At 39.3% G+C, this 144,179-nt stretch overlaps 2 protein-coding genes across 2 annotated transcripts; both read right to left on the bottom strand.

The window, feature by feature from the left end:
* Positions 1 to 12,021: 12,021 nt before the first annotated feature.
* Positions 12,022 to 18,011, bottom strand: Alg3 (Alg3, alpha-1,3- mannosyltransferase). Its single transcript, XM_067155770.2, has 2 exons — positions 16,666 to 18,011; positions 12,022 to 12,567 (listed from the first exon to the last, which is right to left on the bottom strand). The coding sequence occupies exon 1, from the start codon at positions 17,978 to 17,980 to the stop codon at positions 16,667 to 16,669; it is 1,314 nt and encodes a 437-aa protein (XP_067011871.2). The 5' UTR covers positions 17,981 to 18,011; the 3' UTR covers positions 12,022 to 12,567; position 16,666.
* Positions 18,012 to 53,321: 35,310 nt separating this feature from the next.
* On the bottom strand, positions 53,322 to 120,321 carry LOC136883101 (uncharacterized). Its single transcript, XM_067155287.2, has 4 exons — positions 120,133 to 120,321; positions 117,664 to 117,735; positions 103,124 to 103,170; positions 53,322 to 68,065 (listed from the first exon to the last, which is right to left on the bottom strand). Exons 2-4 carry the CDS (start codon positions 117,679 to 117,681, stop codon positions 63,544 to 63,546), a joined length of 4,587 nt encoding a protein of 1,528 aa, XP_067011388.2. The 5' UTR covers positions 117,682 to 117,735; positions 120,133 to 120,321; the 3' UTR covers positions 53,322 to 63,543.
* Positions 120,322 to 144,179: the final 23,858 nt, after the last annotated feature.

Raw genomic sequence — 144,179 nt, 5'->3', positions numbered from 1 at the left:
AAGCAAAAAGTGCATTTCCTTGTTACTATGGACATGACCGATACAGAAATACCATTCTTTTCAAATTCTGAGCAATGTACAGACAAAACTTATTTTATATATATGTAGATTACTAGAGAAGCAAGATCATCTACCACACATACTGGTTAAGTACTCCATTTATAATTGGACCAATATCTGGACAACTTTCCAAATTCACTGTATCCCCTTGGAATGTAGAGTAGCTAGCTATAAGATTATAAATTAGTTACTTCCATAAGAAGAAAATAAATTCCGGAACAGGGTGACAACCGCCGCTATATAAGAAATGCTGGGTAATATTGATACTCAGTTTCACAGACTGACCAGCTGTGAAGCCGTCAAGGACGAACAGATGATCCCTTTCCATGGCCAAGTTAGGATGCGTCAATATGTGAAAGGGAAGCCCAACCCAGTTGGGATGAAAGCTTTTGTCATAGCCACACCATCTGGTATTCCAGTCGATTTGATGTTGTACCAAGGGAAGGGAAGGGAAATAGTGTCAGAGAAGACCCCTCTCCCAGAAAAACTTGATATTGGAGGTCGTGTTGTGCTCAGTCATACCGATTCACTTCCGCCAGGATCATGTGTATACATTATTTGGTATTTTACATCAGTGCCTTTGCTGGATAGTTTACTGAACCATAGAAGTATCTTGGCAAGTGCCACGATTATGGAAAGTCGCTTGCCGAAAACCACAATGTTTAGTAAGGATACTCATATGAAACGAGAGGGAAGGGGTAGTGTTGACCAAGTTGTTAGGTATATTGATAAGGTGGCGCTGATCAAGCGTATCTACCTAAGGTCGACAGAGTTTGGCCTTGAACCCGTCGAAGGCTGCAGACGCTGGTCCAACAAGGATAAGCAGTATGTTCAAGTTCCTCGACCACGTCTAGTAAAGAACTGCAATATCTATATGGTGGGGGTGGACCTGCTCAGTAGAGTGCCAAGCGAGTACACTATGAGTAGTTCGACAAAGAAGTGGACCATTAGAGTGATGCATAACTTTATTAACTTGGCAACTGCTGCATCCTGGCTTGAGTACTGCCAAGCAGCTGTACAAGCCTCGTGGACCAAGAAGAACATTCTGCCTTATTACAAATTTAAATTGGAAGTAGCAGAACATTTAATCTTTTTCGACAAGAATGCAGAAAATGATGGTGAAGAAGGTGAAATAGTGACGGAAGTTTTTATGATTACGGAAGTCCAAGACTGAAACGCCGCAGGGTTCCAGCAGCTATGCCACCACTTCAGTCCACGAATTACCACGCTTTGCACCTACCAGACAAGTAGGTCAAGATGTAGACTACCAGGCTGCAAGGGTTTCACTCAGTGCAAAATAAATCTGTGTTTTGCAGAAAACAGAAACTGTTTCTTACCATTTTGTTTTTTACAATGCTTGGTACAGCTAAAGGTTCCACCTATTCAATACATTATCATAATGGTCTGTTTAGAACATCACATATTTATTTACCTTATTGTAAAATACATCTTTGGGACCGGTTTCGGCAATCCACTATGCCATCATCAGCCATTGAAAGTTTAATAGCAAGGAACATTCAAAAAAGTAAAAGTATGCTATAGAATCAGTATAGATTGTATGCTTGGCAAACTTTTAACAGCAAGTCCTATTCTACATGAAAAACATTAAAAATAGCTAGATAACATTGACCCATTGTACTATACAAATGACATGTCTTATTTTGAAAAAATACAGTATTATTTGGTACGTCTAAAATTATTTTGTATACGATTGATAAAGTCTATGATTTGGTGTAGCTTATGTACAAGAAATGTATATAAAATTGAAAAGTGATTCTACAAAGCATTTTAAACCACAGTTCTTAAACAGCAAGTCCTATTCTACATGAAAAACATTAAAAATGGCTAGATAACATTGATCCATTGTATTATACAAGTAACATGTCTTTTTTTAATTAGTATTATTTGGTGCATCTAAAATTGTTTTTTAGGTGATTGAAAAAGTCTATAATTTGGTGTAGTTGATGTACAGGAAGTTCATATAAAATTGATAGATGATTCTAGAAAACATCTGCCACTATTAAAGCACCGTTTTTTGGTTCCTCATGATATGCGACTTATACTGTTTGATAATATATACAGGTTCTTCTTTCTTAAAAATTACTGACAAAACAGTCTATGTTTGACTAATATAAGGAGTAGCAGTTTCCTGATATGTTTAACCTTATTGAGAAGATGTCTCGTCCCAGCTACAACGCTCTGACTCTGTAGTTATCGTATACATTCTAATCTCTCCACTGCAGTTTGTAGCATACGCAACTCCATTCTATTTCACCAGACCAGTAACAAAAAACAGTAACTTCATCCCGAGGTCCTTCATACTTTCATTCACAAAATAATATCAATTTAAGTCTCACTGGCATCTCACACCGATGTTTTCACATAACATTCCAAGCTACAAGAAGTTAACTAAAAAGAAAAAGCGAAAGATTCAACCCGCAACATATTCCCAATAATACAATACCTACAAATAACTGCCATCATTGTTGCCATTCAAATGCACCGTATACTCAATGACACCCATTGAGTCTCGGTCCGCGTTGACCAGTTCACCGCACCGAACCCGGTGCTTCAACCAGACAACTTTCAGTTTGATGCCTATAGAACCTCATTTGGCTATGGAATATTTTCCCTGCCCCCTATGATTATAAACAAAGATTTTTTTTTTGCTAGGGGCTTTACGTCGCACCGACACAGATAGGTCTTATGGCGACGATGTGATAGGAAAGGCCTAGGAGTTGGAAGGAAGCGGCCGTGGCCTTAATTAAAGTACAGCCCCAGCATTTGCCTGGTGTGAAAATGGGAAACCACGGAAAACCATTTTCAGGGCTGCCGATAGTGGGATTCGAACCTACTATCTCCCGGATGCAAGCTCACAGCCGCGCGCCTAACACGCACAGCCAACTCGCCTGGTAAAACAAAGATTAAACCACTCTGCATATTTCTGATATGTCAAAGCTACAATCATCTTCCAAACGATTAAAAACACCGGGACGCATTTGGTACTAGACTTTTTATATCCTTCCTCACCAAGATGCTCTCTTGTAAATATGTATATAAACTGTAAATTCTCAACTGTTCAATTGGATAATGTAAATTTACTGTATAGTTACCAACCATTGACAGTAATTTTTGTTACAAACATTGACACAGTCAGAGTTAGTGCCCGCTATTTCTGTGTCAGATTCAGAAGAGGGACAATCCTGTAAATGTCCTGGGCGCTGTGGTACTGGTGTATCAGGGCCATGAGGAACGGGTAAAATTGCAGATCGAATATTGCTTGGATACACAATGTTACCTTTGTTGCTGCTGTTAAATCCCTTCACATTCCCAGAACATAAGTAGCAGTGAGTACTATGGTCTGGGGGTTCTCGCCACACCATTGGAATACCGAATGGCAACGCAGTTTGCTTACCGATCATCCATTGCCGTAACTGCTCTATGCAGATTCTACAAAAGCCTTATGTGGTGCCCACGGCTTGTCTTGGTCTCCAAGTTTTAAGTCAGAGTGGCATAGTAGGCCTTTCTCACGAACTCTGTTATATTGCGCCGCTGTCTCATCAGCACAAAACTTCCACATACATAGGAGAATGTATCTGGATTGTTCTTGCAGCCACATCGTGACATGTTGATAGATGTAAGTTCAATAAAAAATATTAGCCTAACACAGTACATCACTCACATATAGAACGCTTATGAAGACAAAAAAAATCTTTTCACTAGCAAGTAAAAAACAACTCAGACTGTCGTGGACGAAGCAGAACGAGAGAATGATGCCACTCAGCCAAAACTGCGCGTTACCGGCTATGTTGTACATAGTTGTCGGCTCCACACTCCGAGCATGATAATACAGGACTACGAGATGGCTGGAGGACGTTGAATTAATAAAGTAATAAAATAAATTAATAAAAGAATATGGAAATCTAAATTAAAGCAACACTCTTCCTTACAATGTAAGAAGTGCATTAGTGCATGTGATGAAATAAACGTAATATAGGATTTTTGAGAAAATGTAATGTGATGGGGAAAAATTAACACTGGATCCTGATTCAGGACGCAGAAGTCATCCTAAAAAGCCATACAGGGTGGCAGCAATGAAACCATCGCAGGACAGTGTCATCAGTGAATACATTACATAAATAGGGAAAGAAACAGTATGTATTCAGCATAGTTAAGTGTCGTGTACAGCAATAATATACAGGGTGGTCACAAACAACGTCAACCAGGTTCAAGAGCGTTATAGGGTTGGCCATACTGACATATAATTTGAATCAATATCTCGCGCCATTGTCATTTTATCAGCTGCTAAATTTAGCCAATCAGATTGCTTTGCGGGCAAATTCAATTGGGCTTTACGAGCCGGTGCACGTAGCTTAGAGCAATGCCGAGATATCAGCAACAACCACAAACCCACAGTAGGTTTATCCACCGTCACCACAGCATGATCCATTCAGCTCCGAGGTTCATCTTCAAATCCCTCCCCTTGCTAAGTTTTTTCTAAAATCGGTAGTCTTAAGCCACATGAGGATTTAACAACACCGCTTCGTAAAGCTAATTTGAATTCAGCTGCGAAGCGATATGATTGGCTAACTTGAGCAATTAATAAAATTACAACAGTGTGAGATATGTAATTATTGTTTTCAAATTATTTATTGGTACGAACAACCCTCTACAGCTCATGTACCCAGTTCATAGTGTCTCCTACCACACTGTATAGATACTCCACCCGAACTGGCAAGTCGCACAAATAAACGTTCTTCACTCGTCATTTTTGTCTTCTAACGAACCAAGGACACTACAGAAGGGAAGTTCATTTGGGAATAAATATTCATTCACCAACTTACAGACATATCTGAGTATTGCAGGAGAACTTAGAACTTTGGTTAGTTCTAGGAAACTCATTCTTTTCCCACAAAATCAAACTGTGAGTCAGCTCCTACCAAGCTGTAACGTTAGAGGAACACCATTCTTGCACCAAAAGATCCTGTGAATTTAATGCTGTATGAAACCATCACTACAGAGGGGTCCAGAAAAATGTAGACACTCGCTGACAGTCAATATTAATGGAACAAACTGACATACCGTTACCATTCTTGCACAGGGAGATGGTTATTTTGTGTGTTCAAAGTGACCCCATTAGCAGCCAAACAACACTGATGCCACTGAACTGCTGACCGAACTATGGATGTCAGTGTTGCTAGTGTGATAGCCACACAGGAAGCCGTACCTGAACATGAGGATTCTCAGGAGCCCAGTACATACACATGTGGCAGTTTACAGTACCGTTCAGTTTGAATTGCACCTCGTCAGACCAGATAACCATCCCTGCAAACCATTCATCCTCGCAAAGCGTGCCTTTAAACCACTCGCAGTATTCCATCCTTCGATGCGGCTCGTCGTCCTTCATAGCATGCAGCGATCTTGGAATGTACACTTTCCACTTTGCAGCCTTCAGAATTCATCATACAGTTGATCGGCTTACCCCGCTTTCACGTGCACCCTGATTCACAGACTTTTGAGGTGACCTAGTACAATGTTGCAACACAGCAGCGCTGGAAGCAGGACTTGTTGCTGTTTTTGGTCAGCCAGACCTTTTCTTATGCACGTCCTTAACTGTACTGTCGGCTTCAAATTTAACCCGATTACAATAAATTATGGCACGTGTTGGTGGCCGAGTTCCGTTCACATTACACCAATGCCGTTGTACCTCCATCATGTTTTCGTACTTCCAGTACCACCTCAATAAGACCTTGCGTTGCTCAAACGACAATCTTACTTCATTCACTGCTGCACTGTCATCTGATGGAAAACGCGCGCCATTCACGTGACCATCATCTGTTGAGAAAACAATGGACGACACCAGCGTGCAGGAATTACAACGATATGTCATTTTGTTCCAAAAATATCAAAGAGTGTCTACATTTTTCTGGGCCCCTCTTTATATGAATTTGAGCAAAAAATCGAACCTACCATTTTTGCAATAGATTCTTGAATTATTTACAGGATGAAAAGAAGAGCAGAGAAATAAAAGTAACAGATCTAAAAAGTAACAAACTTTATTTGGTACAAACAATACATGACTAGAACAAAACTAAATGAAACAAAACTGGACAAATGCCAGTTTTACAAGTCCAATAAACAACAAATAACAATCCAAATGAAGTATTTACCTTTTACCCTTAACAGCTGATTTTATAACAACAGATTTGATATGTCAGCATTGCAGCAGAGTTCATGAATTGGTCTCTTCTGCCTACTAAGAACCCATAATCAACAACACTGATGCACTTGGAAGACAACTGTTTAACTCATCAGCGAGTGAGAGTGTGCCTGTGATGATGAAGTCTGTTCATGTGTGCAGACATCGCCAGCGATAGAACCCAATGAATCAATATAAGGAATGGAAAGAAATAAACAAGTGTCAAATCGGGAAATACAGGAACACATGTTCTTGGTCTTTTACTACCTGCAATATTGTTTTTTTCTCTCTCTCTCTCTCTCTTCCCTTTTCTGTGCTTATCTGCCTTCCTTCTTATCCTACACTGAAGATCTATCGAGATGGACCCTCAATGAGTATTGATGCCGCTCTCTTGATGAAGCAGGGAAGCAGAAATGAACTAATCAGGGGCTAAGAATAAATGGATCTATGAGGGCCATTCAAAAAGAAAACAGTGGAGGCTATGAAATTAAAACCACTGAAAGGACTGTAATGCAATTGCCTGAAGAAGAAGAAGGTGTGGTCCCTACTAAGATATCTGAGGTCCTAAACTCGCCACTGGAGGGACATGGGTGCGTACCACATGACGACAGAGCGAGCAAAGGGGTGTAGAGCATTCCCTCACAGCAGAAGGAGCGAGGGGAACGAAAATACATCGAAGAATGGCACAAATGTACGGCGAGCAGTGCATGTCCATTGCAGGGGTCAAGGCATGGCACAAGCGATTAAGGGAAGGAGGGATATCGTTGGCCGATGATGCACGGTCTGGAATGCCACACCAAATTACCAATGCCACTGTCCAGCTGGTGGATGCCCCCATTATACAATACGGGTGAGTTACGGTAGCAGCCATTGCCGCAGAGGTCGGAGTGAGCCTCGGAAGTGATCACGCCATCATTAAGAACAGATTGAAATTTTGTTAAAAGTGTGCCCAATGGGTGCCTCACAGTATTCAACCAGCACAGGAAGCATGCCGAATTGACCTCTCTCTTGAACATATGCTGCGCTGTGCCAAAGAAGCGAATGAGTTCATCACAAGTGGTCGCCGGAGACGAGACGTGGTGTCATCACTTCGAACCCGAGTCAAAACGACAGCAGGGTCACCGCGACCCAAAAAATCCCAGGTGGATCGATTCAACACGGAGGAGTGCAAGAAGAAGAAACCTGGACTCGGACAAAATGATGCAAGATAGAGAAGTGCCATAAATGCCTTACAAGATCCCCCTTCATTGAAGTCAGCACTGTTATTTCTGATACACAGAAAGATGTCATCAAATGATCAAGCAGCACTTCCCCTCCCCTCTCCACTGAACAGAGTTACTGCTTTCTCCCCTCACCCCCACCCACACAGCAACCACGACCAGAGCAAGGGAACTGGCTTCAGTTCAAACGTAGTCATTGGAAATAAAGGACGATTAGCAGCTTAAGATAAATACGGAAAACTTTCCCTAAGTTACTAAGATGACATAATTTTGTCTTGCTTGTTCATAAAATTACCAATTCACAATCAGTGACAAGTTTATGCATTGTAAACAATACTGTACATATATATGCATGATTTCAAGTGATTTGATAGAATCTGAGGTTGATCTTGTAGAATGAAACACCTAGACTGAGAAGATACTGGAAAGTATGGCTTCCTTCTTAACAAACTTTTCATTAAGTAACTTTCAGATTCAATCAAAATTTTGTTTATTTTTCCATTAAAGAGCAGTGGAAAATGATCATGTTATCACAGACGGCACAGTTTGTGATCTGCTTCCAAAGTCGCAAGAAGCTCAAATCCTCCCTTCTGTTTGCTCAATTCTGTATCAGTGGATACAGATGATAAAAACACTACCAGAGCATTTATACTTCAGTTCTTGTGAGTTTCGACTTGACATTTGAGCGCCGCTAAGTGAATTCATAAACAGCCAAACATAGGTAGGTGATCACTTCGACAGAGCGCGTTAGACTCTAGTTCCGGTTACACGTGTTGTCGATCTGTTGTTTTCTGTAACCATATGCTATCAGCTGTGTATTGTATTGTGCTCAGTTCTTTCCGCGGTCTCTGTCAGTTCACACCGTCATTCTTGACAAAGCACCAACACTGGCGGCTAGAAATAATCAGCTGTTTGAGCAATTGAAGGAGCACAATATTTTGGTTTGCGATGACATAAGGAAGGGGGGAACTCGTGCACCTTGTGAAACAAAAAGACGTAATACATAGCTCAACAGACGACGAAAATGCTGATAGCGACTCAAAAATGAGTGGTGTATTCCTCTGTAGGGTTCCCCCCCCCTTCCTTAAGAGAAATTTAATCTACAGCAACGTGAGCTCTTCTAGATGGTAAGTAGAAATTTCATTTCATTTTCTCCTGTTTTACCTGTTTGAGCACAGATCTATTTTTATCTTATAGCTATATCCTAAATATGTTACTCATTCAATGTGAGTTATGCATTTTGCTACAAAGAATAATTGATTCTGTACTTATATTCGAGTATATACATTTCCGTTCGTGTTACGTGTCGTGAATCAGCTGTTTGTACTCGTAACACTGTGGCACCAATGTCTGACTTCCAGTTAAGTGTCAAGTCAAAACTCATAGAAATGGAACTATAAGCTTCTCCATTCTTTGCTTTGTCTGCAGTACTGAAACTTGTATTCTCTTTTCTTTGTGCTTGATAATCTGTTCAATAAGCAGACAAGTAACTTCTGAAAATGAACTTTAATGTTATAATTTTAGACATGACGTGTTGCAATTCATATTTACCTCATGAATAAAGATGTTTTATTAGCAAAGATCACAATTTGAGAAGTATGAATGGTACTTTTTTTTCTTTTCTATTTTGCTTTACGTCGCACCGACAGATATGTCTTATGGCGACGATGGGATAGGAAAGGCTTAGGAATTGGAAGGAAGCGGCCGTGGCCTTAATTAAGGTACAGCCCCGGCATTTGCCTGGTGTGAAAATGGGAAACCATGGAAAACCATCTTCAGGGCTGCCAACAGTGGGGCTCGAACCTACTATCTCCCGATTACTGGATACTGGCCGCACTTAAGCGACTGCAGCTGTCGAGCTTGGTATGAATGGTACTTGAAACAGTAATTTAAATGTAAACAATGCATTACTGTATAAAATAAATCTTGTTTAACGTTATTTTGTTGAGCTCCTAATACACAATCCTCAAATATTATTTATTATTTGTTTGTGTAATGGGAGGTAATGGCCAAGAACAACCGAGGAAAAAATTCCTTCAAGATTTGGCAGTCTTCATTATGGTTCTTATTATAAAATGAAACAAGGAGCTGAGGACAGAATAGAATGGTTGCAAAGACAAGCCTTTAGACACTGATGATGAATAGGAGGTACAAAAAGACAAATTTCAAGCTGACACATCAGAATGTCCTGAATTTTTATGTTACTAGTATGGCAATCCTTCATAGCAAAACTAATAAAGCATCTGATGACCTGTGCAACACAGATTCTTAAAAGTACTTAAAAGTACGAGGGTAAGTCAATTGAAAACCTTAAAATGTAATAAAAATTTGAAATGTTGTGCCACAATTTTGTGTTTGTGGTACTGTTACAAAGGCTTTAACAAATATCCTGAGATGGCTTCGCTGTACAGACAAGCAAATACTATAAAAGTACCAGAGAAAAAACAGCTGCCCAATTCAAATGTTCAAAAAAGAATACAGCAGTCTGTTACTCTATTTTTGAGTAGTGAAGGTGTGAAACCTAACGAAATTCATTGATGAATGTTGATTCAGGAGGGAGGGTAATAATGGAGGGTAAGAGAAGTAGAGGGAGACCAAGACGACGATGGTTAGACTCCGTTTCTAACAATTTAAAGATAAGAGGTATAGAACTAAATGAGCCACAGCACTAGCTGCAAATAGAGGATTGTGGCGAAGTTTTGTAAATACGCAGAGGCTTCCAGACTGAATGCTGAAAGGCATAACAGTCTATAATGATGATGCATGTATGTACGAGGGCAAGTCAATAAGTATCTGCAATCAAGTTGCATAATTTATTACAAAGAGAGTACACGCATTTTACTGATATCGTTTTTCAACATGGTCACCCTGCTTTTCAATGCACATGGTCCACCGTTTTGCAAGCTTTCTCATATCCTCTGCAAAAAAGGCTTTTGGTTGTGCAGTAAGCCATGTATGCACTGCTTCCTTCACCTGTTGATCGGAGCTGAATCGATGGCCACTTAAACCATTTTTAAATGGACCCAACAAATGGTAATCCGACGGGGCAAGATCGAGACTGTATGCAGGGTGCTCCAACACCTCGAAACGCAGCATCTGAAGAGTCTGAGTGGTGTGGGCAGTGGTATGTGGATGCGCATTGGCATGCAACAAAAGAACTCCTTCCGACAATCGACCACTGCACTTGTTGCGAATTGCAGGTTTCAGCTTGTTTACCAGCTTATCAGTGTAACGTTCACTGTTTACTGTTTCCCCCTTTTCCTGGTAATGTTCCATTGATTGTCCCTTGAGAGTCCCAAAACACTGTGAGCATCATTTTCCTGGAGAAGGTTGACTCTTGAATTTGTTTTTGACTGGGGATCCAGGATGTTTCCATTCCATGCTCTGATGTTTGCTCTCTGATTCAAAATGGTAAACCCATGTTTCATCTCCAGTAATGATCTGTTTCAGAAAAGTTGCACCTTCCTTAGCATGACGGTACAGTAGGTGCTGACAGATTCTCATAAGATTGCGCTTCTGCTCCTCATGGAGTTGTTTTGGAACCCATTTCGAACAGACTTTGTAAAAGTTAAGCCTGTTATGCACAATTTCATATACAGAACCATGGCTAATGTGAATATGGTTTACCTCATCATCAACAGTCACTTGTCTGTTATTCAGGATCATATGATGCACCTGTTCAACACAGGCATCAGTTACGGCTGCAGGTGGAAGTCCGGATCTTTCCTCATCCTTCAAGCTTGTGTGACCCTTTTGAACTGTTCAGTCTACTGGTAAACACTTCGCTATGGCAAAACATTGTCCCCGTATTATGCTGAAAGTCTTCTATGAATTTCCGCTCCTGGTACACTCTCAGACCACAGAAAGAGGATCACGGAACGCTGTTCTTCTTTGGCGCAAATAGAGAGTGGTGCGGCCGTCTTTATGTCGCAATAGCGCAAGCTGTACTGATCTGATAACGCTGAAACCTGCCGCAGACGTAGACAATAGTGCCATCTAGCGGCCGGTGAGCACACAACGCCATAGAGCCAACCTAAAGAAAATTAGAGCAAAATTGCTGATTACTTATTGACTTGCCTACATGTGTTGATTCTGGTTTGTCACAGCAGCGACGTGACAATGCTCAGCCCCATACCGCCCGTGCAACAGATGCGACCGTTTTGAGTATCTTCCACATCCAGATGAAGAAGAATGGAGAAGTGGCAGTACAAATGATCAAATGGTTCATCTTCTCGAGGCATCCATATACTAAGTGAGCACTGGACCACTTGTACTGAACATAACAGAGACTAAAGTTGTGTATCACTTTTCCTGAATAAAATAAATTGACCATCCGGCTGTAAAACAAGGCCAAATCCACACGTGTGATACAGTTCACCCTGCGACCCCAAAAGTGTGGAAAAAGCAGTAGAAGAAGAAAAATATACTGTATATTATGTGAAGTTTTCACTTTGTCTTACCCTTGTACATCTTCCTGAAAATTTCTCAACCATCACAAAAGAACAGACGAATGAGCACAAAAATGAACGCTTGTCATTAAAATCTAATTTTAAAATATCCTCAGTCATTCATTTATTTATCATTTCAGTACCTGAGATAAACATCCTCAATAGAACTAATTATGTCAAGAAACATAATAGTGAGAAATGAAATCATTATCGGATGATAATTTTAAGAATTCTGTACATATTCTCAACTTCACATTCCAAAATTACAATTTCAGCCTAAAAAACAGGCTACATCTGTAAAATTTCTGAAAATAGAAATATAATTTATTCATAATGTTCTCCACCAAAACAATCCACTCTGAAAGACATGGGTGGTTATAACAAGAGAGAAGCATTATTTTGGTCCCTTCCAATTTGAGAAATTCACACAGTTCCTTTATAAGGGTATTGCTTCCTCCTGCTCAGGATCTGGAAACTTTTAACAACAATCCATACTCGGGTAAAATATCAACAACATACCAAATGCACACGTAGTCCAAACACTCTTGATTAGTGGAAGTTTGAAATCACTGCAGTTTGAATGATGCACAAGTGGATACACACCAAGTTATATATCAGTTCCAAGATCAGAATCTTCAGGCTGAAACACAAAGTATATTATGCTATTATTTTTATTTTACTATATTATTCTGGGTAATCATGCAGTCTTGACCCTTGCAAAACACAGAGAACGCAGCCTATTTCAGTAACATCTTTAGAAATGACCAACATGGCTTAATAAAACTGATAAAAGAAGGCAGGTTAGTAGGGAAACAATGGTCATAGGCATAGATTATCCTGGGCACTTAACCTACCGATACTACAGTGGTTCGACATTCACAATACAGCAAGTCTAATATAGGAAACACAAAATAGGAAAATTTCCTCTATGAAAGAGACAGCACCAAAACAAGGTCTGCTTGTGCTGTTAGATAAATGCTAAGCTTGGACATTCTATCAAAATAAAACACTATTTTTGTTTGTTTCTTATGAAAGGTAGTTTTTTGATTATCTTTTTTTTTTTTTTTTTTTTTTTTTTGCTAGTTGCTTTACGTTGCACGCACAGATAGGTCTTATGGCGACGATGGGAAGGAAAGGCCTAGGAATGGGAAGGAAGCGGCCGTGGCCTTAATTAAGGTACAGCCCCAGCATTTGCCTGGTGTAAAAATGGGGAAACACAGAAAACCATCTTCAGGGCTGCCGACAGTGGGGTTCGAACCCACTATCCCCCAGATGCACGGCCAACTCGTCCGGTTTTCTGGTTATCAGCAATGAAATTGGAAAGAGAATCCAACAAGCCAATGGGTTTTTTCCACTGTGTGAGAGGTATAGTGTGGAACCGGGACATTCCAGAGAAATGCAAGAAAATTCTGTACTCAATGTATTACACACAAATTTTTACATAACACAGCAGGCATATGGACGACAAAATATGATGAAAGCTGAATCCAGGCAGCCAAGATGAAATTCTTTACAGGAATAACTGGGAAGACACAAAGGGATAAAATCAGAAACATAGAAATCAGAGAGAGAATTGGATCCCCTAAACTGTAAGACAAAGATAGAGACCAGTGAGCTGAACTGGTATGGACACAAGATGAGAATGGAAGGAGACAGAGTTCCAGAGCGAGTATTTATGGAGAAAATAATAGGAGGAAGACAATGGGGAAGGCCCAGGAAAAGGTGGATGGATACAGTGAAGAAGAGTGGAGTAAAAGTAGAAGAATTATTGGAGGAAGGAAGGGAGTGGTGAAGAGATAGAAAACTGTTGAAGTCCTTGATTCACAACCTGACACAGAGGACTGAAAATGGGAGAAGAAGAGGAAGGTTATGTAACTGTCTGTGAAAGACCCTGTGAAGCATAAAAGGATCTGAGTGTAATATAATGTTTTGAAGTGTGCAATATGGAAAGGGACACAGTCAGCAACCATGGTGCCCACTAACTTTACAAAAAACAAAACAAAAAAGGGCCTTTCCCTGATTAAAATTTCAGGTTTCCTACCCCAGCCAGTGACCTGAATGGTCTTAAGCTTGTTCAAAATGAAAGTCTATGGGCCGATGACCTTAGATGTTAGACCCCTTCAAGCAACAAGCATTATCATCAAAATGAAAGTCAGCATATATTTCTGCTGGAGTCTGATAACAAAGGCATTGGGTCTACTATGTGTAAGCTTGTCTTTATGAAATAAATATATATAGTGGCTTTATTCCAGTTACACATTTATTTCAAAGAACACATGAGGTCGGTAAAGAATGTCACTCTTTCATCCTCCACGGAGAATGCCATAAACCTGTCTGCCATAGCAGAACATTTCTGCAGTACAGACCATGAAATCCTCTTTGACCAGGCGAAGGTCATCATGCCTGTAAAAGACTTCCATGCTCGGCTGATAAGGGAAGCCACAGAGAGAGAGCTGCGCCCAAATAACATCAACAGGGAAGACGGCTTCAAGTTATCAAATACATGGAGACCTGTACTGCAGAAATACATGCTTAACACCACCATGGCACAGCAGGATGCACTCAAGAAACTGTCGACAGAGTGCGGTGAATCAGTATCTTCCCTCCCGGCCACCACAGCACAGCGCGATGATCCTTGAGTCCAGTTAGTTGGGTAGGCCGTGAATAGTACGGTCATGACCTCCACGTTCCTATGAAGAATTGCTTTGCTCACTGTCGGAGGCAGAACTTCACATGTCCTGATGAAGGCCAATGCAAATTTGGCGGAAAGCTCGGCTTTATTAAATAAATACACAATATATAGTGGCTTTAATCCAGTTACACATGTCATTCTTTGTTTAGCTCGCTGGCATACCTTGCTGCCTGCCAGGCGGCCACATGTGCAGTGACTGACCATACACAGATGCCTGGCAGGCAGTCTTCTGAGATGTAAGCTTTCTGCAACTAGTTCAAGCCTTCTGTCCATAGATGGCATGACATGCAGTATACCGTCTGAAAGTTGAGAATCTGCTCTCTCTCCTGAAGCTGGAATGAACGCAGATTGCATCACGCAGCAAGCAATCGCTCTCCAAGTAGGGTGATTACCCGCTTGATAATCAGCACAAATAGCCGGCCAAGTAAACATTGTATTACAAGGAATAAAACTGAACATATATTATGGAATAGTCAGAGTGAATTCGGCAGTGATGTAGTTTTAGAAAATTATACAATTGTATTTACTAAGCAATGAAAGTTACAGCAGCATAACAAAAAATGTCACGTGAGAGTGATGACGCATTTGAAGGTGACAATGATAATGAAGTCCATCCTGCCTACAAATACACAAAGGTCGGTGAGAATGGAGTAAAACAGGTGGTTTTATATGAAAATCTGGAATAAAATCCATCATAAACGGGACCATCCCTCCAGATCCCTCCCCACGAGACATTTCTCAACACGTGGTTCTCAACTACTTACGGGATGAGATAGCTACTGAAAGAAACGGTTTTGCCGATCACTTATTCATAGGTTATAAACTTCATGGTTCTGATCCGTATTGAACTGTAAGTACAATATAATTATTAAATTCATGTAGTAATGGTGTACCTTTCAATACTATAATATGTAATATTCTAAATTACATTAATTAGGGACTAGTTTCGACTGGGGCTGGCCATCTTCAGCCTTAATGTAAAACATCGAATAACTAAACAAATGTACATGCACACAATTGACATAAAACAGTCAGCAGTCAGTGCCAGCCACAAGATACCCTGCTGTTGCAAACAGCGACGAACTGCGCATACAGACAAAGATTCATATGCAACATGCCTGAAACCTTGAGCAAGGGTGTTTGATGTGCTTGTATAGTCCAGCATCACTGAAAGTGCAATGTCCCCACAAGGTCCTGCATGAACAAGTGCTAAGGGATAGAGTGGGGCAGGCAACTTAAAAGGAAATTATAATTAGACTATTACAGAAATGGATATTATCAAGGTTGCTAGAGTGATCCGTATTATGCAGGTGCAAGGAGATTGTTCACTATCCCATCCCCTAAGTCTGGCCTCTCGTTTGCTAATGCGACACAGCTGTTAGTTTCTTACACATCGTTCAAACTATCCTTCAAACCACTGATCGTATATCTGCTTCACTGCAGTGCACTTCTTCCAGCACGAGAACCAATTCCATTGTAGGATAATCCACAATACTGAGAGGCCACGATTCTCCCACGGTTAAAGGCACATGGTTGTTGTGTTCTTTGATGCACCATGCTAACTCTGTGCACACGAAAAGCGGGGAACTTAATGCCTCTACCTCTCAGTAGCTCCCCAACCTCCACTAACACACTACTTATCAGTGTCGTCATTGGCATACATGCTTCACTGAACAACAAATCATGCCACTGTCCTAACCTGCTCTATGCAATGCCACAATGTTGAATCATCAGGCATGTCCTTTTTGACGCTATAAGTTTAATGGCCAGCAATGTAAATATATTTTGGAGGTAGAATGATCCATCTTTAAGCCTTCGCAATGAACACACATCACTCTTCTACAAGTAATACAAGGTACAATTTACATGCCTTACTTTTCCAAATAATATAATTTTGCTGAACTGCTTATCATACTCACACGGACATAACCTATGTTGGTTTACTACAACGTCTGCATTATTGACTCTTGACAGCACATTTTACAAAATACTGTAATTTATAATATGAAATGTAAATACACTGTTAGTAGGCTACAGTTACCTCACCTCACAACGGCTTGACACTTCGTTGAGTCTTGTTCTGATGGAGTCCGTAGAGGATGATAATATGGCAGGTGTGAAGCAAGGCACTACTCAGGAAAGTCGATGGAAAAGTGTTCCAACACAGTTCAATCAGTCCTAACACACACAGACGGAACATGGTGCTGAACGGAGAAGCCCACAGGAGATATGGAAGAGTATGAAAGTACCACACATAGAACTGATAGTGTAGTGAACGGCTACATGCAATGCCAATGAAGTTTGCAGTGAAGAGAGGAAGCAGAAATAACTGTGACATAGTGTTCATGTTAACTTTCTCTTTTCTGCCTTTCAGCTGAGCTTTAACATTTCCTTCAATGCATTTTAATCGTGCATAACTCTTAAGGTATGTAACAGATGGCGCATAAAAATACAGAAGCAGTAAGGCATGGAGTACAAGGAGTCCAATATGAAAATATACACTCGTAAATATGCCTTCTGGCAAAAATCTCCAGTTTACAGTCCATTCAAAAAGAAATACACGACCAAGATTAAATGCACCCTTTATATAAGCAACAGGATTTGTCAATAAAAATGGAAGGCCTAAGATAACTTGTATGACAGCACAAATAAACAACTGTTTAATAGTTCCCATCAGTCCAAGAGAAGTAAGGTATGCCAGCAACAAAGCAGGAGCAAATAGCAAAATATTCATTTTCACGGACACTGCCAAGCTGTACATTATACTTCCCAACGTCCATCGCCCATCTAAAAAGAGATTTATAGCACTGTACAAGAAGAGCATCGCAACCGGATCATTGAACATCCTAAGAACAAATATCGAATGAATTCTATAAGATGTGCAGCACGTCAAAACCAAAACATACGGTGGTACTTTCTGGCTTTTGTAATAAATTCGAAACACCAGGATAAGAAGTATAATATAGAACGCTGCAAAAATGTACTGTGCCAATCTAATATTTTGTCCATGGCTGGTTAGGTAATATAAACATGTAAAAAAATACACAAATCCAGCTGGATAAACTAATGGCCCCGTGTCCCCTTTCAAGTTAGTATAGTCGAATGTTCCGTTAATAACTCCTTCAACTTCTTGCATATATGCCACCCAGTCTATTTCAGTGTACTTCACACGTTGGATCACCAAAATATTAACCACAATCTCTGCAGCAATCAATACACATGCAACAATTGGTAATCGACGTGGGTCAAGTATAAGAGAATATAAAAACGACTTTGTAAAGAATCTATTTTTTAACATCTGAAGATATTTGAATATTTTTTGCGAGTTGAGGTTAGACGTACTACGCTCTTTAGGAGCCATCTTCGTCAAAGTGAAGCTTTAGCAAAGATACTTCTACACCCCTATTCAAGACCTACCTCAAAGCTTAGCCTACAAGGAATACAAAGCCTGCTCACTCGCAGTCAACTTCAGAAACAGTGTCCGCCTGGCAGTGCGCATCTTGACCGCTGCCAGGCATTCAGTAGCACTGGTAACGGGAGTTAAAGCCAGCACAAATTTACCTCTACACTATACTACTCGTATATTATATACGTTACTGAGCAAAATGAAGTAGAAAATAATAAATGTTCACCTTTAATCCCTAGGAGTTCAATTCAGCTGTGGATTTTCATTTCAGATAACACACATAACTTGTCGAAATTTATGTCTGGCATTTAAAAGGATACAAGGTCTGCACTAGATATTTTAACTACCGAACCGTAGATTTTCAGTGAAAAGGACCGACTTTAACTATTTTCCTTGATATTTTCTTCTCATAAATTGTTTTTCTTCTCGAGTAGTATTTTCGGCGATACTCATCTGTCATGCCATTAACATAGTTAGTGACAGAGAAGTGCAGAAATTTCTAAAAGTATTATTCAGCTTAGTTCATCAGGATGATCACTTTTCCCACACAACAGAAAAGGATTTTTAGCAATACGTGGCAACAGTATTTCGGTTAATGTTTGTACTATTTTTGGACTGCCCAGCGTCACCGATAACATTTCGTCCATTACTTGCCCCAGTTTCATCAGCAATGAAACAAAACTAGGCTTTGGGTACTTGAGACATGAGACCACCTCTGTCTTTGATTTTTATTAATGACGTTAGTGGAGATGGACTCTGGATACTACTAATTTTATCAACACACTCTTGACATGGCATGTAGTCTTCCACAACTCTTACCAAATACCCTCCAGTATATGCCATTGCAGCAATCGACGGAGCGGTCATTGGGGTTCCATAACTTATCCTTGGTACCACTTACACAACAGAATAAGGAAATTATTATCATCAGAACAGGAGCAATAATAATAATAATAAGTAACCTCAATTTTGCCGTCTCACGGTCTGCGTATTTACTGTACCATACCTGGTCTGTTTATTGCTTTAATCCATAATTCCCTAGTTGGTTCTTGGCAAGGGAATTCATGGAAACAACTTTATTTCTAGAGCCTTTTTTCTTTTTCGCCATAAGACCTATCTGTGACAGTGCGACGTAAAGCAACTAGCAAAAAAAAAAAAAAAAAAAAAAGCCTTGTTTACAACACGGTACACAACAGTGCACCATTGTAATATGATTGACGTATTTTAAAAATACCCTTTTCCCATTTGGTCAGTGTGTGAATTAAGCCGAAAGTGTCAGGTTGCAATTCATCCTCAATTTACAAGAGTTTACCCGTTTCACATCGGATGGTAAAATTATATTCTGCGACGTTTGCAGCAAGAGGTGAGTGAAACTTGTTTTATATTTCCCCACAACGAATTATTATAAATTTAGCAAAATCAACATGGTGTTTTAAATAATGCACATTAACATACGTAAAACTGCAGCTGCCTAAAAATATTGTAGAGCCTATTTGAGAGTCTGTTTTAGGCAGCTAAAATAACATTTTAGCACCTAAAAATCTGAGGTCTAGTAATCACTATATCAACAAACACAAACACCAGTTCCCGAGCCAGAAGAATTAATTAGACGTGATTATAATCACCCATCAGGCCGGCAATCGAATCCTGGACCTTCTGAACCGAAGGCCTCAACGCTGACCATTCAGCCAAGAATTCGGACGAAACAAAATCATTATGGATTTTCATTATTTCTATCGGTATTAGCATTCAACTTTCGTAGTAAACGTCACCAGTACGCATACAACGTGTAGAAATACCGCCAAACGAGGTGTTCATATGAGGTTGAATTGCAGCGCCTCTAGTGGCAAATATAGCATCCACAGGGCGGACAGCTATGAGTGGCTATTGGGCAGGCTTTGTATTCGTTGTAGGCTAAGCTCAAAGCATTACGAGTAGAAGAGAAGTATGAGCCCTTAAGTTGTTCCCTGTAGGCTAGTCACCACCGTTTCGATCCTCCTATACTGCCTGCTCTATGCGAGCCTTTTTGCGACTACGTTGCGACAAAATTTCTCCGCTAGATGGCAGACACAGACGCACAATGTTCTAAACTTACTCTAATGACGACAGCCTACAAAACACTATGGAGAAATGTCATATGTTCACTGAAGCTCGTAACCTACATAAGTAATATTAAATATCGGCCATATTACCTGTATGAAGTCGCAGTTGGCCTCTTCATGCACAATTTAAAGATTTTCCTGGAGGAAGGCTTGGAGTGGCACCGTACTTTTTATGTTCTTGCCAACGCAATATCAAATAATAGAGGTCTTACGAACTTCGTTAGGATAATATCACTAACAGTTTGCTGATGTTCTTTGACTTCAAACTGTAACAAAACACATTCTGAAAGGTGGTTTTTGCTATTTGTTTTACGTCGCACCGACACAGATAGGTCTTATGGCGACGATGGGATAGGAAAGGCCTAGGAATGGGAAGGAAGCCGCCGTGGCCTGAATTAAGGTACAGCCCCAGCATTTGCCTGGTGTGAAAATGGGAAAACGTAGAAAACCATCTTCAGGGCTGCCGACAGTGGGGTTCGAACCCACTATTTCCCGTAAGCAAGCTCACAGCTGCGCGCTCCTAACCGTACGGCCAACTCGCCCGGTATTCTGAAAGGGAAGACGTCGCAAGTCCTCGTATTACGCTCGTACGTTTGAAGGACTTCGACAATAGGGCACAGCAGCTTAAACGAACTCCTGCAGATGTTTCACCAGAGCAACAAAACAAGGTTTTGGGTATCGAACTCCTCCTCCGTCCTGATGCATAATCAGTTCCATTTAGCGGTGTCGAAGCTCTAGGCAGTGAGATGTTGCTGAAACAAATGTCACACTCAATTCTCTCTTTAACAACACGAACCTAGTACCCGCAAATTAGAATTTGATTACTTGTTCCTAGTTTGATTGGAATATTATCGTCTGGATATATGAGGTTGTACAAAATGTCTAAACATGAACAGTTTGTTTTGTGATTGTCCGTCACAGTTCTTATCACAAGGAATCCACTATCCTCCACGGCTTTATTCACCTTCAGGAAAAAACCCGTCATTCGACCAGGTCAGGAATGTAATGAATGAAGCCCTATCTAGCAGCGAGGATAGAAACTGTGCTGGCTGCCGAAGCCTGTCGCATTCCTCCGGGGCAATGATTAATGAATGGCAGATGAAATGAAATGATACTCGAGAGTGTTGCTGGAATGAAATATAACAGGGAAAACCGGAGTATCCGAAGAAAAACATGTCGCGCCTCCGCTTTGTCCAGCACAAATCTCACATGGAGTGACCGGGATTTGAACCACAGAACCCAGCGGTGAGACGCCGGCGCGCTGCCGCCTGAGACGCGGAGGCTCCATCACCTTCTGAAATAAGTTGTAAAGGCACAGACGCGAGGGTAATCTGAGGATATCCAATTTCTTCCTTTATTAGGCCCTTGCCGAGATAAAGCTGACAGCCATTTTTCTCTTAATTCCCTTCTAGACGGTATTTCATGGTGTCGTACCTTTTCTGGCTGCGAACCACCTTGCCGAGATTGGCAAAATGGTACACAAGAGTTGAATATTTTGGGGAAAGAATCTGAAGTTTCAGTTCTACGAAAAATATGCCTTGCATGAACGGGAAGAAACAAGTACCAACACCTTAATATCACTTTTGAAATATCTATAAGCATAACATGATTAATTCATTTCACAGTTCTATACAAAACATCTCATGTACGAACGGAAGTGACCAGACACGTTTACTCATTGTACGAAATAACTCAGGTTTTCATACACATTCATGCTCCAATAACACAGTGCTACACCCCATACTGACAGCCAAGATTGTGCGTCTACTGCTGCACTCTTACGGCGACTTGGAGAAATATTGGTAGTCGCGCCTTCCTGTGTTAAACCAACACCTCCTAGATAATAAGGCCTAACAACAGCGTAGTGACGTCACGCTACGGAGGCGATGGCAATGCAGAGAAACGCGGAACATAGTTAAACACAGACATGATTTTAATATTTTTTGCCAATGGAATAATTTATTTACTAACAAATAGCGTTTCAAATTTGAAGGATATTGAATTATACTGTCGTTATTACCGTATTTTAGTGACTCTGCCATTAAAGATAAACAGCAGACAGTTGTAAAACACGACAGCATTTTGCATTGTTAACTCACTTAGGCCGAATTGCTAACATCACAACAGAATGTTACAAACATATTTCAATTTAAATAGGCATTACGTGATCTTAAAAGAAAACTAGCACGTATAATATTAGCATAGGCCTAACATCTAAGCTGATGTAGCATCACTGGCAGTATTTGCACATGAGCATACAATGTTTCCTCCCTTGAAGTTCATGTATGGTTATGAGAATTTCACCTACCATCGATGTTACTAATTTGTAATTCTGTTCGAAACCTTTATGTATTCCAGAAAGTATGTAAGTTTCTAACCTAATATTGGACTACCATTCGGACTGGAGCCTACTCTTTTAAAAGTATTGACATATTGTGGCAACATTAAATTGCTACTGTCTCATAAATTTGTAAAAATCGCACGGCGCAACAGCCTTGATCCTGCTCAGCCCGAAGGCCTGCAGATTACGAGGTGTCTTGGGTTCCGCAGGACGAATCCTTTCAGCCGTTATTCTTGGCTTTCTAGACCTGGGCCGCTATCTCACCGTCAGATAGCTCGCAAATGTAAACACGCAGGCTGAGTGGACCTCAAACCAGCCCTCAGATCTAGGTAAAAATCCCTGACTTGGCCTGGAATCGAACCGGGGCCTCTGGGTAAGAGGCAGGCATTATATCCCCTCACCACGTGGTCGGCCATAAATTTGTAAACATGAGGAGATATCAGACAGAAGGTTGAACAAATAACAAGCAAATCATGCACATACTCCTTTATGAACTAAGAAATATTTTAACTATGGCTATTAAATTAACTGTGGGGACATCATCCTCGCTGTCCAATTCACCAACTAGGACTAGAATTAACTTATTTATTGAATCTTTCTACACATTGTTACACTCATTCCTTGTGATGCAGCTATGATGTTTTGTAACTAAAGAATATACCGCATTTGTATTAGTAATTTTGTCCACATATTCATTAGAAATATTTTTTACTTTAATAAAACCCGTTTAGAATAAAGGCCATGTCTTATAAGATGATTACATATGCCATGCAGTATGGTTGCCTTGATGTATCGACGTACAGAAAAATTACTTACGTTCCCTTCATCACAGTACAACAACCATCAGGTAACAACGTGTTTATTGTACTTTTCAGCTTGTTGAAATTCTGTGTATGAGATATGTACTATCTTCAATGGCTCTCTTTATTGCTCCTTTCTATTCTACATTTTTGCCTGGTTATTTTAACTACTCCTCTTCCAAGACCATGATTGTCAGAGACAGCAGTGGCTTATATCTTTTCCAACTGCCCATCATATTTATAGTCACATTCTGGCAGGATCAGTACCAGTTACTTCCCATAAAATATCACCGACTTTGAAATGTCTGTGGCATACCTGTAAAATAATGTATCACCGTGAGCGAAATTCGTGCATTTACAGAGTGAATCGGCCTACACCAGCAGCTCCTGTAGGTGGTATGTTTTAACGCGTATAATAATAATAATAATAATAATAATAATAATAATAATAATAATAATAATAATAATAATAATAATAATAATAATAATAATAATAATAATACCGTTGAAATAATGTATCCCATGATTGTGATCTAACGTAACCTTATATCATTGAAGAGTAAATATGCCTACATATCACCAGCTGTTGCGTGTAGTTAAATACGTCATAGGCCTATACTCATTATGATTGTGTGAGAATGTAATAATAATAGTTACTCACCATTGAGTTCTTAGTAAATCTGTAGTCTTGTCTTGGAATTGCACGTAAACATATCTGCCGCATAACCTCGCCTTTCGTAAACTTAATGCATGCACTTCGTTATCACTGCCGGAATTCTCCTTAAAGTTGAGTACGCAACACATCAGTACCATTACGTACAACGGTATTAACAATTGGCACCATTAAACGAATTAAAACTCTTCTAATTTCAGCGTTACATGGCCAAACTCATTGCTGTGTTATTACTGAAAAGGTTCAAGCTTGCCTCCCGATTTTGACGTCACAGTATATTCCCAGAACAGTTGTGAGGCCTAATATATCTAGGAGGTGTTGGTTAAACTAGTGGCATAGAGCAACACCTCCTAGATAATAAGGCCTAACAACAGCGTAGTGACGTCACGCAACGGAGGCGATGGCAATGCAGAGAAACGCGGAACATAGTTAAACACAGACATGATTTTAATATTTTTTTGCCAATGGAATAATTTATTTACTAACAAATAGCGTTTCAAATTTGAAGGATATTGAATTATACTGTCGTTATTACCGTATTTTAGTGACTCTGCCATTAAAGATAAACAGCAGACAGTTGTAAAACACGACAGCATCTTGCAATGTTAACTCACTTAGGCCGAATTGCTAACATCACAACAGTATGTTACAAACATATTTCAATTTAAATAGGCATTACGTGATCTTAAAAGAGAACTAGCACGTATAATATTAGCATAGGCCTAACATCTAAGCTGATGTAGCATCACTGGCAGTATATGCACATGAGCCTACAATGTTTCCTCCCTTGGAGTTCATGTATGGTTTAATGAGAATTTCACCTACCATCGATGTTACTAATTTGTAATTCTGTTCGAAACCTTTATGTATTCCAGAAAGTATGTAAGTTTCTAACCTAATATTGGACTACCATTCGGACTGGAGCCTACTCTTTTAAAAGTATTGACATATTGTGGCAACATTAAATTGCTACTGTCTCATAAATTTGTAAAAATCGCACGGCGCAACAGCCCTGAAGGGCTTGGCCTTGATCCTGCTCAGCCCGAAGGCCTGCAGATTACGAGGTGTTTTGGGTTCCGCAGGACGAATCCTTTTAGCCGTTATTCTTTGCTTTCTAGACCTGGGCCGCTATCTCACCGTCAGATAGCTCGCAAATGTAAACACGCAGGCTGAGTGGACCTCAAACCAGCCCTCATATCTAGGTAAAAATCCCTGACTTGGCCTGGAATCGAACCGGGGCCTCCGGATAAGAGGCAGGCATTATATCCCCTCACCACGGGGTCGGCCATAACTTTGTAAACATGAGGAGATATCAGACAGAAGGTTGAACAAATAACAAGAAAATCATACACATACTCCTTTATGAACTAAGAAATATTTTAACTATGGCTATTAAATTAACTGTTGGGACATCATCGCCGGTGTTCAATTCACCAACTAGGACTAGAATTAACTTATTTATTGAATCTTTCTACACATTGTTACACTCATTCCTTGTGATGCAGCTATGATGTTTTGTAACTAAAGAATATACCGCATTTGTATTAGTAATTTTGTCCACATATTCATTAGAAATATTTTTTACTTTATTAAAACCCGTTTAGAATAAAGGCCATGTCTTATAAGATGATTACATATGCCATGCAGTATGGTTGCCTTGATGTATCGACGTACAGAAAAATTACTTACTTTCCCTTCATCACAGTACAACAACCACCAGGTAACAACGTGTTTATTGTACTTTTCAGCTGTGTTGAAATTCTGTGTATGAGATATGTACTATCTTCAATGGCTCTCTTTATTGCTCCTTTCTATTCTACATTTTTGCCTGGTTCTTTTAACTACTCCTCTTCCAAGACCATGATTGTCAGAGACAGCAGTGGCTTATATCTTTCCCAACTGCCCATCATATGTATAGTTACATTCTGGCAGGATCAGTACCAGTTACTTCCCATAAAATATCACCGACTTTGAAATGTCTGTGGCATACCTGTAAAATAATGTATCACCGTGAGCGAAATTCGTGCATTTACAGAGTGAATCGGCCTACACCAGCAGCTCCTGTAGGTGGTATGTTTTAATGCGTATAATAATAATAATAATAATAATAATAATAATAATAATAATAATGATAATAATAATAATAATATTAATAATAATAATAATAATAATAATAATAATAATAATAATAATACCGTTGAAATAATGTATCCCATGATTGTGATCTAACATAACCTTATATCATTGAAGAGTAAATATGCCTACATATCACCAGCTGTTGCGTGTAGTTAAATACGTCATAGGCCTATACTCATTATGATTGTGTGAGAATGTAATAATAATAGTTACTCACCATTGAGTTCTTAGTAAATCTGTAGTCTTGTCTTGGAATTGCACGTAAACATATCTGCCGCATAACCTCGTCTTTCGTAAACTTAATGCATGCACTTCGTTATCACTGCCGGAATTCTCCTTAAAGTTGAGTACGCAACACATCAGTACCATTGCGTACAACGGTATTAACAATTGGCACCATTAAACGAATTAAAACTCTTCTAATTTCAGCGTTACATGGCCAAACTCATTGCTGTGTTATTACTGAAAAGGTTCAAGCTTGCCTCCCGATTTTGACGTCACAGTATATTCCCAGAACAGTTGTGAGGCCTTATATATCTAGGAGGTGTTGCATAGAGCAGGCAGTATAAGAGGATCGAGACGGCGGTGAGGCTAGTATAGGGACTGTGATGAATCGTCCGCTAGGGGCAGCACCGTTACTATCTGAGGGTTGGTACCTGTCAACGAGCTAGAATAACATAGAGAGGCGGAAGCGCTGCCTGGGTGAACCTAATAGAACGAACGCCCGCCATGTTTCCTGTTGTCACACAAGCAAGGGGGCATAGCCTTTAAATGACGAAAAGTGTAGAAAATGCGCATTTTAGAATCGCTGGGGGAGAATTAAAGTCCGTTGCCGAAAGCTTGAAGCATGAAAGCGAATACCGCCACTTCATCATATTGCGGCACGAGGCCAACATCACGATCAGTTGATTGTAGTTTAGTTCGAAATCATCGCACAGTGACATACGAATAGGCCTCGAAATCGGAACAAGAGCGTTACCCTGCTTGGCTGTTGTGGTTAAGCGTAAATTAGAATAAAAACGATGGACATAAATATTTATGACAGGAAACCTTAAAATCATAGGGACCTATAATAGGTTACAACCTCATTCTGTTAATATTTTTAAAATTATTGCATCCTCATGAGTGCTGTGTTCCTTTCTTAATCTGTTTACCCTCCCGGTTTGGTTTTTCCCACGGACTCAGCGACGGATCCCACCTCTACCGCCTTAAGGACAGTGTTCTGGAGCGTGAGAGATTGGGTCGGGGGATACAACTGTGAGGGAGGGCTGCACCTGCTATGCTGAACAGGGTCCTTGTGGGGGGGAGAAGGAATCGGCCGTGGCCTTAAGTTAGGTACCATCCCGGCATTTGCCTGGAGGAGAAGTGGGAAACCACGGAAAATCACTTCGAGGATGGCTGAGGTGGGAGTCGAACCCACTTCTACTCAGTTGACCTCCCCAGGCTGATAGAATCCCGTTACAGCCCTCATGCTCCTTTTCAAATTTCGTGGCGGAGCTGGGAATCGAACCCGGGCTTCCAGGGGTGGCAGCTGCTCACGCTAACCAGTGCACCACAGAGGCGGCCCATGAATACTTTACCACAATAATCGTTTAGTGTAATTATTTATTATAATATAGGGGGGATATCATGTTTCTCCCATTACCATATCATACTGGGATTACTAGCTTGAAAGTTGTCCATTATGAAGTGTGGCATAGTTTTAAAAACCAAGGCAACAAACATCTACAATAAAGGCTGTATACATTTCAAAAATAGCAGTAAAAGGCTGTATTTATCATACTTGGTGTACGTTTAAACGAAATAAGTGATTTTTTGTGGTTACGTTTTCTTGGTGGTGGGCGTTCCATTTCCTTTATTTGTAAATGTGAATGAAAATTAAATAGGGCTGGAAATGTACAGAGCATAAGCAACTGAATTGAGTGGGATACCATTTATCTCTTTTCGCCCTCACAACGCATTGTTCAGTTAATTCCTTGTTCTTTAAACGAAATCTGAAACAAAATTCGACAAATAATTACCGTGGCTATCCGTACTTTCGCTAAGTAAACAATAAAATGGATTTAATTACAAATAGAAATTACAAAAAGGAATCTCGGCTATAATTCAGTAATACTTACTTAAAGTACGATATATCCTTGGTTTTATTACTCCGATTAGTACAACCCTGCGCTGAGCTTACGGCTGGCATTCTTGAAAGCGAGAATCTATGTTTTCACTTCTTAAAACTTAGGGAATTAAATTGGCATGCACGATCTCCCTGTCACCTCAACATATGCTCTCGCGCCAATTCGCTTTGTTTTGACAATCGTTAACATGGCTGCCCCTTATCAACTTGCTTCAAGCAGGGAGCGCTGATGTCAGGTATACAGCCCCTCTATGTTATTCTAGCACGTTGGTATCTGTAGTTGTAACAAGACCGACTCCAATCCTCAGACCGTAACATAAGAAAAACATGGCGGCCGAAGTAGCCGGATTGCTGGTATTGGTTAACACGGAAATATCACGTACATATTATATAAACGACGGTAATTTAACATGATAAATGTAACATCATAGGGAAAATCACTTTTCCACGTACGAAAACGCTTCGCCAACAAGTACGCAACACACACAATAAACTAGAATCACATATATTCTACTAGAAGAGACCAACAAGCTGATTATTTAGAAATTTCAATTCGTCAAAAAACTTTTTCTCTTAGATTCCACTTCGCTATATAGATGAAAATACATGATAAAACTGTTAAAATGAAATTTCTAACATCATTTTGGAATTTTTCAAAATAAATTAAGGTGCGAAATTCCTCGATTTATTCGCTCTCATTCGAACTATGAAACATAATTTGTCCCCTTACTTTTGAAGTGGTGGAGAGTTTCTTAAAGTTACCACCCAATGAATGGGAAGTACACCCGAAATAATAATGTAATTAGCTTTACGTCCCACTAACTACACTTTTTACGGTTTTCGGACACGTCGAAGTGCCGGAATTTAGTCCTGCAGTAGTTCTTTTACGTGCCAGTAAATCTACCGACACGAGGCTGACGTATTTGAGCACCTTCAAATACCACCGGACTGAGCCAGAATCGAATCTGCCAACTTGGGGTCAGAAGGCCAGCGCCTTAACCGTCTGAACCACTCAGCCCAAGTACACCCGAAATGATTACGTTAACGCAATGAACGGCCCTGGTAATGTTAACATAATGTTGACATATGGCATAGCAGCACTTCACACAATGATAGTAAACTTAGTAATGAAACGTTCAGACACTAAAGATATAATAGGTTTTTACCCATTAAATAACATGAGTGCAAAAGCTCTATTGACTAAACAATGATATTTAACCACATGGACGAGCTTCAGTTCGACGCAGTCTGCTTGATAACAGATAACCACAGCATGAATCGGAAGGTGTTGGTTGTGTAAAACCCTACGTTACAAACCCAGCTAATCCCTCTAAGTCACTATTTCTTCTGTGTAACAGTATACAGATTGCTCCAACTGTCACACTTGGTGTATTCCAAGATCCAGCCAAACATTTCCGCAGGCAAAGCACAGATTATTGTAAAATAAACTTGCATCTAAATCACTCGACACTTTGAAGCACATAGACACTGACGGGATAACACAATATCAATTATATTCTATCTAAATTCATATTTTACGAGGAATACGAATAGTTTGGAAGTAGAGAACTGGCGTCTCTAACCCCAGACTTATTCTCAAAATGATGTACTGTATGCACGCTACAGTTTTGTCATGGAGTTCAAAATAATCACGATGTATATTCCTAATCCATTTCTCTCTTAATGTTCTATTCCGTAGGAAACTTATGAATAGTTATATGAAAGGCATTGCCACAGTTAGACTAAAACCTGGTCCACCTACTGCACTCGTGTTTTTAATGGGTAAAAACACGATCAAAACAAGCACATTCTCACATTACTGCGCATAATTACAGATCCTATGCGTCCACTGACTCATATAAATACGCTCGCACACTTATATTCTACAAGGAAACTAACATTTATCGTCAACGTTCATAAAATTACACCGACTACATACGATAACAACAAACCAAAACAAACCCACATTTCCAACAATCCCGGCTACTCGATTCGCCATTTTTGAACGATTGAGAGTAGCATTAAGGTCTGGGGATTGGAGCAACACCTCCTAGATATATAAGGCCTCACAACTGTTCTGGGAATATACTGTGACGTCAAAATCGGGAGGCAAGCTTGAACCTTTTCAATAATAACACAGCAATGAGTTTGGCCATGTAACGCTGAAATTAGAAGAGTTTTAATTCGTTTAATGGTGCCAATTGTTAATACCGTTGTACGCAATGGTACTGATGTGTTGCGTACTCAACTTTAAGGAGAATTCCGGCAGTGATAACGAAGTGCATGCATTAAGTTTACGAAAGACGAGGTTATGCGGCAGATATGTTTACGTGCAATTCCAAGACAAGACTACAGATTTACTAAGAACTCAATGGTGAGTAACTATTATTATTACATTCTCACACAATCATAATGAGTATAGGCCTATGACGTATTTAACTACACGCAACAGCTGGTGATATGTAGGCATATTTACTCTTCAATGATATAAGGTTATGTTAGATCACAATCATGGGATACATTATTTCAACGGTATTATTATTATTATTATTATTATTATTATTATTATTATTATTATTATTATTATTATTATTATTATTATTATTATTATACGCATTAAAACATACCACCTACAGGAGCTGCTGGTGTAGGCCGATTCACTCTGTAAATGCACGAATTTCGCTCACGGTGATACATTATTTTACAGGTATGCCACAGACATTTCAAAGTCGGTGATATTTTATGGGAAGTAACTGGTACTGATCCTGCCAGAATGTAACTATAAATATGATGGGCAGTTGGGAAAGATATAAGCCACTGCTGTCTCTGACAATCATGGTCTTGGAAGAGGAGTAGTTAAAAGAACCAGGCAAAAATGTAGAATAGAAAGGAGCAATAAAGAGAGCCATTGAAGATAGTACATATCTCATACACAGAATTTCAACACAGCTGAAAAGTACAATAAACACGTTGTTACCTGGTGGTTGTTGTACTGTGATGAAGGGAAAGTAAGTAATTTTTCTGTACGTCGATACATCAAGGCAACCATACTGCATGGCATATGTAATCATCTTATAAGACATGGCCTTTATTCTAAACGGGTTTTAATAAAGTAAAAAATATTTCTAATGAATATGTGGACAAAATTACTAATACAAATGCGGTATATTCTTTAGTTACAAAACATCATAGCTGCATCACAAGGAATGAGTGTAACAATGTGTAGAAAGATTCAATAAATAAGTTAATTCTAGTCCTAGTTGGTGAATTGAACACCGGCGATGATGTCCCAACAGTTAATTTAATAGCCATAGTTAAAATATTTCTTAGTTCATAAAGGAGTATGTGTATGATTTTCTTGTTATTTGTTCAACCTTCTGTCTGATATCTCCTCATGTTTACAAAGTTATGGCCGACCCCGTGGTGAGGGGATATAATGCCTGCCTCTTATCCGGAGGCCCCGGTTCGATTCCAGGCCAAGTCAGGGATTTTTACCTAGATATGAGGGCTGGTTTGAGGTCCACTCAGCCTGCGTGTTTACATTTGCGAGCTATCTGACGGTGAGATAGCGGCCCAGGTCTAGAAAGCAAAGAATAACGGCTAAAAGGATTCGTCCTGCGGAACCCAAAACACCTCGTAATCTGCAGGCCTTCGGGCTGAGCAGGATCAAGGCCAAGCCCTTCAGGGCTGTTGCGCCGTGCGATTTTTACAAATTTATGAGACAGTAGCAATTTAATGTTGCCACAATATGTCAATACTTTTAAAAGAGTAGGCTCCAGTCCGAATGGTAGTCCAATATTAGGTTAGAAACTTACATACTTTCTGGAATACATAAAGGTTTCGAACAGAATTACAAATTAGTAACATCGATGGTAGGTGAAATTCTCATTAAACCATACATGAACTCCAAGGGAGGAAACATTGTAGGCTCATGTGCATATACTGCCAGTGATGCTACATCAGCTTAGATGTTAGGCCTATGCTAATATTATACGTGCTAGTTCTCTTTTAAGATCACGTAATGCCTATTTAAATTGAAATATGTTTGTAACATTCTGTTGTGATGTTAGCAATTCGGCCTAAGTGAGTTAACATTGCAAGATGCTGTCGTGTTTTACAACTGTCTGCTGTTTATCTTTAATGGCAGAGTCACTAAAATACGGTAATAACGACAGTATAATTCAATATCCTTCAAATTTGAAACGCTATTTGTTAGTAAATAAATTATTCCATTGGCAAAAAAATATTAAAATCATGTCTGTGTTTAACTATGTTCCGCGTTTCTCTGCATTGCCATCGCCTCCGTTGCGTGACGTCACTACGCTGTTGTTAGGCCTTATTATCTAGGAGGTGTTGATTGGAGTCGGTCTTGGTTGTAATATGGTTGTGTTCGGTAGTGTTGTTCTTTGAAGGCAAAAACTTAATTGTCGTGCATTATTGTTAAGTGAAAGTGAAGAGCGTGTGATTTGGTTATGGTATTCTTTTATTTAGTGTAAATATAGTGCTGAGTTTATAAAACTTACAAAAATACCGACGAGGAAAAAATGCCTACTTCCTTCGTTCCAGAATGTAAGTCTGGCTACAAAATTACAAAAGGTAAACACTTCTTCAAACCACCTAAAAATGAAGCAAAATTTTCAAAATGGGAAAAGGCAATTCCCAGAACGGACAAAAAGCTTTCTGATAAGTGTTATGTGTGCGATTCACATTTTTCGGATGAATTTATTGTTAAATCAGATTCATTTGTAATACAAGGCGAACAGGTAGAAATTCCTAGAGATAGATGGAAACTGAAAACTGGCGCTGTCCCTCATATATTCCCCAATTTGTCACAATATCTCACGAAACGATTAAACAAACGAAAATCACCCCGTAAAAGACAGCCTCCGAAGACGGAAAAAAGTTCAAGAACCAAATCACACAGGCCTCACCCCGAATTAAATTTCGATGCTTTTTCCGAGAGTGACAAATGAAATGAAATAGCTTCATACACAGCTAAAAAGACAATAAGTTCACTTAGAAACAAACTAAAGAGACAGGGACGTAATATAATGACTATCCGTAATAAATTGAAAATAGCTAATGCTAAGATTTTGTTGCTAGAAAAACAACTAAGAGATTCCAAATTACAGCCAAATTATTCAAGTGAGCCGACATTAAGCAGAAAGCAAAATGTGATTATTCACACCATGCTAAAAAAAATTGTCAGCTAAGAAATAAGAAAGGAATGAGATATGATAATGAATTCCTTTTAGATAGTCTCTTTATTAAAATTAAATCACCTAAGGGCTACAAGCACTGTTTAAGGCATAACATGCTTCCCCTTCCTTCGGAGGCTCACCTGCGAAAATTAGTTAAAGGTCTTAAGTGCCCTTACGGGGTGAACACCCATGCCATGTTACTGAGAACTATTACTGCGAAGAGATGAGTGAAAACAATCGCACGGGAATTCTCATATATGACGAAGTAAAACTGAGAGAAGAGGTTCAGTTTAACACCAACTCATTAAAAGTTGATGGATTCGTAAAGTTAGGAGAACACACCCAAGAACACGGGAAAAATAAACCCTCAAATCATGCGTTAGTGTTCATGCTTGTGCCCCTATTGCATAATTGGGTTCCACGCCTGGTGATATTTTTTCACGAATTTTAATCCAGGTGGTCGTACAACTGGGGCAAATTGGCGCCAGAATTAAAGGTTTCACCTCATACGGAAGTCAGTCTAATAAAAAGTTGTGGAAATGTTTAGGAATAAATGGAAAATAAGGGAAGGTCGTGTGCTCTATTTCTAATCCCTTTGATTCTAGTAGGAGACTTTGGGCCTTTTCAGATGCTGTACATATAATTAAGTGCATCAGAAATAATTTCCACGACAAAAGGCAAGTATATTGCAATAATGAAGTTGTGGACTTTAAATTTTATCGACAAGTTTTTGAAACGGATAACTGCCATAAATTTGCAGGTTTGAAAGTTTGCCACAAGCTAACGTCTGCACATATAGACCCCACTTCTTTTCAGCGCATGAACGTGAGACTTTCTGTTCAGTTATTTAGTAATTCTGTTGCAAATGGCATAAAGTTCTTTAGACAGATAAACTCGGAGGGATTTGAAGACAGCGAACCGACAGAAACGTTCACAAGGGAATTAAACATCCTAATAGATATATTAAATACTTCTAAACCGGCAGGGGCTCTTTATAAAGATTCAATAGGGCATCAAACCTTAATAAAATGGAGAGTTAACTTCAATGGGAAGAATAATACTTTTGCTTCAGAAAGAACTCTTGAACCCCTAAGAGTAACAATTGAGAGCACCATACAGGTGTCCTAGTATTTATGGAATAATGGATTCCGACATGTGCTCACAGCCAAATTTAATCAAGATCCACTAGAACGGCACTTTGGTATATTACGCTCATTAAGTTGTGACGACCACCCTTCAACAATAGATTTTGTGAATTTACACATGTTGCAATCTATTTATATCCCAACCAAACTTGCCCTGTCATCGGGTAGTAATTGTGAGCCCAGATTTGAACTGACATTGACATCATTCGTCAATCAAATTAGATTACTGGCTAAGAAGACAGGAGAGACAAATGAGGCTGTAGTAGAAAATGCACAAAAGAAAATAAGACGAGCACTAGACTTCACTGAGAACATGGATGACCTCTTACCGGACTAGGAGAATAATTTAGGTCTAATTAACAGTGATAGCCGCAGTCTTGCGAAGGAGTGTTTGATTTATTATCTAGGAGGATACATAGTACGCAATGTATCCAAGGTCACAAAATGTCATAAATGTGTCAGCCTGCTTCACGGAAAGCCTACAGAAGAAATACTTGCCGCAGCCTCCACATTTATTAGGGACTATAGCAATAAATACAGCACTGACAGCACTTTCCTCACCCATCCCTCAAGAGCACTTTATAATGTGTTCGTGCAAGTTGAAAGTGTAGTGGAACAAAAACTCTCCTGTGAACATAGGGGCAATGCATTTTATGAGTGTTTGGACAGTTTGCACAGTATCACAATTAATTCGAAAGAATTAGGATGCTGCGATGACCATGTTGCGGATATTATCCCTAAACTTGTGTTACATTATATGAAATGTCGATTTTATTTTGTAACAAGACAGATGAGAAAGGAACTGAAATCTTCTAAGACCACAAAGTCTACCCGGAAGCTATCTAAACTATCTGACAACTGACTTCTTGCATGGTAAGCAAAAGTATAATATTTTGCATGCAATAATTGTATTTTATTCGTATGCTGACTTGTAAGCTCAAGCTGAAATACTGCTGGGAGAGCGGCCTAGCGGATGAACCGATGAACTAGGGGTGTGATCACACTTCTTCCTTCTACTCGCTATGCTGAAAGTTTGGCTCGTTGCCTACGTTCTTGTTCTTCCTACACTTCTGGAAAGGGATGGTTGTACTCATGTGTTATTGTCCGGTTATTTAAGTCGACACTTACACTTGCATCACACACAATTAACAGGAGTAGTGCAGTAGTCAGAAAAACACTCCACATGAATCACACGAGACATGATGACCTCACATAGTAACGGGAGTAAGGAGATCTATATCCCACCAAAGATTATGATAAACATTTTGCAATGGAAAAGAAAAGATGGTACAAAAAGGTTGGCAAAAGTATATAATACGACTAGCTGATGTACCCGACGAGAAACTGTGGATTTTAACAAGTTCATATAGGCTACCCCAACTTATAATTTGATTTAAACCATAGCATATTAAACACATGCATCCTAAAGCAATAATTAGGATTAAAAATTAACCTAAATTGTACTAAGTAAAATGTTTATTCGTTGTTATGAGTAAAAGAGTTTGCCCATTCGTGACATTTCAAATTAACCTAAATTGTACTAAGATGTATATTCGTTGTTATGAGTTAAAAGACTGCCCATTAGTGACTTTTGCATATTGGCATCACGCCATAAACGTTATAATTAAAACTGAGAGGAGTTTTCCTATTTGTGAAACTCACAACTTCACTTTTTAGATCGGGTTGTTGCATTTTCAGATTAAAGCTCGCAAATCAGCTGTTTTCAATCAGTAATGGCTACCATATCCCACTATACCCAATCCCTCCTTCAACGCCAACGCCCCTTCCTCCCCCCCCCACCAACAACCGAACACTGCTGAACCTTACCCCCACCACTACCATGTGTGAAGCCCACCAGGGATAAGACTGTATTGATAGTTAATAGATGAACCGTGCTTCGCTACATAATTCTATATTGCATACAGAATTTTAGGTTACGTAGAGTACACGTTGTGAGCAAGACTGTATTAAATTGCATAGCTCTTAACGTTACCCTGTAAACGTGACGGAGAAATCACCAAAGGTCTTTCCTCATATGAAGACTGCATTAGGGGATTTTCATTCTAATGGTAGGCCCGCTTGCCTACCATCAGTCACAATCAGGTAGGGGAATTTCATTATAATCAGTGGGGTGACACTTCGTAGGGAGCGCCCCAAGTAGTACAGAGAGGGGTCCCTCAATCTCCGCCAACTAGTGAAAACTAAAATTCCCTTTTGGGGGGTTAATTTAGAAGGCAGTGGTTGGCATTACACATGCAGTTGCGCGGTACAGCAAATTCATAAAACAACACCGTTAACGTTGCACGCGAAGGGAACATGGTCGTACGGCAAATAATAGTGCTTGTTAGACGAAAATTTGTTAGATTCTTTCGCATTGAAGGTAGGTTAGCCAATAAACTACCCTGCATTTTGTTCAAGGGACTCTCTACATCTTATAGAATACCGGTGTCTTTCTATTTCACTTCATCCGTTACGGACTCACAACTTGCAAAATTAACCTTGGATGCGTTAAACGCTGCTGAAGAGTGTGGTTTCAGAGTGATCAGAATTGTGACCGACAATTCCAAGGTAAATGTTTCGATGTTCGAAACATTATGCGGAGGATGCGTTACGTATGAGATACGACATCCAGCTGATTAAACTAGGCCTCTGTTCCTAAGTTTTGATACCAGTCACGTCATAAAAAACGTTCGACCCCAACATTTGCCACGAGACTTTTTTGTAAACAATGTTACCGTGACCGGCGATCATTAGAGAGGTCCTTTCAAGTTTCAGAAATCTGCAATTATCAAGCCGGTGAGGAAACAAACCAGAAAAGTAGTTTACCCGATAAAATTTGGAGAAAACGAATGTAGCAAGAGTCAAGATTGTATTTTCCCTAAAACAATCGCTGGTGTTAAAAGTATGGAGGTGGTTTGTCCCGAGAGTATTAAAGCCAGGGACAGTTTAAAAGAAACAACTTGTTTCATGGAGAATTTTATGAAGTGGTTCGATGCGCATGATGTCTGCAACACCTCGTATGGGACATATTCCACGAATGAGAAAAAACTGGCATTTTTCAGCACTGAAGATGAACGCCTCAGTTGGTTAATACGGCTATCATAATGAGACTCATAACATGTAATGTTTATAACGTCCAAAAATTATTATATGAGTTAGAAAAGAACAATAATTATATTACACTGTTTTGGATATCTGGCCATACCGGTATTTTAGGCAATACAAAAGCAGACCAATTGGCGAAGGAAGCGGCTTCAGGTACAGAACCCATAATTAATATCACTACCCCCTTAATTAAACAACACAGCCATCAGCAGTGGAATGATTATTAGCAATCATCATCCAGAAGAAGAAAGGAAGATATTATTATAATATTCAATCCTATGTATGCCCTAAACCATGATATTTCAAGGTAATTATACACAAAGACGTATAACAAATATTATATGCTTAAGATTTAATCATGCACTAACTCCACAATATAAACAAAGATTTCATCTTCAAGACTCCTCTACGTGTATATGTGGTGATATAGAGAGTGACGCAAATAATGTTTCCTTTTCAATGTAAATTTTACTTTCTCGTAAAATGTATTACACATTCCATTTCCATCAAGTACCTCTTGCTTAGTACTGTATATCAGCCTACTACAGCAATAAATAATGTAATCAATATTTTTTTAATCAAGCTAATCTTATAATTTAGCAATATAACTTGTCAAAATATGAAACAGAAAGAACAGGTCATTTTCAGCAATAGCTTTTATTTCATATCTGTGTGTATTCGCTACCGTATGAGAAGAATTGTTTGTGGGCCGACTGCAGAAACGGTATTTAGACGATGTCTATGGTTAAATAATGCCTAAGCATGGCTGCCTGGCTGTCGCATTGCAGAGACGTTATTTATCACTTAGACACTGTCTAAAACCGATGTTCAACAGGTCATGTTTAAACACTGCCGAGAGCACTGTTTAACCTCAAATGGGAGGAGTGAATCACAATCAGAAGTTATGTACCATGAAATATGTAATTTGTATTATCATGCTGAGACGATTCCGGGAAGAAAGGTTAGTCCGACGGCCTCTCTGTGAGTCGCCCGCTGCGAAATCGCAGCAATTCTTTTGACATGCACGGGGAGATAATCATAAAATAAGGTTTCACTTTACGAGAGACTAGTTTCTTGAGACTGACAAAGTGGCATTCCGGTAACTGTCAACTTGAATACAATTCTTGGCAACCGATACATTTTATTATGTACATGGGGTAATTTCCATGAAATTATAGGTCGCTTCGACTACATACATATCAGAATTACGTGTCCCGATCGTCTGAGGGCTGTCACATACATCAACCGGGAGAGATTCACTTATATTTACTGCAAAGTAAACACACATAATAGTGAAAACTAAAAAGTAGGTTGTATGGGATTTTAATATATATAATCGTATAAGTTTTCAGCAACTATCAGATAGGAAAAGGCAAGTGGTGGTGATTATTGTTTAAAGAGGGCTGGGGCGGAAGAGCCGTGGCCATCCATAATAACAGCCCTAGTATTTGCCTGGTGTAAAAATAGAGGAACTACGAAAAAATAATCTTCACGGCTGCCGACGGTGCGTCTCGAACCTACGATCTCCAGAATGCAAGCTACATCTATATGGCCCGTACAACACACTCGGTTACACACACTGATATCTATACATAGATGGCTGGTAGCTTGGGTAGCAGTAAGCCGAATAGAAGATGACTGGCGTAGTAAGATGGAAGCGAGCGCACGGTGCAGTAGACCACGAGGGTCGCCCTTGCTTTGTTTATGCTTAGTTCAGTGATGCCAAGCCTCCTGATTGTACTCAAATACAGTTGAGAAAATACGCGACACTTACGGATTTAGCCTTGCTAAAATGGGAGACAATTCGACGATGGCGCTCCTAGTGACTTGACCTGAAAATCGCGCTAAATTCAAATATCAATGGAAATGTACATACGGAAATGGATGAATAAATTACGTCTAGAAAGAAAGTGTTATTGAGATATTAACTTCGAAGTTGCTAAAGCAATTCTGGATAAATGAATGAAGAATTATTTAAAAGGTTATTATTCAAAGACTCAAATTAGACATACAAATAAGAAGTGAAATGGACTGGTGTGAAATGTCTAGATCTTTCATTTATGCATTACTTTTTTAGTTTTAGCATTCCTGCCTGAACTCTTACGGTTGGATTTGTCTTTTTTCTCATTTAAAAACATTGTATCATCACATTAAGACACTTGTCAATAAAAATATCGTCACATTCCTTACACATATGATGCAATGAATTAACATTTAATAGCTGGACAATTTTCCTCTTAACATGAAGTCCACTAACAGAAAGATAATCTATAAAATCCCGGCTTTAATCTGAGAAGAGGGATAAAAGAAAGAAAAGTGTGAAAATGTTGTCGATAGTGATGCTTTGAGGAATATTTACGTACAATTAGAGTTAAAATGTAACATACCCTTGGATTTTTAAAGTCGCTGGCCTGGAAATGATCTGAACAGATCTTATAATCCTTACATAAGCGTAACGCCCCTTCTTGTACACCTTATCCAAATCACTTCTGTGACATTTCAAAACCCACAGATCACACCTACAACAACACATCAGTATTGAAGGTTAACTGGTGCACTATACAATAAAATATGCGGATTACATTTTAAGCCAGTTAAAATATGGGCCGAGCAGGTCAGAAGATTATGAAGTACTATAAAAATCTCTGTCACTGGAAGAATATATATGCAAACACAATATTACTTACATTTTCTTGTCACGAGGGAACCTGAAGAACGACCGCGCATTCTTCTCTACTTCATAGTTACTGCAGCCAAACACAACACATACCTTTCACCTCATGTTCAGAGGATATATCAAGGAATGGCACACGCTACTATTTAATTATGTCAACTCACTGAAAATGCATAAATAACACCAAAAACTTCACACAAAAATACACGTACTCTTATGACAGAATCAGTAGTTTTCAGGTCTACTCGCTAGAGAGAGCTCCTATAGCTGTCCCTCGATATCTCGCCCAATGTCGCGTATTGTCTCTACTGTATTTGTTGTAGTTCCACGGGTTTTCTGTGCTGTGTTATTGCAATACCCCACACATTTAAAAAGGAATTAAGATGAAATATATGAATGAAAAATCACTAGTTTAGATATTTCACTCGCTGAATTGAAACCACGTGTTACTTCTGTATGTTAGTAAAATATAAGCAAACAAGGGAGTCATGCTTATACTACTGCCATTAACACTAATACGAATTCCTAACTGTAAATAATACAAATACATCATATATTTAAACTACCAAAGTATACATGTGTGGCAGATATAAATTGAGTACTATTTGGAAGAGGCACAACATTCTCTCCGTCAGTTCAATTTACAATATTTCCTAACATAACGTAATTGTATTGATTACGTAGTAAACAAGTGACTGTCAGCATGCCGAAGTGTACTTCTACGGCAAATCAACACCTCCTAGATAATAAGGCCTAACAACAGCGTAGTGACGTCACGCTACGGAGGCGATGGCAATGCAGAGAAACGCGGAACATAGTTAAACACAGACATGAATTTAATATTTTTTGCCAATGGAATAATTTATTTACTAACAAATAGCGTTTCAAATTTGAAGGATATTGAATTATACTGTCGTTATTACCGTATTTTAGTGACTCTGCCATTAAAGATAAACAGCAAACAGTTGTAAAACACGACAGCATTTTGCAATGTTAACTCACTTAGGCCGAATTGCTAACATCACAACAGAATGTTACAAACATATTTCAATTTAAATAGGCATTACATGATCTTAAAAGAAAACTAGCACGTATAATATTAGCATAGGCCTAACATCTAAGCTGATGTAGCATCACTGGCAGTATTTGCACATGAGCCTACAATGTTTCCTCTCTTGAAGTTCATGTATGGTTTAATGAGAATTTCACCTACCATCGATGTTACTAATTTGTAATTCTGTTCGAAACCTTTATGTATTCCAGAAAGTATGTAAGTTTCTAACCTAATATTGGACTACCATTCGGACTGGAGCCTACTCTTTTAAAAGTATTGACATATTGTGGAAACATTAAATTGCTACTGTCTCATAAATTTGTAAAAATCGCACGGAGCAACAGCCCTGAAGGGCTTGGCCTTGATCCTGTTCAGCCCGAAGGCCTGCAGATTACGAGGTGTCTTGGGTTCCGCATGACGAATCCTTTCAGCCGTTATTCTTGGCTTTCTAGACCTGGGCCGCTATCTCACCGTCAGATAGCTCGCAAATGTAAACACGCAGGCTGAGTGGACATCAAACCAGCCCTCAGATCTAGGTAAAAATCCCTGACTTGGCCTGGAATCGAACCGGGGCCTCCGGGTAAGAGGCAGGCATTATATCCCCTCACCACGGGGTCGGCCATAAATTTGTAAACATGAGGAGATATCAGACAGAAGGTTGAACAAATAACAAGAAAATCATGCACATACTCCTTTATGAACTAAGAAATGTTTTAACTATGGCTATTAAAGTAACTGTGGGGACATCATCCTCGGTGTCCAATTCACCAACTAGGACTAGAATTAACTTATTTATTGAATCTTTCTACACATTGTTACACTCATTCCTTGTGATGCAGCTATGATGTTTTGTAACTAAAGAATATACCGCATTTATATTAGTAATTTTGTCCACATATACATTAGAAATATTTTTACTTTAATAAAACCCGTTTAGAATAAAGGCCATGTCTTATAAGATGATTACATATGCCATGCAGTATGGTTGCCTTGATGTATCGACGTACAGAAAAATTACTTACGTTCCCTTCATCACAGTACAACAACCATCAGGTAACAACGTGTTTATTGTACGTTTCAGCTGTGTTGAAATTCTGTGTGTGAGATATGTACTATCTTCAATGGCTCTGTTTATTGCTCCTTTCTATTCTACATTTTTGCCTGGTTCTTTTAACTACTCCTCTTCCAATACCATGATTGTCAGAGACAGCAGTGGCTTATATCTTTTCCAACTGCCCGTCATATTTATAGTCACATTCTGGCAGGATCAGTACCAGTTACTTCCCATAAAATATCACCGACTTTGAAATGTCTGTGGCATACCTATAAAATAATGTATCATCGTGAGCGAAATTCGTGCATTTACAGAGTGAATCGGCCTACACCAGCAGCTCCTGTAGGTGGTATGTTTTAATGCGTATAATAATAATAATAATAATAATAATAATAATAATAATAATAATAATAATAATAATAATAATAATAATAATAATAATAATAATAATAATAATAATAATAATAATAATAATAATAATACCGTTGAAATAATGTATCCCATGATTGTGATCTAACATAACCTTATATCATTGAAGAGTAAATATGCCTACATATCACCAGCTGTTGCGTGTAGTTAAATACGTCAAAGGCCTATACCCATTATGATTGTGTGAGAATGTAATAATAATAGTTACTCACCATTGAGTTATTAGTAAATCTGTAGTCTTGTCTTGGAATTGCACGTAAACATATCTGCCGCATAACCTCGTCTTTCGTAAACTTAATGCATGCACTTCGTTATCACTGCCGGAATTCTCCTTAAAGTTGAGTACGCAACACATCAGTACCATTACGTACAACGGTATTAACAATTGGCACCATTAAACGAATTAAAACTCTTCTAATTTCAGCGTTACATGGCCAAACTCATTGCTGTGTTATTACTGAAAAGGTTCAAGCTTGCCTCCCGATTTTGACGTCACAGTATATTCCCAGAACAGTTGTGAGGCCTTATATATCTAGGAGGTGTTGGGCAAATACGCCGCGAAATACTTTAATATGCAGCGAAAAACACACAGTAAACTATCATTATGCCGTTACAGGAGAAGTGGTTGTTGTTCTGGGCTTTTAAATGTCCTGCGGCCTCGTATTAAATGGCTTCTACAAGCTTTAAACAAGCCGGAATTACTAAAATAAAAACATTTTTTAAAAGGGGAAGAATAGAGCCATTTGTGTATGAATAAATATAAAAATCGAGTTTTTGGCTCAAAATACGAAAACTTCAGTCATACCTCCCCGTAAGAATGCATAATTTCGTGGCATGCATGTATAAAATTTACATTAATGTTTCCCGAAACTGTTTTTCACTCGTATTGTATTGCCGATCGCTAACTGCATGTATTCAACACTTAAGTTAATATTTGTCTGCCGTTATTATTCACTCATTTTTATTGCTATCCCGGAGATTTACTGACCTCGGAATGACGTGTCGGTGTTCCCAATGTCCTTATGCTTTGAGTGAACATGTCTCTATATTTTTAATTATTCCAATGCGCCATTAATTGCGATTTAAAACTTATTATATTATCATTGCTTCCCCATAAGGAGAGCTCTTGGATGGGTACACCAACATGGCGGACTGCGCGCTCACTTTGGCGTACTTTCTCCTGCAGCGGAGAGCTGCCATCAGCTATCCATGTATAGAGATCAGTGGTTACACATTACTATTGCTTCATCTTCCCTTCGTCGAAGCTACCGCATTTATGAGTAGATTACACTCACTGTAACAACGCTATAATGAAAGCTACACTTCCCCGTACGGTGGCGTGTCGCTTTGCTGTCGATAATATTATGGGATTAATTTCCACCGAAAGCGATACTCTTATCTGTGGGCAAGTCATGCTCAGCCATATTTGAGTAATGTGTAGGAAGATAAACAGCTGACTGACGTTCGGCGCGCGCACCGACGAATTTCATTGGTTGCGACAAGCAAAGAGTTACATGAAAGATACTTCTGTCTCCATTTTCAAACCAAAATTGAAACTTTAAGGGATGTCTCTTTAAACATCGACTGAACATTGTTTATGCAATGGAAGATAGTGAACGATTTATACGTTGTTTAGGTAGACGATGTCTAAGGCTTAAAACTAGTCATCGTTTCTGCAATCGGCCCTTATTATAACCTTAACTTAAAATATAACAAGATATAAAGGCTACACTAATGGGAAAAATATGGAATGAGCCCACTCAATAATGAAAAAGAAGAATTTCTGTAATGTCTATGGTTAAAAGTAACAGTCGGGGCTAGTGGTATCTGAAGCTGATATCACATTTATATAGCTTTCAGAAATAAGAAGAAACTATTATCGTTAAGTAATGAACTACATTCCTACTAAAACTGCAATATATCTGGCAATTACAACCCAGGAATAAGAGGCTAATTATACACTGTAACTACAATTGCTCTTAATATTAATGTTATTGGCTTTACGTCCCACTAACGACTTTTTACGGTTTTCGGAGACGCCGAGGTGCCGGAGTTCTTTTACATGCCAGTAAATGTGACACGAGGCTGACGTATTTGAGCACTTTCAAATACCACCGAACTGAGCCAGGATCGAACCTGCCACATTGGGGTCAGAAGGCCAGCGCCTCAACCGTCTGAGCCACTCATCCTGGCACAGTTACTTTTCCCTCACTTGAAATGAAAATTTGCGTCCTATTTTCCATTGAAACAAAATGTTGGTAATATTGTGGGTGGTCTGGTATGGCATGGAAAAGAAATAACCCAGCAAGTTGGCCGTACGGTTAGGGTCGCGTAGCTGTGAGCTTGTATTCGGAGTATAGTGAGTTCGAACACTACTATCGGAAACACTGAAGATGGTTTTTCACAGTTTCCAATTTTCACATCAGGCAATGCCACGGACGCTTCATTCCGACTGCTAGCCCTTTCCTATCCCATCGTCGCCGTACGACATATCTGCGTCAGTGCAACGTAAATGAAACTTGTAAATTTAAAAAATGGAGGAAAGTAGGAATGAAGTAATCTCCGTAGAGTGGCGCAATCTAACGGGGACATTTGGAACTGTTTCTTGGTAAGGAACTTGCTAGTCTCGTGCAACTCCCTGTGACCGATACTGGCGGATATGCTACCTGATTCTTCCGGATTTTACAGTGCCTATCCCCGTTGTCTTATATTGCCTCTTCAACTGTTTTTGTGGGGACTCGTTCTTTAATTTCTTTCTTACCTATGCATTGTTTTTTCGTTTTATTCGGCTGATGATGACCCGGATTGGGGTCGGAACCGGTACCGCTTCCGCTTATAATTAAATAGGAATGTAACACTAGATTTCTTATTTATTTGTATTGAATAGGTTGAACTACGTTTTTTATTATTTCAATTTAATTGTAATTTCAACCATCTGAGCCACTCAGCCCGGCTATCTATGGTTGTTCCTATAGTTTATATTAATATTTGTTTTATTTAACCAGGATAATCCGTAATAGTGCTGGTAATGGAGCGTTGTATGCGTGTTCTCAGTCGGAAACTCCAGTCTATAGTGCCCCGTAGCACGATAATTTCCAGTTCTCCAACCGATACATAAAAATGGATGGGCTGTGCTGGAGGCACAGCTGCAAGTTGTATGGCCTAGAATACGTCTTTCTAAGAAAAATGAAGTAAATCGAATTATTCTCCGGACCACCTATCGAGCAGACTAAAGCGGAAGTGACGTCATTGTCTCGCCACACTCGCCGTGGTTGCCAAATGAGCTGGCGTGCGATTCAAAGTTGTACTCCACCACTATAATACAGCACAGCTCACGGATTGAACCTTGAAATAATTTAAAATAGTTAATACATTAACGTATGCGTGTTAGAATCCCATACAGTGTTTTAACGGCTTACATCTTTAAACAATAAATTTACTGACATTTTTAATGTGAAAACCTACAATCAATTTTCCAGTCAATGACCGGGTCAGGGATGGAATAAATGAAGCCCCACCTTGCGCCGAGGACAGGAATTGAGCCGGCTGCCGAAGCCTGTTTCACTCCTCTGGGGCAATGATTAATGACTGATAGATGAAATTAAATGATACTGGAGAGTGATGCTGGAATGAAAGATTACAGGGAAAACCGGAGTACCCGGAGAAAAACCTGTCCCGCCTCCGTTTTGTCCAGCACAAATCTCACATGGAGTGACCGGGATTTGAACCACGGAACCCAGCGTTGAGAGGCCGACGCGCTGCCACCTGAGCCACGGAGGCTTTCACAATTTTAATGTACTAACTACAATTTCACAGTACAATTTCAATAAATTAGTTATTACAAATATATTTTTATAAAAATATTCTTCTTCTTCTTAATCTGTTTAGCCTCCAAGGGTTGGCTTCTCCCTCGGACTCAGCGAGGGATCTCACCTCTACCGCCTCAAGGGCAGTGTCCCGGAGTTTTAGACTTTGGGTCGGGGGATACAACTGGGGAGAATGACCAGTACCTCGCCCAGGCGACCCCTCCTGCTATGCTGAACAGGGGCCTTGTGGAGGGATGGGAAGATTGGATGGGATAGATAAGGAAGAGGGAAAAAGGTGGCCGTGGCCTTAAGTGAGGTACCATCCCGGCATTTGCCTGGAGGAGAAGTGAGAAACCACGGAAAACCACTTCGAGGATGGCTGAGGTGGGAATCGAACCCACCTCTACTCAGTTGACCTCTCGAGGCTGAGTGGACCCCGTTCCAGCACTCGGACCATTTTTCAAATTTCGTGGCAGAGCCGGGAATCGAACCCGGACCTCCGGGGGTGGCAGCTAATCACGCTAACCACTACACCACAGAGGCGGACTATAAAATATTATTACATACTATTATTATTATCATTATCAATAAACAGTATATATATTTTTTTATTATTCACTATTATTATCTAAATATATGGCCTGATTTCTGATAGAAATGAGCTGCTACTCACGGGTGATTTATGAAAAAGGGAGAGAAGTAAAAATGAAATGGCGTATGGCTTTTAGTGCCGGGAGTGTCCGAGGACATGTTCGGCTCGCCAGGTGCAGGTCTTTCGATTTGACATCCGAAGGTGACCTGCGTGTCGTGATGAGGATGAAATGATGATGAAGACGACACATACACCCAGTCCCAGTGCCAGTGAAATTAACCAATGATAGTTAAAATTCCCGACCCTGCCGGGAATCGAACCCGGGACCCCTGTGACCAAAGCTCAGCACGCTAACCATTTAGCCATGGAGCCGGACGGGAGAGAAGTGAGGATTACGTATGGGCCTACTCGTACTGGAATTAACTTGGAACTGACAGATGAAATTGGGGATCCAGGCGAAAACCTGTCCCACCTCCGCTTTGTCCAGTACAATTTCAATAAATTCGTTATTACAAATATATTTTTATAAAAATATTACGATATATTATTATTATTATTATTATGCAGGAGGTTTCAGCGTCACCTTACCTTGTGCCGCAGTAATTAATCGGTGTCACTATCGAGTGGCTGCACACCCAAGTCGGAATCAGAACCGAGGTCAGCAGACGAGGTAAACTAATCCCGCCGTCGGAAATGCTTATAAACAGACGGAATCATATTTCTCTCGCCGGAAGTAAAAATCTTGTGTTTCTTCTTCAACTGATAACAGTCTGGTGAATTTTTGTTTGAATCCATTGCACAATAATATCCAATAACGAGTAAAAAGAAACCTACAAACGTACAAGAGACTACAAGAATTATGAATTAGCACACAATGCGCACATACACTGTTTTTTTTAAAGCGAAGCACACTGATAAAATTCTCTCACTGTTTTTTTTAAACAGACTGTGATTGAAACTGTACCCACGTGTTCAAGACATCCACTGAGTGAGTAAGTATGGCAGCTCCGCATTGATTGCACCATTGCCAAAACTCACTCTGAGTAGCGCACCCCCCTTGCCCGCACACCTACCGTGTGACAACACCGAAGGCGCTGCCCCTGTCGCCCGCGCCATCCCCTGGTCTATACACTCACTTCCGCTTTAGTCTGCTCAAAAGGTGGTCCGGAGAATAGATGTGGCAACAAGTCCAGTCAAACCCGGTTGCCCAACATCCTCCATGAAAAAAAAAATGAAATGGCGTATGACTTTTAGTGCCGGGAGTGTCCGAGGAGAAGTTAGGCTCGCCAGATGCAGTTCTTTTTATTTGATGCCCGTAGGCGACCTGCACGTCATGATGAGGATGAAGTGATGATGAATAGGACACATACACCCAGTCCCCGTGCCAGCGAAATTAACCAATTATGGTCAAAATTCCCGACCCTGCCAGGAATCGAACCCGGGACCCCTGGTCAACACGCTAACCATTTAGCCATGGAGCCAGGCATCCTCCATGAAATGTTGGTGGTTAGGAATGGTCTGCGAGAGGTCCCGAGCGACTGCTGTATCTCTGCATTAGACTCCCAGTCCACATGCTCAACATACTTGGTAAAAATGCTGGGCTGTACATCCCGTTGCGCAGACATCCTCACTTTCTTGCACTACCGTTCTGCTGCAGACTTCTTGGGCTCACTTGATTCTTCAGATTTTTCTCTATTCTCCTGAATGTGATTACCATAAATTCAGGTTCATTTAAATAGAAGATACCGGTATTCAAATATTTTGTAAATTCAGCACAGGAGTTATCGTGTTGAAAGGAACGTATGATGACCAACAAATGGATGATAAATCCTGAGAGATTATCTGGCAGTGAATGGAGGGACTCGCCAAAATCATTGCTAACACTGATTTATTTATTTAAATTTCTTTCTGCCACTGCGATTGCCATATGACAAAGAATACCAGCTTGAATTTAAAATAACCTAAGTTAATAATTATTTATATGCTAAACTGCTTCTTAAATCTACATCTACTCCTAGTTGTTAATAATTAACAATACAAATGATTCCACAGAATTTGTACTGAACTTCTCACTGTGAGAACCTTGATTACTGACACCCTGAGGGAACACAGGGGTAGGCTATATGAGGAAGTACACAATTTAGTTCCATTCAATGGATGTCCTAAGTGGATAGATATGACAGCCATTCCAACAGGCTTGACTCACCATTAGAAGTGAGCTACCGAAACTCAGCCAGCGGATGTTTATAAAGAAAAAAGTGCACTAATGAACTAACAATTCCATACTACTACAAAAAAACATGTTAACATCTATACAAGTAGTGGGTCGTATGATTGGAGTTGGAGCCACATTTGCAAAATTCTGTAAGCTGTTTGTCAGGTGCTCTAACATGGTACAAGACATGACAATTTGCCACCAGGTCATCATAAAACACCACATTTTAGCACCAATTTAAAAAATGCAAAATTTTGGCATACAACCTTTTGCACTTTTAGTGTTGATATCATTCTATTCATTATATATGGGTGCGAGTTGTTTTTACTTCTTTTTTATTTTCTTTATGTAGCACCGATACAGATAGTTCTTACGGCGACGATATGAAAGGGCTAGAAGTGGGAAGGAGTCTGTGGCCTTTATGAAGGTACAGCCCCAGCATTTGCCTGATGTAAAAATGGGAAACCATGGAAAACTATCTTCAGGACTTAGGTTTGAACCCACCATCTCCTGAATGCAAGCTCACAGCTGTGCAACCCTATCCGCATGGCTAACTCTCTGAGTGAGGCAGCAAAATTAACCATAAACTGATTAACTGTTAATGTAAAGTCTAGATTCTTACTTTGTATGAGAGCTTTATTGAAACTATTAAGCATTCTCTCAAATGGTGGATTGTGGGAGAAAGCTGATGCCTTTTCAGTTCTGAACACAGTCTATATTCTTGAGTTCAGGTGAGATATGCAGTGGTTTAGTAATGACAAAAATTATTTAGGCTACTCAACGATTTTGTAGATATATTTAGCATCATTATTTTTCTACAACTTTTCAAATTAACTATATTAACATTCTCAAATAATTGTAAGTAGGGGACCAAAAGTGAATATCTAGCAAACCTCCCAGTCTGAAGTTAAGGTCTAGATTTTACTATTTATTCAACATCTACCCTCTGGTATAGTCTCACATCTGCAGCTCGTTATGTATGGCTAACACACACAACCAACCATAAAAATGTTAAAATAGATTTTATCAAGAAATTGAAATTTGCTTGAGCTCTCGTGATTTGTTGACAATTTGCACTTTCATTAGTTTGCCAGAGGGTATAAATGTCAGTTACTTTGGAATAAATACATACACACATACTTTGGAATGTAGAAATGTGACAAAATGTTTCTGAACTTTCCCAGTTAACATGATGTATTTTTTACACTTCAGATTCCATATTCTAATTTTGTATTTATGAGAAGGTATCAAAAAATTTATGTTTGTATGTATAGCCCTTGTCCCTTTTCTGTAAGGTGTCAGGTATGAAGTGAGATGAATCTTTGTAGCAAGCTTCTACAACCAGATGCCCTTCTTGATGTCAACCTCATCAGAGGAATTAATGAGATGAAATGAATTATGTGATATATGATAGTAGGAAGGGAGAGGGTGAAACCCACAGCTGGGACTTACTGTAGCCTACTCCTGTCGAATAGCACTAACTCCGCTCAAGGCTTTATGTTCCCATCCGCCAGGCGAATCAATATCAACAGCATCATATGCCCTCACTCCACATGAGCACTACAGAGAGGCTCTTTGACATGCAGTCTAGTGATTATAAATTGTATACCATCACCTCTATTCTGCTGGCCAACATTCTGATGGTGAAAATATTTTGGTTGTTCTTAAGAATTTTCTTAAAAGTTGTTGAAATCAAATCTGTTTTTCTGTTCACAACAAAGTTTTGAAGAGGAACTGGTTGGTCTAGAGATTATCAAGGATGAACTGGAGAAAATTTTAGACCAAGCAAAATCTAGCAAAGCCACTGGACCAAACCAAATAAATGCAGAACTACTCAAACCGATGGATAATAACAATGACTTCCTTTTGAACCACATCTACAGCACTGGAAACATCCCAGTTTACTGCCTGAAATCCACCTTCACCAGCCAACCAAAGAAACCAAATTCTAACCGATGCAGTGATTGCAGGCTAACAGGTCTACAGAGTCATGCTCTGGAAGTGAATATGGAGAAAAGGAGATGAAAACATTAGTGAAACTCAGTTTGGATTAATAGTTATATTAATTATATAGTTATATTAATAGTTATATATAAAATATACACAGATCCTCGGTGGCTCAGACGGCAGCACACCGGCCGCTCACCGCTGGGTTCCGTGGTTCAAATCCCGGTCACTCCGTGTGAGATTTGTGGTGAACAAAGGAGACAGGACAGGTTTTTCTCCGAGTACTCCGGTTTTCCCTGTCATATTTCATTCTAGCAACACTCTCCAATATCATTTCATTTCATCCGTCATTCAGTAGTCATTGCCCCAGAGGAGTGCGACAGGCTTTGGCAGCCGGCGCAATTCCTATCTTTGCCGCTAGATGGGGATTGCATTCATTCCATTCCTGACCCGGTCGAATGACTGGAAACAGGCTGTGGATTTTCATTTTCATAAAATATACACATTATTTACATAAAATTGTCCATCACTTCTTGCAATTTTTTTTAACATTGAAGGTTTTTTTTTTTTGCAAGTAGTGATGGACAATTTTATGTAAATAATGTGCATATTGGGTGGACCATTAAACCTAACATTAGTTCTTAATTCCAATGGTGATACTTGCCGACAATTTAGAAGACCTATAATTCCTTTTGAACAGCATCAGTAACGAAAGCAAGGAGTTAGGTCTCCAAATAAAATATTCAGAAAACAAAATTAGTGGTAATGAGCAAGCTGAAAATCACCGAAGCTATTGCTGGTAACACCCAGGCCGAAAACATGATTGGAAGGTTCTCACATTTCAAGTACCTAGAATGCTGGCTAACACATGACTGGGATTTGGATGTAGAATTTAAAACCAAAATCAACAATGCAAGAAATGTTTCTGATATGAAAACATCTTGTATACAACCGCGACCTCCGATTCGCAACTCATTCAGTGTTGTGAAGTGCTGTGTGTTACCGGTACTGCTTTACGGTGTCGTAGGTATGACATTAAAAGCTTTACAGAATATTAGAATCATTCCATATTGACAGTTTTCACTTTACAAAGGAATAAATTAAATGTATCCTCCTAATTCAATACAAAACATAATTCCATCATTAGATGGAGCAATAAAATTAAAAAATGTTTCGACTCGTTTGAGCCATCTTCAGTGAAATAAGGGCGGGGGGGGGGGGGTTAAAGTAATCTACATAATACAAGCTAGATGAGTGCTGAAAACAAAATGAAGGAACAAATGAAAAGCAAAGGAGATATGACGGAAATAAAAACAAACGAGTCAAAACGTTTGAATTTTATTGCCCCATCTAATTATGGAATTTTTGTATTGAATTAGGAGGATAAATTAATTTTTTCCTTTGTAAAGCTAAAAGCTTTGTCAATGAAACAACTGCAGACCTCTGAAATGCAGATGTATCACAGATTGTTCAAGATACCATGGGTAGACGATGTCACCACTGAGGAGGTACTCTGTCATACGAGGAAATCATGTCACATCATAATCATCACAAAACACAGAAAAGCAGCCTTTTTCGGGCACATCTGAAATTGTAAATACAGCCTAGTACAAGTGATCATAGAAGACAATACAGAAGGGAAACATGGATGTGTGTGGAAAAGATTATCCTGGATGCAGAAGAACCTCCAACAGAGTTTTGACATCCATGATACAGCACCTCTGATATGGGGAATACAAACAGGAAAAAATATTTCATTACGATCACCAACCTTCTGCGAGGAGACAGAAACAAGAACTTTTTTTTCTTTAATAAAACATTAAATTTTATTATTAATTTCCCTTGCCCTAAAGGATGGGCTGTTACAGTAGTCCATCTTCAGATGTACATGCAGGTTGCCTTGAACTTCCTAATTAACTGTTCAAGAATGTCCTTTGAACCTTTAGGAAGACAAGGTTTTCCCAGCTCAGTGTGACAGTCCAGAGTAGTGGTGCTGCTGCTGCTGGTCCAACGCTAGCTTATGTGACATTCTGATCCTCCTATTCCATGTCAGCTCAGGAAAACGCATTGAGTTGTCTTTCTGGAAATAAATGGATTTCAGAACAACCCACATACTGGGTTGTCTCAAAGCTGATTAAATGCAAATATGGATCTGCATACAACAAAAGTTTGAATATATTGAAACTTTTTTGTTCTTCTATCTTTACTGATTTTCTCGTTTCTCTTAAAGGTTTCTGGTTTAATAGTAATGGGAACAGTGAACCACATTATGTAATTTAACTCTATTATTTGATCAAAATGGTATAGTATTTACATGATTACATAGAATTCCAATTTTAAACAAATTTGCTATAAAATGTTAAATCACAAAAGCTTTAATATTACAAAATACTATCTTTAACATGCTATAAACCACAAACTCTGATTATACTGCAAGATTTTTTTGTTTTACACAGATGTCATATAACAATGTATTAGCATGCAGTGAAAGACACCTCAAATACATTTCTCTTTATTTTGTTGCTGAAATGAATATAATGTAATAAAACATTTTTACGACTGATAGTTTTTAAGATTTTATTGTTAAGAAATAGTGTACAGCATTACAACAGCAATCTATAAATGTTGCCTACTTACAGTATTTCTTTAAGCATGCATTTTTAACTCTAATACAATACAAACTCAGTCTGACATATTCAAATACAAGAACGAACATTCAAAAGAAATTACAAAGAAAATGAAAAATATATGAAATAATCCACATACAAAAATAAAATAGAAAATGCAGACAAGCAATTTGTTTTGCTTAACGTCTTAATTCTGCTTATAATCTCATAACATTGTTAGGAGGGATAAAAAGGAGAAGAAATTAATAGTGTTGACAATATTTGATGTTTTTATTTAAATTATTTTATAAATTAAAAGCTTTCACATTAACCACCAAGAGAATTCTATTGTTACACAGTCACCATATTATAACTGATTATCAAATATTCTCAGAGTTAAGTTAATCCACCTGGCGACTATGCAAATTGCAACACCATGAAGGAGTGGATGTGATGACAGGTTTTGGTTCATCTCTGGTCATGTTGTTGTTGTTAAGTCATCAGTCCATAGACTGGTTTGATGCAGCCTCCATGTCACCATATCCTGCACTAACTTTTGATTTCTACGTAACTATTGCATTCTACATCTGCTCTAATCTTCTTGTCATATTCATACCTTGGTCTACCCCCACCGTTCTTGCTACCTACGCTTCTTTCAAAAACCAAATGAACAAGTCCTGGGTGTCTTAAGATGTGTCCTACCATTCTACAACCTGTGACAATAAAGTTCTGTGAATAGTCCTGTACTATCAACATAGATGAACAATTCACGACAGTGACCTTACTGTCCTTCGAAATAGTCCTCTCCCATAACTATGCACTGCTGAGATCGGCGATACATGTCCTGGAAACTTTGCAAGAAGGCTTCCTTTGGGATGGCGTTCAAAAGCCTCGTCACGTTTCATTGGATGTCAGGAATATCGTCAAATCTCTTTCTTTCAAAGCAAGTTTGAGTCGTGGGAATAGGAGTCTGGAGAATTGAGATCTTGCGAGTGTGGGGATGTTCAAGTTGCAACACCCCCTTTTTTGCCATGAACTGTTTGACGATATTGGCTGTGTGTGGGTGAGCATTGTCAAGGACAAAAAACCATGAACCTTGTTGTGCATACTGAGATCATACCCTGCGTAGACGTTTCATGAAACGTGTCAAAATGTCAATATACAGTGCAACAATCAACGTTGTTTCCTCAGGTAGAAATTCCTTGTGGATAATGTCTTGACTATCAAAAAAAGTGATGAGCATCGTTTTGATGCGTGACTTTTCGGCTCTGACCTTTTTCTGACAAGGAGATCACGGAGAACGCCATTCCATGCTTTGCCATGTCGTTTCAGGGTCGTACCTGAGACACCAGGTTTCATCCTCAGTGACAATACAGTCCAAGAAATTTAGTGTCGCATCCGCCGTTTCAACAAAATCCTGTGAAGACACTAAACGTGCCTGCTTCTGATCGTCAGTCAAGTGATGTGGCACAAGAAGAGAACACGTTTTCCTCTTCCCTAACTTCTGAGTAATGATTTGTCGCATGGATTCATGGTTAATCCGCAGTTCATCCGCTATCATGCGCACAGTTAATCGCCGATCGTTCGTGATTTATGTTCTCACCTTTTCAATGTTTTCATCACTGATGGCGGTTGCCATTCTTCCACTACGGAGGTTGTCAGAAATAATTTCCCAGCCTCCTCGAAAACGGGCGAGCCACTCGTACACACACTTCAAGGACAGTGCTTGATCTTCATAAACACGAACAAGCATCGCATGCGTTTCTTTCGGTGTCTTGCCAAGCTTAAAACAAAACTGTGCATTGATCTTTTGGTCGTTCATGTTCCTGTTTGCAGTTCAGAACCAACGCACTAAACACGCACTGTGTCAAACAGGTCTTACACGGCACACACACGATGCTCAACTGAACAACATTGGGAGCAGGTGGTCAAAACCTGCTGCTACGCAGGTGCAGCATTGTGTGTCACCAGTGTTGCAGGATTGACAGTTCTGACTTCATTCACTAAACTTTATTGTCACAGGTTGTATCTCTTCTTCTCATCAAATTTAGCCAAAAATCGATCTCCTCTCACCAATTTGATTCAGTATCTCTTCATTCATGATTCAATCGATCCATCTCACCTTCAGCATTCTTCTGTAAAACCACATTTCAAAAGCTTCTATTCTCTTTCTTTCTGAGCTAGTTATTGTCCATGTTTCACTTCCATACAATGCCACGCTCCACACAAAAGTCTTCAAAAACATCTTTCTAATTCCTATATCAACGTATGAAGTGAGCAGATTTCTTTTCTTAAGAAAGCTCTTCCTTGCTTGTGCTAGTCTGCATTTTATGTCCTCCTTACTTCTGCCATCATTAGTTATTTTACTACCCAAGTAACAATATTTATCTACTTCCTTTAAGACTTCATTTCCTAATCTAAGATTTCCTGCATCACCTGCCTTTGTTCGACTTCACTCCATTACTTTTGTTTTGGACTTATTTATTTTCATCTTGTACTCCTTACCTAAGACTTCGTCCGTATCATTCAGCAGCTTCTCGAGATCTTCTGCAGACTCAGATAAAATAACAATATCATCGGCAAATCTCAAGGTTTTGATTTCCTCCCTTTAGATTGTGATTCCCTTTCCAAATTCCTCTTTGATTTCCTGTACTGCCTTTTCTATGTGAACACTGAAAAGGAGGGGGGACAGACTGCAGCTTTGCCTCACTCTTTTCTGGATTGCTGCTTCTTTTTCAAAGCCCTCGATTCTTACCACTGCAGACCGATTTTTATACAGATTGTAAATAATTCTTTGTTCTCGGTATCTGATCCTATTCACCTTCAGAATCTTAAATAGCTTGGTCCAATCAACATTATTGAATGCCTTTTCTAGATCTACAAACGCCATGTACGTGGGCTTGTTCATCTTAATTTGATGTGACGTCAGGATTGCTTCAAGTGTTCCTACATTTCTTCTGAAGCCAAACTGATCTTCTCCCAACTCAGCTTCAACTTGTCTTTCCATTCTTCTGTAAATAATACGTGTTCAAATTTTGCAGGCATGAGATACTAAACTAATGGTGCGGTAATTTTCACACCTGTCAGCATCGGCTTTCTTGGGAATAGGTATAACAACATTCTGCCGAAAATCGGATGGAACTTCTCCTGTCTCATACAGTTTACACACAAAATTGAATAATCTTGCCATGCTGGTTTCTCCTTAAGTCAGTCAGTAATTCAGAGGGAATGTCATCAATTCCAGGTGCCTTGTTCCTATTTAGGCCGCTCACAGGTCTGTCAAACTCTGACTTCAAAATTGGTTCTCCCATTTCAACAGCATCAACAGCCTCTTCTTGTTCCAGAACCAAATTATCTACATCTTTACCTTGATACAACTGTTGGATATGTTCCTGCCATCTTTCTGCTTTGTCTTCTTTCCCTAGAAGTGGCTTTCCATCTGAGCTCTTAATATTCATACAACTAGATTTCCTTTGTCCAAAGGCTTCCTTGATTTTCCTGTATGCAACATCTACATTTCCGAGGACCATACAACCTTTGACATCCGTGCACTTCTTCTTCAGCCATTCTTCCTTAGCTACCTTGCACTTTTGATCCACTTCATTCTTTAGTCGCCCGTATTCTTTTCTGTCCTCTTCATTTCTAGCATTCTTGTATTTTTGTCGTTCATCAATCAGGTCTAGTATCTCCTGAGTTATCCACTGATTCTTAGTTGATCTTTTCTTCCTTCCAAACATTTCTTCAGCAGCCTTACTGACTTCATTTTTCATGATTATCCACTCTTTCTCTATTGTGTTTCCTTCAGCCTTTTCATTTAGTCCTTGTGCAACATATTCCTTGAAACAATCCCTCACACTCTTTTCTTTCAACTTGTCTAGATCCCATTTTTTTGCATTCTTTCCTTTCTTCAATTTCTTCAACTTCAGATGGCATTTCATGATCAAAAAGTTGTGGTCAGAATCCACGTCTGCTCCTGGGAAAGTTTTGCAATCCAACACCTGGTTTCTGAATCTCTGCCTAATCATAACAAAGTCTATTTGATACCTCCCAGTGTCTCCAGGTCTCGTCCACGTATACAGCTGTCGTTTTTGATTTTTAAACCAAGTATTGGCAAGGACTAAATTATGATCAGTACAGAATTCAACCAGTCGACTTCCTCTTTCGTTCCTTTGTGCCAATCTGAATTCTCCTATGTATTATCTTCTCTTCCTTGGCCTACCACTGCATTCCAGTCTCCCATCACAATTAGATTCTCGTCACCTTTTACATACTGTATTAAATCTTCTATCTCTTCATATATTCTTCCGATTTCCTCATCATCCGCGGAACCAGTAGGCATATAGACCTGCACTATTGTGGTGGGCATTGGTTTGGTGCCTATCTTGACGACAATAATTCTTTCACTATGCTGGCCATAGTAGCTTACCCGCTGCCCTATTTTCTTATTCATTATTAAACCAACTCCTGCATTTGCCCTGTTTGATTTTGTGCTGATAATTCGGTAGTTACCTGACCAAAAATCCTGTTCTTCCTCCCAACGTACTTCACTTATACCAACTACATCTAACTTTAGTCTATCCATCTCCCTTTTCAGATTCTCTAACCTATCACAACGATTCAAACTTCTAACATTCCACGCTCTGACTCGCAGAATGTCAGTATCCATCTTCCTGATGATGGCCCCCTCTCGTGAAGTCCCCACCCGGAGATCCGAATGGGGGACTAATTTACCTCCGGAATATTTTACCCGGGAGGAAGCCATCATCAGTACATCATTCATACAGAGAGAGCTGCATGTCCTCGGGAGTTAGTTACAGCTGTAGTTTCCCGTTGCTTTCAGCCGTGTAGCAGTATCATTACAGCTAAGCCATGTTGAGTATTATTACAAGGCCATATCAGTCATCTAGACTGCCGCCCTTGCAACCTCCGAAAGGCTGTTAATCCCCTTTCGATGAACCATTCGTTAGTCTGGTCTCTCAACGCATACCCATCCGATATGGTTGTACCTGCTGCTCGGCTATCTGCTTCATTGGGACACGCAAGTCTCCCCACCGCGGCAAGGTCACATGGTTAGCAGGGGAGGCTCTGGTCACATCCAGATGAAATTTGGTACAAGGAGGGAACAACATGAGCGAAGTTTTACAAGGCTCACTGTTCATGGTACAAGTTAAAAGTCTTTCATCATTTTGTGTCCTTTGACTAGAGAAGGCAATGATCTCACTCAAAACTGATGTTACAGATCTTGAGAATCTCGTAATGTAAAAAAGAACACTAGCGGGACAAAATTCCGTCATTATGGCAACACACTGCCTGAGTTCTGAATTGTTGTTCAACAATATATAAGCATAAAATAATTCTTCCTTTAAATGGAATGTTTTATATTTTCCACCACTCAATATTTACTGTAGATATCAGTATATGTTTCAGTCTGTGAGACCTCCTTCAGCTAAATGAATTAATTTGATACTCATCAATTGCAATATTTGGTTTTTTTTGCTAGGGGCTTTACGTCGCACCGACACAGATAGGTCTTATGGCGACGATGGGATGGGAAAGGCCTAGGAGTTGGAAGGAAGCGGCCATGGCCTTAATTAAGGTACAGCCCCAGCATTTGCCTGGTGTGAAAATGGGAAACCACGGATAACCATCTTCAGGGCTGCCGATAGTGAATTGCAATATATAACCATGCACAAAATTTAGAACTGCTGACAAACTATTACAATATGATGGCATGTTACATCAAACAAAGCATCTCAAATAGACAAATTCTATACTTATGAAATAATTAAAACTATTACCAGTTACAATTTTCATCAGGTGGTAATGGAGCAGAGTCTCTGAAAGGCGTTGTAGAGTTAATATTTAATATAAAAAAAGTGACTGATAACAGTTTTAATTATTTCATATGAATTAATTCACAGTCACGGGCAAGGTCACATATAAACATGGTTATGTTTAAAATTCTATACTCTCTGCTCGTGTACATGCTTAAGTAAAAAATAAACCAATGAACATTTGAGATTGGCTTCTTTCATCATTACAATGCTAATAATGTCATGTAGTTTGTAAAATATGTAGTTTATGACTTAGTTTGCTGTGATGATCTCATTTTGTGAGATGAATGAACCCAAAAGTCACATACTGTATATGAAGAACAGAGATCAAACCAAGTACCATGAACGGTTTAAAACACAAACAACCACAGACAATTGCTAAAACCACCAACATGGCCTCTAGTCAGTCAACACAACGTCTTTACCCCAAGAGTTTTAAGACATAAATCACAAGTTTACTGCAGCATACACTGTCACAAAGCATATCCTTTACAGATTATGTAACACCTCATCAATAACAGGTAACATGTGTTTATGGAATGGGGAAGACAAAGCAGGAAGAAAGTTCGAGATCTCTTAATATCTCTCGTGAGCTACAAGTCATTATGCAAATCTTGAGAAACCTCGGGATCCTATCTCAGACTGAACATCACTACCTCTGACAACCACCAATTTGTGAAATGTAACTCATATCTGCTATAAATCACCTTCAAAGATTAGCTTCCCATAATTTTCTGGTGGAGAAAATTGATATTGCATATATGAACTACCGTAGATGTTTTGTGATGCTTTCAATGACCTTGATATGGAAAAAGTTTCTTTAAGTTGTATTGTGCTCCAAATACTGGAAGCAGTTTGTCTGAGACCAATCCAAGTAGCCTGAAACTGGCACAATTTATGTACCTACATGGTACCAACATCAGTACAACTATTCCTTCTTGGTGCTCATATTTCCATTTTGAGTAGTATACAAATTAAACTTTCCAGCCTAATTCATTTCAAAATACACAGCTTACATTCACAGCTGGAAATACAAAGCATATTTTAATTCACTTAGAAACCTTAAACTTATAAAGAAATACAGAGATGACACTTTTTCCCTAAGAATGCACTACAATATTTCAAAATTTATAGCAGTCCTCTCCATTGAATTTTAAACATGCAGTAATGAACGCTTATCAGAATTAACAGAGAACAAATCATTTGATCAAAAATACCCAGATACCCACTCAAAATTGTAATCAGACTGACCCGGAGATACACAACTGGACTAAAAAAGTTCAGAAACAAGATATCCAGAAGATGAGAGAACTAAGAACATAATTAGAAAATGATAACAGGACAAGAAGTAGAGGAGCAGAGAGATGAGGGTAATAAGAATGAGTGAAAAAAGGGGCTAGATGACTATAAACATACCAGAAAAAAAGGAACTAAAGAGAAGAAAAGCAGGAAAGTGAGAAGTTAAATATGGAATACAGGAATAGAAGAAAAAAGGTATTTTTCCACAAAAGTGTGGAAAGAGAATGTTTCCCTCGAGAGAACTGCCACTGAAAATTTGTTCTCCTGTGGAAATTTTTTACCATACTCATTTTTGGCATACTTCCTAACTGAAAAAAGACAACAAACCTGACTCAGAAAAATGTGGAAAGGAAGACTCATTCTCACTTATATAAAAGTTTCTTTGATTTGTTCAATTAGTTCACTTTCACAGAAAATAAGTATGTAAACTTTCATAGAAAATAAAGTACGTAATACATTTACAACTAAATGACAATTGCAAAACTCATAGAACTCATTCTGTTTTTGTATTACAACATAAAGTGCTTTCTAATTAAAACGCTGACAGCCATAGAGACCTCCTGGTGGGTGAGATCCTACCAGTGGTTATAGCAAGTTGTCTCGGTACAGACTGTTTTTGGAAGTGATTGTACTATACAAACTACTGTACTACTACAAATTCAGTACTGTAGATACAGATAAGTGACATGCTTACCTTGCAGAAGGTGACGGAAATGACGCCCTTTTTTCCCCTAATTAAAGATCCCAATGCTTAAACACATTCTGAAAACATTGTTGGAGCTCTGCTAGAGAACTACTTTCAATCTTGCACTGAATGTTAAGTTTTAGTTCTTCTAATGTGTAAGGGTGTACATTTTATTTTATAGATTTCCCCACAAGTAAAAAATCAAACACTGTAAGAACAGGGCTTCGAGTGGGACACAAACCTTCACTCATCAGCCTGTCTTCAAACACTTCACTCATTACAGTAAAAGAATTAGCTGCTGTACGAGGTATTGCTGAATCTTGTTGAAACCAAGCATAATCTCATTCCTCACCAGTTAGCTCAGTACTATTTGAATATGGTTTTAATCAATATTTCTACTACAGTGAAACTCCGTTAGTGCGTTCCTCATTAACACGTTTTCACGCTTAGAACGTCGTAAATACAAAGTCCCGATTCTCATCGTATTAAATCTATATAAAAATACCTCACGAATTTTCGCTATTACCGCTTAGTACGACCACATTTTTCCTAGCCCTGAAAATGTTGTCATCCCTTTTGAAATTTCCAACTCGGGTAAGATCCGTCGCCACAGTTGTATGATAATGGAAAAAGGCCTTAAATTCCTGAACTTCACGGGTAAGTTGCACGTTTTGGGAGCAAGCTGGTAGCCTCAGGAATGTTCAATTTTGCTTGCCGGTTAGCAAGAAGATTGCTGAATAACACAGCGAGTCTATTTGTGCTTGTATTTCACATTCCATTCAGAAGTTAGAAATTTATTTTGTGTTGAGTAGTACAGTGAAGTTTTTTCGCGTGATATGGTACCGGTAGCCTATATTTGGATCAGGAACATACGTGTGAAATTGACTAGTGTGATAGCCTAGGTATGGATACGGAAAAACGTGAAATTCTTTTCTAAGGAAGACAACATTAAAATCTTTCAGACTGGCATCCGCATCTTTAAGTGTGCAGAGGTCGCGAATGTTGAACTCGCACCTTCGCATTTCGACTCGATCAATTCGACCTGGTCGAATGGCAGCCAAAATCATTCTGTCGCATTGAACTATACGTATTACCTTACAGTTCAATGTTTTGTCCAAGTCGCACATGGCTGAATATAACCTCCAATTCACTGTCTAAGACTGCAACGAGAAAATAATGTTTTATAACCCACTGCTCTGAAATAAAAGACTTCTGCTAACATTTGTTTTAGAAAAGTGGGATCTGCAATAATACTTGGATATTTTTAATGGCCCCCGTGCATATGTTTTCAGATTTGTTGTTTGGTGTTTTTTACACCATTCAGTGCACTATTATTTTATAATCCCCAGCAGAAAAGGTTTTTCATATTTGTTCACTCGTGTTCTTCACACCTTTTAATACTTTCCTCCCATCTTGAGAAATGGTAGATATAGTTTTTACTGTACTCTCGGATACACGACTTAAAATGCCTTCTTGTCGGAAAAAATCATATCTAGTGTTTCCATATCCCTGCTGGATAGTTTTTATTCGTACATTCAGTAGTACGTTTTCTCGCTTAACACGTTCATTTTTGTTGTCCTCTGTTTACTGTATTTGTCTATGAAGGTCTGTTTTATGAACCAATCTTTCACATTTGGTAAACAGATTAAGCTCTTAATTTGAACACAACTCTAGTCCTACACTTCACAAAAATTAACATTTACTGGCATAATCCTGCAACAATTTTACAATTTCTTTGTATCCATACTTCTCTGCAATAGACAATGGAGTGTCACCATTTCTATTTTTTACATTCATGTTTACTCCTTTCTCTAACAGGAGTTCTACTATTCTGTAATTTTTCTTCTCAACAGCAATATGTAAAGGTGTGTCACCGACATTATTAGCAATCAAAACACAACTTTTGTCCCTCCCAAGTAACTGTGCTATAACAGCAGCAGCATGTTCGTTGGACCTATTTCTGAAACCAATAGCAACATGCAATGGAGTATCTCCATCTTTATTTACAGCACCTGTTTTTGCTCCACACTTCAGCAACAATTCCACTGTCCTTGGATTGCTGTATTTGGCAGCTATGTGTAAGGGAGTATCTTGCTCCTTATTGACATCAGTAGCAGAAGCCTTATTTTTCAGTAACAGTTCCACAATATCTGAATCAAGTTCCTTGACAGCTTCATGCAATGGGGTCTCCCCATTATTGTTCCGGACTGTAGTTGATGCACGTCTGTCAAGCAGGAGTTGAACCACATCTAACTTACTGTATCTGACAGCTACATGTAAAGGTGTGTTTCCATACTTATTCTTCACATTAGCCCGTGCTCTATTTTGGAATAATAGTTTTATTACACTTACAGTTTCCTTTTTTTGTTCCCTGGCCGCTACATGCAATGGAGTGTCTCCATGTTTGTTCGTCGCGCTTATGGATGCTTTATACTGCAATAATGTCCACACCATTCTTAAATTGTGCTTCTTTATGGCAATATGTAGAGGAGTATCTCCATTTTTGTTTACCGCCGCAGTGACTGCACCACTGTTTAACAGTAATTTAACGATGAGTTCATTTTCGGAACCGTTCCGACTGACTGCTAAATGTAAAGGAGTGTTACCATCCTTATTTTGAACCCTTACATCTGCTTCATGTGTCAACAGCAGCATTACAAGGTTTTCATTTCCATACCTCACTCCATCATGAAGTGGTGTATCCCCATCCTGGTTTTTTACATTGGTCTCTGCACCACGATTCAAAAGCAATTCTACTATACTGGTATTGCTTTTGTGTCCTAATCTCACTGTCATATGCAAGGGAGTATCACCGAACTTATTTGCTGCGGTGAAACAAGCTCCTTTGTCCAATAGCAGTTTTACTGCTGTTGTCCTTCCCTTGCTAGCAGCATCATGCAAAGGAGTGTTCCCATTAACATCTCTCATTTCAACTTTTGCTCTACTTTCTAACAGCATTTTGATGCAATCTTCAGATCCAGAGACTGCTGCTAAATGGAGAATTGTTTTATATTCAACAAAAATGGGCCAGTTTATTTCAAACTCTAAATCTAAATAAGTGGTGAATCTAGAGTTCTTAAACCTCACTCTCTCTTTGAGATCTGCCACATATGAATATTCTGAAATACTGTTCTCCACATGGGCTCCGTGCTGCAGTAATAACCTCACTCCATCCCACATTTCAGCTTTAACTGCATAATAAAGAGGAGTAGAGTTCAGAAGTTTGTCTCTGATTTCTAGCTTTGGTTGGTAGTGCAAAATTTCCTCCATCATTTTAACTGATACTTTGTCATCGCTCAAACTAGCCAGATGAAGAGGCGTGCGTCCACCACCATCCTTGCTGTCCAAATCAGGGTTTTTTAATCTCTCACATAAATCCGAAATATCATTGTCTAAAACAGCAAGATGAATTGGACAATTTTCTGCCAGCAATCGATTGAATACGGCACGTAGCACATTCTGATGAGTGTCAAAAATAATTTTACCAATATACTTCAAATTACTATCTTTGTTTTTTACCAGCCACAATGCCGCAAAATATTCTGCAAAAGTTCGATGAACAAACCGTGGCCGATCATCCTCAGAAAGCCCATCAATAATACCAGTTTTCTCATGGCCTCCTCGAACAATCTCCCTGTAATTGTTAAAAAAATCCTTGAGGATGTTGTTTCTCTGCTCCTCTTGCAATTCATTTAAAATATCCAATGCAATTATTGAACAAATCATGTGCGATTCTATGAATACCTTAGCATAGATGTGTCTCATGTGCACATGTGTGTCCTTCACTGTATTATCCAGGTATTTCTCTAACTTGATGTTTATAAAACTTCTGTACATTTCATAGAGATTCAACAGCTTGCCATTAGTTGGAAATCCACCCGAGTCAATCAAATCACAGATCATCATCAAATGCAGAGGGTAACTACTCACAGGATTTGTTCCATCACAAGTACTTTTCTGAATAAATTCAATTATCTTATTAGCATCATCCCATCCCAAAATATCACGAAGGTATCTCAATGATTCATCTTTGGTGAAGGGCTCAAGGGAAAATGCCTTTGCTTGAAGACAATTTTCTAGCTTATCAACTGCAGCCTGTCTGGATGATACCCATAATCCACTTAATTTGGTTTCCAAGATGGTATTAAAAACTTCAAGCACTAATTCAGAATATTTTGGGTATATTTCATCAAATCCATCACATAGAATGAATATTTTACCACTGTTCTCAATAGCTTCTTCAAGAAATGTCTTTTCAACAGGAGATTCCTGAACATCTGTAGCAGATGTCAGCATTCTGAATACACTCTCCTTGTTAACAATGCAATTTTCTTTCTCATTCATGTACTTAGCTACATCTTCCAAATTTAAAGGTATAACCCAAAAAGCTGGATATAAGTCTTTCAATTTATGAGCAATATGCAGAAAGAGGTCAGATTTCCCTATGCCAGGTTCACCTGCAACTATTACTTTTCTCATTCCAGCTGTCACTAGAACATCTTCTTTAGGATTTGAAGTCTTACAGTTTTCTATGAAACGTTTAACATCTTCTATCTCCCCTTGAGTAACATTCAAGAACTCGTACAGATAGCCTGGATCTCCAGATGAACATCTCCAATAAAGCATGTCATCTTTCATTTCTAATGTATGAATGGGATCCACTGAATGTTGGCTACGAATACCAGCATTAGCAACAGACTTAACCTTAGTAGGTTCCTGGAAGTTACCTAAATCTTTTGACATTCTAACTTTGTTAATCTCACTTCTCAATTTTTCATCTGTTACACCCTCAACACATACCTCATTAGGAATTTCTGCCACTCCTAGAATATCTTTTTTGATAGCAACTTGTTTACACAGAGTTCTAGGAATGTAACGTTTACAAGGAAATTCAAGTTTGCGACCCAACTGAATGTTTCCACAGTTCAAAAATGACATCAAACTTTCACTAAGAAGCTCCTTCCTAACTCCTAAATCAGACAATTTTACTTCTATTCCTTGTAAATTTATTGGCTGATTAAGCACAGTTTCCTGAAATGAATTATCTAGTTGTGAAAATGAGAAAGCCTCATCCAGATCATACCAACGGTCAACTAGCCTGTCAGTAAAAATATCAGAGATACTCCTTCTGCCATCAGAAATAAGAATCAGTTTTTTCTGCTTCTTTAGAAATATGTTCTCATCAATTTCTAGCTTATATGTACAGTTGCTACTATTCCAACCTATTGTGAGAATATCATATGAATTACTTTCCCACAACTTTAACACAATGTTCAGATTTTCCTTCTGTTCATCAGTGCTGGTGAAGAGATGTCTTTGGTTCCTAAGTTTGACAAGGGCTTGATTCACTTTCATACTTGTCAGCAAGACACTAGAATCACGACACACAACATGAATTTTCTGATGGTTTGAATCAAGCAATTTCTGAGCCAGAGTGTTCAATATTTGTTCATCAAATCTAATATGTGGTAACAAGATATTGTTTCCAGTAAGCAGATGTTGAATTGAACTCCATTTCCCCCAATCTTCTGTCAAATAAGGTACCTTTCCTGTCATATCCCAATATGTCTCTATGTTATCAAGATAAACTATCTCTAAATTTCTGTAATTTGGAATTATTCTGAAGGTGAATTTAATAAACTCTTGTTTAATGATTTCATCTAGATGATCAACATCAACTTGTGAACTAAAAATAAAGAAATTCCTCACAAATTCTGTTGCTCCAGGTTGTTCTTTAAAAGTGGTGCAAACTTCATCATTTATGTTCACTTCCAGGACAGAATCAGTGTCTGATGTGCACAGTAAGTCAGTCACAAGGGGGTCTATGTTACTGGCACGTTGGGAGGTTCCCAGATTAACAGCTGTGTTTGTAAACAATATGCAGACTGTGTCTTTGGGGGCAGGAGTAGGAGGAATAAATCTGCTCTTGACAGAGGAGAACATTTCATTTAAGCTTAATTTTCCACTTTTAGAAGCTAGTGCAGCTTTGGCAACATTTCTATCAAGATGTTTCAATTGCATTAGCAGTTCATATTTCTTGGAACCACTGTTAAAAGTAAGAACTATATCGTCAAAATCACCAGCCAGAGCATCGTTAATGCTGATTGCAAAAGATTTCAAGAGTCTTTTAGCCCGCAAGTACACAAGTGCTGCCATCTTGATTTCAAACTTTGTACCCTTCTGGGTACACGCTCCAGATCTCCGCTTGTATTTCCTGAAACCAAGAAACATCTCTCGTGAATATACAACAATTACATGGGGCAGCAATTTAACCCAAGAACCAGTAATGTTAACTACTTTTGCAACAATATTGTTAGGAAATTTACTTCATTTTAAGCTATAACATACATTATTGCATGGCATTATATATCACTGCCAAGCTAGAGACTTTCTGATTACTAACCTAGTGGAACGTTTTAACTCCAAAATAGTATAAATCAAATGTGAAAAACAGAAGAATTAATATTTTGGAATGAAAATTTTAATTCATGTTCCTTATTATACAAATTGAAACAAGGAAAGACAAACTCCAATATACATTTTAAAAAAAAAGGGAATATTATACTAAATAATAATTGCATGGCCTCAGCTACCATGTGCAGACAGTTCAATTTGATGCCATCTGGCTTAGTTTTTAATGAACTTTGACGCATAAACACCAAATGTGTTATCAGAGATCCTTGAAATGCCAACACTGTACAACATAGAGTGTCGCATGGACTTCAAAAATCCAACTACCTCTGCCAGGTTTGAACCTGCTATGTTCGGATCTGGAGGCTGACACTCTACCACCGATCAACAGAAGCAGCTAAAGGGAATATATCTCCATATTATACAGCAAAAATTGAACATGGTACATTATGTTCCTTACAGAACTGTTGAAGATTGTCTACTTGCATCTACACAGCATACTGTGCACCAGCAGTAGCCAAGACTTGCGCTCCTCACATGCTGGCACAGCCCAGGAGCACAGTCACGTCTGGCCAGCGCTACTTCTATCTCACACCTCTCTGATATTCAGTGAAAATGTGCAAGAGAGACAGATATAAATGCTGTCAGCCATGGCAGGCAGGGGTATGCGGAAGGTGTTCCTGTGTTGAAATCAGACAAGTAAAGCAAAAGACATAATCACAGCCTTCACAATCAAACATAATACATTGGCAGAAAAAGATCCCAACACCAAGAAGGAGTTGTGTTAGATAATCAAAATTCAGGAGTTGTGTTTGCATATCTGAAAGATAATACCTATTGCTATTCAACGAGAGTGTTGCTAGCAGCAAACTATGACCTTGCAAAGCAAGTTTGCTTCATGAGCATTAGTCATTGTCTGGTGTTGACATTGTGGATAAGTGTGGGTCAAACCTGCCTTTAAGGAGACAAAGAAGATAGTATCAAAGATAGTATCAGCAGCTTACTGGGTTTGAACGAGGCCGTGTAATAGGGGTACGAGACGATGGATGGCAGGGATGTATCCACAGTGCATCAGTGTTGGCAACAATTGTCACGAGAAGGCACTGTCTCAAGAAGACCGGGTTCCAACAGCACACCGGTTACTACGGAGAGGGAAGACCGCCATTTTTGCTGCATGGCTGTAGTGAATTGTACTACATCTGCAGCAGCCATTAGAGTTTCAGCTGGCACCAGAGTGACAGAGCTAACTGTAACAAATGAATTACTTAAGGAAAATCTCCGAGACAAAACGTCCAGTAGCATTCATGCCACTAATTAAGAATCACTGCCATCTGCAACTTCAGTTATGTCAAGCTAGAGCTCATTGAAGGGCTGAGTGGAAATCTGTTGTGTTCTCTGATGAGAGCCATTTCTGTCTTGGAGCCAGTGATGGCCATAGGTTGGGAAGGAGGAGGCCAGGTAAGCACTTGGAACCAAGCTGTCTGCAGCATGAACACACTGGACCTACACCAGGAGTTACGGTCTGAGGAGCAACTTCTTTTGACAACAAGAGCACTTGCATCATTATCCCAAGAACCTTGACAACAGATGTACATCAGACTGGTGATTGAACCGGTTGTGCTGCCATTCATTTGGAGTATTCAAGGGGGTGTTTTTCAACAGGATAACGCTTGTCCTCATACCGCTGCCGTCACCCAACGTGCTCTACAGAGTATCGACCAGTTGCATTGGCCTGCAAGATCACCAGATCTTTCACCCATTGAGCACGTTGGGACATTACTGGACGACAAATCCAATACAATATTAACCGTTGTTGATTTAGCTGATAAGTGCAACAGGCGTGGAACTCCATCCCACAAAATGATATACAGCACCTGTACAACACAATGCATGCATGTTTGCATGCTTGCATTCAAACTCGTGGCGACTGTAGTGGTTATCACTGTAACACCATGTTGCATGTCTTCTCGTGCAAACTGGAATCTTAAATCAAATAAATGTTACTTAGAAAACTGCTTAGCCTAAACTGCGTTCATCTAAACTAAATGTTGTCTTGGTGTTGGGATTTCATTTCTGCCAGTGTATGATGGCAAATAAATACTATGTAATTTACGAAAACAAAACTTTGCATACACGCAATGTAATCACTCTTTTAAACAAAAAGAACACTGTGACCTGAGATGGGATGTGTATTAGTTTATTTACATTTTAACTGTATAATTTGTACTATGTTTGGAACAAGGGTTTGGAATGCAGTCAACTGAACGGATGCGCAGGTTTAAGTCTGTTAAACTCGGATGTTGCCACGACTTGGTCAGTTTCATAACAGAAAGGATAAACACACTCATACATAGATGGAACTAAACAATGAAACAACATTAGGAGCTTGCCTGTTCAGTTGAGATGTTGTTTACATTAGTTAAAGGAAGAGGAGTCCACTTATTCAATACAATTGATATTCAAAAAGAAAATATTATAAAATCTTTTAACATTTAAGTACATGTTTCATCCCCTAGTTAGGGACATCCTCAGCTGATGAAGACAAAATACAAGACATCCAATATTCACAGACATGCATTAAAACTGGCCATAAGAAATACAAAAGTAATTTCAAAAATAAGGTCTTCTATTTTTTTATAAATACATAGACCTGTTTATTTCTACAATGGTTTACATCGTTTTACAGCTTGAACATTTAGCTATTTTTCTACACAACCACCATTTCGGTCGATGCATTTTTGTAGACGCTGTGACAGTTTTTGTATGCCCATTTCATACCAGCTCGCCACCATAAAGTTGAATAAAATTTACCGTGTCCACCTATTCAATACAATTATATTTTGTAGTGATTAAAATCTACATGTATTATAAACACTAGTTAGGGAAATGTTTTGCCCTAGTTTTGGGCATCTTCAGCCTAATACTAATTTTAAGGTCAAGTATAAAAACATTGGAACTTAAGTTTGGAAATAGAGCTGAATTACATAAGGCAGTTAGCTCAGTTCAACGGCTTTAAATGTAATCAATCGGTTAATTAACAAGATCAAAACTAGGCTATCCTCCAACCTAATCCCAGAGAAATCAAAGAAAAACAGCTACGCCACAATTACGTATAACAACCCGGCTATCCATCAGATCACTAATGTTTTAAAAAAACACAAGGTCAACATAGCCTTCAGGACAGTTAATAATAACCAGAACATATTCCTCACCCACAATAGAGTCAATAATAATAACAACGTTTACTCAGGGTCTGGTGTTTATAGGTTAAAATGTGCACAATGTGAGTCACAAATTTTGGTCGCACAGGGAGGAGCTTTTACACAAAGTATCTGGAACATTACAATGCTTCCAAACATAACAAGTATTCGGCCATGAGCCAGCATATGAGTGAAACAGGCCATAAATTCACCTCAAATGAGAAAGATTTGACGATTGTTAGAAAGCCTAGGTAAGGGGAAGTTACTGAACGAGACGGAAAACTTGTACATTTATTTAGAGCAAACTTATAATAAAAATAATAATCTTAACGACGTCATTGACAACAAAAATCCGTTATACGAGGCAACTCCGAGGTTAATCCAGGCCGTAAATCAGAATAAAATCCCTAGTTTGTTTAAATCACAGCACGCATGCGCTCCAATAGCCACGAACTAAAGCTGGGCCCGCCCAATCCAATTCGAGTAACGCCTCTCAAGCAACAACACAGACGCACAAATTAAAACTCACTCCCCCTTCCCCTCTACGCTCCACCCCTCCGTTACCGCATCAATACTTCACTAGGAATAGTAAAGTTAGTCTTCAGACGCAACCGGAACAAGTAGTTCCAGCTAACATCAACAAGACAAGTAAGTTTGTCCACTTTTATGCGGTAAACACTTTCATTTTACAATTATTATATTGGGCTCTACATTCATCATTCTAAATTCCTTTTTTCTCTTACTCAGTTACAGACAATTCATAATTCCTCCCAAGGTTGAACAATGCACCAATGGGAACGTTAATCGACAAGAATGACACAAAACTTTTATCAGATGAGCACCAATGAACAATACCAACAATATTTTTCCAACATACATGCTTTAACCTATTAAACATTACCGTCCAACCATGCTTCTTTCTAAAGGAATATTCAAAACCAACTTGATTGACTTCAACCACGGTTCCGGTTTTGTAACAATATACTTACGATAGTGACCATAACCACCTTTGAATGAACCAGCTGTAAAACCTTCAACCTAAGGTTCATCCATAAGGTTGATAAGCCCCAATTCACGCTGTGATCTATCTCTATCCAATATGTACACTTTTACATATACCTTCATCCATAAAATAGGATAAATCTGATCTACACTTAGGACGTTTTCTAGTCATTGTAAAATAAAATATTTTATTTGATTCCTTGTTCACAAATTATGGCTTTTAGTTAATGTACATATTGTAAACTATGTAAATATCACAACTTTGTAATAAGCTTAAGACCATTGCATTTAGTATTTGGTATTAATTTAAGTTTAGTATTAAGTTCCAATGTTAATAGTTTTTATACTTGACCTTAAGATTAGTATTAGGCTGAATATGCCCAAAACTAGGGCAAAACATGTCCCTAACTAGTGTTTATAATACATGTAGATTTTAATCACTACAAAATATAATTGTATTGAATAGGTGGACACAGTAATTTTATTCAAGAAAGAATTTTACTTATTGTATCTTCAATGAGATTAGTTACTTGTAACCATAAAGTTGACCAACAATACCCCTTCCCTTTTCAATCCCAAAACACAGTTGTCATGACTTTACCGGCAGACTGTGTTTGCTTGAATTCCCGCGGCTTTGGCGAAGAGGGATGTCGCCACTGGTGTGATTGTTGCTTGGTCTCAGGTGTAAAGTGGAACGCCCAGGTTTCGTCACCCGTGACAACTGAGTCCAAAAAGTTGTCCTGTTCGACTGCAAAGCATGACTCACCATACACTACCATCATTTGGCAAGGGATTTCAATCAGTTAAGTACCTTTTGTGTCCAAAAACCGAATAACTGCGCGCACTTCTCACTTGGTGGTACCATCCAAAGGTAGCTCCATTCTCAACAGCTGCCAAGCCAAGACTGAGTGCCTCAGTGCGGCATGCACGTTTATATGCGAGCATAGGGAACACTCTTCACAATATTATGACTAACAGCCACACGAACAGTTCTGAATTTATAAACAAAATAGGAGACCTTATTTTTGGGATTACCCTCGTATAAAATGAGGCATGCACAATAATAGGAACACTGTAGGGCTTTTTGAGGCCTTTTTGTCTAATCCAACTCTATATGGAGCAACCAGTATTGTAAATAATTGACAATATACATTAAAATAGGCTAAAATAACAAGTCCACAAACCTACTATGCTGGCATAGCAGGGCAAGAAGTGATACTCCCACGTAGCACGTCTCAGGTGGCGGATAGTGGGTTCCTAACCGGCTTGCCGGCGGCCTTGAGCGAAATAAAATACCTCTCGCGGCCAAACACACAACCCCGTGGGTGGGGGATGCAGACAAAGAATGCACCCACAGTATCCGCTGCATGTCGTAAGGGACGACCAACGGATGATCGAATTAGAACCACGAGACTACTTGTAATCAGTACTATCATGCAGGAAACACCATGGGTCGCTTTTACTTGCGTGTAGTACCACTACGTTAGGTACACAATAGGTTTGTGATTAGTAGCGACAGTGTGTGCTTCCGGCTGAGTTTTTACAGTATCTGTGACTAGTACCATTATATGAGCGACACCATGGTTCTGCCTTGCCTATGATTAGTACCCACTATGTGAGGAACACCACGGGATAGTACGAGTCACTGAGGTTAGTACACTTATGTGAGGAACACCACACGTTTGCGTCGCCTGTAAATGGCGTCGCAATGTGAGAAACACCATAGGTCTGCGTTACATGTGCGCATTACATTACCTGTGAGTAGCACCATAGTACTTTTGAACTGTCGTTACATTTCGTCTCATTTTGTACTATAGGGGCCAATGACCTAGGTGTTAGGCCCCTTTAAACAACAAGCATCATCATCGTCATCTAGCAGCAAAATAATAAGTCTGAAGAAAACACATTAAAAGTAATCTTGACGTCTTCAGTATGAGGTGTTGTATGTATGTTGGGTATTCAGCCCGAAGGCTGGTTTGATCCTCTGCAGCTCCGCCAACAGCTGTCATAAATAGCCTAGGCGTCACTGAAGAGGCGTACTAGGGAAATGAGGAGTGAGGTAGTTTCCCGTTGCTTTCCTCACCGAGCCAGCCGCCGCTGCTGCTGCTGCTGATGCTGCTGCTACTACATATCAGTCTGCCAAGCCCACTGAAATGCATGCACCAACCGACCCTATGAGCGATATCTTTACACCATTCATAACAGGGACTGGCTGTATAAGCAATGGTATTATTAGCATCACTCATACCTCAGTCACTTTCATATTGTCAAAGCCAAGGGTGAGACTGAGACAGATCAATGAAAGTAACAAATTTGATATAGCCCATACCAGAAGACACAGTGCACTGTAAACACTACATCTCGCCAGCAAAGGCATATGAGGTGTTATATAACTGTAATAATTTCTTTGGCAGTCTGAAAATTACATTATATTGAATGTTAGTAAAGATATGGGAATTCCTTTTCCTAAAAACGAGGACACAAGTTTGTCTCAAAAGCACTGCATTGGTAATGAGCAGGAATAACATAAAAACATAAAGCAAGTCCAATGGATGTTTATACAAGTTCTCCTGTGTGAGCTGAGGGAGTTACCCACCTGGCTGAATATTGGCGGGAAGTAGCTGGGGAGTTATATAACTTTCTTTTTAACACTTTGACTACCAGGAAATTGCCAGGGCAGTTAAACCTCCAGCCCAGCCATTTTTAAAAGGTCCCTGCCTGCCATTCCTACCTTCTGCACTGTGGAACAAAAATATTTACTACTTCTACATTACGCTTTAAAATAAGGTGAAAATTAGAACATACCTGAGGAAGGAATTCTAGTATAATTTTAAGGTGTGATGTCTAGTGTCACATGCTCCAGGGGTGCAGAGGGATGCGCACGTCCTGCAGTACCTTTTTTTTCTATTTTTTTTTTTTTTAATGTTGCACCGACACAGATAGGTCTTATGGCGATGATGGGATGGGAAAGGCCTAGGAATGGATAGAAGGTGGCCGTGGTCTTAATTAAGGTACAGCCTGGTGTGAAAATGGGAAATTACGGAAAACCATCTTCAGGGCTGCCGACAGTGGGATTCGAACCCACTATCTCCCGGATGCAAGCTCACAGCTGCGCGCCCCTAACCGCACGGCCAACTCGCCTGGTCCTACAGTACCATCTTGTGTCAGATACTTTTTCTTTCCTTCAGATAAACTCTGTATCTTCTTGTCCGGTAGGGGTCAGTTTTCAGTGGTGGGAATTTTAGCAAAACGTATTAGAATTGAAGAGGCTACACTGTAGTAAACAGAAGAAATCTCTTCTTGGCCATTTACAAGTTTTCCTCATGAAGGGGTATAGAAGAAGGTATTGGTCAGGTGTGTCTGTTCCATGCATGTGGTGATTGTATTCTCCTATGGACAGGGGTTTCATTGTTTTTCTGCTGAACTTCGAAGTGACTTCAACCATTTCAGCAGAATGCATTGTACCGTTTTCATCGTCCTAATGTCGGAATGAAGGTCGTCATACGAAGTTATAAATTTGCCATGCACGGTAATGATCGCGAATATTACGTAATTGGGCCATACGTCACAAAGGAATGCATATATTAAGTAAATTAGGCCGTGATTTCGAAGTGTATACATTTTACGAGCGTGTATATATTCAAGAAGGCCGTGCACGTGACGGCAAAGATATTTATTTGATGAATTAAAGATGCCTAGATCACGGACCGAGACGGAAAATTGTCAAGGATCCATGCGGCCGTGATAAAATAATAGAAGGTTTTTCAATATTGTTAAAACAAGATCAAGAAGCTGAACAATAAAAAAAATCCGCAACGTAAAATCGAAATAAAGTTATCCTCAAGAAAAATAGCCAGTCTTCGTGTGAATAGAAAGGAGATATTATACAAGTTACCGAGTGGAGAACTCGCGAAGTGAGAGAATAAATTGGAAAACAGACATTCACAAAGGAATATCGTGAAGAGAGTTAGGAAATACCCTAACAGTAGTCGAAGTGGATATTCAAGTCCGTACAAGCAACCAAGTTAAATATTACGAAGTATAAATTGATTAGCCGAACAGAAAAGAGAATATTTACAGAAATAATTTGCAATAATTTAACTGTCAAATATCTACTAAAGATTAATATTGAAGTATTGTTTTAAAAACCTGACATTAATTACAAGCCTGATATTTATTCCTGAGAGTATGGATATGAAACTAATTCATGGTTTGGAAATGTTTCTTTCTGTTATGATTGACTGCAACATCATGATGCAAGGCTAAACTGGATATGGAGCCGGCTGTCTGACGGATACCGCCCAGCTGTCACTACTATTCCGAGTCCCGAGTCACAACCTGACGGTGACATAGCAGAGGATGAAGCTGTTCGACGCAATCCCTAGATGACAACATCCAGTCCGAAGCCGACCATCTAACGTCAGTGATCACAAGATAAGTTCCAAAGAGATATTTTATTTTCTTGAAATTGATATGGGTAGAAATTCAGTAAGGGTTACATTACATTTATAGCATTCTAAGGATGCAATATGTTGGAAATGTTAAGTAGAATACCTTGTGGAGGAGCGATGTGTTCACTACGACAGTTAAGAACCCACCCACCATCCCCCAGAAGTAGTTTTGCTTTTATAACCTAATAGAAGTTATCACGCGCCATTGTACATCGCCTAACTACGTACCAGCATTTCCATTGGGTGAGACACTGTGGGATATGACGTCACTCCTAGCAATGAAGTAAGTGAATTTCGTTACCAACCCGCGCACAAGAAATACACAACTGAATGCAATCTGTAAAGAAAGAATTCTATTTAACTCACCTTAATGTAGGGGAGGGTACAGCACGCTTGCAGCTTTAAAAAACTCGTGCACCCTCGTCTCAGCAGGGAAGTTCGTCTTAAACAAGAACTCTGCCAAGTAGCCGGCAAAGTGCGCTTTCCTTCTCCCGAAGCCAGGAATGGAGTACGACCCGTGCTTGAGGTGCCTCCACCTGTTCTCGATATTTTGCGTGTGTACCGGCGGTCTATTCCTTGGCATCACCCTCCTATTACCCCTGTTCACATGACCACTTCTCCTGCTATCAATGAATTGAATTGAATGGTTGACACGAAGGTGCACGAATCCTTCGTGTTCCAGACAGTCGTAGGACTTCCAACAGTCCGAAATGATGATAGTACCTGGCAATACCCACTCTTTAATTACTGCGAGTAATGTCTCCTTATCCCTTCTCTCGACAGGAGCAACGAAAAAGTTTTTGTGGTTCTCTCTCTCTACACCTCCAAATAACCACTGTCCTTCCGTACGCCTTCCTCTATTGTACTTCGATTTCCCGAATTTGCTTTCGTCTATCTCTATTACAACGTCAGGACCACCAATTTTTTTTTTATTAGCGTCCACCCACGCCACACAAACTTCTCTACAAAAGTTACACCAATCTACGAAAGTAGCTTGGGAAAAACCTAACTCCAACTTGATAGTCGGGCCCAGAGGTTTAGGCAGTATGCACCACAGAACACAGAAGTAACCGATTTCAAACAGGGATAACTTCGACTCAGAAAAGTACGTATTTTTACGCGCACTCACGTGCCAAGAGCACTTGGCACCCTCTTCGTTCTTCCGACGACAGCTGAAAACTATCTGATTGTTTCTCTTAAGTACAGACAATTTAACGTCACGACCACACTTCTCACACACTCTCTCCCTAGAAAGCAAGTCGTGCTGCTGATAAAATTCGAGTAAATCACTAAATTTCTCGTAATAATTGCACGCAAAAGCACGAATACTAACGACACATCCACCGCACGAAGCCATAACAATAACAACGGAGTTAGTGACAAAATAATCGACAGTCATTGGCGGGCTGACGTCACCATCTTTGTCACTGACCAATGGCCTAACCAATCCAGACCAATGGCTTTGTCACGCGGGACACTAGAGGCCTAGGGCCGCTTCGCGGCTTCTAACCTGGGGGCTTACGCCCCCAGACCCCCTTTGCTTGATCCAGACCAATGGTCTAACCAGTCCAGACCAATGGCATTGTCACTGACCAATGGTCTAACCAATCCAGACCAATGGCTTTGTCACTGACCATTGGTCTAACCTATCCAAACCAATAGCTTTGTCACGCGGGATACTAGAGGCCTAGGGCCGCTTCGCGGCTTCTAACCTGGGGGCTTACGCCCCCAGACCCCCTTTGCTTGATCCAGACCAATGGTCTAACCAGTCCAGACCAATGGCTTTGTCACTGACCAATGGTCTAACCAATCCAGACCAATGGCTTTGTCACGCGGGATACTACAGGCCTAGGGCCGCTTCGCGGCTTCTAACCTGGGGGCTTACGCCCCCAGACCCCCTTTGCTTCATCCAGCCCAATGGCCTAACCAATCCAGACCAATGGCTTCGAGGTTCGTAAATTCAAACGTAGCGCCGCTCCACTAGGACTAGTTCTATATATGAACAGTTGGCAGCAATGTCCACCGCACGATCAAGTCCTTCGCGAGAAGCGAGCGAGAGACAAACAAATGACAGTGCAATCGCGCCTCGCTAGAAAATGTAACCTGTTCTGAACTTTTGCCTTGATATGTAGTAAATTTGTAATGATATTATACTGTATATTTGGTACGTTGTTTAACCTAGTTCTTCGTGATAAAATCACAGACGTTGTTATCTTCGAAATGAAATTGTCCATGTTGAGCTATTATTACTAACAGGGGAATAGGTACTTCTTCCAGATTCTACAATCTATGCCATAATATAGGAATGCGTAAAACTAAACCAGGAGAGTTTTGGAATGTAATTTCTAACCAGTATGGGATAAAAACTTCGTATTTAAAGTGACGTAACCTTAAATATATTCTTGAAGAAGATAGTTGGTTTACGAATAACCTGAATGTGTTTACCGATACGACGCAATGAAATGTGAGTAGATATTAACTTATTTGATTTATATATGCATTTCATTTTTAAGCTAGCGTGTTTACGCGTATGATATATGAATTTTAACCCAAAAGAGTACCATTGTAGTAAAGTAATGTGATGTTGGAATGATTTGCCGTCATGTTGGTGATGATATATGTTTACAGAGAGAATTTATGATTTGAACGGCATGTTTATGTGCAAATGTGAATAATTATTCGTCGTGATATGTTTATGAGATTGAATTATATGATATGATGGTAATTAATCGTAGTAGACGGAGAGATAGATATATTTATGAGTAATTTTGGCGGTAAATACGACGTAATATGGGCCGATGGTGATGATTACCATTTGCGGCATAATAATAAAATGGTTATGAGTGGTATATAGGGTTAATGGTACACGCGTACGATGTAATACACCGCATATTTCGTATATTTAGGTTACCATACACTGTCTTCGGAAGAAATATCCAAATAGGAAATAAATGAAGGGAAACTTGTCGTCTTCATAGTTAATTTTACCAACGTTGTACTAAATATTACTGGAAGTTTGTTGTCAAGAATGAATTTGATTCAAATAATAATCCCATAATTTAAAATCTTTACCGCAATTACATATAAGAGTTAACCAAATGCATTCCTACGGAATCAGTGATACCCGATTAATTAATGCTAAACCCTAAAACATGTTTGGTACAATTTCTATTAGAAATACAATGATAATTAAACTTTGAACGATACCTACATTTATTTAAGATGTTATTTGAATATTTTAATCTAATGATACTTTCGAGGAGACCAATATTTTTCATTTTAAGAACAAAATATATTTGAAATAGCCATTTTTGGGCCAAAATAATTTGGAACTTACTTGTGATTACTAACGTTGAGACGCCGAAAAGAGTGAATAATGAAATAATGTTGAAATGAAAATGACGAAAATAAGCATTTTTTTTTTCAAATCATTTTTCTTTATTATTTTTTTTAATTACCAGTTGATTATGTATAAAAGTAACAAGAAATGTTGGACTTAGACTAAATAATCTTATTAAGAAATTTAATTAGGATTAGGGACTCAGACTTATTTTTCAACCAAAAGATTTCTTTATTATAGAAGAAGAAGAAGAAGATAATTGATAATGATAAATATTATTTTCCTTTGTGATTCCGGAATCAAGAAATAAAATATAGATTTTCTAATTTAGAGGTTATTATTTTAGGAGATAGGCTGATATTATTAAGATTTAGGTAATTTTTCAATTAATCCATTAAAAATATATTTTTTTTTTCACTTATATTCGGATGACTGGACTTGGAAAACATAATAATGATTTTGGATGATGAATGGTACCGAGAATAATTTGTTGATATGGAAATGTGGTGCTTCAGTTGACCTCACGTTAAAATAGTATTTTTCGAAAAAGTAATTTAATTATCCCTGAGAGGTGTCACGAGGCAAAGTAAGGATTACCACATTATATATTCTGATGGGAGAATTCTAAGTTACGATCTCGCTAGAATTTTATGAGGCGATAACTGCGTATTTGATGAATATTTAAAGCGAACTTAGCCAACGACACTTTGCATCAAATTTATTATGCATTCATCCATTAAATGAACTATTAGAGTGATGGGAGATTGAGGGGAAAATAGCCGGAGCAATCGTTACCCAAGTTAATCTTCATATTAAAAATGATCGTCCAATATGGTGCAAGGATGAAACTACCCCTCAGGATGGTGCATATTAAAAATGGCGCCCAACTTCGGAGCAAAACTGAGGACACCCAGGCCATATTAAAAATGACGTGTAATTTCGTAGCAGAACTGAGGATACCATTTATGGCGCATATTAAAAATAAAATAACGCCAAACGTTGGAACAAAAAAATTGAGGATACTCAGAGGTAGTGACAAGGTAATTGCAGGATACAGTAAATTGATGCCCAGTAATAAAGTAAGATTGAAGATACCTTAGCCCAAATGTTGAGTTGGCAATTCGCCGTTGAAACATGATTGAGGATACTCGATATGGGAGTATGGGAGAAAATAATGAAGGAGGATGGCTAAAAAAGATAATAATCAGCAGTGAAGTGAAAAATAGATGATTATCTGAGACCGGATATTTTCAGAGGATACCAAGAAGGAAAGAAGGAGTTGAGAGAAAGATAAACAATCCAAGGATATGGAAGAAAGGCGGAAGAGGAGATGGATAAAAATTATTAAAATAGATTGCATTAATAATTTAAATAATTAATTGGTTAAGATAATTTATAATATTGTTTTCAATCATTATATTGTATTATGTTTAGATAGCAATAGATAATAGGGTAGTAATGTAAAAAAAATGCTTATTTTCAATATTTTGGATGACTGGGATGGTAGGACGGCTGATTAGCGGGGGAAGTCAGATAGTCGGTTTTCCATATTGATTGAGCAATTGAGATAATCTTTAGTGAATTTAAGTCATAATTTAGAGAATTTGGAATTTTAAGAAGGTTGGATAATAGTAAATGCAAATATGACGAGTTTGAACCAACTTCGTTTACAATTAGAGGAATATCAGAAGGAGCAGGGAGAGAAACTGCAAGGACAGGATGAGGAGATAAATAGAATGATAGAGGATGCAGAAAAGGCAAAAAGAGAACAGGAACAGAAATTTAAGGAGAAGGATGAGCAGATAAACCAGATAACCGAAAAGTTAGACAAGACAAAAGACGAACAGAAGGGAATAATGGAAATGTTAAAAGAAATGATGGTGGAGATGAGAAATATGAAAGAAGAGCAAAAAGAACATAATCATAAACAAGAAGAGAAACAGCAAGAAATGATGAGGAAACAAGAAGAAAAACAGCAAGAAATGATGAGGAAGCAAGAAGTGAGACAGAAAGAGCAATTGGAAGAAATATTTGGAAGATTTCGAGAAGAATACCGACAGAAACAAGAAGAGTGTAATCAGAAACAAGAGGAATACCAAATAAAACAAGAAGAAAGGCATCGAAGCCAGATTGAGGAGATGAGAAGGATGGAGAAGAGGCAAGAGGAGATGATTAGAACAGGAATTGGCAAGATTGAAGAAGAAGTTTCCCACATGAAAAACGGGATAAGCGAACTTCGAACTGAAATGATGGAAAAGATGGAGGATAAGAACAAAGAGATCCATAATGAAATGGATAAAATTAGAGGAGAATTAGCCGAAAATAGAAATTATATCCAGGAATTAAAAGAGGATGAAATTAAGAAGCTAACGGAAAACATGGAGTCGATGAGGGTAGATTCCCAAGAAAAATGGAATCAATATGAAGAGAAGTTAAAAGACATAAATGAGAACGTAATAACAGCAAATAAAACGCTGGGAGATAATTTTATATTAGCACGTGACCATATTGGAGATGAGATGAAAATTTTAAATGAAGAAATGAAGAAGAACAAAAATGAAACGGAGAAGAGAATGATTAGAACGGAGCAGGGAATTGACGAGATGAAGAAAGAAATTCAGAATATAAGGGGTGAAATTCAAACTACAAAATTACAGATGTCAAAACAATTGAATGAACAGAGAATCGTAGATATAAATATAAATGACAGGGAAGGAACACCGACAATTTCGGGCGAAACTGATCAGAGCAGTAAGGACGTTATAGTTGGAAATATTGGAAATGGAAGCCCAGCCATTATAAATATTGTAAAAACGTACGATGACAGGCCCAAAAATTTTAGTAATACCGCGGCAATGTCACCAAAGAGGTTCTTGCGAGAAATGGAGGAATATTTTAAAGAAAATAGAATACCTGACGAAAAGAAACTTAGGATAGTAGAAAAACACTTAGATGCAAATCCGAATTTGTGGTATCAGGCATTTAAGTACACTTTCCACGATTACGATGAGTTCAAGGTCGCATTTCTCAAACGATTTTGGAATCCGGAGATTCAACAAAACCTTAGATTGGAGTTGTATTCAAAAAGATATTCGTCGGTAGGACCAACGAGATTTAGTGACTACTTCTCGTACCAGTTTCATAGGTTCCAGGACCTAGATTCTGCACCCAGCGAATTAGAGGCGATAAAGACAATTCAAAAGCAGTTTCCTCCAGAAACTCAAAGATTATTAGCTGCTGCAAATGTGACTTCCGCAATCGAAATGGAAAGCATTTTAAGGCAGCTGGATATGACGTCGAGTCATCCGACAGCAAGAATCCATAGGAATACAAACAATCAAGAAGAAGTGAACGTAATAAATTGGGAAAATACTCAGAAGAAATCGGTATCCGAGAAAAGAGAAAACGATAGAAGCTCAAGGAAGAGAGAACTTAGTGATGATGATGAGAGGACAGGTGATCGGAACCGATGCAGATGCAGGCAGAATGGGCATGATAGTGGAAGGCAGAATGAAGAGAGACGATTTTTGCCATATCATCGACAGCCTAGCCGATTTAGAAATGAAAGAGAAAGAGGAAGTTACAGACAGAAGCCAATGTATCATGGAGCACCGATGAACAGGTACAATAATAGGGAGAATAGGAACAGACAGTATATACAGGAATTGAGAAAAGAAACTAGAGAAAAGAAAAGATGGGAAGAAGCGATTAGGGATCGAGATATCAACGGAGACATAGAGGGAGCCGAGAGTCTAGAGCTTCAGGAATACAAAAGAAAAGATAGAGAAGGGCAAAAACTGAATCCGGAAGCTCAATCGTATCAGACAGACTCTCAGAGTAAAAAAAAAACGCCAATTTCGATGTAGAGAGTAAGGAAGATGATATTTTGGAAAAATTGGGCAACAAAATTAAGAGTTGGTATGTACTACAAATTGAGGCTTGGGATATCGATCCGGATGAATTACTAGATGAGACACAAGAAATTCACAAAGAAAATAAATCGTACTTACCCATTATTACTGCACGAATAAATGGCCTGAAAACACATTGTTTGGTTGATTCAGGAGCAAGTATAAGTGTTATATCGAAGGCGTTATTTGTTGAGGTAAATCAAGAAGGAAAGTTGCCAATTATACCAGTTGCACAAATGAAAATAAGAGGAATTATACCAGATAAATCTGTTGAATGTAAAATACAAACTTATTTAAATATCAGGATTGGTAGATTTATATTTGAACACCCATTCATAATTATGAACAAAATTAAGTACAATGTGATTCTTGGGGTGGATTTTATAGTAACAACGGAGATGATAATAGACTTGAAAAATCAGGAAATAAGATTCCCAATCGTTAAGGAAAGTGGAAAATTAATCAAGGAAAGGATAGAATTAGAGGGAAAGGCAGAAAACACGGAGCATATGAAATTTGAAGCTATTGAAACTGAAAAGTTAATGGAAGAGGAAATACCGTTAAATGAGACTGAGGAAATGGAAGAAATTATACATAGCTTGGAGAAGATATTGATAAAAGATGAAGAAAAAGAAGAGTCAGACATTTGGAGAAAGATCGCAGAAACGAAATTGAGTCCTAAAGAGAAACAGAAATTATATTCGATAATAGAAAAGTATTCAGGAATATTTAAGGATAAACCGGGAAAGATTCCGAATTTTAAATATAAAATCATCGTAAATGACTGGATACCATACAAAGGAATGTTATATGACGTACCTGAAAAATATTTCCAGGAAGTAAGAAAGATCATCCAAGAGATGGTAGCTGATGGTATAATCATAAGGACTATTACACCTTATTTGAATCCATTAGTAATTGTAAAGAAAAGTAACGGAAAACTAAGAATTTGCCTTGATTGTAGAAAGTTAAATGAGAAATTAATACCAGAATATAATCAGGTTCCAAAAATTAAGAAGATAATAAAGAAATTTAAGGGCAAGAAGTATTTTTCGAGTTTAGACTTTACATCTTCGTTTCATCATATAGTTTTAGAAGAAAAATCTAGACTTCTAACCGGATTCATGTTTGACAGTCAAACATATGCTTATTGTAGGTTGCCTTTCGGATTAAAGAACAGTTGTGCCGTATTAATAAGAGCATTAGATAGGAACCTGTTACCTGACGTGAAAGAATATGTGACATGCTATGTGGATGACATGGTTTTTGCAACAGAGACATTTGACGAACATTGTAGTAAGCTAAAGCAATTATTAGATAATTTGGAAACTACAGGATTCAAAATTAACCTGGCCAAATCAAAATTTTGTCAAAATGAGATATTATTTGTCGGACATGTAATTGACGGAAACGGGGTGAAACCTAATCCGGTTAAAATTCAAGCAATTTGCGAATTTCCTAGACCAACGTGCATAAAGCAAGTTAGGCAATTTTTGGGAATGACCCAATTCTTTGCAAATCACTGTAAAGGGTATACAGAAATCGCAGCGCCATTGCAGGATTTGTTAAAATTAAACAACAAATGGAAATGGAATACTCAAACAGAAGAAGCTTTCCTGGCAATGAAAAGATTAATGGCAAATAGTATCAAGTTAGGATATCCGGATCATACTAAAGAATTTATCATACAAACGGATGCATCAAATGTCGGTATAGGAGCATACTTATACCAAGAGGCACCAGAAAATGATGAGGATCGAATATACTTGGCATTTGCAAGCCGCAAGTTACGCAGCCATGAAGTAAACTATACAACAACTGAGCAGGAGTTACTAGCAATTATTTATGCTCTGCAACAGTGGAAAAAGATTGTATATGGATTTCCAGTTACTATCCGTACAGACCACAAAGCTTTGGAGTTCGGTCTTAAGGCAGCGATGCTAAGTGAAAGAGTCACACGATGGATTTTATTCGCCCAACAGTTTAATATCAGAATTGAGCATTGTAGTGGGAAGGACAATATCCTCGCGGATGCATTAAGCAGAAATCCTGTGGAAAAAGAAGAAACTATAAATCAGATCGAATTAGTAAGACAGGACGAAGAATTTTTAGAAAAACTAAGGGATATATCAGCATGGCAAAGAGCAGATGAGAAATTAATGTTAGAAATAACAAGGATTGAACAAAGTGATTTCGATGACGACAGGGAAAATAATAGAGATGGTAAATATATAATGGAACATGGAATATTGAAGCAGTATGTCGGCAAGGATTCGAGAAGGACCAAAATAGTAGTACCCAGATCTTTGCAAAAAGGGATAATTTGGCATTCCCATAGGATAATTGGACATGGGGGAATAGAAAAGGTGGTGAGGACGATAATGGAAAGATTTACATGGACAGGAATGAGACAAACAATTAGAGATGTAATCAAGACCTGTGATACATGCCAAAGGACAAAATATACCCCTTTCCTTACCAAGCAGGAACCAATTGCAATAATACCAACAGCTCCTCGTGAGATCTTTGCAACAGATTTATATGGAAGGTTACCAACAGCTGTTAAAGGAAATAAGTACATAGTTGTCACAATGGACATTTTTTTCAAAATTCACAGTCCTACAGCCTATACAGAGAGCAACAACAAAACAAATATTGAGAGTTATAAACAAAAACGTTATACCTCAGATGGGAAAACCGAAAAGAATCTTAACTGATAGAGGAACACAGTTTACGTCGGGTGAATTCCAGGATGCAATGCAAATTTTAGGAATTAAACATGTCTATTGTTCAGTAAGACACCCGTCAGCCAATCCAGTGGAGCGATGCATGCGAGAAATTTCTAAATATTGTAGGATATATTGCTCCCAAAGTCATTGGAAATGGATTGAAGTGATAAAAATAATCGAGGCATGTATGAACGACACTGTCCATGAATCAACGAGCCAGATACCGAGACTCGTACATTTGAACGAACGACCAGCTCGACCATGGGATGAGATTATAGGAAAAGATGAAGAACCAAAACCCACTTGCGAAGAGATTAATCAAATAGTAAGTGCCAAATTAGAAGAACAGGCAAACAAACGCCGAAGAAGAGTCCGAAATAAGAAATTCCAACCACCATTCCGGGTTGATGACTTGGTAATGATAAAGAAAGTACCAATCTCTAACGTTTCAGAAAGAATATTCGCCAAATTCGTTCATTTATATGATGGTCCATATGTGGCAAAGAAGGTTTATGGAAACAACGCCTATATGATAGAAAGTCTGGATGGGACATATCAAAACGTATACAACGCATCAAACATGAAACCATATTATAAAGAAGATCAAGAATAGAGTACTAACTAAAATCTGAAACACATGATATAAATGGGCGAAGTCAGGCCGATGAAAAGCTACATCAATTTAGAATAATAAAAATTGAAATAAATATACTGCGAGCAGCATATTTATTTATCTATGGCAGGAGGATAAATGTACCGTTTTCATCGTCCTAATGTCGGAATGAAGGTCGTCATACGAAGTTATAAATTTGCCATGCACGGTAATGATCGCGAATATTACGTAATTGGGCCATACGTCACAAAGGAATGCATATATTAAGTAAATTAGGCCGTGATTTCGAAGTGTATACATTTTACGAGCGTGTATATATTCAAGAAGGCCGTGCACGTGACGGCAAAGATATTTATTTGATGAATTAAAGATGCCTAGATCACGGACCGAGACGGAAAATTGTCAAGGATCCATGCGGCCGTGATAAAATAATAGAAGGTTTTTCAATATTGTTAAAACAAGATCAAGAAGCTGAACAATAAAAAAAATCCGCAACGTAAAATCGAAATAAAGTTATCCTCAAGAAAAATAGCCAGTCTTCGTGTGAATAGAAAGGAGATATTATACAAGTTACCGAGTGGAGAACTCGCGAAGTGAGAGAATAAATTGGAAAACAGACATTCACAAAGGAATATCGTGAAGAGAGTTAGGAAATACCCTAACAGTAGTCGAAGTGGATATTCAAGTCCGTACAAGCAACCAAGTTAAATATTACGAAGTATAAATTGATTAGCCGAACAGAAAAGAGAATATTTACAGAAATAATTTGCAATAATTTAACTGTCAAATATCTACTAAAGATTAATATTGAAGTATTGTTTTAAAAACCTGACATTAATTACAAGCCTGATATTTATTCCTGAGAGTATGGATATGAAACTAATTCATGGTTTGGAAATGTTTCTTTCTGTTATGATTGACTGCAACATCATGATGCAAGGCTAAACTGGATATGGAGCCGGCTGTCTGACGGATACCGCCCAGCTGTCACTACTATTCCGAGTCCCGAGTCACAACCTGACGGTGACATAGCAGAGGATGAAGCTGTTCGACGCAATCCCTAGATGACAACATCCAGTCCGAAGCCGACCATCTAACGTCAGTGATCACAAGATAAGTTCCAAAGAGATATTTTATTTTCTTGAAATTGATATGTAGTAAATTTGTAATGATATTATAGTGTATATTTGGTACGTTGTTTAACCTAGTTCTTCGTGATAAAATCACAGACGTTGTTATCTTCGAAATGAAATTGTCCATGTTGAGCTATTATTACTAACAGGGGAATAGGTACTTCTTCCAGATTCTACAATCTATGCCATAATATAGGAATGCGTAAAACTAAACCAGGAGAGTTTTGGAATGTAATTTCTAACCAGTATGGGATAAAAACTTCGTATTTAAAGTGACGTAACCTTAAATATATTCTTGAAGAAGATAGTTGGTTTACGAATAACCTGAATGTGTTTACCGATACGACGCAATGAAATGTGAGTAGATATTAACTTATTTGATTTATATATGCATTTCATTTTTAAGCTAGCGTGTTTACGCGTATGATATATGAATTTTAACCCAAAAGAGTACCATTGTAGTAAAGTAATGTGATGTTGGAATGATTTGCCGTCATGTTGGTGATGATATATGTTTACAGAGAGAATTTATGATTTGAACGGCATGTTTATGTGCAAATGTGAATAATTATTCGTCGTGATATGTTTATGAGATTGAATTATATGATATGATGGTAATTAATCGTAGTAGACGGAGAGATAGATATATTTATGAGTAATTTTGGCGGTAAATACGACGTAATATGGGCCGATGGTGATGATTACCATTTGCGGCATAATAATAAAATGGTTATGAGTGGTATATAGGGTTAATGGTACACGCGTACGATGTAATACACCGCATATTTCGTATATTTAGGTTACCATACACTGTCTTCGGAAGAAATATCCAAATAGGAAATAAATGAAGGGAAACTTGTCGTCTTCATAGTTAATTTTACCAACGTTGTACTAAATATTACTGGAAGTTTGTTGTCAAGAATGAATTTGATTCAAATAATAATCCCATAATTTAAAATCTTTACCGCAATTACATATAAGAGTTAACCAAATGCATTCCTACGGAATCAGTGATACCCGATTAATTAATGCTAAACCCTAAAACATGTTTGGTACAATTTCTATTAGAAATACAATGATAATTAAACTTTGAACGATACCTACATTTATTTAAGATGTTATTTGAATATTTTAATCTAATGATACTTTCGAGGAGACCAATATTTTTCATTTTAAGAACAAAATATATTTGAAATAGCCATTTTTGGGCCAAAATAATTTGGAACTTACTTGTGATTACTAACGTTGAGACGCCGAAAAGAGTGAATAATGAAATAATGTTGAAATGAAAATGACGAAAATAAGCATTTTTTTTTCAAATCATTTTTCTTTATTATTTTTTTTAATTACCAGTTGATTATGTATAAAAGTAACAAGAAATGTTGGACTTAGACTAAATAATCTTATTAAGAAATTTAATTAGGATTAGGGACTCAGACTTATTTTTCAACCAAAAGATTTCTTTATTATAGAAGAAGAAGAAGAAGAAGATAATTGATAATGATAAATATTATTTTCCTTTGTGATTCCGGAATCAAGAAATAAAATATAGATTTTCTAATTTAGAGGTTATTATTTTAGGAGATAGGCTGATATTATTAAGATTTAGGTAATTTTTCAATTAATCCATTAAAAATATATTTTTTTTTTTTCACTTATATTCGGATGACTGGACTTGGAAAACATAATAATGATTTTGGATGATGAATGGTACCGAGAATAATTTGTTGATATGGAAATGTGGTGCTTCAGTTGACCTCACGTTAAAATAGTATTTTTCGAAAAAGTAATTTAATTATCCCTGAGAGGTGTCACGAGGCAAAGTAAGGATTACCACATCATATATTCTGATGGGAGAATTCTAAGTTACGATCTCGCTAGAATTTTATGAGGCGATAACTGCGTATTTGATGAATATTTAAAGCGAACTTAGCCAACGACACTTTGCATCAAATTTATTATGCATTCATCCATTAAATGAACTATTAGAGTGATGGGAGATTGAGGGGAAAATAGCCGGAGCAATCGTTACCCAAGTTAATCTTCATATTAAAAATGATCGTCCAATATGGTGCAAGGATGAAACTACCCCTCAGGATGGTGCAGCATAGATGAAATCATGGTGATTATTTTCTTGTTCATCCAAGAGACTAGAAGAATTTCCCCATCACGTTTGAATGTCATTTCCCCTCTTTTCAAGGATTTTTGGCAGTCCCTAAAATCCTTTGGTACTCCTATTTTGCCTGATTGTCCCACAAATCATAATATTCTGTTCACATAGAGCTTTTGTAAGAGCAACACTGTTGTAGTAGTTATTCATGTAAACAGAATACCCTAGGCCTAAGTATGGATTAAGAAGTTCGAAGACAGTACTATTGCAGCTATTCCACTTGCGTCGTAAATTAGCAATTTGCACAATGTATCCAGTTTTAGATTCACAAACCACCCTAACTATAATTCCAAACTTAGTTATTTTAGATGGATTGTACATTCGAAAACACAACCTCCCTCTCCAAGCAAGCATGCCTTCATCTAAAGTAAACTTTAGGCCGGGACTGTAAACGACTGAAAACTGATCTGAAAGTTTTTCTAATATTAGCCTGATTTTATAGAGCCTGTCTGCACTGTTTCCACAGTTACTACTGTCATGGCAGTTCGACAAAGTGCAGCTAAATAGCATTGAGGCAACAATCATCGCTCATCAACTGAGATGGGTAGGACATGTTCACCGCATGAGTGATACCAGGCTTCCCGCCAAATTCTTCATGGTGAACTTTGCTCTGGCAGCAGACCTCGTGGAGCCCCTCTTAAGCGTTTTAAGGACCAGCTGAAACACATCATGAAGACAACTGGTATAAATATACAGACATGGGAAGAATGTGCTGTGGACCATTCACTGTGACGGAACACTACATCCACCACTGTCAACTTGTTTGAAAGAGAACACCGCAGACATCAAGAGGCCTAGTGACAAGCAAGTAAGCTCCATCAATTACAACCCCGCCCTGTGTTGTGGACCATTCACTGTGGCGGAACACTACATCCACCACCGTCAACTTGTTTGAAAGAGAACACCGCAGACATCAAGAGGCCTAGCGACAAGCAAGAAAGCATGTAATTACATGTAACTAATCTCATGATTAGACCCGTATTGAAATTTGCTATAAATGCTTACAATATAGTGATTATTTTAATCCACCTATTCAATACAAATTGGTTTTGTGTTGCTAGTTCATAATACTACAACACGAATTTACAGGGACATGTTTCGCTTTATGTACAAGCATGCTCAGCCTACATAATTGTCTCAAGGTTAAGACCTGTCATTTTTGGATTGTTTTTACAAATTTTTTTGCTTGAGTATAAATCCATGTTTAGTAATAATGTAAAAAACATAGGAATTATGTACACATTAAAAGTATGACAATATGAATTACAATGTTGAATTGAAGTAACCCTTAATTCTAAAATACATTGACATCCAAAGGCAACTACAATTTAAAAATTTTTGGTTAAAATTGTTTTCACAATTACAATGTTGAATTGGAGTAACCCTTAATTCTAAAATACATTGACGTCCAAAACATAGTAACTACAATTTAAAAATTTTTGGCTAAAAATTGTTTTCACAATGCTGTGGTTGATTGAATTAACTGTAATATGGCTTTAAATTTGAGTCATAAATATAAACTGAAGGTTAAAATATAGGAGCCATTTTTTCTAAAATCCATTGATTTCTGGAACACAGTAACTTCCGATATTGAGAATTTGGTTAATAATTGTGATCTCCAATGCAATTATTTAAAAACAACTATGATCTGACTCCATGTGTAATTTGAGTCGAAATGATATTCTAAAATTTAAAATCTTGAAACCGTTGGAGACCAGCTTCTAGAATTTTCGAGGCTTGCTGCAGTTTGGTGATTTGATCAGTGAAAGTCTTAGAATAATTAGTTCTTGTTTATTGCGACTTGAATATCCATTGGTAGCAGATTGTATTAATGTAGTTGTAGTTAAAAGGGGGGCTTCTATCCAAAACTTGAGTAGCTGTTTATGTTTCTTTCAAGGTAATAGAATGAGTGAAGCTTCTGGAACAAATGGAAATTAACTTGAAGTACTGTTATGTGTTGTTGTGCTTGTAATGTGAGTTAGATGTTATATTTTTTCACTTACCCCTTTGACTGCTGCTACAAAGTCTTGTGGTCTTTCTTACGTTACTGTGACTAATGTCTGTTGTGGTTCTACTCCTTGTTATGTACGTGTGGAGGGGCTGTTGTGAGGGGCAAGTAGGGGGTTGAGGGGGATAGATGTTGGGTGGGGCATTTGCTATTGGCGTACCATGTGGTGGGGAGTTCTTATCTGTTGTCGACGGGGGGGGGTAGGAGACGATCCTGCGGGCGGGACGTTAAGCTTTGGCGTGTTATGTAGAGGGGGATTCGTTGTCGAAATACTTTCTGTTGTGAGTGTTTTTAGATTAAATATCTTAAAGAATTTGCTTTTATCTGATTTGAAAGTTTGTAACAATGTTGGCAACTGTTCTATTAACGGGCTTTTTATTTCGGCCGCGTCGTTCAAATTTTTTTCTTTATTAAAATACTGATCCAAATAAATATATAAGTTTTCAAACTCTGTCATTAGTTTCCCCTTTTTGATCCTTTTGATTATTGTAAGGTCTTTGTCTACTGAGGTATAATGATGGCCGGTTTCTTTCATATGATTACTCATTGCGGAGTATTTATTATGCTTTAAGGCGTTAAAGTGTTCCATGTACCTGGTTAGGAAACTGCGGCCAGTTTGGCCAACATATGAAGATTTACACTGTGTGCATGTTAATCTATATATTCCGGAACTTTGAAATTTGTTATTGTAGGAATTTACTGTGTTATGATTAAAAAATAAGTTTTTATTAGTGTTATATGTTTTAAAGGCTACTTGCATATCCCGCTTTTTGAGTGGGTTTGCTATTTGGTGGATCGTTGAAATGGTGTAAGTAAAGGTTGCGTATTTTGAATTTTTTTGTTTTTTCCGGTACAAGATTTGTGGCTAATTTGAGCTTTACTTTGTTGATGATTCAATTCACCATCTCTGCTTTATATCCGTTGACAAGTGCTAGTTCTTTTATAAAATTTATTTCTTTCGTGAAATTCGCGGGTGATAAGGGTATTAAAGCCATATTACGGTTAATTCAATCAACCACAGCATTGTGAAAACAATTTTTAGCCAAAAATTTTTAAATTGTAGTTACTATGTTTTGGACGTCAATGTATTTTAGAATTAAGGGTTACTCCAATTCAACATTGTAATTGTGAAAACGTTTTGGACGTCAATGTATTTTAGAATTAAGGGTTACTTCAATTCAACATTGTAATTCATATTGTCATACTTTTAATGTGTACATAATTCCTATGTTTTTTGCATTATTACTAAACATGGATTTATACTCAAGCAAAAAATTTGTAAAAACAATCCAAAAATGACAGGTCTTAACCTTGAGACAATTATGTAAGCTGAGGATGCTTGTAAATAAAGCGAAATATGTCCCTGTAAATTCGTGTTGTAGTATTATGAACTAGCAACACAAAACCAATTTGTATTGAATAGGTGGATTAAAATAATCACTATATTGTAAGCATTTAAAGCAAGAAAGCTCCGTCAATTACAACCCCACCCTTCTGCATCCATTCAGTGTGATTTGTGTGGGCGTATGTTTTATGCCGTGATTGGTCTGTTTAGTCATCGCAAACACATCCAATAAACTGAGTTGATCTGTTCACCTTATGCAGGAAAAAGTTATATATACTCGGATCGAGTTACAGGCGACCACTGTCACTAAAATGCAAAAAACATCATAATACTTTCGAACCTGTTCCCGGACACTGTCATTGAAAATACAGGTGTTGGAAACATAGGATCATCTGTCCAGTGCATTTTTAGATCCAGTTTCTGTATAATTCCAGTAACTAACATCAAACCAATAAACTGTTTCATTTAGGTCACTTTCAGAGGTTTCCAAGTTTGATAAATTGAATATTTTGTGAATGGACATGGTGCACTACTGATAACCTGCTCTGCATATAAGTTAGTCTGCTCACAAACATACTCAAAAACACTCTAATAAAAGTATTTACAAAAGACATTATTTCCTCACTGTTTGGAACCTCTACATTTAGACCTACATTTCCTAAAAACTAAGGTATTGGGGGAGAATAGTATGGATGGGTGTCGGAGAGAGGAGCACTGTCTCATATTTCACCATTATTACGCACTGTTGTTTCATCCTCATCCTGTCTAAATCTGGGATGAGTTCATCTCCAGAATCATCATTATAAATCATTTCAACAGCTTTTTCAACAGATATAAACTCACTACTCACCACACTGCGTCTTGTTTGTGGCACTAACACAACTACTCTGAAGTCAAGACCACGGGCTTGGTATGTGCCGGGAAAGAAAAATATATATGCTAGATGAGTTAAGGCGGGAATTACTATTTAGACATGTGTTAACGAAGGTCAGAACGTTCATCTAGCTGCCATCTATGAAAGAATGAAATAATTATGATCCGTAGCACGGCTTTGAACTTGAAATTTTCGTGCGAGTTCTTATCTGCCTTAAGAGGATACAGGAGTTTACACTGGTGAAATGTTATCCGCCTTAAGGCGCCTATGGGAGTTAATGTGTTAATATGCCATTCCTCTGGTTCATATACCGGTATGTTCTGATATAATATTCCCACTATTCGATCCTTTCTCTGAGGAGCTGATAGGAATGAGGAGTGTGCATACTTAATGGAGAACAGCAGAGTAGTGTCACCCTGCTGTCTGTGGCCAGATCATTCCACTACTGAAACTTGACACAGTTATAACACCAGCACAGTTTCAACAGTGGCTATACAGGATGATGCGGGTAGTGTGGAATGAGAAAGAAGTACCAGAAGATTGAAAGAACGGTGTAATATTACCCATCTTTAAGAACGGAGACAGAAAAACATGTCAGAACTACCGTGGTATGACCCTGATGTGTCACTGTGACAAGATATATGAAAAAGTCGTAGAAAAGCGAACAATAAAAGCAGTGAAAGAAGAATTCAGAGAAGAACAGTATGGCTTTAGACAAGGAAGGTCAACTAAACTATTGACCTCATATTCACAGTGAGACGGCTAAAAGTAGGGTACTATGTGTATGGGGAAGATTTGGTGATGGCCTTTATGGACATAAAGAAGACATATGACAGTGTCCGTAGAAACAAGATCTGGGAAGCTATGAGAGTAAAAGTAGTAAATGAGCAGATAGTGACAAGGGTGAAAAATAAGTATGATGGAAGCGAAAGCAGTGTTAAATGATATAGATGTTGATTCCCATAGGGAATCTGAAATATTTGTTCCGAATGAGTAAATTTATAATACCAATATAAATGGTCCGTTATTGGACATTATAAATTTTCCAGCTAACTCATTCCTGGTTGCCAGCGTTTCGCCCTCGTGTGCTTCGTCTTGGTAGGTGTGCTAGGTACCAACTGATGAGCCCAGCCTAGCACACGAGGGCGAAACGCTGGCAACCAGGAATGAGTTAGCTGGAAAATTTATAATGTCCAATAACGGACCATGTATATTGGTATTATAAATTTACTCATTCGGAACAAATATTTCAGATTCCCTATGGGAATCAACATCTATATCATCTGATGGCCAGGCAGGCATCAATTTTTGATAATAGGACAAAGTGTCTCATAGTGCATTGGCACTGCCGGTGGCTACAATTAGCCTATGCAGTGGCCTCCACGGTATGCACTAGCCAGCGTCTTGGTAGGTGTGCTAGGTACCAACTGATGAGCCCAGCCTAGCACACGAGGGCGAAACGCTGGCAACCAGGAATGAGTTAGCTGGAAAATTTATAATGTCCAATAACGGACCATTTATATTGGTATTATAAATTTACTCATTCGGAACAAATATTTCAGATTCCCTATGGGAATCAACATCTATATCATCTGATGGCCAAGCAGGCATCAATTTTTGATAATGGGACAAAGTGTCTCATAGTACATTGGCACTGCCGGTGGCTACAATTAGCCTACGCAGTGGCCTCCACGGTATGCACTAGCCAGCGTCTTGGTAGGTGTGCTAGGTACCAACTGATGAGCCCAGCCTAGCACACGAGGGCGAAACGCTGGCAACCAGGAATGAGTTAGCTGGAAAATTTATAATGTCCAGCAGTGTTAAAGTCGGAACCGAAAGAACTGGATGATTTAAGTTAACAAACAATTTAAAGCAAGGCAGTGCCCTCTCACCTCTACTATTAGTATTGGTGATGGATGATATAATACAGAAGGCAGCACAGACCAGTGGGGAGAGAAGAATGAAAGCAGTGTTGTTTTCAGATGATTTTCTAATATGGGGAAACAGTAAGAGTGAAGTGCAGGAAGTACAGGAGGCAGTTGTGTCATCTTATGGAATGAAGCTCTCAGCACAAAAGAGTGAAGTGAAACAAGAACCGAGCATATAATGGCATGACATTAGGAGGGAAGCAGTTGAAAAGAGCTGAAAGCTTTAAATACCTGGGAAGTGTAATTGAAGAAAATGGAGGAAACACGATGGAAATTGATGAAAGAGGAAGGAGTGCAAATGGATTCTTTAAGAGTGTGGGAGGACTGATATGGAACAGGGAGCCCTTCCTAGGAGTGCCACTCCGAAGCGTGAAACTGGTAATATCCCAGTAGACAAACCAGTCTTACTTAGACATTTGGAAGAGGTTAACCATAGCAAGGCAGGCACGTGAACTTATCAAAGGGCCTAACCGAAGTTATAAAAAGGTCCTGATAAATTTGAATAGGACCAGAATGCGAATGGTAGTTGGACTGTTGACAGGCCACAATACCTTACACGGACACCTATGCATCATGAAAATCAGTCAGGATCTGATGTGTAGAAGATGCGGTAGGGAGGAAGAGACCTCCGCGCATGTGTTGTGTCAGTGTGAGACTCTTGCAAGCACTAGACATCACATTTTGTGAGCCTGGAAGACATCAGGAATGCCAACATCCGGACTCACCCATTCTTTATCTATATATATATCTATGGAACAGGGATGTACCACAGAGATGTAAAGGAATTATCTACAAGACTTATTTTGTGCAAATTTTAACTTATCGATCAGAAACGTGGGTGATGAAGGAGAGGGATAAAAGTAGAATACAAGCTGTGGAAATGAAGTTTCAAAGGTATCGAGTAGGTTTAACAAGAATGGACACAGAATGAGTGAGAGAGTTCGAGAAATGGTAAATGAGGTACCTCTACAGGAAAAGATAGGAAAATCAAGGCTGCAATGGTATGGACACGTTAAGAGAATGGGAGAAGAGAGGATACCAAGAAAGTTGTTAGAAATGGAGTTGAAGGGAAGGAGACCTAGAGGTAGATCAAGGGACAGATGGCTGATAGAATAAAAGAAGAGCATCGAGGCAAGAAGAGGGAAATGGACGACAGTGAGAGAAGAGAAGTGGTGGATGGACAGAAAATGATTGGGAGGCTTAGGTTCAAAGCAGACCTGACCTGTTGTTGGAAACTGCTCCAGATGATGATGATGATGATGATGATGATGATGATGATGAACCTCATATAACTGACGGAGATCTTCAATGCTGTCTGCGTTTCAGGGAACAGACATATTGAAACTCTTTCTGAAGCTCATACATGCCAGAATCTACGAGAAGTGTGAATAATACAGAGGTGAAACGCAATTTGGATTCTACAACACCCTGGGCACCCACGAGGCCCTCTTCACATTGCCAGTATTCATTCAGAGATGGAGGGATGTGAGCTGTGACATGTTCATGTCTTGAAACACTTAACCATAATGGGTATATGATTTGATCCTGTACTGACTTGTCTAAATCTATTAAAAAACTATTTAAAATAGTTTGTGTTGGGTCCACCTTGTCAATACTTTTTATAACTGAAAATTACTTATTCATACATTTTTCAGGAACATTATGCATTCCCTCCATCACTGAAGTCCAATCTAAGAATAAAAACAATATAACACTATCTTTTGTTTAGCCCACAATTTAAAGAAGTATTACTGTATATCATATTTCACCTTATCAATCAATGAACAAACAAACACTAGTGAAATATTATGAAATTATCATTACCGGTACATATCATTTTAATATTTTGATGATGTTGAATATGAACACCTAAATAAATTTAAGATCTTCAAGTTTTTCTTCTTTTTTTTTTTTTTCCCTTCCTTAAATGATTAACACGTTCAATGCGGATCACGCACTGGGCACGTGACGCTACTTTATAAGCACGTGCCGCACGTGCCTAGCAAGTCATGGGACGGTTGCTAGGAAATGTGAATCACAGGTTTCCTGCATTGTAAGAAAGGTTCTGATTGTCATCCCGCACATCGTGTAAGTCCAGTCTACTAGCAGATTCACCCGTAGTCATATTTGCGCATGCGTATTCCGTTTCCCGCATATTTCCTCTCCAGAGCTGTCATCATACGTCATCATTCATTTATGGGATCTTTGAGCAGCAAGAACACTTCAATGTGAGGTAAGACACTGTATTTTCTGTTTATTATTACTTTAAGAGAATTACGAGTGATTCCGCTTTTGAAATAAATAAATTCCACTACTGCAATATTTTCAGTAAAAGAACTAAACTTGTAATTGTCATTTATTATTGCATCATATATGTGTATAACACGAAAGAACTTCTAATTGTCATTTATTCCTGCATCATATTTATAAGTAACTTGAAAGAACGTGCAGTTATCATTTTGACTGCGTATTGATGCTTATGTTATAATTTTATTTACATTTTTTTCAGATGGCCGACAATGTGGTTCCTTCAACATCACAAGACCCACCCAATTAGTCAAAGTGTTTCATTTTTGTTTGTAAAAATTCTGTAATAGAGAAGTGTACATATGAATATATTTATGTCTGTAACATACTTTATGCATTTCTTTGCTATCCGCGGTAAATAATGCACAGTAATCTACCAAAGCGCGTGGCGTGTGATCCGTCCGGTGACTAGTAGTGTTGGCTACTGAATGCATGATTCGAAGCAGTGTATCGATTCATTCAAGTGTCCGAGTGAATCGATTCACAGGAACGGCGAGCTCACGGCACACGATTCAGCTTACTCCCAGCGGACAGTGCTGAGTGGCGCACTCACTGGACGTTGACGGGGAGCCGAGCTTCCGCTGCAGCGACACAGTGAATCATGACACATCGAAAGAATCGTGAACGAACGTGGCTCAGTGAGACACATGATACACACGGCTCCTTATCGGCTCACTGGACAGGCGGAGAGCCGAGCTTCCGCTGCAGAGAGACAGTGAATCATGGCACATCGAAAGAATCGTGAACGAGCGCGGCTCAGTGAGACACATGATACACACGGTTCCTTATCGGCTCACTGGACACGCGGAGAGCCGAGCTTCCGCTGCACAGAGACAGTGAATCATGGCACATCGAAAGAATCGTGAACGACCCGGCTCAGTGAGACACAAGATACGCACGGCTCCTTATCGGCTCACTGCAGCAAGACATACAGTGAGCCATGCTACACTGAAAGAATCGTATGCTATAATGGACTCTGGAGCTCAGCTCATTTGAAAATAATACCCATTTTCATTCACTGTCCTCTTCTTACAGGGAGGTTTAAATAATAGATGGATTTATTTGCAGTGTTAAAAAGGTAGCCACAACATAATTCTGAAGTAGCTAGTAAGTAGGTAGGCTATTAGGTTATACTATTTATTAGTTTAATGAATCTTAGTATTATAACTTAGTTGACATTTGACAATTAAACTCGACTCTAGCCTGCCCTATGACTACGAGTCATGCTCATGACCAGTCAAAAGTACCTGTTTTATATTGGGAAGAACGGCTCAGTATTCTCTCAGTTCATATGCCACATCGCTACACAAGACTTCAATCATATGTGGACAGACGCAATAACTTAACCAACAGTATGTTGAATCAGAAAACCAGTGGGCTACTGTACATCTCGGGTAGTCTATACAAAATATGACGATTTAAAAAATCCTCAGCTGATAGAAAAATACACATTTTCAAAAATGACTGAGCGAGTTGTCGTGCGGTTAATATCGCGTGACTATGCGCTTGCATTCGGGGGATGGTGGGTTCGAATCCCACCGTCGGCAGCCATTAAGATGGTTTTCTGTAGTTTCCCCATTTTCACACCAGGAAATGCTGGGACTGTACCTTAATTCAGGCCATGGCTGCTACCTTCCTAATCCTAACCTTTCCCACCCTGTGTCGCCGGAAACCCTCGATGTATTAGAGTAACTAGCATTTTTTCTAAGAAAGGAGTTCATAGTATGAAGACCAGATGGCAGCTGCGAGCACTGAATGCTGTTGCTGCTGTCTTACCAGCACATACTACACAGATGCAGTAGGAGTGGCGACCAATGAGCCGTGAATCGGATCACTGTATCGATTCAGTAACGTGAACGGAATCAAATGAATCGATTCAGTAAAATGAATCTAATGTCCCATCACTAGTGACCAGTATTACTTCTCGATTTCAACTACCGTGCAGAACACGCACCAGGCGTGTGAGTGTGATAAGTCCAAGAGTTCGATAGAACTCGTCCTACCAACGTACAAAACTTTGATAATTACAACTTTTAAAGAGTCCCACACAAATATTTTGCTCAGGATGGCGGGTATGTCACTCTGCTAATACATAGTGAACGTGTTAAATGCTAGTTTATACAATGGGTTCTCATCTGTACTTCTTACATTTAAAAGTCTTTTTTTTTTTTTTTTTGAGCAAGATAAATTTCTAAACTTTCTAAAATATCAATGAATTTTTCCTTATTGGCCGAATGTATTAATTCCATGTCACTAGAAATGTCAGTAAATTTATGATTCTTTTCAACCATATGCTCTCCCATGGCTGAATATCTTTTGACTTCATTAACATGTTCGTTGTACCTTATAGGCAAACTTCTTCCAGACTGTCTGTTTATGAATTGCTGCCTACATGTTTGGCAACTGCAAAATGACCTCGATAATGTTGTGAGACGGATGGTAGGCAATGGTATGATGATAAACGGGGATAAATGTCAGGCTGTGAGTTTCACAAATAGGAAAAGTCCTCTCAGTTTTAATTACTGCGTTGATGGGGTGAAAGTTCCCTTTGGGGATCATTGTAAATACCTAGGTATTAATATAAGGAAAGATCTTCATTGGGGTAATCACATAAATATGATTGTAAACAAAGGGTACAGATCTCTGCACATGGTTATGAGAGTATTTAGGGGTTGTAGTAAGGATGTAAAGGAGAGCTTATTTGTCTCTGGTGAGACCCCAACTAGAGTATGGTTCCAGTGTATGTGACCCTTACCAGGATTACTTGATTCAGGAACTGGAAAAAATCCAAAGAAAAGCAGCTCGATTTGTTCTGGGCGATTTCCGACAAAAGAGTAGTGTTACAAAAATGTTGCAAAGTTTGGGCTGGGAAGACTTGGGAGAAAGGAGACGAGCTGCTCGATTAAGTGGTATGTTCCGAGCTGTCAGTGGAGAGATGGCATGGGAGGACATCAGTAGACGAATAAGTTTGGATGGTGTCTTTAAAAGTAGGAAAGATCACAATATAAAGATAAAGTTGCAATTCAAGAGGACAAATTGGGGCAAACATTCATTTATAGGAAGGGGAGTTAGGGATTGGAATAACTTACCAAGGGAAACGATCAATAAATTTCCAATTTCTTTGAAATCATTTAAGAAAAGGCTAGGAAAACAACAAATAGGGAATCTGCCACCTGGGCGACTGCCCTAAATGCAGATCAGTAGTGATTGATTGATTGATGTCAATTTGTAAATTCCTGACTTATTAAATATACATTTATTCTCAATTTTATCTGAATTGAAAATTATTAGTATTATTATCAGTTTTGTGTGCGACACTGATGTTCCTTTTTCTGAAAATGTTAGCCAGTTGATAAGAGTGCTTATTCTGAAAAATTAGAACTGCAAATTTCTTTTTCTCCTTTCAGTCTTTATCCAAAGTTGTTTTTGGTTCATTTTTCATTTTATTTAGCGTTCTATTAATAAATTTTATACCAAGGCATTTTATCGTGTCAGCATGATACGTGTGGACAAAAAGACATCCAACTTATTAACAATCTTTAATGGTACTAGTATGCACTAGTCCAAGTATAAGACCATGTGGCCAAGTTAGTAAAATTGCGTAGGGATGCCAGGCAAGATCAGGTACTTTCCACAACTCTATTCAATATTTACCCCAATGGGATATAATTTTGAAGATATGAATCCGACAGGCATCAGGTTGGCCTCCTTGTTTGTTCTGTACTTAACATTTATTTGTTTATTTCAAGTACAATGCAGTAGTAAAAATTAATATTCACTTAAATCCACCAGCTAACTGATAAAATTAATATATTTACACTTTAACCAATATGAATACTACTTGACTTACGAGATTGCTGCGCATTTACCATGCTCCTGAGGGTTGTCAGCCTGCACCTGAAATAGTAAATGTATTATCACCAAAACAGTAATCACATCATGAAGGAAGAATGGACCTGATATTAGAATCATGTGGAGGATAAGAACTATAGAAAGTAGTAACCTTCAAATAATAAGAAAGTGCATTTGAGGAAAGCGAGGGTAAACAATAGGGAAATAAATGAACGATGCTGAAAAGCAGAATTTTCTTCGAAGATATTCATCATCTGTTCATGACAGAGAGTTCTTTCTTTTAATTGCTAAAATGTGTGAACTCCTATTTCTTGTCTTAGTCTATAAAATTGTGACAATCTTCTTTGCTGTTTCTTTCCCTCCAGCCTACCTTCCATTATCTCCAACAGCAAGCCTCCGACCCAGGCAAGTCGTCTTCCACTCAGATGCCTAAGAATAACTCTTCCTTTACTACTTCCACATTTTTAATTCAATTAATCCAAGGGTTCTTAAGCAGGCCCCATCAACATCACATCTCAAGGAGTAAACTTGTGCCCTCGCCCTGAGGAGGTGCAGCTCTTTTCAGGAACCCCCCCAATAGAGTTGACCTTCATGTACCATTTTAAGCACATACCACCCCTTCTGCCATTCTTAAATCTCTGGCAGTACCGGGAATCAAACCTGGGCCCCCTAGGATGGCAACTAATAGCGCTAACCATTGCGCTATAGAGGCAGACACTCCCGAATGCCTGAATACGATCCATCAGATTAGAGTTTAATATCCACGTTTCAACACCATGTAACCCTACTGACCAAACAAATACAGTATTTTACGAAAGTACTTTGTGAGCTCTAGGCTCAGTGTGCAGTAGACTGGCATTTTTTTGTATTTGTACAACACTGACCTCCCCATTCCAAGTCTACCTTGACATCTTGTCGACAGCAGCCATCCTTCGATATTAACCTACCCAGGTACTTAAATGAAGATACTTGTTCTCGAGTGTCTCGCGATGAATAGTAAGTTGGTATATAACAGACATTGTTTTTATTGTTTTTGCAATATGTGTAAGATGTCTAATTTAAAGCAGAGAAGCATCATAAAGGTGCAAAACTTTTGTACAAATCTCTTATTACATACTAGCTATCTTTGACAGGTTGGCCATGCAGGTGGTTTACGTAAAATGATGTTGTATTCTCCTCACAATATAATTCAAGTCGAATTTACGATTATAACCAATGCTATCACACAAAATTTTCGATGTAATAGAAAGCAACACAGATTCCCACTTTTCAGGAACAGTAGTACACTTGCAATATACCAATGCCAAGTTCCTGTGCTGAAATGACCTGGCTACACACGGTGATGAAGACTGCCGTGCTGAGTTAAATTCAGTGTGTAAACTCTCCATTCCTATCAGTGCCTCCATAGCTGAGATCAAATAGCTGGAATATCATGATGGACCAGTGTGTCAATGCCAGAATATGTACGATCCCGAGAAATGGCAAGATGAAAAAGAAAGTAATCTGACCCCCAAGCTCCTGCCCACCAATATTCAGACAGGCTGTTCCACTCAGCAAGGGAACTTCCCTAGATCACACACCACACTAATGGCCCACATTTGTATGAACCACAGACCATCAGAATTTACTACTTACTTCTCTTTGTTACCGAGGATTCTTTGGTGAGATGAATATTAAATTAAGAAATAAAATACTTTTAAAAAATCACAAATATTACAGTTATTACACAGTAAGTGACCAAAAGTCACAGGAAGGGGTGTCCCCTTAGAAAATCTGCCATGTATGACCCCTGAGCATTGCGGCTAGCTGCGGTGTAGCTGAGCAGTCTGTCAAAGACACCACTGTCGTGAAGATGGCAACACGTCCCGAGTTAACCGACTTTGAACGTGGGATGATCATCGGCGCATGGTCACAATTAGGCCCCAATGTGCAGCCGCAGGGAATGCTGACAGGTGCACGTTATGTGGACATTATTTCAGACCATCTGCATCCCTTTCTGACCCTAGAGCAGGGCCTCTCAAACACCCAAAATCTCACTCGTGCGGAGATTAAACGCGAATGTGGGTGTCCAAGGACAACAGTGTCGATGGTGGATCTTCAATATCGCAGACAAAATGTTACCACCCGCATAAACTGCCGCAATGGAAGACCCCACACAGATGTTTATGGAACGGACATCACGCCACCTCCGCTGAATCACACTGGGCGCTTGACAGGCTACTGTGGGTTAGATCACCGCCCAGTTGAACCTTGGGGGTCAAGGACCCATTTCTACCAGGACTGTAAGGAGGCAACTGCACCGCATAGGCTTCACCAGCTGACGACCAACTTGTGTCCCTTTGCTGACACCTCTACACCGAGCTCAACGACGTGCATGGGCCCACGAACATCGGCAATGGACCATGGAACAGTGGCGGCGTGTGGTATGGTCCGATGAATCCTGGCTCCAGTTTCATCAAGCTGATGGGCATGTGAGAGTGTGGCGTATGCCCCGTGAAGCTATGGATCCTGCGTGTCAACAAGGTTGTGTCCAGGTGGGAGGTGGCTCAGTTCTGGTCCGGGTGGTGTTCTCATGGTCACAATTAGGCCCCAATGTGCAGCCGCAGGGAATGCTGACAGGTGCACATTATGTGGACATTCTTTCAGACCATCTGCATCCCTTTCTGACCCTAGAGCAGGGCCTCTCAAACACCCAAAATCTCACGCGTGCAAACTGGCTCGGCTCAGACCAACGCTTCGTCCCTGGGCTACTCGGCTCAACTCGGCTCGGATTTGGAGCACTACGGAGCCAGTGAGGAAGAGGGAGACAGGCAGAGCGAGCGAGACAGGCGTGAGAAAAGAGAGACACAGCGCTATTGCTCCAAATCGAGGAGTGGGGGTCTGCGCTCTGATCAACCAAGCGAAGTCATCTTTTGCACCGTGCACAGTGCATGCACCCTGAGACGCCCTGCCCTAGAGTACCCCGATGGAGATGCCATATTTCAACAGGACATTGGGCCACATCACCACTCTGTGGTGGCATGCAGGTGGTTGGAGGAGCACTCCTTTGAAGTTACGACCATGGATTGGCCCTTCAGATCCCCTGATCTTAATTCAATTGAGCATTTATGGGATGCTGGTGATGCTCCATCAACCCCACCCCAACTACACAAGACCAACTGCTGCCGTTTTGAGAGCTCGTGGAGGAGCAACTCGTTATCGACATCACATTCAGTATCTTCCCATGACTTTTGGCCACTCAGTGTGTATCATAGGATCAAACTGTCTATGCACATGATTAGGAATTTTAAATATCAATTTTCGCTAAATGTTGTTCAGCCATTTTCTCATGATATATACAGTATATACAAACATGATGAAAATTTATGAAGTACCTTTCCTTCTTATTCAGGACATGACTGACACAAAAATAACAAACTTTCAAAATTCTGACTGAAGTATAGACAAAACTCTTTGTTTATTCATATAGACTTACAGAGAGATCCTAGCATTCGAAACATGGATTATAAAAGAGACCATCAACATCATCATCATTATCATCATCATACAACAGTTTACATATGCATCTATGCAAGTGACACAGCCATAGAGGATTAAAATAATGAGAAGAGAAGGGATTTATTCAAGAAGATTTGTGGAAGCAAGGAAACGATGAGGTAGTTGTATTCTAAGCCCTATCAGAAAATGAAGCCCCACATGTGTACTTAATGGGCTATAAAGAAATCACACTGCTGGTCTGAAGCCAAGTGCTGGTGTTTCAAAATTCTTTAGAGTATCTAAGGGTATTATACAGGATGTGTCCTGTCTCCTCAGCTATCTACTGTAATAGCCATGCCCAGCATATCAGCAAAGCTTTCGATGGGGGGACATGAGGTATCTCAATCGAAGGCTGATGACACCACTCTCCTTGCCAGTAGCGAAGACGTATTTGTTGACTTTCTAGCAAGGGTGAAAAAATGCGAGCACAATGTATGGACTGAGCATTAACCTTAGTAAGTCCAAAATAATGAAACTGACCAAGGATCACAGATACAGATCACAGATAAATGAAGGGGACTAGAGGTAGTACAGTACATGATTTTGTCTATCTTGGATCAACTGTCTGCAACAAAGGAAGTTGTGAGGCAGAAATAAGAAAGCAGAATAACTTAGGGAGAGGTGCCATGAAGAAACTTACCAGGATCTGTAAGAACAAAGCAATAACAGACAACACTAATATCTGCCTCATTGAAGCTCTTGTTTTCTCTGTCTTTCTCTATGGTTGTGAAGCACAGACGCTAACGGCCAGAGACAAACAGTATGTGGTGTTGGCCCAGAATATTGCATGTATAGTGGAATGAGTATGTCCATCATTGAAAACTCAACATTGCCAAATGTCTTTCTTCCCGTGTCAATCAGAAGATCCTTCAGTTCTTCAGGCACATCACGAGAAGAGGTGGGGAAAATCTTGAGAAATGCATCATGCAAGGGAAGGTGGAAGTGTCAAGAGCACGGAGAAGGACAGCATACAGATGGACTGACCAAGTTAAGAAACTCACTGCTTTACTTCTTCAGCAGACGCTACAAAGAGCTGAAAACCATCCAGGACAGAGAAACATCATTTCACTTACGCTTTTTTTTTTCCTGCAGTGAGTCTGTCCTGCAAATATTGGAGCAGTACAGAAGAGAAGTTAGGGTTGGAAAACAGTGATATTCCAAAAGGAGAGTAAGTAATTTGCATTACAGCTAACAATAGATTATTTCAACAACAAACACAACAGAGTCTTTTACGGCTCGTACAATAAATGCTCTGGTACAGCAATACAACAGACTGATGTTTGATATACATAGGCAGAAAATTATATTACAAGTATTACTCTCCAGTACCAACATAATACTTAAATAATAATTAAATACCATTAAATATTAATCAATATCATATTTTACTGTGCAAAATAGATCATTTGTCTGGTCAGGTCATCCTGCAATGGTAATGGAGTAGACCGTACAGCCAATAATAACTCCACACTGAGGGTTGGGCAGGGGGAAACAAACTGACAACACAAAGGAGCCAACAGCGTTAAGCAGAATAGTCCCTTTGGAAGGGTGATGGACACTCAGTGAAGGAAAAGCCACTCAAACACATCAGGTAGAGTATGGTTCATTGTCCAGCAGGAACTTAACCTTCATTTCCAATCAGTGTTGGGGTCCACAAAGGATATGCACTTTTTCCACTGCTTTTCATCCTGTGCATGAGTAAAGCAAAGTCAGATATCCAAGCACCTCATACATGGATGTTCTAATATGCTGACGATTTGTTTCTTGCAGATACAACCAATCAGAGCTTATAAGAAAGGATACAGTGCTGGAATGACCTGTATGTCTGGGTGTGAGCTGATGATGATGGTGAAGTAGGGAGAGGCTTAAACTTGCTGTTGACACACAGCCTACTCCTGTCGAATAATGCCAAGGGGTCTGCTTAAGGCTTTAACCTCGCCATCCAAGGGACGAATCAACAGCGTCATATGCCTCAATCCACATGAACAATGCCGAGAGGTTTGGAAGTGAATCCAGGCGTTTGGCATGCAATCTCCTACCGTGCCGGCCAACATTCTGATGGTGAAATTTTTTTGCATTAACAACACGAACTGGCTAACCAATGTCTCGGACCAAAAAGACTTGACAACTTAAACATCATGGTCACCAGGTGGGCTAGTCGACAGGATGAACAGAAGGCAGTTTCTGAAGACTCTTTTCTACAGAATTATGGAGACACTACATGGAGTATCGTCCATCACTGGCATACATTCCCCAATGCATTGAAATGAGGCTCCAGGAATTTCTAGGGAACGGCAATGAACCGAGAACAGCTGAAAAAGAACCACGGTATCTAGGCATGTGTGCTTACTGTAGAAGAAACAAGAACAGGAAGACCAAAACAATGCATATATACTGTTCTAATACCATTTGCAGAGATCAAACTGTTTTCTCTTGTCTGGGTTGTACACATGGAAACCTTGAAGAAGAGGGCTAAAGAGCGGTCTCAGTTATTTCTGTGTTAATGCAAAATGTTATACGGAAAACATGTTACACTGTGCACATACTATGTAAAGGCATTTCATTATTTAGTTTAGTATATTCTAGTTTTGTCCGGCCCCGCATGTAAGGGGTAACGCATCCGCCTGTCACCCGGCTGCCCAGGGTTCGATTCCCGTCCAGGTCATGGGTTTTTAACTGTAATGATTAATATCCCTGGCCTGGGGACTGGGTGTTTGTGTCGTCCTTAACGTTCCTTTCCTCACATTCAACGCCACACTTCCGCAATTCCACTTACACGCAGGTTCATATCATATGATGAAAGTAGTGGCAAAAGATCTACAGAGGTCAACGCCACAAACAAATATCTTCTTTTTTTAAATTCTAGTTTTATGAAGCAATTTTTTCAATATACAATACTTCATTTTTTTAATTTCATAAACTCTACAATTTCTGTCCGGTTCCATGGCTAAATGGTTAGCGTGTTGGCCTTTGGTCACAGGCGTCCCAGGTTTGATTCCTGGCAGGGTCGGGAATTTTAACCATCATTGGTTAATTTCTCTGGCACGGGGGCTGGGTGTATGTATCATCTTCATCATCATTTCATCCTCATCATGACGCGCAAGTCGCCTACGGGAGTCAATAGATTCACAATTAAGTACTTATTTATTTTCCACCTAGTCGATTCAATGATTGCTTAAGGCAATTTAATGGTTAAAAGTGGTACATGTTTCGTATATTATCAACATCTTCAGCCACATAACACTGTTTAGATGAAAAATATATAAATTGACGAAGTAATGCTTTAGAGGAAGTGTCCTTAAAATTAACATAAGATTGACAACATTTTATGTAATACGGGAGTCAAATTGAAAGACTTGCACCTGGCGAGCCGAACATGTCCTCGGACACTTCCGGCACTAAAAGCCATATGCCATTTCATTTCATTTCTACAATTTGTATAATACTGTAAATTTAGTTCAAGAAATCAAATTTATGTGTTGTTTTAATATGTTGATTATATTAGTTTATTATATGCTGTATGTTCCAGTGGCAAATAAAACAATATGACATAGTAAAATATAAGAAAGGCATTTTAAAAATAGCAAATAACAAAACAAGAAACTAATAAGCAATAAATTAATATTCAATTAATTTTAAAGTGATTTTTCACTTAAATGTAACCGTGGTGTTAAAAGACCCATGTCCTCATGGGTTCAATTTTTAAAAAAAAGAAAAGAAGAAAGGTCTCCGAAGCTGTGAAGGTTGCAGGTAAAAGCAAGAAGGAAACTCATAGCAATGCTAGGCAGTGTGAAAAAGCAGATCACTGCTTTCCAAACCAACATCTATCCCAATGCATCCATTAATGCATCACAGTACCAGCAGGTATTATTTCTTTTCATACTGCACAATATTCGGAAAAAAAAAAGTTGAGTTCTTCACGAGTGGTCGAAGTTTAGAGCTCTACCGGAATGATGTGCCATCAAAATGCACACAGAGTGAGCTATGCTAGCAGGGAAGGAACGGAGTGGGGGTAGATCAGAATGTTGATGGGGGAAGAGAGAGTAAACTCAGCATCCTATGGTGTAGCTTGTTGCAAAGTAAACCGACACCCCCTGGCGGGACTGTGACGGATGAGTCCATTACGCAGACTAAGCCTATGTGCAAGTGCTACAACTTCCTGGCTGGGATCTACTTAGAGTTAAGATTTTGCTCCCATCCTTATCTGCTTTTTCATACTACCGAGCAGTCATGCACTGCCCTCCTCTTACAGCTTTGAAGACTTTTGTACGGAATTTAAAACATTGGATGTTATCTTTCTGATTAATTTCTTTGGAGGCGTTTCCATTCTATACAGAGCTGCAGTTCTGTTAATCGATTTTTCTTTACGTTACACCGACACAGATAGGTCTTAAGGCGATGCTGGGATAAGAAAGGGCTAGGAGTGGGAAGGAAGCGGCCGTGACCTTAATTAAGGAACAGCCCCAGCATTTGCATGGTGTGAAAATGGGAAACCACAGAAAACCATATTCAGGACCTCCGACAGTGGGGTTCGAATCCACTATCTCCCGGTTGCAAGCTCACAGCTGCGCGCCCCTAACCGCATGGCCAACTCGCTCGGTCGATACAGAAGTAACACAAAAGGAAAATCCTACATATGAACAACTTTACCAGTATAATAAAATTCTTCCGGGCTGTTATGCCGTGGTCCCTCCTCTCGCTTCTCCCAGACGTTTCGACTACTGCTGCGGTAGTCATCTTCTGTGGCGTCGTGTAGATACGCTCTCCTGTATCCCGCTGGCGACTTTACCAGTGTTAAGGGAAGATGTGACTGTACCACTTGTGTCGAGGTTAACAAACTGTGTCACTATTTATAGCGAGTTGTTCCAATCACTCATCCGATGCCCAGCACTCCTGACTGAGCAGCATCTGTAGGCTATATGGTAGTTTACTTTTATTACTCTTTCTTTCTTTCTATCTTTCTTTCTTTCTTTCTTTCTTTCTTGCAGTGTAAGTCCATCTCTACTTATGTATGTTTCCAGAACATTGCCTTCTGGTATCACCCTTACAGAATAGTATTAAAATATGTAAAAATTACTTTTTTACAATTATTATAATAAATTAATAATAATAATAATAAATTAATGTAAATGGAAGCCTCCGTAGCTCAAGCGGCAGAGCATCGGCCTCTCACTGCTGGATACCGTGGTTCAAATCCCAGTCACTCCACGTGAGATTTGTGCTGGACAAAGCGGAGGCAAGACAGGTTTTCCTCCGGGTACTCTGGTTTTCCCTGTCATCTTTCATTCCAGTATCACTCTCCATTAACATTTCATTTCATCTATCAGTCATTTATCATCGCCCCAGAGGAGTGTGACAGGCTTCGGCAGCCGGCACATTTCCTATCCTCACCGCTAGATCGAGGCTTCATTCATTCCATTCCCGACCCAGTCAAATGGTTGGAAACAGGGTGTGGATTTTCATTCATTTCAATGTAAATGGAGTGGCTACAAAAAGAACACTTTACAACAGAGAGAGGACATACCTACTGGAGGCTATGAGATTCAAGTCCAAGCTCACTGGAGAAAAAATTAGTCACTAGTGCACACGCACAGAATGGATCGTTAAGCCTGTACAGACGGCGCAGTGAATGAGTCTCATGCTCAACCGTATGCACACTGCCTCTACATGAGCACAAGGCAGTAGCAATCAGCGAGACATTGATATTTCAAGCGGACAGTGTACTTCAGCATGGGTAGATGTAAGGATGTGACAGAGCGGCAAAAAGGGGCAATCGTATTCGGCCGTGCCCATGGCATTATGGTGCATGAAGTTGCCAAATTTGTTGGTGTTTCGCAGCAGGCTGTTCAACGTGTCTACAACCATTGGTGTACTACGCGTGACTAACATCAAGAACGGGACTGCTAAAATTGAGATGATCAGGCCTTTCGAGAGTGCTACTATTCTAAAATTTGAAATTCATTGGCGTTTTTCCATCAAGCTTAGATTCTCAAGCTTTTCGCCCCCACTCTTAACTATTCATGGTGATGGTGACTCTACAAAGACAGTCTGTCAATTCTGAATTTTTAACACAGTGTTTTCGTCCTGTTTTAAATTATATCACACTGCTAAATTTTTAGACTAAGAGGTCCACAACCTCACTATAAACACTTATTGTTCATTTTCCATCTTATCTCATTTGTTTTCATTCATTTCTTCTTAGGTTTAATACACTTTTTAGATTCAATTATGTAAAAATGTTAATTTTTTTTTTCACTGAAGATGTTCTCAAAACGAGTTGTCCATCTAATGATGGAAATGTGTGTACAGTAGAGTCTCGATTATCCAACCTAAACGGGACCTGGAGTACGTCGGATCACCGAAAATGTCAGATAATACAGAATAACTTTGAAAATGAACTGATACAAACAGGAAGGCTATACTCTAGAACTAATGACATGTTTTACGGCACTCTGTTTATTGTATTATCAATTCAATTGTACAGTACATGCAGTATTGAACGAAAACATTCCAGATGTCTTACGAAAAGAAACTTTTCTCCACAGATATTAAGCTGCCTAATGCCGTACCATTTTTTCATCCGATCAAGCCACCCAGCACTGGCAGGAAAATTAGGGTCCCCTTCATTAAACTCCTTCTGGAAATACACAGCCTTTTCCTGCAGAATGGGGCCAGATATTGGCAGGCCCTTTTCCCGGTGTTGAGATAACCAAAGAAATAGTGCTTCTCTTACTTTTTCGTACTCAAATTTCTCATTTTTTCTCTGCCCTGGTAGAGCACCACTTTTTAATTTCTTCCCTCTGTTTTTTCCAGTCTCCCACTGTTACACATCCAACACCATAATCTGAAGCCACATTTTGAAGAATTTCCCCTTTGTCCAGTCTCTTTAATGCACTCAACTTGTCTTCCATAGAAACAATCACTTTCTTCCATTTACTCGCTATACTCACAGAGGATATGAAAACTAGAACATCCGCACCCAACCAATACTACAATGAACAATGACTGAAGACTCACTGCACCTGTCCTTGAGAAAAAAAACTGTCCTACCGCCAGCGGTCAGGCCAGTGTTTGTCCCATGGTCGCACCCTCCACAGCGGGTGTGCCTGAATTTAGTCTCCACCAAAAGTTCAAATTAAGTCTACCAGTGTCGGATAACACGGAATGTCAGATAAGCGAAGGTCGGATGAGCGAGACTCTACCATATATTGTATTGTATTTTATTTCTGTCATGTCTCTTTATTTTTTCATTTGTTCCTTCATTATGTTTTTAAAAAATTTTTAGCTTCTATTATGTCAATAACTTTAACCCTGCTTTTTTTTATTGAAGGTGGCTCCATCTAATGATGGAATTATGTAATGTATTGAATAGGAGGTTACATTAAACTTTCCTTTGTAAAGTGAAAACCGTCAATACAGAATGATTCTATCATCGGGCTGGATGCATATGTGAATGGTTTTATGTACAATACTCCACCCTATTACATGTTGATTGGCCTGCAAAATCACCTGACTTGAACCACATTGAAAATCTGTGGGACATGTTGGAATAGTGGGTAAAACGCCAACATTGACATCCCCGCAATTTGGTGGAATTGTGCAATCAAATCCTCAGCGAGTAGCTTAACCTGGATGCAACGTACCAACACAATCTTGTCGACTCACTTCCTAACTGAATCCAGGCAGTTATCAAGTGCAGAAGCGGAGTTTCACGGTATTAAATGATGCATGTAATGATTTCTTCAGGGGTGACTAATTTTTTGTCCAGTGAGCTTAAACCCTACAGAAAACTGGTACTTGATCACCGGATTCACTTACAGCTATTCATAAATACTATTACAAAGGTGTTTAGAGATGTTTTGCCTCCTATGCGATAACTTTAATGATATATAGATGTGGACATAAAACTGGTACAAAAGGAATTTCTGATTCAATGACCATCAAAATATTCAACAGTGTGCATTAACTATATCACGCATGCACGGAACTGGTGAGAAAATGGCGATTTACCCGGACGCCTGTTGAAATAATATGCTATTGTTGAATTTCTAACAGCGGAGGGCTGCGCTTTTATGGATATTCCTTGAAGGATGACAGAGGATATGCTACTGTCAGACAATGAACGAAGAGTCTGAAAAGTACTAATGCAGGCACAGTAAGTCTGTATGACTAGCCTTGCAGCCTAACAGCTAACGCTGCACAACATTAAGCCCCTATAAACAAGCTCATTTTCACCAGTCGACATGCAAGCAATAAGACATCGCCATAGCAACTGGAATTTCACATCTATGCTTTGCTTGGCTACAGGAAACTGTTATGATGGGTACCTCGAATGCTGACACTCAAAATAAAACAGCAGTGGAAAATGATTCAATAAGCACTGGAACGTGGGCACTTTCTTCACCAGAATGACTCAGGTGACAAGTCATGGACGTTATCATTCATCAGGTGGTGGTGATTATTGTTTTGAGAGGAAGCTCAACTAGGCAACCATCCTCTACCTAACACTAATCAGAGGGAAAAAATGGAAGGGATCTGACACTTCAAAAAATGAAGATATCGGCCAAAGGAAGACAAAGGCAGCGAAGGGCGTGAAAATGAAAGACTCCCTAGGCCTCCATACGTAAAAAGTTGGGGTCGGAAAAGAACAAGAGTTGACTAAGAGAGGTCGAATAGGATAGATGAAAGTGAGGAGCCTGGCACAAGTAAGTGGAAGCAATGCGAGGACTCCGCTAAGGGCCCCGTGGTCTCCAACCCACGCTCCAAAGTTCAGAGCCCCTGGGGCCCCTTTTACTCGCCTCTTACGACAGGCAGGGGATACCGTGGGTGTTATTCTACTGCCCCCACCCACAGGGATTAAATATCATTCATCAGCATCCTCCTTTTTCTTATTCAGCTCCTGCTGAATCGTGGCATTCTTCCTCTCTCCTCTCACCATTCCTTTTCCATAATTTTGTCTCACTTCCGGTTTCTTCTCCATGCAATCCTCTTTACTGAATTGATTCACCTTGTACTACATCTTCATTTCGCTCACTCTCTTACACTCAAACTTCATCTCTGTTTTGATTTTTTCTCCTCCGTCCTCTTTACATGTCCAAACCATCTTAGCTTATTCCTATCAATTATCCCATTTAGGTTTCCTATTCCAACTCTTTATAAAACACCAATATACCCAGAAATCAAGTGACAGTCATAAAGGGTGATGTGACCCCTAAAGCTTCAAGTTACTGCTTCGGCAGGGAAAGTGTTAATGACCACCTTCTGGGACTGGGACCGGGATCGCATGTTCCATGTACACTTTGTAGTGTGGCAAAACAATCAGCTCCTAAGTGCATGTGAGTACTTTTTGCACCCGTCACACCTAATTGCCGTGAGGTCGTCCTGGAAAAGAAGAAAGTCTCTTTCCATTGACAATGCTCGTCCACACATAGGTTGATGAACACGCGATGCATTATGGCATCTTAAATTTCATGTGATTTTACTCCATTTATCATACTGTCTCGATATCACATCTTGTTACTTCTTCCTTCTTCTGAAACTGAAGGAACATCTGATAGGCCACCGTTACACCTGTGATGAGGAGTTACAACCAGCAGTGCATCACCGATATTGACGCAGAGGTGCCAATCTTTGAAGCGGATTTTCAGTAATCGCCCCCTCCCCCCATGAGAAATTTTCGAGTCAAATCCAAAGTATCTCCTACCTTCTCGGATAATGACAGCACCTTTACCCTTCCCGACAGCAATCCAATCTGAAGTATTTCATATTACACAGCAAAATTTGCACATTGCAGTTAGTTCTGTCATAAAACATTCTTTGTAGCTTGTTTCGCACCCAGCAGCTGGTTTTTCAGTGTGGATTTTCTTGAAGCATCCTTCCACCTGTGATGGTATTTTCTCCTTCTGAACCATAAGCGTTTCCAGTGTAGATGTGCTTAACGTAGACCTGTATTCTCTCCGATCTTTCCCATCAACACCAAAAACACTTTCTGTGGGAGAGTTACTGTCAGGTAAACTTAATACTGCAAATGCTGGGCTGAGTGGCTCAGGCGGCTAAGGCACTGGCTTTCTGATCCCAACTTGGCAGGTTCGATCCTGGCTCAGTCCGACGGTATTTGAAGGTGCTCAAATACGTCAGCCTCGTGTTGGTAGATTTAACGGCACATAAAAGAACTCCTGCGGTACAAATTTCCGGCACCTTGGCGTCTCTGAAAACCGTCAAAGTAGTCAGTGGGATGTAAAACAATAACATTATTAATACTACAAATACAATATTACCTAAGGTCTTATAATGGAGAAGAACTCTTTCAATGGACAGGGTCAGTGACTGCATTGAAAATTAAGTCATATTTAGAAAGATACAACGAAAGGAACACATGATAGAATAAACATGATATGTAGAAGATATGGAAAAACTGAACTGATGAGGAGAGAGCCAACCTAACTGAAGACAGCGGCAGTGTTTGAAGATATGGAGACTGTGCTTGTCCTTGTGTGTTTCTTTTCTATTTCTTCTTCTTACTACACTGATCTAAAAATGTTATTGTTTCTTTTACATCCCACTAACTTCTTTTAACGGTTTTTGGAGACGCTGACGACCAGAATATCGTCCATAGTTCTTTTACGTGCCAGTAAATCTACTGACACAAGGTTGACATATTTGAGCCAAGTTGGGATCAGAAGGCCAGCGCCTCGACTGAGCCACGCAGCCCAGCCCACGCTGATCTATCACTGTGTTTATCCTAATCATTCAATACATGATTTGATTTGCACTTGTTTGTTCCTTTCCATTACTAACATTGAAAAATAAATGACTATCTGGTAGAAGATATTGTAGGCTTTATGCACATTCTATACCTCAGGTCATTATCTCACATATTATTGAAAGGATCATATAAGAAGCAAAGCTATACAAAATGCCCTCATAGATAACGTACAGAAAACAAGTAGATTCTTAACCTGAAGAATGTCTGAAATAAATGTATGATACAGAATTAGTTACCTCCTCTGCAGGGACCATTTTTCTTGACTATAAACCACCACTCCTTCAAATTATCAGGTCAGCCTCCAAAACCTGAAAAGAAAATATTTTTTATGCTCGATGATGCCGAAATATAAATATTATATGCCAGAAAACTGAATCTTAATGAGGCTCATTATAGTTCAAGTTTCATTATGATACATGTTCTCCACCAATCAGAGTTCAGATTTTCATTATGATACAACTGTTTTTACTAATTAGGTAAGGATAGCATCGCAACTGCACTCAACACACTAGCTTCGCACTTGTTTCCCGAAATCAAACATGCCAGACACAAGTGACGAAATGCTGGTTAATAGAGCAAACACCTGAAAAGCCTTACATCTGATCTGTTTTTGACAAGCTCTATTGGTGAAAAATATCTAATTCCCTCCATGGGAACTAAGAATTTTCCATTCAGAATTGCTAGGCGGGCAATAATTCCATTGTGGAGATTTATCTCCCGTATGCAGTTATCAGACTGTGGCTCTTATAATGGGCTTCTGATAAGTTCACCTGCATACACCCAAGCGTCAGTGGGTAGGGTCTGACACATCCCACTCTGATGAGTCTAGTGTCAGACCTAAGATGAAACACTGAACTTACCAGCACATTCCTGCAAATTCACTTCACCAACTGTACAATAAACAATTTGTATTTGAAATAAAGCTAGGTTATGATAACCTTCTAACAATGTTTTTGTTTCAAAGCTTTGAAACCATATGATATTGTCAAGGTCTCTGATCCACTCACAGAAAATCAATAACCCAGTGCATGCGGTCTGCACTCTGTTCAATAAACTCAACTGTCAAGCGACATCTCGACAGAAATTCATGAATATTTTATCTTTAAGCAAAAAAGTGATCCAGCAGAATGTGCAAATTCCTCTTTCCACAGCAGGTGTCTACAAGATCCCATGCAGCTGCGGCAGATGTACATAGGCACTACAAAGCACACCATCGCCACGCGAGTGAAGGAGCACAACAGACATAGCCGGCTGAGAAAAGCAAATAGATCATCAGTCGCTGAACAATCACTGCTAGCTGGCCAGATGCCATTCATCTGATGGCCAGGCAGACATCAATTTTTGGTAATGAAACTAAGTCTCTCATAGTGCACTGGCACTACCGGTGGCTCCAAGTAGCCTACGCGGTGGCCTCCACGGTATGCACTAGCCATGCATATTGGTGGGTGTGCTATTTACCAACTGATGAGCCCAACTTAGCACATTGGGGTGAAACGCTGGCAACCAGGAATGAGTTAGCTGGAAAATTGATAATGTCCAATAATGGATCATTTATACTGGTATAAATTTACTCATTTAGGGCAAATATTTCAGGTTCCCTATGGGAATCAACATCTATATCACCCTTGACAATGCCGAACGCAGTCTTTGGTGAAATGTCGGGACCATCACATGCTTCTGGACCACAGCCTACAAGCCCAGAAAACATTGACATGATTTGAAACTTTCTTTACATCACGCTCCTAAGTTAGGACACCTCGGCACTTACGATAGGCAGGGGATACCGTGTATGTTATTCTACAGCCCACACCCACAGAGGGAGCAACCACATGGCCCTTGGCTGAGTTCCGGCATTGCTTCCACGTACTTGTGCCAGGCCCATCACTTTCATCTATCCTGTCCGACCACCCTTCCCAAACTTGTTCTTTTCCGACCCTGATGGTATTAGGACTCTTCCATTTTTTCACCCTTTGTCGCCCTTGTCTTTCTCTGGCCGATACCTTCATGTTTTGAATTGTCGGAAACCTTCCATTTTTTTCCCCCTCTGATTCGTTTTAATAGAGGATGGCTGCCTTATTTGTAACCACCACCACCACCACTCTCTTCTTGGAAGTATTAGTTGGCGACCATATGGCTCCCAGCAGAGTATGGCACTATTTCCACACACTTAGCCCAAGATCCTTTCTCACTTCCAACTTTGACCTCCTTTAGGCAACTAATTTTATTTCCACCTCAACTATATTATGTAGGCCTAATATATGAATAATCTACATTCAAAATTATAACACCATATAAAGTTAGTGAATTCCCTTTGTCATTATTTCTACAAATGAGTTCTGATACAGAAATAGATGTTATTTGCATAATATCACCACAAAATAATAAAACTAGCAAGGATATCGGATATCACTATCATCCATTTACAGTATGTACCCTTTATAAGTAAGTTTAGGTTTGTATAGTAACTGGTTTGTATGTGTACTTAGGTAGATATGATAATGATATAGAAGAAATAACAATTTGTTATTAGGACAATGAGGAATTTATGATTTATTACTGTGCTACAGATTAAAACTTTGTGATATACACAATGTGATAGGCTACTTAAAATTATTCTGATGTAAAGAGACTTTGCTATATTCCTTATCAGCAAATAAGAAAGATATACTCCTTAAAATGTGGTGCAGGTAGCCTAGTCAGCCTACCCCTGAATCAAGGCCTGTTCATTTCCATCGACGTGTGGTGATGAACCACTGTTTTAGTTAACCGTAACGTTTCATTACCGGGCGAATTGGCCGTGCGCGTAGAGGCGCGTGGCTGTGAGCTTGCATCCGGGAGATAGTAGGTTCGAATCCCACTATCGGCAGCCCTGAAGATGGTTTTCCGTGGTTTCCCATTTTCACACCAGGCAAATGCTGGGGCTGACCTTAATTAAGGCCATGGCCGCTTCCTTCCAACTCCTAGGCCTTTCCTATCCCATCATCGCCATAAGACCTATCTGTGTCGGTGCAACGTAAAGCCCCTAGCAAAAAAAAAAAAGTTTCATTAACAGTTCCGGAGTTAGGGTTAAACCTCTCTGATTCACTGGTAGTTTTATTCATATGAAATGAATTTCATCTTGGTCCGTATTGATGATTTATCACTATAACCAAGGATGAGAAGGACCCTTCGGTCAAAACTGGTCCCGGAGTAATAAAAATCCACAGGCTGTTTCCAGTCAATCGACCGGATCAGGAAGCCCCGATCTAGCGGCGAGGATAGGAATTGTGCCCGTCGCACTTCTCTGCAGCAATGATTAATGACTGACTGATGAAACAAAATTATATTGGAGAGTGTTGCTGGAATTAAATATAACAGGGAAAACCGGAATACCCGGAGAAAAACCTGTCCTGCTTCCGCTTTGTCCAGCACAAATCTCATATGGAGTGACCGGTATTTGAACCACGGAACCCAGCAGTGAGAGGCCAGTGCGCTGCCTCCTGAGCCACGGAGGCTCATAAATATTCTTTTATTTATTTATTTATTTACATTTTATGGCCTTCATTGGACCACTCTAGCCAACGTTTTACAAAGAATTTTTCAGTTTCCTGCCAGCCCAGTATTTCTTAATTCTCTCGGATCTTATCTTTTTTTCTTCATCGGAAATCATCCTTCCTATTGTCTGGTTGTTGATTCTGGTTTGCTTGTCTTTGAGTTTCCTGACTTTGTCAGTTTTGTTTCTTAGGTCTTCCACTCTAATTTGTAGTTCATCCATATCTTCTTTGATTTCTGTAATCCACTTAATTTTGCACTTACTATACCATAATATTTCTATTATTCTACTAATGATCCTGTTCTCTGGTGTCCTAATTAGATGTCCAAAAAATGAAATGCGTTTCTTACTGATTATGCTCATTACTGGTTCTATTTCCTTGTAGACTGTTTCATTAAAAGCTACTCGCTAGTGTCCATCTGGTTGGTACGATTTGTTGATGCATGTTCTAATGATTCTTCTCTCTATCTTGGTATTTTGTCTATTTGTGCAGTGTTAGTTGTTTTAAAGATGGTTTCACTTGTGTATGTATTTCTTGTCAAGTGACTCTTTTGTAGTGTTTTAATTTTGTTGCTATTGACAGGCCCTTTTTGTTGTAGGTATTCTTGGTGACATATTGTGCTCTGGTCAATTTATTTATTCTGTTATGCCATGTTGGCTTTTCATTGAGTTTATATGTTATGATTTCTGCCAGATATTTAAATTTATCTACAATTTTGATTTCTTGGTTTCCAATGGCAATTATGTTTATGAGTGGTGGATCAATTAACATGATTACTGTCTTTTCAAAAGATATTCCAAGACAAATTTCCTGTGCTATTTCCTGGAGTGATATAACTTTTTGTCTGGTTTCCTGAATATTGTTGGACAAAAGAGCAAGGTCATCGGCAAATCCGAGGCAATTTAATATTATGTTGTCTTTGGGTCTTCCAATTTGGATGTTCCCGCATTACACATTCCAAGGCACAGCTGAACAGCAGTGGTGACAAGCAATCTCCTTGTCTTAAACCTGTTTTTATGATGAATGGCCCAGAGGATTCTCCTCTGAACTTGACTTTTGATTCAGTGTTGTTTAAGGTGAGTTTTATCAGTATGATTAATTTTGGATGGAGCCTGAATTTTCTTAAGATTTTTAACATTGTAGGTCTATGGATACAGTCGTAAGCTTTCTTAAAGTCCACAAAGCTTATTGCAAGAGGTTTGTTTTGTTTCTTGTAATATGCTATGGCTAATTTTAAAGTGATGATGTGTTCTGCATATTTTCTTTTTATTATTCTGATTTTGCATGAATATAATTTTTTTTTATTATACAGGGTCTTTATTTATGTTTGGTAGGGACTTTCTCACTCGACCTTGGCCGCCAGTGACGGTTCAGTTGCTGGGTACCGTGCGTGCGTATGTACGGCAGAATACAGTGCTCAAAAATCATTATCATGCATTTTACTCACCATGTTTACAGTTTATGCTCAAAAATCATCATCATGCATTATCATTCATTATCATGCATTTTACTCACCACTTTTACAGTTTATGCTGAAAATGTTCCCCATGCGCTGCAAAAAATAATCGGCATCTCCTAATGCAGTTTTCGGTTACTCTACCAAGTTCTTCAGCACTGATGGATGCAATTGCAACTCTTATATTGCCTTTAAGTTCATCTAGTGTATGAGGGTTATTCCCATAAACTACATTTTTTAACATTCCCCACAAATAAAAATCACATGCCGTTAAATCTGGGCTACGAGGGGGCCACAGATTTTTACTTATGATCCTCGTACCAAACACGCTTCAGTAAGAAGATAACGACCTTTACGTCTATTTTTATTGTTTACTGAACCTGTTGGTTTGAATCTCTTGGCCAATTGTTTTATTGTCCGATTGATAAGAATGGGTCTCCCTGGAAATTTTGCTCAAAACTTTTGTCTTGTCCTAGCGGACGATTTTCTGCACTTAATGTAAGTATTGTGCAGATATACGCGTTCACGTAACGAATATTTCACATACATTACAGTGCTATACACAATCACAATAAAACACTATACAATACAATACGCAGTAGCTTCATTGAACACCCTGCTATCTCGGAGCTCAGCTCTCAGCAACTGCAGAAGTGCCGGAAACCGCACGTGACAGCGGCCGGTAGCAGCCTGTCATCGGCGGCCTGGTTCGAGCGACAAAGTCCCTGCCAAGCATAAATAAAGACCCTGTAGTATGCTTTAGCCCATTTTTGTTCATCATTTTCATACACCTCCTCCTTTCCTCTTATCCAGCTCCTGCCGGGTCAGGACATTTTTGGCACTTCTCCACCTTATTCTCTCCTTCCATTGTTCCTCTTCCAGGTTTCTTCCTCTTGCACTCCTCTTTATTGAATAAACCGCCTTGTCTTAGGTCTCCCTGTTGCTCCCTTTCCCTCGAACTTCATTTCCATCATCTGTTCTGGTATTCTTTTCTCATTCATCCTCTTTACATGTCCAAACCATCTTAGTTTATTCCCATCAATTCTCTCGTGTAGGTTCTTTTATTCTGACTTCCTTTCTAATATATTTGTATCTCACTCTGTCTTTCCTATTATACTTCTCAGGTATTTCAATTTGCTGGCTAGAATTCTACTCCTCTTCCTATCTGTCACTGTCCAGGTCTCAGCTGCGTAAATCAATACGGGTGCACAATACATTTTGTACATTGTCTCTTTACACTTCCTTATTCCAGACAAGGTTTCTTACTCCCTGGTAGAATGCATTGCATCCTCCATGTCCAGCCTTGTATTCTGCATTAATTCACCCTCCTAGGTTTTTGAAACTATCAACAATTTCAAGGCTTCGACCACCAATTTTGACAATGCCTTTCCCTTGTCTTTCTTCTCTTGCTTTTCTCTGTGCTGATGTTTACACCATACTTTTCAATTTTCTCCTTCAGTGCATCAAGTTGTTCTTGTACTTCTTTGCTGTTTGTTCCCCAGATGACAATATCATCTGCTTCCTCTGTCTCGTTTACAATTTTGCCTATAACCATTAGAAACAAAAGAGATGACAGCACAGTGCGCTGTCTTAGTCCGGTTTCATTTCTAGACCATTTCATCTTTCCAACCGGAGACTGTACGCTGCTGACACAGTTGTTGTTCACTGCTTGCAACATTTCCACAATTTGTGAATCTAACCTCTTTTTGACCATGGGTTTCCCAAACCTTCTCACTGGGAACACTATGTTAGAGCTATGAATGTCATGACCACATCCTTTCCATATTCCCATTAACTGCCTCATGCTGAAGACTGGGTCCACTGTAGATCTTCCATTTCTAAAGCCATACTGTTCCTCTTGCAACTCTCCTTCTCTCTTGTTTTATTATGCAATTTTAATTTCACTTTAATATACTCCAAAGACTTTGGGATACTTAACATATTTATAAGAATTAATTCAAATGTACTTTCTTCAAAACACTGAATTACAAAACCATTAGCAAATGTGAAATGTACAAATCAAAATGTTAAAAATCACAACCCCTATCAATTATATATTGCAAAAGTAAGACTTAGCGCCACATCTTCAGAATAAAATGTCATCTGTTCACGAGCAAGAAATCTCTGCGAAATGTAAAGAATTTTATCTTGTTTTCTGACACAACAAAAGCGCAAAAACTTGTTAACATGTCTATTGTAAAAGTGTTCACGATTGGTAAACTGGAGATTATTCCTGTTGGATTAAAGATCACTGATAAACATAAAAAAGAAATCAGCCTAGAAGAAGTATTTGTGAGTAATCTTGTGGACCCAGCTATCTGTCATTGTTCTCAACTGAACAAGGGTCTCCTCATAGAAGATAAGGCTGATAATATTAATTTGCCTTTAAAAACATCAGTTATACCAGAAGATGTTACATTTTCCCTCCTCCATGTCAAGGTAGTAACAGCTTATGCCATGTCTAATGTGCTGAACATCGCTCCAATTACCACTGCCCTTAAAATATTTTATGTGCCAGCAAATTTACCAAAACGAGCACCTTGTGTTAATGCATTCTCAAGTACCAATCAACTGTTCCGTGATTTGATTCCACAACCCTGAGGCGAGCACCTAACCTACTTCGTAGCCGTCAGTACAACACTGATCATATAATGTAAGATACTCTCAACATTCCAGGAATGCCTATGCATGAGGAGAAACAAACTCTGCCTCATAGATCAGGCTGGAATAAACTAGATTAAATAAAGCCTTTAATGTCTGAAATGAAGTAATGACTCCTGACTCCTCTCTTACAGTTAACCACATACACATTATTTCACAGATGCTTATGAGGTTCTAACAGAGTATCATAACAATACATAGTTATAGTGTACAATGAGAAAATTGCAATTTTTTCTTCATAGTGCTGGTGATTATTGTTTTAAGAGGAACTACAACTAGGCCCAAATCAGTACAAAACAACTTACTTACATCATTTTACTAAAAGTTATTTGTACGGTCCCTTCTCCTTTCATTATACAGTACAACCACTGCAACCGAGGATACATTTTTCTGAGATTAATCTGTGATTTTACGACAAAACTAAAATTACCACTGCTAGGCAGAGTGGCTCAGACAGTTAAGCGCTGGCCTTCTGACCCCATCTTGGCATGTTCGATACTGCTCAAATACGTTAGCCTCGTGTCGGCAGATTGACTGGCACGTAAAAGAAATCCTGTGGGACACCTTGGCTTCTCATTGTCTTGGTCTCCCTCTACTTCCCTTACCCGCTATAACAGAGCCCATTATTCCCCTAGGTAACCTATCTTCCTCCATTCGCCTCACATGACAACACCACCAAAGCCGGTTAATGCGTACAGCTTCATCTATCGAGTTCATTCCTACCTTAGACTTTATGGCCTCATTCTGAGTACCCTCCTGCCATTGTTCCCACCTGTTTGTACCAGCAATCATTCTCGCCACTTTCATGTCTGTTACTTGTACCAGCAATCATTCTCGCCACTTTCATGTCTGTTACTTCTAACTCATGAATAAGGTATCCAGAGTCCACCCAGCTTTCGCTCCCGTAAAGCAAAGTTGGTCTGAAAACAGACCGATGTAAAGACAGTTTCGTCCGGAAGCTGACTCCTTCTTACACAATACTGTTGATCGCAACTGCAAGCTCACTGCATTAGCTTTATTGCAACTTGATTCAATCTCACTTACTATATTACCATCTTGGGAGAACACACATCCTAAATACTTGAAATTATCCACCTGATTCAGTTTTGTATCACCAATCTGACATTCAATTCTGTTGAATTTCTTACCTACTGACATTAATTTAGTCTTCCAAAGGCTAATGTTCATACCATACTCATTCCACCTATTTTCAACTTCCAAGAACACAATTTGCCATTAAGACCAAGTCGTCAGCATAGGCCAGACTGCTTACTATATTTCCACCTAACTGAATCCTTCCCTGCCACTTTATACCTTTCAGCAGATGATCCATGTAAACTACGAACAACAAAGGTGAAAGATTACAGCCTTGTCTAACTCCTTTAAGTATCCTGAACCAAGAACTCATTCCAACATCAATTCTCACTGCAGCCCAATTGTCAACATAAATGCCTTTGAATGATTTTAATAATCCGCCTTTAATTTCATAGTCCCCCAGCATAGCGAACATCTTTTCCCTCGGTACCCTGTCATATGTTTTCTCTAGATCTACGAAACATAAACACAACTGCCTATTCCTCTCGTAGCATTTTTCAATTACCTGGCGCATGCTGAAAATCTGATCCTGACAGTCTCTCTGTGGTCTGAAACCACACTGGTTTTCATCCAACTTCCTCTCAATGACTGATCGCACCCTCCCTTCCACGATGCCAGTGAATACTTTGCCTGGTACACCAATCACCAAGATACTTCGACAGTTGTTGCAATCCTTCCTATTCCCTTGCTTATAGATAGGTGCAATTACTGCTTTTGTCCAATCTGAAGGTACCTTACCAACACTCCATGCTAATCTTACTACTCTATGAAGCCATTTCATCCCTACCTTCCCAACATACTTCACCATTTCAGGTCTAATTTCATCTATTCCTGCTGCTTTATGACAATGGAGTTTATTTACCTTCCTTTCCCCTTCCTCAAGCGTAATTTCACCAACATCATTTTCTTCCTCCCCATGAGCTTGGCTGTTTGCAACACCACCAGGAAGATTTCCTTTTACATTGAGAAGATGTTCAAAATATTCCCTCCACCTATCCAGTGATTCCCTGGGATCTATTATTATGAGTTCACCTGAATTACCCAAAACACTGCTCATTTCTTTTTTCCCTCCCTTCCTAAGATTCTTTATTACTGTCCAGAAAGGTTCCCCTGCTGCTTGACTTACCCTTTCCAGGTTATTACCAAAATCTTCCCATGACTTCCTTTTGGATTCAACAACTATTTGTTTCGCTCTGTTACTTTCATCTACGTACAATTCTCTGTTGCATCAGCCCTTGTTTGGAGCCATTTCTGGTAAGCCTTCCATTTTTACGTTTACAAGCTGCTCACTCCATCATTTTACCAAGATGTTCACTTTTTCTCCATCTTTACACACAGTAGTTCCTAGGCATTCCCTTGCTGTTTCTACTACAGCATCCCTGTATGCCACCCATTCTTTTTCTATATCCTGAACCTGGTTACTGTCCACTGTTCAGAACTTCTCACTAATCATATCCAAGTACTTCTGTCTAATTTCCTCGTCCTGGAGATTTTCTATCCTTATTCGTTTGCAGACAGATTTCACTTTCTCTATCCTAGGCATAGATATACTTAGTCCACTACAGATTAGATAGTTGTCTGTATCATTGAAAAATCAACAAAAAAGACCCCATACATTCCTAACAGATTTCCTGAATTCGAAGTCAGTTAAGATATAGTCTATTATGGATCTGGTACCCCTGCCCTCCCATGTGTAGCGGTGAATAGCCTTATGCTTGAAGAATGTATTCTTAACTGTTAAACCCATACTAGCACAGAAATCCAGCAAACGCTTCCCATTCCTATTAGTTTCCATATCTTCCCCACATTTACCAATCACCCCCTTGTATTCTTCAGTTCTATTTCCAACTCTCGCATAGAAATCGCCCATTAGCACTATCCTATCCAGTGGCATATACTGAGGGCTACCAAGGCTATCAGTGAAGCCCAAACCTCATTTGATAATGATGAAAGTCTAAAGCACATTATACTGTAAGCATCTGAAACATTGTTCTATTTACAAAACTTGAAAGCAGTGAGAAAAAACGTCGCACATATTTCTGAGAGCAAGGCATCGGAGACTGATATTTCAGCCCAGACTCTCCCCCCTCTCCCCTGGACTCGCCACTTGTTGCTGTATATCGGATAAGAAAGGGGACCGGCGGAGGATAGGTGTGCTAGGCTTTGGTCCGTCAAATCGCCACTGCTAACTATCAGCCAAGCGTTACTCATCATATATACTTCCTCACCTCATACTTCTGACTTAATGATATAGATAAGAGAGTGTGGGTATTTCACTCCCGTTTACTTCTACATTCTTGTAGGAAGAGACTGCACGGCTGCTGTTAGAGGAGCAATATGCAGTAGTTTTATTTTTATTGGCAGATGTGCTAAAATGAAATGCCATCTTTCAGGTTTAGTGTTTTCTTTTTTTTTTGGTTGGAATCGAACCCGTGATCATGGGTCGGACACCACCACTGATCTCTCAAGGAAGCTAATTAACCATTGAATGATGGGTAAGACTGCTGTAAAATTCAACATTTTTATTTATAATGATTAAAATGGGGCATGGCATCTGTATAGGCTTGGTGATGACCTAATGGGGATAAAATGAATGGCAAATATGTCAAACACCCCAGTCCCCCAGCCAGGGGAATTAACAGTATGATGGGGTTGATTCTGAAAAATGAACCGGGGCCATCGGACCAAAGGCAAACGTTCTATCCATTTAGCCGCAAAGCCAGACTTTCATTTGCTAAACCTTAGGCTACCATCTCCACTGATCAGGGGTCGAGCATTAGCAGTAGCAGAGGCCAGGGCAGTAACTTGTAAAGCAGCCTTGACAACACAGCAGGCTTCTCCGTTGGCTACTGGCTGCAGCTCAAAACACTGAAGGCTTGATGTTCACTAAACCAACCATCGAAAAGAGGTAACCTAAGTCTAGTGGTAGCCCATGTCTTAATCCCAGCATAAGCCACTGATCCTACCCTTGCAGTTGACCCTGACTATGATGTCACTCAATGCTTCATAAAACTTGTCAACTTCATTTTCATCTGCACCCTCACATGGTGAATACACTGAGAAAATTCTCATCTTAAATCCTCCAACTGCCAAATCTACCCACATCATTCGCTCATTTACGTGCTTAACAGAAACTATGTTGCATGCAATATTATTATTATTATTATTATTATTATTATTATTATTATTATTATTATTATTATTATTATTATTATTATTATTATTATTATTATTTTATTATTATTATTATTATTATTATTATTATTATTATTATTAAAATTACGACTATTACTACAATGTTTTCTTTCTGTACCCTGATGGTGGGCGTCCTAGAGAGCAACGTCCTCTAGGAGATGTGCTGCGGTGATCTGATGTGAGAAGAACGTGATAGAGGGGTGACAATGGCCTATGAAAGGAACTGTTGATGTATTTCATCATTCGCTTTAGAGAAGAGAATGGAAAACCACGGGAAACCATTCTCACGATAGCGGACAGGAGGAGGAGACCAACCCCACCGCCTCCCGAAAAGCTACAGCAAAGCCATGGCCACTGTTAGCCGAGCTACTCATCTCAGTGAAAGTAAACTTCACAGCAACTTTGCTACAATGCTGTAGGCTATTGTAGCAAATATTAAAAGATGCAAACACTATTCTTGGTTACATAGCACCTAGTTCACCTGGGTATGACAACAAACATAAAAATAATGCGTAGTGGTACCACGTTTTCCAGTACTCAAATTAATTTCACTGGAAACGATTCTCCACTATAATGTAAAGCAAACTTCTTCCCACGTTTACGAACACCTGTTCAGAATTACCTACTGGCAAAATCTTCTGGCGATGTAATGCAATAGTAACTTGTGGGAACTGTGGGCACATTAACAGGGCAAGTGGTGGATCATTGTGGTTAACTGTAATACTATTTCTGGTTTAAGGGTGGCCTAGATGGAAAGATACATAGCTTACCGTGCTCCTTGCTCGTGGGGGTTATCTGTGCATAAACCGTGACATCATCAGCATACACATGCGTATAGTCTTCAGGTTCATAGCACAACAGCCAGTGTGCTTCCTGCATTATCAGTCAAAACGGATAACTGTCAGTGTAAAAGAGCTTCGATATAAGTCGAATGCTTGTAATTCATTGATTCAACCAGGTTGAAACAATGGAAGCAATTATGAATTATCATGAATACATGAATATGCATTAGAATAGGGTGTTCACGTGCTCCTGGGAGCCCACCACCACTGGTATCAGGCAAAGAAAGACTCCCTAGCCCTCGGAAACCTAATAGCGTAGGGGTCAGAAAAGAACAAGAGTTGACCAAGGTAGGTCAGATAGGATACATATAAGTGAGAAGCCTGGCACAAGTAAATGGAAGCAAAGCCGGGACTCAGCCAAGGGCCCCGTTCTCCTGCCCCTGTGGGTGGGGGTAGTAGAATAACACCCATGGTATCCCCTGCCTGTTGTAAGAGGCGACTAAAAGGGGCCAAAGGGGCTCTGAACTTTGGAGTGTGGGTTGGCGACCACGGGGCCCTTAGCTGAGTCCTGGCATTGCTTCCACTTACTTGTGTCAGGCTCCTCACTTTCATCTATTCTATCCGACCTCTCTTGGTCAACTCTTGTTCTTTTCTGACCCCGACGCTATTAGGTTTGCGAGGGCTAGGGAGTCTTTCATTTTCATGCTCTTCGTGGTCCTTGGCTTCCTTTGGCCGATATCTTCATTTTTCGAAGTGTCGGACCCCTTCCATTTTTTCTCTCCGATTAGTGTTATATAGAGGATGGTTGCCTAGTTGTACTTCCTCTTAAAACAATAATCACCACCACCACCACCACCCCGTTCTTCCCAACCCATGCTCCAAAGGTCGGAGCCCTTGGGGCCCCTTTTAGTCGCCTCTTTGACAGGCAGGGGATACCGTGGGTGTTTTCTACCACCCCCACCCACAGGGGGAAAGTTTCTTCATAACTGTGAGGTTTTTCAGTATGTTAAAACTAATTCAATACAACATAAATTTAGAAGATACCTGAAAAATAAAAAAAATATATTAACAGATTATAATGTCTGAAAAAGATACCTACCATTAATTAATCCCCAGATACGGCAAATTACTAAAAGCACGCTTATTGCAATAGGTGAATTACACTTCTCTTTGACCGGGCGAGTTGGCCGTGCGTGTAGAGGCGCGCGGTAGGTTCGAATCCCACTATCGGCAGCCCTGAAAATGGTTTTCCGTGGTTTCCCATTTTCACACCAGGCAAATGCTGGGGCTGTACCTTAATTAAGGCCACAGCCGCTTCCTTCCAACTCCTAGGCCTTTCCTATCCCATCGTCGCCATAAGACCTATCCGTGTCGGTGCGACGTAAAGCCCCAAGCAAAAAAAAAAAACTTCTCTTTGATACCTAGAAAATATACCATTAATTAGTTCTGTTTCTAAGTAATGGTATCTCTTTCAGGTATAATCGTTAACAAATGGGTATTTTCTTTTTCAGGCATTTTCTTAACTTTATGTTGTATAGAATTGGTTTTGACAGAATGAAGAATGTCACAGTAATAAATTAAGGAAGTCAAAACTGAAGAAGTATGGCTTCCATTATAACAAAACAAAAACATCTTATCAATACTAATATTATTATTTCATGTTTCCATCTTGAATTTCTGTATTTTTATTAGTCTGAAATAATCAGCTGAAGGATATTGCCTAGATATAGGTGTGAAGTTTTGGATACAACGAAGTACCGGTATGAATTGCTTTTGGAATGTTTGTTTCAAATTTTCTTTTTATAAAGAACAGCACCACCCTAAGATCCGCAAATGCAGCCAATTACTAAAAGCACACTTACTCCAATGCTTTGTTTAACAAACATGAATTACATTTGATCTTTGGACTTCAGACGTTAAAAAGGCAATAACAACGAAATACTGTATTATAAAATATATGCACTTACAATGCTATAGGAATGTCGGGCCTACCCTTGATTTATACACAAGGAAAAGGCGACTAATTGAATGTGAATTTATCTTAAAATAACGCAAATAACACACTGAATAACGCAAACAGTTGTAACATCACAGTCTGTCATAGGCCAGTCGAAGATCTTCAGCCAGCATTCTAAAATCCTTCGAGACAGTAGGTTTATGAAAACGATTTTTACTGACACTTTTTTTTTTTTTTTTTTTGCTAGTGGCTTTACGTCGCACCGACACAGATAGATATTATGGCGACGATGGGATAGGAAAGGCCTTGGAGTTGGAAGGAAGCGGCCGTGGCCTTAATTAAGGTACAGCCCCAGCATTTGCCTGGTGTGAAAATGGGAAAACCACGGAAAACTATCTTCAGGACTGCCGACAGTGGGATTCGAACCCACTATATCCCAGATGCAAGCTCACAGCCGTGCGCCTCTAACCGCACGGCCAACTCGCCCAGTAGTGACACTTTTAACGAACCCCTTTCAGGATAAAATCTCATCACCCCTCATCTATAACGTTAAAATATATGTATATAAAAAAATAGATACCGTATGCTAGAATAAGGGTTATCATTTTCATTATTGGCATTTTATACGTGATCTTAAATTACAAGGGAATGTTCATGAGGATGAACTTTTTCATGTAAAATAACTAAAACTCTGCGTGATAAATTGTTGAAACCTGAGGTACCTTGAACAAAAATATACATTCCACCATAAAAATATATATAGGTAATTTCCAAATATTAATTTCCATCTTTCTGCTAATGGGTTCAAATTGCACTTATATACGAAGTAACGATAAGCAGACTTTGAATGTCTTCTTAAATATTAATTTCTTGACGATGTTAACAACTTCCCTCACGAACGGGATGCCAAAATGACAAAGTAATAAATCACATACGCACAATATATTTATATATATAGGAAAAAATTGTATGTGTATATCATGAAATCAACCAGGTCCCTATAAATCGGATCGGAGTGTTTTCACTGATCTCCGAACCACAGCTACACTGTACGGTCTGAATGATAAAATATAGAATTAATATTACAAAATGATGTATATACGAAATAACTGCTATAAGAATTCTTACTTAATTCTTAAATTCACTGCGTAACAGCTTGACAAATAATACGGCGGTATTTGGATTAAAGGTTCAGAAAAACATTAGGGGCGGGGCGCAAAGAGAATGATAAACATTTCGACTTCCTATACTAATCCTAATATTCCACTACTGATCACAGTTCAACGAAAATAATTCCCTCTACTTACTATTGTTCTGTAGCAATCTCGTTTCTGAAGACGTGCACTGATACCATTCGGCTGCAGTCGCTTCTATCGCTCGGCTTCCGGACTCCTGACAGATTCCAGATAATACACGCCTACGTCGCCTACATGCATACACACACTCCATGCGGTTTTTAATTAAACGCCTGACGTTTTCCTCATTCAACAACGTTGCCACATTCCTCATAAACCATTCCCCTAGCAAGAAAAAAAAAACACTGGTATGACGATGTATGACACTTTCTTTCCTAATCATTGATTGGTGAATTCGCTATGAATTCAACTACCATAATGGTACACCTTTCTAGGTCTCCTCCCTCTTACTTCTTTTGTGCGACGTATCGAGCAACATGACCTTGACTGGCAGTTCAAGTGTCCTCTCTCCTTTATTGCGCTTTCACTTGTGCACAAAGAACATTCTGCATGCAATAAATAAAAGGTTCCATAACCTCAAAGTTTGCACTTCGCTTATATTCTCTAATTTAACTCTTCTTTAATGTGCGCTATACCAGTATGCTCGAGGATGGTAGTAGTAGTGATTATTGTTTAAAGAGGAAATACAACTACATACTGTAGGTAACCATCCTCTCCTAACACTAATCACAAGGAAAATGAAAGAGGTCCGACTCTTCGAAGAATGGAGATGCCGTGCCGACAAAAGAAAAAAAGCCACGAAGGAAGTGAAAATAAGAGACTCCATAGGCCTCGAAAAGTAATACCGTCGGGATCAGAAGAGAACAAGAATTTAACAGGGGAGGTCGAATAGGAAAGATGAAAGAGAGGAGTTTCGTACAAGTAGAAGAAATGCCAGACTCAGCTACGACCCGCCAACGCCCACTCTTAATTTGGGAACCCTCGAGGTCCACTTTTAGTCGTCTCTGATGATAAGCAGGGGATACAGAGGTGTATTCCATCGTCTCCACCCACAGGGGAATATGCACGAGGGCACAAGGCATTGTTCAAATAAAACCAAACCCCATGGCGTTCCAGTCCTGAACTCCTTGGCTTACCAACCGACCGCTGCTCAGCCCAAGGGCCTGCGGATTACGCGGTAACGCGTGGTCAGCGCAACGAATCTTCTTGGCTGTTATTTTTGGCTTTCTACACCGGGGCCACTATCTTACCATCAGTTGGGACAAATCTCGTGGATTTCTACATCGGGGCCGCTATCTTACCTCCAGATAGTCCTTCAACTGTTTTCGCGTAGTCTGACAGCACCTCGAACCAGCCCTCAGATCCATACAAAAATCCCTGGCCAGGAATCGAACCACGGGTCTTTCGGTAAGAGGCAGACTCGCTAACCCGAGACCACGGGGCCGGCTAGAATATTTGTCAAATAAATGAAATGTTCTGCTGAAACACATTTATGTGGCAGCTTGAACAAAATGTTTTTGTGTTTTTTAAGCCTTGGACAATAACGGTTTTCTGTCACAATAAACACAAGAACTAGACTACCGGTATTTATAGTACCTAACATTTTAAAGGTGAAAGGTGTGCTATAGCTGATCTGTAACTGAAATCAGTAAGTATACTCTATAATAGAATAACTTACAATTTTCACATGCTGCTGTGATTTACTACATTATTATTATTATTATTATTATTATTATTATTATTATTATTATTTTGCCACTGATTTAAACGTACACTTCACTGAATCTTGGCAGACTGATAGGCCTATGTAACAGCAACATCTGTCTCAGTGAGGAAAGCAACGGGAAACTACTGCATTTCCCTAGAACACCAAAGTCTATAAATTTCTGTTACCCCCCAATTCTAAATCCCAATCGCCGCTACTCATGCCATTTTCTCTGTAGTCGGCCGACGCTTCTCCTTGACTCTTGGGGAATCCACTGTACCACAGCTTTGGAACACTTGAGGCTGATTCTTGCCACATCACCCACCTCTGCCAATTCAACCCCGGAACTCGATGCACCACATCTGTGATTCCTGCCCTCCGTAAGCTGACCCCAGCATCGCCCATTCTATTGCTCGCTAGCAGACTCGGAATTTGTTGATTTTTTTTTTCAAGTTGCTTTACGTAGCACCGACAGATAGGTTTTACGGCGGAGATAGGATAGTATACTGCTAGACGAGGGAAGGAAGCGGCCGTTCCCTTAAGTGGGGTTCGAATGCAAGCTCACAGCGGTGCAACCCTAACCGCAAGGCCACTTGCTCGGTATTAGCGCTTTTATCTGACTTTCTTTCACCCGTCCTACAGCACACACCGGTATCGGTCGATCAATATTCCCATACTGCTGTAATTCACACGCACGTACTCTTAGCTCACTACCAGCACTTTACGTCTATTTACCTCGGTGAGCACTCTTTTCCTAATTGACAGTAGCACTTACGAGAACATAGGTTGCGAGAGGTAGGTCGCACATTGTTAAGTGTCTGAGGATGTTGAATGAGGCCACCCAACTCAAACCTACTCTTCGTGACATTAGCAGTTTCTAGCCTATAGGTTGGGACATGTAGGAGAAAAATTGTTAAGTGTCGGAGGATGGAGATGATTTTGCCGAAAGTCATCCAAGTCAAGCCTAGCTTCTGCTGATCTCAGCCATCTGATGTCCCACCCAAGAATGACGACGTGCCACAAAAAATTTTCCTTAACGTGCTGTAAATTCGATAGGGAGTTTTCATATTCATGCACTCTTTTAAATGTCAATCGACTGAGCCAGGATTCAATCTTGTGAATTTCACTACAGGAGATGAGCGCCGGGTTGTCGGAATTATGCCCCGTATGAGTTATTTAACGCGCCGAAAACACGAAGTTACTTAATAGTGTCGAAGTCGTTTGTTGCGAAAACGACGTATTGGATATAACGGCGAAATCTATTTTTTGCTAGTTGCTTTACGTCGCACCGACACAGATAGGTCTTATGGCGACGATGGGACAGGAAAGGGCTAGGAGTGGGAAGGAAGCGGCCGTGGCCTTAATTAAGGTAAAGCCCCAGCATTTGCCTGGTGTAAAATGGGAAACCACGGAAAACCATTTTCAGGGCTGCCGACAGTGGGGTTCGAACCAACATCAAAGTAAAAACAAGTCAAAGTAAGAACATCACACTACAATCCTCGAAAGTATGCTCCAAAACACAAATATTCTTTTCTACGAAATTATTAGAGTTACGAACACAAACACATTTAAACATTTTATCTGACCAATCAAATTTGAGGTAAATCTGGTGCGCTCCATTGCTCAATAGGACTAACCGTTTAGGCAGCGCATTCAATTTTAAGGGTCCGAAGCGTTCGTTTTCCTCTGAATTGCTTCAAATTTTCCTTCCCTATATAGCCCACTTAAAAGATAGCGTGATAGTAAGTAGCCTGCGAGTTAACTAAATATATAAGCTACAACCTTGCCAAATTTCAGCTCCTCCAGGTTTTACATGAAAAAACACAGACGGGCAAACATACAAACATCCTGCGCTCTTCAGCCTCAGCACTGGTTTTCTCTACTGCCGACTATTGTGCTCCAGTGTGGCTTAATAGCCCGTATACGAAGTATATTGGCCTACATTTGAATACCAGCATGCGTCTTATATCTGGCACCATCAGATCAACTCGAGTCCACTGGCTCCCACTGCTGTCTGGAATAATGCACCTGACTTACGAAGATCCAGTGCTCTTGTTCGAGAGTACAACAAGATCTGCAAGAATCATCTGCTACGGTACCTGTTCTAAACGATATACCAGCTCTTAGTCTCCAAAGACTGAAATCACGACATCCACCCCTGTGTGATGCTGCTCTGAAGACGTCCACCAACTTAAATGCTTTGGAGTAGAATAAAGGCCGCTGGAATAACTTCCCTGACTTGCTCCTGCATAACATCTTCAGAGGAGAAAAAATTCCTAACAGATCTCAACTGCCGCCTGCAACTTGGTAGAGACTGAACAGGATCAGGACATGTCATGGAAGGTGCAGGTATTCTCTCAACAAGTGAAACTATGTACCATCTCCAGAATGTGATTGTGGAGCTCCTCGCCAGACTATTCCCCACATTTAGTACGTTTACATGGGGACTGAGATCGATTTGAGCACTCTTACCATATTGAATACGATCCCCGTTTACATGTACTGTAGTAGGCTATTTGAGTATCGTATTGAATCCGCCAGGCAACATCGACGTATACGAACGATGCAGAATTGTAGTAAAATCGATATCAACTCTTAGAATTTAAAAACGCCAAATGCAGTAGAAGCCCAGGAGATAACTTTCAGTTTTGAAAGTATGTGTGGTATTCCAAATGTAATTGGTTCAATAGATAGAACGCACATTCCAATTTGACCCCCAACAGAAGGTTATCGTGATTTTGTTATTCGCAAGAGCTGGCCGTCTTACAATATGATTGCAGTTGCTGATAATTTGTACAGGTAAATATATTTACCGACATATTATATTTTGTTATTTCGACAGAACTTTGATGACGATGATTTCGTCAGAACAAACATGGAGTGTGTGCGCAGTCGTTTTCAATACGATCCGCGTTTAAATGCAACTCAATTCGAACCGAGTACGATACGATCCCAGATTTTACCGTATCGACCTTGAGACTCAATCCGAACTGAGTCCCCGTTAACATGGCGTTTTCGATATGGCAAGTGCACTCAGATCGATCTGAATCCTGCATGTAAAAGTACTCATTGTAAGCGAGTGTCAACTACGGGCGTGCCTGTCTGTTAGGTCATCAGCCCAGAGGCTGGTTGGATCCTCAAATAGCACCACCAAAGGTTATGCGGTTATAAGGAAACCCCAAAAACCAATGGCAGCACCAAAATGAGGCGTACTAGGCAATATGAGGAGTGAGGTAGTTTGCTATTGCTTTCCTCACTGGGTCAGAAAGTACTATGGCAGCACGACTGACCCTATAAGCAGCACCTTTCATAACACTCAGATGCACTAGTCATGCTCTGAATGTCATTACTCAGCACTGCCCATACCCCAGCAACTTCCATATTGTCACAGCCATGGATGTTGACTGTGACTTCAATAGAAGCTACACTTTACTCTGGCCTGTGCCAAGAGATGGATGCAAAAATACTGTATCCATCAAGAAATGACAGCAGGCAGAACAACGGGCGTATCCAGGTAGATTGGAAGACTTCCTATAACCAACAGCGGAATCACTACAGTGGATTCAAAAGTTGGACATTCAGATACAACAGATAACATTAATGCCTGAATTGAATCAATGTTTTTGTTTGTTATTGTGTATATATTGTACATTATGTATATAATTTTCTTGCCATATGCTAATACTGTAATAATAATAATACATTTCCATAAAGCACAGTTCTCGCAATAACCTTTTGATATTCCGAGATGGTTCACAGCCTATTTTACTCGGAATGATATTACCCTTCAAATGGTGAAATAAATTTCAAAATCGGTCCGGTAGTTTCTGAGATTACCTGTTACAAAATAATAAACTAACTCACATTTTGTATTTACTGTATATATTAGTAAATACCGTATAGATTAATGATTAGAGTTACGAATAAAATTCATATAACTTTTTGTCTGGCAAATTGAATTTTAAGTACACTGCGTTGCTCCAATGTTTAATAGGACCAACCATTCAGGCAGCTTCACTTGTAAGTGTCCCAGGCGTAGGTTTTCCTCTGACTTGCTTCACATTTTCTTTGGCCACATGGCCCGCTTAACTGCAATAGTAAAGCACAGGAAAACACATTTTTCTGGAATACTATTAGAATTACAAAGGAAGTGCTTAGATTTCTTTCTAAGAAATAGCCCGAAGGCTGGTTTGATCCTCAACAGCTCCGCCAAAAACTGTTATAGATGACCCAGGAGTCAATGAAGAGGCATACTAGGGAAACTAGGAGTGTAGTTTCCCGTTGCTTTCCTCACTAAGCAAGATGTTGCTATTACATATTAGTCTGCCAAGCCCACTGAAGTGCACGCACCAACCGACCCTATGAGCAACATTTTTGCACCATTCACAACAGGGACTTTTTTGCTAGTGGTTTTACATCGCATCGACACAGATAGGTCTTATGGCGACGATGGGATAGGAAAAGCCTAGGAGTTGGAAGGAAGCGGCCATGGCCCCAGCATTTGCCTGGTGTGAAAATGGGAAACCACGGAAAACCATCTTCAGGGCTGCTGACAGTGGGATTCGAACCCACTATCTCCCGGATGCAAGCTCACAGCGCGCCTTAAACCGCACGGCTAACTCGCCCGGTACAACAGGGACTAGTTAGAATGGCATTACTAGTATCGCTCAAACTTCCGTCACTTTCATATTGTCAAAGCCAAGGACAAGGCAGACATGTCAATGAACAAAACAAATTTATTCTAACCCAAGACATAGTGTATTGTAAATCACAAGCTTGTAAATAGATCTTAGCCGATGCACTGCGCGCTCGTCTTGTGAGGCAATGGCGAAATACAAATTCCATTTTGTCGGAACTGGGTGGGAGTTGCGCCTTGCAATTTGAATCGTTGAAATTTCTCTCCATAGCTTGCATGTACAGTATATTGAAAAAGGATCCAATAGGTGGGAAAAGATGGCAAGGTCTCCTCGTCAGCTGTTCAGATTTTTAATGTTTTATGAAATCTTTCAAGATTAGAAAAAGTAGAATCAACATAGAGATATAATTTTTCCAATGAGAAAATCATATAAACTTAATACATGATCAGAAACTTTACGGAGTCTTTCCACATTCAAGTTTTCCAATGCGTTATCAAAGCAACTTCGTTTCTCTCTCTAGTCAATGACTGCTAACACATACAGGTCGAACTGGGTCGAACTGATGCTGAATATCAGCCGGCAGGGATATCGCATGACTCACAGACTCATATCAAGGAGACGATTGCGTCAGCGGAACAGTCCCAGTGTAAACAAAAAGGAAAGACAGCAGTGGAGGGCACCTTGGTTTGATTTCTCAGAAGTAGGTTCAGTGGAACAGTTAGACAGGGCGCATGGGGAAGATTAATCTGCGGTGTCCGGTATGAAGTGAGATGAATCTCCGTAGCGAGTTTTTACGACCGGATGCCCTTCCTGAGGTCAGCCTCAACAGAGAAGTTAATGAGATGAAATGAATGACGTGATATATGATAGTAGGAAGGGAGAGGGTGAAACTCGGTGCCGGCACATAGCCTACTCCTACCGACGAGCAACAAAGGGTTTGGTCATTGCTTAATCGCCATCAACAGCACCACTTGCCCTGATGATGACCGTATCCAAGTATCCTCAAATGTTGAAAGCGCTCCACAACAGCTTTACCACTGGCTGTAATGAAGTCTTCAAGTTGGGTTTCCACAGGGCAGTTTGGTCTGTGAAATAGATGCTTAAGATCGTGAATTGCACAACAGTTGCAGTCTGCATTCTGTGTATAACCCAGTGGCGAAGCTATTAGTTAATGAATGGGTAGGCAGGTAATAGTAGATCAAAGTTTCTTCTAGAGTAGTTCCAAACGTTGAGTTTTCTTGGTTGCAAAATAATCAGTCACACGGTCCTTCAGTAGTTCCATCACTAATCAATTCCTTCACAGGCTTTTCTTGATAGAAATGGTTCTGAGACTGCTGAGTCTTTCATTGTTTACTGTATTACGCAAAAAAAGTTGTTATCCCTTTCAGAGTAGCCGACTCATACTCCTTTCAGTGAAAGCCGTGGTCACAGGAAATGTTAATAATAAGCGAATCAAATTTGACACTTCAACATACACTGGTTCAAGGTCATTGAGGACAATATAATGTAAAAGCTTTTGAATGGACAAATATTTTTCTATATCGGATTAAATGTTTATCAATTCATTTTCCAGTATTTCTCTACAAAAAAAAAGGGTGATATGTTCATAAGATTGTTCAGTTTAAAAGCAGGGAAGATCTCTTTGTAAAGTATGAAGCGAGTCGGATCCAACAACTCAACAAACTGAATGGTTTCAAGATCATCAAACCGTATTTCCATTTGCATAATTAAGGTGTCAATGACTTCATTGTTAAAATGTTGAGTGTTTGGAATGTCCTGTCGTCTAAATCTCAATATTTATTTTACGACATTTTTCAATGCAAGAGTATACCAATTTTTCTGATCGAATATCCTTGAGGATACCAATGGTTTTCCTAATTTCAGTATTGCACAGAATTACATCAGATGTGGTTTTATATTGCAGTCAAACAAGGAAACGGTCCGTATAAATAAATAAAAAATATTCCCCATAGAGACAGAGCAAATAAAGGAATTGGGCCTTCCTGAATATGTTAAGCATTCCAACAGCAGAATTGTACGATTGACTGTCCCAACCCTCATTTTTCTGTGCAATATCTTCAAAAACCTGCCTTAAATCATCATAGAGTGAAAATGTGTGGACTGCTCTGGAATGAAAGCTCCAACGGATAGTACATGCTTGTGGAAGTCTGAATTCTTTGAATTCCAGAAGATGAGATCTCTTTGATGATCTACTAAAATATGAATGAAACGCTGTCAGCTTATGATTGAAGATCCTGGCTGATTTTATTGTTTTGGAGCAATGAAGACAAGCAAGGTTTAACTGGTGGGCATAGCAGTGTAGAAACGTTGCCCGTCGGCAAACTTGTTTAACGTAATGTTGAACACCCCCATGCTTTCCTACCATTGTGGAGCACATATCATATGTCTGACATACAATTTTATCAATTACTCCTCACTTTCGCAGAATATCGACAATTAATTCTGATAAGTCCGATTCAGTCTTAAATCAATCCAAACGTCATAAAAGCCTATGAATCTTTCCATGGTATCCTGTTTTGAGTAGAACCAGGCTTGAGATCTATTTGATAAATATAAGGTCTCATCCGCCTGAATACCAATGAAATCACAATAGTGTAACTCTACTTTGATAGTCTCCTGAATTATGGTAGTTACAGACTCAATTAATTCATTCTGTATTTCGCTTGATATGCATTTAAAGCCCGACGTGCCGGGTCGAGTGGCTCAGACGGTAAAGGCGCTGGTCTTCCGACCACAACTTTGCAGGTTCGATCCTGGCTTAGTGCGGTGGTATTTGAAGGTGTTCAGATACGTCAGCCTTATATCAGTATATTTACTGGCACGCAAAAGAACTCCTGCAGGACTAAATTCCGGCACCTCGCCGTCACCAAAAACCGTAAAAGTAGTTAATGGGACGTAAAGCAAATAACATTATTATTGCTATTATTATTACTACAGGCCCCACGTGGATTGGAGATGATATCAAATGTACTGCTCCTGTTTTGAAAGAAGATCTAACAACTCTAGGTAATTGCTCCTGTTGATCGAGTCTTCCCCTTCAAAATGACCTCGAAATCCAAGCTCCTGTTTCCCAAGGAAACAAACACCATCAAATCTCTCACAACAAACCAATTTTGTTTTAAGATTTCGTTATGTTTAACGGCTTGAATTCTTGCACCTTCAGATAAAGAACGTTCTATAACCCCGCGCCCCATTAAACGGAATCTCTCTTCATTCTGAATATGTTTATTTCAATTTTGATGGTTCTACGCTTTTCTAAGAACGATTCTATAACAATTACCCCATTTAAAGTCCATTCCTTTTCACTACCAAACAAAACACACGTAGACCCTATAACAAAACCACGAATATCATATTTACCAAGAAAATTGATATTTTTTAGCTACTTTACCGTAAAAAATATCGGTACCTAAATCAGGCAAAAGGTTTTTTTTTTTTTGCTTCATTCTTCTCTTCGTAAATTCATTTTAAAGAGTTCAAAAGACTTGTAAAGTTCCTGAAAGGACCTGCTTCACTAATTATTTAAACGTGAGTTTCAACCAGATGATGTCAGTCTTGTTTTACACAACAGAAACTTAGAATTTGAATTGGCTGTTTCCATGTCTGAACACTGTCACTAATATTGCCAATAACGCACAGATTGCCTAACTCAAAAGAATAGTGTGCGCACTTACACAATTAACAATATGTACTTCATTGTCGCCTTCGCGCTAGGAATTTCTACACACTTGAGTAGCAAAAGAGGTATGTATGCCTCATCGGGCCCTCTAGTGATGGGTCGTTCATGAACGAACTGACTCTTTTGAACGATTCATTGGAGAGAGCTAGCTCTCTCATTGAGAGTCGACTCTTGTAAGAGCAAGCTCCCTCCTCGCTCCTTGAGAGCTAGTCGTTCAATTACGAGTCGACTCTTGTATGAGCTAGCTCCCTCCTTGCTCCTTGAGAGCTAGTACGAGCCGACTCTTTTTATCAATTGCAACTCCACGAAAGAGCTAGCTCGTCACATCGACTCTCGTTCATTTCTAGCCAATACCATGCTTCAGATAATCACGTGACATACAGATGCCGCTTTCTTTCTTATAGACTACCCAGCACTACCAAATAGCTTAATATGAGGCACTACCCAGACTAGCCTTTTCCCGCACTCAGTGCGCCAGTGGTTGTGGTCCGTAGGCCACGTAGGCCCTATGTTATTTGTGCCATAGTTCTGGCAGCCTGCTACCTAACGAAACAAGAAAATGAAGTAAACATATCATTGAGCAATACTTACCAGTCACTCATAATCTATGAAGGATGTACTGTAGATCCAGTAGGTTAAGAGCAAATGAACGACACCAAGTTCGAGTTAACTATCTTAAACTAAGCACGAACAACAGTCACAATATACCATCCGGCAAGTAGAAAGGGCGTAGTTTTATTCTGTCTAAATAATTAAGAAATACTCTGGCAAATCCTCACCTATTTCTTAAATGCGGTCATGGCTATGAATCAACATATTGCCAACATCATTTGGT

The sequence above is a fragment of the Anabrus simplex genome, chromosome 11, assembly GCF_040414725.1.
Source record: "Anabrus simplex isolate iqAnaSimp1 chromosome 11, ASM4041472v1, whole genome shotgun sequence".
Lineage (NCBI taxonomy): Eukaryota > Metazoa > Arthropoda > Insecta > Orthoptera > Tettigoniidae > Anabrus > Anabrus simplex.
This window is presented reverse-complemented; position numbering and strand designations above follow the sequence as displayed.

Bases quoted from the DNA above. Each gene is read 5' to 3' on its own strand.
- LOC136883101 (XM_067155287.2), bottom strand. The intron at 68,066-103,123 runs GTAAGTCAAGTA...TCTTGGTTTCAG, and splicing joins GGTAAATGCGCAGCAATCTC to GAAATACAAGCGGAGATCTG.
- Alg3 (XM_067155770.2), bottom strand. From the start codon at position 17,980: ATGGCTCCTAAAGAGCGTAGTACGTCTAACCTCAACTCGCAAAAAATA.